The 144,179-nt window shown below is 34.2% G+C and overlaps 10 protein-coding genes and 1 non-coding gene across 12 annotated transcripts in view; 5 read left to right on the top strand and 6 right to left on the bottom strand.

Moving 5' to 3' along the window:
* Positions 1–1,325: 1,325 nt before the first annotated feature.
* On the bottom strand, positions 1,326–4,710 carry LOC140892258 (O-fucosyltransferase 20-like). The gene is made up of 6 exons (XM_073301098.1): positions 3,866–4,710; positions 3,336–3,504; positions 2,478–2,567; positions 2,097–2,380; positions 1,751–2,009; positions 1,326–1,655 (listed from the first exon to the last, which is right to left on the bottom strand). Exons 1-6 carry the CDS (start codon positions 4,459–4,461, stop codon positions 1,419–1,421), a joined length of 1,635 nt encoding a protein of 544 aa, XP_073157199.1. The 5' UTR covers positions 4,462–4,710; the 3' UTR covers positions 1,326–1,418.
* Positions 4,711–17,012: 12,302 nt separating this feature from the next.
* Positions 17,013–22,650, bottom strand: LOC140887992 (beta-glucosidase 13-like). Its single transcript, XM_073295654.1, has 13 exons — positions 22,441–22,650; positions 21,778–21,847; positions 20,575–20,633; positions 19,455–19,530; positions 19,189–19,266; positions 18,992–19,079; positions 18,632–18,890; positions 18,419–18,534; positions 18,055–18,269; positions 17,914–17,945; positions 17,709–17,811; positions 17,489–17,591; positions 17,013–17,389 (listed from the first exon to the last, which is right to left on the bottom strand). Exons 1-13 carry the CDS (start codon positions 22,603–22,605, stop codon positions 17,218–17,220), a joined length of 1,536 nt encoding a protein of 511 aa, XP_073151755.1. The 5' UTR covers positions 22,606–22,650; the 3' UTR covers positions 17,013–17,217.
* A 7,055-nt stretch (positions 22,651–29,705) lies between these two features.
* Positions 29,706–34,702, top strand: LOC140891520 (uncharacterized). Of its 2 annotated transcripts, none has more exons than XM_073300045.1 (7): positions 29,706–30,320; positions 31,315–31,367; positions 31,469–31,508; positions 31,782–31,859; positions 32,407–32,517; positions 33,828–33,907; positions 34,233–34,702. In XM_073300045.1, the coding sequence occupies exons 1-7, from the start codon at positions 29,766–29,768 to the stop codon at positions 34,342–34,344; spliced, it is 1,029 nt and encodes a 342-aa protein (XP_073156146.1). In that variant the 5' UTR covers positions 29,706–29,765; the 3' UTR covers positions 34,345–34,702. The 2 variants fall into 2 exon arrangements, with proteins under 2 accessions (XP_073156146.1, XP_073156147.1); XM_073300046.1 differs by having other exon boundaries at positions 32,410–32,517.
* An 11,964-nt stretch (positions 34,703–46,666) lies between these two features.
* LOC140891393 (uncharacterized) lies at positions 46,667–48,736 on the bottom strand. The gene is made up of 2 exons (XM_073299856.1): positions 48,489–48,736; positions 46,667–48,200 (listed from the first exon to the last, which is right to left on the bottom strand). The coding sequence occupies exon 2, from the start codon at positions 48,179–48,181 to the stop codon at positions 46,886–46,888; it is 1,296 nt and encodes a 431-aa protein (XP_073155957.1). The 5' UTR covers positions 48,182–48,200; positions 48,489–48,736; the 3' UTR covers positions 46,667–46,885.
* A 494-nt stretch (positions 48,737–49,230) lies between these two features.
* Positions 49,231–51,869, bottom strand: LOC140893176 (uncharacterized). Its single transcript, XM_073302242.1, has 3 exons — positions 51,440–51,869; positions 49,732–49,871; positions 49,231–49,512 (listed from the first exon to the last, which is right to left on the bottom strand). Exons 1-3 carry the CDS (start codon positions 51,583–51,585, stop codon positions 49,433–49,435), a joined length of 366 nt encoding a protein of 121 aa, XP_073158343.1. The 5' UTR covers positions 51,586–51,869; the 3' UTR covers positions 49,231–49,432.
* Positions 51,870–53,039: 1,170 nt separating this feature from the next.
* On the bottom strand, positions 53,040–60,066 carry LOC140893398 (citrate synthase, mitochondrial). Its single transcript, XM_073302462.1, has 21 exons — positions 60,036–60,066; positions 59,855–59,965; positions 59,535–59,611; positions 59,259–59,321; positions 58,474–58,515; positions 58,145–58,210; positions 57,975–58,040; positions 57,715–57,828; positions 57,394–57,457; positions 57,010–57,092; positions 55,976–56,025; positions 55,820–55,897; positions 55,593–55,721; positions 55,453–55,495; positions 55,164–55,250; positions 54,593–54,694; positions 54,105–54,212; positions 53,960–54,010; positions 53,597–53,670; positions 53,443–53,494; positions 53,040–53,348 (listed from the first exon to the last, which is right to left on the bottom strand). The coding sequence occupies exons 3-21, from the start codon at positions 59,583–59,585 to the stop codon at positions 53,256–53,258; spliced, it is 1,416 nt and encodes a 471-aa protein (XP_073158563.1). The 5' UTR covers positions 59,586–59,611; positions 59,855–59,965; positions 60,036–60,066; the 3' UTR covers positions 53,040–53,255.
* A 365-nt stretch (positions 60,067–60,431) lies between these two features.
* Positions 60,432–64,925, top strand: LOC140887498 (GTP 3',8-cyclase, mitochondrial). Its single transcript, XM_073294756.1, has 7 exons — positions 60,432–60,600; positions 61,607–62,227; positions 62,381–62,548; positions 62,628–62,819; positions 63,204–63,272; positions 63,464–63,574; positions 64,574–64,925. The coding sequence occupies exons 1-6, from the start codon at positions 60,541–60,543 to the stop codon at positions 63,545–63,547; spliced, it is 1,194 nt and encodes a 397-aa protein (XP_073150857.1). The 5' UTR covers positions 60,432–60,540; the 3' UTR covers positions 63,548–63,574; positions 64,574–64,925.
* A 5,817-nt stretch (positions 64,926–70,742) lies between these two features.
* On the bottom strand, positions 70,743–71,540 carry LOC140892385 (uncharacterized). Its single transcript, XM_073301248.1, has one exon. It carries the CDS (start codon positions 71,341–71,343, stop codon positions 71,092–71,094), a length of 252 nt encoding a protein of 83 aa, XP_073157349.1. The 5' UTR covers positions 71,344–71,540; the 3' UTR covers positions 70,743–71,091.
* Positions 71,541–121,187: 49,647 nt separating this feature from the next.
* Positions 121,188–127,935, top strand: LOC140887717 (rsm22-cox11 tandem protein 2, mitochondrial). The gene is made up of 12 exons (XM_073295157.1): positions 121,188–121,582; positions 121,747–122,012; positions 122,559–122,632; positions 122,713–122,807; positions 123,330–123,427; positions 123,589–123,672; positions 125,091–125,171; positions 125,281–125,364; positions 125,491–125,586; positions 125,878–125,954; positions 127,198–127,286; positions 127,399–127,935. Exons 1-12 carry the CDS (start codon positions 121,453–121,455, stop codon positions 127,788–127,790), a joined length of 1,566 nt encoding a protein of 521 aa, XP_073151258.1. The 5' UTR covers positions 121,188–121,452; the 3' UTR covers positions 127,791–127,935.
* Positions 127,936–128,462: 527 nt separating this feature from the next.
* On the top strand, positions 128,463–128,544 carry TRNAS-GCU (transfer RNA serine (anticodon GCU)). Its single transcript has one exon. It is a non-coding gene; the product is annotated as a tRNA-Ser (tRNA).
* A 15,581-nt stretch (positions 128,545–144,125) lies between these two features.
* Positions 144,126–144,179, top strand: part of LOC140892950 (uncharacterized) — a 3,435-nt gene continuing 3,381 nt past the window's right edge. The window contains exon 1 of the mRNA XM_073302013.1: positions 144,126–144,179. This exon is cut by the window's right edge and continues 271 nt beyond it. The gene's annotated coding sequence lies outside the window, so the exon portion shown is untranslated.

Genomic DNA, 144,179 nt, shown 5'->3' on the forward strand with positions numbered 1-144,179 from the left:
TATGTTTTAATTAATATTTTTAGTTATTTTTTGTGATTTGGAAATTAAAATTAGTGATATTATAATAAAAATAAAAATTAATTATTTAATAATATTTAAATTTAGAATAGGGCAAATTATAACTTATTTAATAATACTTTAATTAATATTCATCATATTTTAATAATTATTAGTATACTATTTATTTAACAATAATATTAATATTGTTATCAATCTTTATTTAACGTTAAAATTAATATTCAGAATATTATTATTATTTCCCAATAAATTCATATTTATATTATCGTTAAATTTAATGATTTTATATATTTTAATTAATATTTTTAGTTATTTTTAGTACGAAAATAATAAAAATGTAATAATGAATATAATAATAATAAATAAAATCTATAATATAACTAATTTAATAATTAATATTCACTATATTTTAATTAATAATAATTTTTAATATATTATTTATTTAACAGTAATTAATATTGTAATTGTTACTAATTAAATTTAACATTAAAATTAATATTAAAATTATTTATCAATATTTTAGTTATCAAAATAAATTAATATTTATATTATTATTAAATTTATTGTTTTTTATTTTTTATTAATATATGAAAATTATTTTTTGTGGTTTGAATTTAAAATTAATGAAAATTTAATAATTAATATAATAATTAATTTTTTTTATAATGATAAGGGTAAAATGGTAATTTTTTAGTTTATCATTATCTCAATCCCGATATTAATCATTTCAATCAAACACATCATTATTTAATGTAATCCTATCAAATCCTTTCAATAATCTCAATGCATGTTATCCATACATTATCATATATATTGAACCAAACGATGCCTTAATTGTTTTAGAAATCGCACGGCATACCATACTCAATGCAAATTCAAAGGTTGAGATTCATCAATACATTGATACTATTTTTCAGTGGATCCCACAAATATTGATGCATCTTTACATCATTGGGATATTGTCTGTAAAGGTAAGATGAAATTATTCCATAACATGCTAGTATATATTATTTGTGGCCGGCTTCTAGATACAAAATCTATTAAAATCTCACGTGATTATAAAAATTGAGCTCATGCCCTAACAATTGTCTGAAGAGCTATATTTTCCAAAAAAATAATAATAATAAAATAAATTTACAATAATTACAGTATTCTGTGGCCTGTACATATACTACAAGAGGCAAGAGGGGAACAAGAAGTTGGTTTTACTGCCTAGCAAAGCTTCATAAGTAAATCTTTCTCTGCCCCTTCTAAAAGCCATAAAAACTGCACAGCAGACATGGCCTTTTAACACATATTTCAAATGCATCACGATCAAATCTTCCTCAAAAATGATCAATCCTTGAATGGTTCTCAATTTGGTTAGTTTAAGATTGGCATGCAACATTGATGTTCATCAGTCAGATGGAAGCGTTTGTCCCCGTACCATTGCACATACACTCGGGGATCGGATACTTTGTCACGTCCCTTCCTGATTTACTCGTCCTGAGTTCAGGCTGTCCGAACGAATCTTGATGCAAGTTTAGTACGATCTTATTGAACTCGGCTTCAGGAAGAGATTGGTTCATAAAATATCGAAGCATGTGTCTTTTGTTTGGGATGATGGTCTTTTTGTGCCCTCCATATGCCCTATGTCCCTGTTTTCAAGAAAACAGAAGTACATCATAATCATTCCGCGGTTCCACCCAACACTAAAAGGGAGCACAAAATATATTTAAGATGGACTCAGTACCTGGATGGCATGCCCCATATTTCCACCATGAGATGCCATGAATACATTACTGTTTTCGGAAACTATATAATCGATAGCAGCCATTAAAGATGCCTTTTTTGCAAATGCTTCAAGCTCCCCTGGCAGTGCAAGGTCTTCCTTGGTGTAGAAATGAGGAAAATCTGTGGTTAATGGGAGTAGAGCTTCTTTTCCTCCCAATGGAATCCCACCAGCCCAGTAGATTCTTGTACTTTTTGGCGCCCGTAAAGCTTTAAGCAGTCTACATACAACAATGACATTATACTCAGATAACAGAATCCATCCGACATAAAATGATTGATTCTTGCAAAGGATCCTAAAGTATCACCTTGCTACTTCTAATGCATTCAAGGGGCAGAGGCCTAAAAGTTTTCTTTCTTGATATGTCATGTTGGATCTTGAAGTCAAGAGATTTGGACTCGTTTTTCTCTCATTACTTATCATTTCATCATATTCTTGGCCCAGTCCAGGGAGGCACCCAGTTCTCACCCATACATCCTTTTCCATTCGCAGATGAAGAGCAAGATACGGTCCTTTGCTTCTCATTCTGTCTGTTAGCTTGTTACCAATTTCTGTTATATGTGAGGCAAATCTCAATGCATGAAATGCCACCTACCAGTTTAAAAAGTTACATGATTAGATGTTAACTATGAAGCAAAAGTTAAAGAAGAGAAGGGATAATTGCAACGCATAAGGGTCAGGTCAATACCTTGCAGCGTAGCTTTTGAAGATCAGAAGGAAGGTCCTTAGAAAGCCTTGAGTCAAGACCACGTAAAAGCAATACCCCATCCCTCCTTAGCTGCAGGACAAGAAACTTGCTTCATTTAAAATCACTTGCCATTTAAAAAGTAACAGCAACGTTAGAACCTCAATCTTTTCCTGTCGATCAGTTTTTAAGTGTATACAAGGACGTCGAAAACAACAACCAGAGTAAAACAAATCTTGGACAAGTATATGTATTCAGCATAATTTGACATAGGTATTGACACATAAAGTTCTAGCAAGAATCCCCACTTGAATGAATGCTTTTTGCCATCCTATTTACGCGATCAAGTTTGGATTAAATTCCTACATTAGCAGTTGTTTTTGTAGGAAAAAAAGATACGGCTGAACAATTCAGTTGAGATTGATACTGACTGACTTATAAATCGAAAAACAAGTTAGAGGAAGAGGGGGTCAATGAGGGGCAACTTGACGACCCACTAGCTAGGTCGATCTTGCGTATCATGCAGTTGTGGCCAACGGATCATTTCGATTGTGCAGACATAGGAGGCTTTAGCCACAGAAGACATTCTTCTTGTCAAGCCAATGGTCGGACAAGCAGAACTTTAGATAATGAGTCCTACTAACAACTATAACTCATTCACCATAAGAAAAAAGTCGATGCATTGAAATTTCTGGCATTATAAAGCCATTTACACGTCCTACAATCCGACTTTGAGATATATTATTACAATTCATTGAAATCACTAGTTTTCTCATCTTTTAAGTAATGCCAAGACAACTTAATAAGCAACAAACAACTAACACAGATGAATAGTTTTAGAGAAGTCATTCAGGATCTTACTCGTCTAAGGTAACGTGAACGAATCCACTGCGGTGACACATGAAGGGGAGTACGCTTCTCCTCCACATGCCTTGCCATCAAATGAGTAGACGGTAAGGATGAAACTATCCGAACATCGTTTGCCAACACACTTTTGAAATGATCCAAGTCAAATATATCAGAAAATTCACTGCAACAGCCAGAGAAGCCACAGAACATATTACTTCCACAAACTAGAACATACACTACCACCATGAAAGACACAATTCAATGTAGCTCAGTTTTATTTGAAAACGAAATAAGTACTGGTGGGCTGCAAATGAAACAATAATATGTAGAATACGGGGCTACAATACCAAGACTTGTCATATCTAACTTACGCTAACATGGCCTCTTCCACAACGTATTCTTAATTCTTAAATGAACAAAAAAAATCAACTCTAGAATCCCCCTCTCATCTCACAAAAAAAAGAAAAATTAAAATTTTGCTCATAATTTTTAAAGAACGGTGAGTTTGGCCGCGCAAATCAAGAAATGGTGGAGAAACAAACCTTTCATCACCCCAAATTACATTAACTTGCAAAATGGGGACAACTAAAGATGCACCAAGAATTCTTGCAATTACCACAGCATCAACAATCTGATTCCTCTGCTGATTCATCCCTCCTGAAACCACCACAATCAAATACTTTGCTCTCTCCTTTACAATGTCACCACTCTCTCTTCTGTATCCTTCACTAAAATCCAAACAAGGCCTATAACCAAACCCATTAGGCTGCTTCCAAAACTCAACATTTCCATCAATTTCAGCCACATTTTCATCCACATTTAGTTGAGAACTGAAAATCACACCAACCATTTGCGCTTTCTCTCGAAAAACAGCACAAGGGTCATGTGAAAGAGGCATTGTGGGATCAAAACCGAACCAGATATTCAACATCCAAAGAAAAACAAGCACAAGAACCAAGAAAATGAAAAGTCTTGGACTTTTGAACAAACCACCGAGCTTGGAGATGAAAGTCTGCTTTTTCTTAGGAGAACGTAGCAATGACTCGAGAGATGACTGTGAAATGGAGTTGATGATCTGAGACGGGACAGAGATGAAACTCTGTTGGTTCTTCTTCTTGTTACTCTTTGAAACAGCCATTTCATACGTCGAAAACACACATAAATGCTCACACTAGTAGCCTTTTTATCGATTTTATAAAAATAACAAAATGTAGCCGCATTTTCTTGGGATTTCGGATTTCTTGAAAAGATTCCGGATAAAAGAAAGAAAGAGGAGGTAAGAAAGAGGGCTGTGGAGCAATGGATTGATGCTCGTTTTGCATTCGTTTCGTATTGAGTAATCAAACGTTAAAGTCAGAGGAGGTCTGTTGTGTCAGGTTTTGGTATATTTTCTTTTTCTCGTTTCTTTTTCATATTGGGTTTAACGTTGGAAGAAATAATCTTTGTGCTCCTACTTATAAACAAAACAATTTAATGTCTTTTACTATACCAATTTATGAATTATAATTTTTTTTTAGTTTTAATTTTCGATGATCCCATTGAAATTATTATTTTGTGACGTTCTTTATATTTAACAATATAAGGAAATTAATATTTCTAACATCACATCAAGAATAATATTGTTGGAAGGGTAATGAAATATTGTTGAAAGTATTCAATTCACTAATGTATTCCACCACCCTTTGTAATGAAAATAAGATAAAATATCATGATTAAAAAATAAAAAGAAAATAAGATAAAATAAAATAACTAATATATAGAGTTCGTGAGCTAACTTAAAACACGAGTTCGTGAACATGTTCAGAAAATTTATCCACCAATATTTCTCAAACAAATTTGTCTCACTAGTATTATCCGATATAATTTATTTAGCTAATGTAATTTACAAAATATTACGTTATTTTGAAAATTGAGTTCACGAGCATGAGACCAAGCTCGAGTTTCTTAGGTGAGGTAGAATTTCATTATTATTGATATGAAACTTTTTATCAAAATATTAAATTTGAACTTTATTCTGATAATTTCATAAGTTTAGGTTGTGCTAGGATTAATAAATTTGATTTGTCGACTGAGATTCTAAAAAAAATTGATATCATTGAAATTGTGTAACTTGATATCCAATATATTTGAAGTTCATTTCAATTTTGTCCTCTCAAACAAGTTAAATAATTTGAAATCTATTGTCTCAAATATATCAATCCGACCGGAATATTGCAAATCAGACATTCCTTATATTGATATATCCTAATGAACTTCTCATATGAATCCTACTAATTGATTTGCTAAAAAAGAACAACTTATTCCACGACAAATTTTATCACACCCCCGTTAATTCTAGGTAGTCAATGGTGATTCCTAAACATGGAAACTAGTGGACACATGCATTGAGATTTGAGAGTATAATTTTCTTCATACATTGGAAATTATAAATTGAAATCCACGAATTGCTAAATAAATAATAATTAATTAAGTGTCACCTTTTTAATAAAAAAATTCAATTTGGTTGCCGCTATTCCAATCCATTTTTATATCAAACCCGACAGCTTCAGTAATGTTCTCTGGTGCTGTTTTGACCCAAGCTCCAATAATGATCATCAAATACCCAATGCCCATTAATTCAACTTCACATAATTTCTTTCCTACCCAAACAAAATTACTCACTCATTATCTATGATTTTGAAATTATATTATAACAAAATATGATCATAAATAATTACATATATAATATTACACACACACACATTTTCTCAATATATATATATATATATATGTGTGTATATATTTCATTTTTTTGTTTAGATAAAATTGATTTTTTGGTCCCTATACGTTTGTTATTTTGCGATTTCGGTCCTCTATGTTATCAAATTCCATGTTTAAAATGTTATTTTTTCTTCCTTTTTTTGTGATTTTAATTCGTTTTTTTGACATAACGCTGATGTGACATCAATGCAGCGTTGATGTGGTGTTGATGTATAATATTGCCAAAAATCTGAATATACAGAGATTAAAACTAAAATCTGAAAAAAAATAAAAAATTAAGAACCAAAATCACAAAACGATAAAATTACCGAATCAAAATTGCAATTTTTCCTTTGTTCTTATGAAAATCTCCTTGAAATCATCATTTTCTTACTAACTCCTCACAATAATTGATTAACCTAAACTCCAACTAAAAACAATTCACCAAACCAACCAAACGACTTTCGTGCAACTAATAGCGCTTTCCACATCTCAATCATTAACCTCGCTTTGCTTCGGTAACACGCTTTTAATATTTGGTGCAAATCCTTTCCAACAAACAAATCAAACAACATTTATTCTATTGTCAATTAATTGTGACTTGCATTAAAAAAATTTCGAGTCAATCTTAGAATTATTACATTCGTTATTATAATAAGTAATTTAGAAATTGAATTATGAAATTGATTATTGTCAATTAGTCAATAAAATAGCATATAATGATAAGGCCATTTGCAGAAATTAAATATGCGCTCAGTTACTCTATCACTATTAGACCTTTAAGAATTATGATATACGAAACGAAATAACATGAAAACGAATTAAAATACGTGAACATGAATTCATGATACTAGCATTCACGTATATAATATTCTCATTGATAGTTACTAATCAACTAATACACGAGATTAAAAAAAAATTGGGACAGAACGTTCCAACCACCATGTAAACCTAAAATTCGATAATTAAGGTTTAAAATTTAGCTAAATATAGATCAAGGATTTTTCCATTTAGATACATAACATTTAAATATATTTTCATCTTTTTACACTAATTAATTTTATTCAATATAAGTAAACCAGGACCAAAAAAAAAAAGGATTACTTTTGCTAAGTTCTTTAATGGATACAATTTACATCCATACATTTACACAAAAATCAGCTCCTGATTTTCCAAAGTTTAAAGAGTTACTAGCTAGTTAGCGTTTGCAAATACTTAAAAATTAATTTGATTATGGATTTTTCATTTACAAATTTTCAAAATTATTATTATTATTTTTTAAAAAAAGGTACATAATCACTCTTGTTAAGAATCTGTAAATATATCTTAGTAAAAAGAATTCCATTAAAAAAAGTAGACAACTATCAGACCTCGTATTGTAAGTTGTAACCAAAAAATATATTTATTTTAACACAGTATACGTATATATGTAAATAAGACATGGTATTATATTATATATAAAGATAAAAACGAGAGAATTATTATTATTTTTTAAATGCACGATTACTCCAACAAGTAATTGCACAAAGTAGAATATTTCAAGCACTATGATCCAGATGTGAATATATATATATATGAGTTACATTACATAAAATACATTAAGTTCTTAATTCTTTTTTAGTAGATTACGCTTTTAATTCTTATAAATTGAAATTAATATAAAATAATAGCTAGCTCGCTCCTCTCTTTGACGGCATCGTCGTAATTACATTTTAACTATCTATTTTGTACGGTGTAACATATTTTTGGAAGATAGTTGTTGAAATAAGAATCCTTAACCGCTTCAATAATCAGTCATTGGAGGATGATTTAACGAGTCAATTAATTAAATAATTGCGACCAAACCCCTACTTAATTAATTAGCTAGTGATTAATTTTTTAACCTATTCCACCACATGGAGCTCCCGGAGAAACATTGGAGATGACGACGGAGTGGAACTACTATTCAAATGAAGACGTTTCAATTTTTTTATTTCATTATTTTTTGAAAAAAAAAATATTGGTTAATTTGTATTTAATTATTTTATTAAATAGTCCGCCGACGAGAGTTTTACGGGGTTGAGTTCGATTACTTTGGACCAATAATAATCATTGGATGTGTAGTGGAGACAAAACCTAATTGTAGGATCTCATTAATCAGTTCATGGATTTTGATGGTAATTCAATTCAAGACAAATATTTTTCTTACATATCGTCACACGTAAGTACATTTATAATGTGCTAGAGATCCCACATTAAAAAAAAAAAAAGGAAAAATCTACGTTAAGTGCTTTCCTATTTTACAAAATGTGAACTATGGACAAAATCACATTTAAGAAGAAGAAGAAGTTATTTTTTGTAGGCAATATTGCATACACACACGGCTATCCATGTGTGTCGGGAAAAATATTGTATTTGTATGTCTTTCGAGTGTTTAGCCAAAAAGGTAATTAATAAATTATTAGATTTACAATGGGGAGAGACACAAGGAATAAATATTTTATATGAAAATGATGCTGAAGTTGTTGGTTTGTTACAATCAAAATCATGGGAAGTTGAGCTACTCGATTTTCTATGAAGATATCATTACAATAAATTAATTGGCTTTGGTAATAAAGCTCTAAGATTAGTGTGTGAATCAAGCATCACATCCTCAATTTCAATTTTTAAAAATTTAGTAATATTTTGGCATTTTGCATCATCAGTCACAAACAAATATATATTAGATAAGAGATGCAATATTTGAATAAAATTCAAAAAAATTTAAGAGAAAATTATGATTTCTGAAAAATATACCAGAAGAAATTATGTCAACTAAAATATACCAAAAAAAATATTTATAATTGTCAATTCTAAGGAGAAAAAATTATTTTGATGGCTATCTTCAGCATTGCCCAACTATTAAAATTTTCTGTGCCATTAGCCGTTGTATCCATTTAGCCCACATAAAAACATATGGGCCACATTTTCTCTGGTAGAATTGAATGATTGATGTCAATTAATTTAATAATTAAATTAATAAAATAAAATTACCCAAATATATATACATTATCCACTTAAAATTTAAAATTAAATATGTTTTTGGTAATTTTATTTTATAGTGATGATTATTTAAAAATTAATTAAAAATATAGAATTATAAAAATATAATTTATTACGAATATAGTTTTAAATAAGACCATATTTACTAAAGAATTTTCGTAAAAGAACAACATAAATAAAAAAAATAAAAAAAGAGAGACTTGATGTGGAAGAAATATAACATAATGAGTAGCTTTGGGGTTTTGGGAATGGTGTTGTGGTGGGGTTTTAAAGTTGATAGAAACTTATTTTTGTCAATCCTTTAGTACGCAGAATGTGACAAATAATTTCCCAATCATGTCCAATAATAATAATAATAAAAGAGAAGAAATAACATTTTATTTTTATTTCATGTGACGTGGGTCATAATGGTTTCAGCATTGCCAACTGGATTTCCATTTGCTATAGTATAAATTCATCGAAACTGAAAATGAAATTATCATACGAGCTTGGTGAATTAACTTGCTTTTGAATCGAAAATCTATTGACTTTAAATACATTTTTTATTAAAGAGAAGTAAGATCATAAATTTTAGATCCTCTTATTTCATATTTATATAATAGTTTATATTAATGGATGAATCTCAAGTCCACCAAATGGATATTTTGAATCCAATATATTCTACATAACTACTATGTAAATAAATAAGATGTGTATTTAAGATGTGATCTATTGATTCGAACATTTTAAATGTAAAAATTATGATCAAAATCTATAGATTTAAAATCTTTTTATCTAAACGAAACCTCGAGTTATTTCTTTAAATATTGAAATATTTTATAACTAGGTTCAAGAGATTTATTTGATAATCTGAGCTAATTAATCATTTTCGCTTCATTTTGTTTGAGGCCAAGCTAGGTAGGAACCTTGATTTTGAATGGATAAGTAATTAAACGATCGAGGATGCATTGTAGAATTTGTAGTGAATTTAGGAAGCAAAGTATATAAATTCCCATGTTATTTTCATGTGGGAACTGTCCCCTTTGCATGTGCATTAAGTCCTATCAGAGTTTTATTTATTAATCTGAGGAAAAAAGTGTTCCATCTAGAACATAATTTATATATATATATATATATATAAAATTTTGTATGGCGCGTGTAAACAGATATTCCCACAAATAGATCAATATATATATATATATATATATATATATATATATATATATATATATATTGATCTATTTGTGGGAATATCTGTTTACACGCGCCATACAAAATTCTTAATTCATGTACTGAATTATAAGAGCATGCTTGGTATATATGAAGGATTATGGTAGGAATGAAATGAACATTTTCATCTCATTTCTTATACATATATTTGGTTTGGTATGATAATGAAACTATTTCCATATTCATGAGAATTATCCTAAAAAATAGAGCAATAAAAGTGTTTCACATCACCAGTTTTTTTATAAGTACTGCAGCTAAAAATATCCGATATGAGTAGTTAAAAAAAATGCTCCTAACGGCTATATCAAAAGGAGCTTTTTCTAGCAGCGGTTTTATACAAACCATTGCTAAAATATTTTCAACAAGAGCGTTTACGAAACCGTGCTTAAAATTACGATATTAAGAGCACATTCTAACAGCGGTTTATACAAACCGGTGCTAAAGTATGTGTGTGAACAAGAGTGTTTAAGAAACTGCGCTTAAAATTAAGATTCTAGGAGCACTTTCTAGGAACGGTTAATACAAATCAGTGCTAATATGTGTTCAGCAAGAGTTTCAACAAAACCGCACTTAAAATTATAACATTAGGAGCGTTTTTCAGTAGGAATTTATACATACTGGTGCTAAAATGTGCTCAACAAAAGCGTTTAAGAAACCGTGATTAAAAGTAAGACAATAGGAGCGCATTCTAGGAGCGGCTTATACAAATCGATGCTAAATATGTACAACAAGAGCGCTTAAGAAACCGCGCTTAAAAGTACGACATTAAGTGCGTTGTCCAGCTGCGGTGTATACAAACTGATGCTAAAACGTATTCAAAAAGAGCGTTTAAGAAACCGTGCTTAAAAGTACGACATTAGGAGCACTTTAGAGCGGCGGTTTATACAAACCGGTGATAAAAAAAAATGTTCAACAAGAGCAATTAATAAACCACACTTAAAAGTACGAAATTAGAAGCGGTTGAGCTAAAACCGATTCTGTTGATTGCTTTTCAAGAGCGGTTTTGCAAACGTCCTTGAAAAACCACTTCTAAAAACCATTTTTTTTGTAGTGTCAATAGTTGATGAGATTTATCAATACATACGGGGTCGATTATTTTTTCAGTGGACCTCATAAATATTGATAAATCTCCACCTTTAAATACATCATTGGCGTAGTGCTTGAAAAAATAGGACGAAATCATCCCATTATTTTGGATAAAAATGGGCATTCTCACATCTCATTTCATATTTACATGTCATTTTCCAATTTTAGATTATTAAAATAATATTAACTTATATGATCATAATAATATATTATACTATATATAAATAATTATATTATTATCATGTTAATAATGATACTTTTTTAATATTAATTAGAAGTATTATGATTTATTTATTATTATCATTATTTAATTATTCTAAAAAGAGAAATGATATTTACACTCCAAAAATTTATAATTACACTCCACTTTTGATATTTAATGTACTTTCTTACAAAATTACCCTCAATTAATCATTTCATAATTTTTAAGACTAATATACCCTTATTTATTATTATTATTATTAGTAAAAAATATTAATATAATTACATATTATTATTATATTAAAATTATTATTATTATTATAAAAACTTAGATTAGTGAAACTATATATAATGATAATTTTATAATAATTAATACATCATCATCAATAATAATAATCATCATCAACGTATGGATAAATTTTATTTTGATATATGTAGTTAAAATATAATTTTTTTATTAAAAATAATTTCATTACATCATTTTCATTTCTACTGATACTGATCGTTGGAATAGAATATAAAAACTATTTGTTTGACCCATAAATTAATTTGTGCCATTAATTTATCATTTAATAAATTAAGAATTTTAATGATAAGTCTCGGTAAATTAAAACCCAATAAAGTTATAGGAACTGCAAAGAATTAATCAACTTCGAAGACCCAAAATCCAAGTAGTGGGATGGTGTAGTTGGAAACTCGGGGAATCAGATTGACTCTCGAGAAACCAAGCAGATAAAGAAGAGACGACCAAGTCAAAACAGTTACAATTAGTGGGATGGTGAAGTTGGGCACTCGAGGAACCTTCGGCACTCGCGGAACCAAGCTGAGAAAGAGAGAGGGAAAGACCAAGTCAAAACAATTAAGAATTAGTGGAGCTGTTAGTGGGGCTGTTAGTGCTGCAAGTAGTGGTCTAATGGAGGTGAGCAGTTGAGAAACTGACTCGGAAACCAACATATAAAAGGGGCATTCATGCATAACACAAGACACAACCAACAATCCAACAATTTCAAGCTCCAGAGGCTCGATACCCGCCGCTTGGTAAATCTCAATCAAGAGAATAATGTTGATCGATACACTTCACCATCCAAGAGAGAAGAGAAAGTGTGCAAAAGAACTCCTCAAAATGTGAAGTATAATAGTAAGATTTCAGTTTTTCAACATTTTTTTGTCATTGACCAAAAGTGTTCTGCAAGGTTACAGGGAACCATCAATCGAGAACACAATTCTATGAATGCTCGGGGGGAACCATATCTCTCTCAATCTTTGGTTATCACACAATTTTTGTACATGTACAAAAGTAAGTACAAAGTGTATCAAAGAACCACTCGAGGGCCGAGGAACCCGTTATTTCTTGGTGGGCCACGGAACTCGTTACGTCCTAGAGGAACCAAAATCATAAGGTCGAGGAACTACTCGCATACTGGAGGAACCATGGCCCTGGGGCCAAGGAACATTTTATATCATTGTGGAAATGTGGCATCAAAGAATTGCTCATATATACGAATAAGAACCATGGCCCGAGGGCCACAAAGCGATACTTACCAGCAAAAGAATAACATTTCAAAAGCAAGGAACATGTTTTCTCCAGCATATTGGTCGGTTGGGCCAAAATCTTGCGGGAAACTCAACTCAATGCGTGGTATTATATCCAGGCATGTTGGCCCGTTTGGCCAAAAGCCTGCGGGGGACATTTGTTTGACTCACAAATTAATTTGTGTCATTAATTTATCATTTAATAAATTAAGAAATTTTAATGATATGTCTCGGTGAATTAAAGCCCAATAAAGATACAGAAACTGCAAAGAATTGGTCAACAACTTCAAAGATCCACAATGCAAGCAGTGGGATGGTGCAGTTGGAAACTCGGGGAACCAGATTGACTCTCGAGGAACCAAGCAAAGAAAGAGAAGAAGACCAAATCAAAATAGTTACAAGTAGTGGGATGGTGAAGTTGGGCACTCGAGGAACCTTCGGCAACTCGAGGAATCAAGCTAAGAAAGAGAGAGGGGAAGACCAAGTCAAAGCAGTTAAGAGTTAGTGGAGCTGTTAGTGAGGCTGTTAGTGCTGCAAGTAGTAGGCCAATGGAGGTGAGTAGTTGAAGAACTGACTCGGGAACCAGCATATAAAATGGGCATTCATGCAGAACACAAGACATAACCAATAATCCAACAATTTCAAGCTCCAAAAGCTCGAATTCTTCAGCATATTTCTGCACATTTTTGAAATTTCATCACTGTTCTTGTATTTTTCTAGATTTTCAGTACATATTTTCAGTCATATTTCGTATTTCCTTGAGATTTCCAGCAACATCTTTTATTTTGTTTTATGGCAAACACTTGTCATTTTCAAATTTTTAGTAGTAATGTTGAAGTTTCAATTGCTATTAATTATTTTTCTTTCATTATTCCTTATGTTTTTTGGCGTTTAACCTGTAGAATTGAAACCGACGATGAAATCGGGGCTCACATTTGCTTGTTTTTAGAAGTTAGATTTTATTTTATTTTCATTTTTATCTTTTTGGCACGAACGTGTCTCGCACGCCTGCAACACACAAAATTTGCCAATTTTTATGTGCAAACACCATTATATTACCAATTTTAATTTATTTCATTTCAAAGTTAACTACAAGTCTACAATCATATATTATTTCATTTAAACATAGCAATCATGTACGTCCTTTGCATTTCATTCAGCATACATAAATCGTACGCTTTAATATTTTTTTAATATATAAAATCTAAATTTTTCATTGTTTTTTAACCAAAAAATTCAGCACTTAATTACTTTAACAGTGCCTTTGTGTGTGTGTGTGTGTGTTTTTTCCTTCAAAAAATTGGTTTGTTCATAATACAGTACTAGAAAATATGGACGATTAATCAGAAACAGTGAGAAAGACACGCACGATGCGAGTGTTACGTGAATTTCGGGTTTTGGTCAGGTCTTGAAACGCATATAACAATGATTTTTTAAATGGGTGATGCTACATGCAGGGGGCGGAGGGACATTGTCCTTTGCCCCCCACCCCCCCACCCTCAACCCCAACCCCAATATATATATATATATATATATATATATATATATATATATATAAAATAATTTTATTATATTTTTTTTCATTCATCACAAAAAGCTCAAAATTTTCTAAATCGATCAAAAAAAATAATGACAATTTTTAGTTATTGTATAAATACTCCTTGTAGTTAATATCTAAAGTCTAATTAATATAATAATAGTTAATGCATCTTTAAATTTTTGAACTAATTTTACAAAACTAATTAGAAACATGATCTGTCACGCCCCGTGATCGAAACGTAGCATCGGCGTTGTAAACAATTTTAAATCGTAAAACAACAAGCCATGTAGTACATAAACAGCCTTCAACCAGTCTTTACAAATCCAGTAATGTCTTTACAATAACCAAAACATGATAATAGCGGAAGCGAAATATAAGCGATAATAAAACTAATAAGACTGCTAGCAATTCCATAAATTTAGACTTGATCACCAACCCCAGAATGCGTTTTTCTCATCATCATCCAACTGCTCTTCAGTATTTGGGAAGGGAAGTAAGGGGGATGAGTGTTTTGGGAAACACTCAGCAAGAGGGGGCCAATTGTACATGCAAATGTCGAATATACATATATATAGGAGTTCAAAGGAAGCACGTTCCAACACATGTCGCAACATAGATCAGAACAAGGCATGACTTGAAACTGAGCATCAATACATATCATGAATATCACATAAACTTAGACATAGCACTGTTATTCATCTCGTTAATCATGGCTACTGATCAGTCCCTAATTTTTACTCCTCTAAGGGGGCGAGGCCTTAAACGGTTATTATAACCCACCGCATCAGGGTCATATCATATCTTATCATGTTTTCGGAATTCCTTATCCACTTCTTAAGTCGAATTCTAACAGTGCATAACAAGGAGTTTCATAGAACAAACATGTACGAATTTCAAAGAAGTATGAACCAGGCCATGTACGATTGAATTTTCACAAACACGATCATGAACGTATTTAAAACATATATAGATATAAGCCCTCTTACAGTATTCGATTTATAACAAATCGTGCAGAACTTGATGTTGATGGTAAGCCTCAAACGTGAGCAGAAAACTTCTTCCACAATAGAACAGAATGCTTGCTTTGAAACTGGAACAAAAACCTTGCTCTGCTTGAACTGCTGCTATCGAACTGGTACTGCTTCTGCTAGTCCTCGAAAGTGGCAGAAGGTTGGAACTCAAAATGTGCAGAGTTTTACTCAGTTTTTGTGTTCGAAATTGGTGTGATCTTCCTGCTAAATCTGCCACTATTTATAGGTGTAAGAAGCAGCTGAAGGGCCTCCCATTCATGGCCAATAACTCATATTAACAGCCATCATTCTTCATTATTGCAGCTGTTACAATCTCTTGATTTTTAGCTGTTACACTCCTTGGCTGATACATGCAACACTAATCTGCATACTCATTGTGGTTGTTACAATTCTAGCCTATGACCAAAAAACGTGGCTTCACATGATCGCCGACTCCAATTTTTTTTTCTCTTTCCTCCCTTCATCTCACTTTTATGTGAGGATTTTACATCTTTCTTTATAATCTTGAATTCTAGTCCACTTCTAAATTTTAGTAATACATGTTTGTTTTAAACAAAAAAACTTCATTGATATTAATTTTTTATTACTAGATAAAATGGTCATTATGATTATGACACAAAGTAAAACTTGAAATTGATAGATTTTCTTTCTATTAAAATGCGTCATATTTAAATAAATAATATTTTTAATGACTATTGTTGATATATATTGAGAAGCTAGTTGCTCAAAAAGATTTAGTAGATTTTTTCTTGAGATGCGAGAGAAACGTTCTAAATTCTAATTTATTCGGAAAGTAACGATGTGTTTCAAAATTTTCATTAATGATGGATATTGATTATTATTTGATTAAACTATAACGTATTTAAATTTTATTGTTATATATAATAACTTTTTTCATCTTTCCCAATATTGTTATTGGTCCCCCTTAATATTTAATCCTGTTTTTGTCCCTGGCTACATGTACACGGATGACTACGTACGTAATGTTACATATTGCATTTGAAATTACACAATCATCATCAATGTATTTTTGGAAGAGTATTTTCAAATAAAATGGAGATAATTTTGTAATTTCAAATGTAATGTATAATCCAGTGTGTAACTCTCCATGTACATGCATAAATCATTTTCCTTTCTAAATAGACATTTATAATCTTGTTAAAATTTGCATGCAGTTTAATTAGTTGAAGTAGGAATACTACATATGTAAACTTAAATTGATGCAACACGAGTGCACGACGGATCAAATCGATTACAATTATGTGTTTTTTGTGGTACATTTTATAAATAAAACAAGAAAGTCTATGCTACCCCAAATTGATCTTATTAATTATAAGGCTGAAATTATTAATGCATATCAAATGTTCACAAACAAACTACAGCCGCAGCTTTACTTATTTCCACATATAAAGTAGAGAATACATTAATACAGCCAGCCAGCATAAATATCTCGATGTCCACCGGATAATGACAAAAAAATGTCATTTAATTATTCATAATAATATAATTAAGATGCAAAACAGGGGTTGAATTATTATTTGTTATGGAGGGAATTCTTGAACCAAATTCCAGAATTTTTGACGGTTCTGGTGAGGTTGTGTCGGAAATCGACGTGGCATAGACCAAATTTCAAGGTGTAACCTGAATTCCACTCGTAACAATCCAAGAACGACCATGCCAAGAAACCCTTCACTTTTGCACCATCTCTTCAAGATATTAATTAATATACACAATGCAACATTCGTTACGTTTGATTTATTTTATGATTAAAAACTTTTTTAAAAAAAGGAGTATAATTTACTTACCCAATGGCTGCTCGAACAGCCTTCAGATGACGGCTGTAGAAATCGATTCTCTGCGGGTCTGTTATGCTCTCTTCCACGCTTTCATGATCAGCGTCACCAATTCCTGATTCAAATTAACACAAGATGATTAATTAAACATATATATTCATGCATGCATATATACCCTTGTCTCATAAAACGAAGACGAATACGAAATCACCGCCACAAAAAGATCGAGTACCGTTTTCTGTAATATAAATTTTTGGGTCATTGTAGGTATCCTTGACGTAGACTAGAAGCTTATGTAGTCCTTCCGGGTACACGAAGAAAGCACCCACTCCAGTCTGAAAATCATAAAATCACATATATAATATAAATATTAATTAAGATGGCTTGATTTAGAAGGAAATATATCGAAATTCGGATTCATATTCTTGATTACATACCGCCTCACCGATGGGTACTCCATTTCTCGAAGCTGGAAGAGAATTGAGAAGATTAAAAAAAAAAAATCATATATAATGGGATTATATATATAATGAAGTATATGAATTAAAATGAACATGATTGAAATTTTATATACTAACTTGTAAGGCGAGCCATGTAATCTGTACTGCTGCTAACATTGATGGCGTTGGATGGAGCATAAGCTGCATAGTTCCCAGTATAGTAGTTCACTCCCAGAAAATCATAGGATCCTTTCAGCAATTCTTTTTGCTCGTCGGTGAAATACGGTAATCGATCACCCAATACGGATCTCATCACTCTTGGATAATCTCCGTGAACCACAGGATCAGCAAACCTGCAGTAAGAATATATATTTCATGCATGCTTCACCATGATCTATCTAGCTATTCTTTTATCGATTCGATCGGATTAATTATTTTTCGAGACTATGACGATGAGCACTCATCGTGGACACCTATATAAATGGTCGCTCCGACGACTCACCATCCGAATAAGAAATCAATGACTCGTTTGGCTGCGCGAGCATCGGGTGTGCTATTTGAGTAAGGGACGAACCAATGGGTCACCACGGCCATCCCTATTTCACCTTTTTGAGTTGCCTGTCATAATATATATTAGTATGTTATATATTCATAAATATTACAAACAACCACAAAAATTATATAATTAACGTGGAATTATATTATAATAATTAACCTGGAACTTCTCCCTATAAATTTTGACAGCTGCTGCATGGCAGAGGAGAAGATGATGTCCTACAACATAAGGTTCTGTGGCTGAATTCCCTTGTGGGCAATTGGCCCATGGGGAGCACCGATACGGGGCGAAGTTTCCGACGAATCCGCCGTCGTAACCACCGTCGGCGAAAGAAAATGCCTCGTTCACTGTGAGCCAATACTTCACTAGATCACCAAACTCCTTGAAGCAAAGTTCCACATAATCTTTATAATCATTTCTGGCACAAAATACATATGTTATATATATTGAGTTGTCAAAAATTCATTCAAATTTCATGTTTATAATCTGCAAGAATAATTGAGACGTTTAATTACTAACACAATTAGAGGACTTAAAAAGCCCCTGTAGGAATCTTCTAGTGCTTGAGGTAGATCCCAATGAAATAGTGTCACAAATGGAGTTATACCTGTGCATTAATATTATACATATATATATATATATAAATAAGTAAAGAGGCCAATAAATTATAAGTTGGTAATATTGTAAGGGATTGTAAATGAATTTTGGGTACGTACCATTTGCAATGAGCTCCTTGAAGACATTCCTGTAAAAGTCAATCCCTTTCTGGTTCACACCTCCACTCAAACTCCCACCTATCATATAATAATTAATTAAACCACTAATTTAATGAAATTCTACCTTTCATATAACGAGCTAGCTCCTCAATTGATGAAACAATATATTTCCCGCATTTCTTGATTTAGTCATTAATAAACAAAATAAATAAATAATTAATTGAACGATTGTTACAGTAAATAATGTAACTCCAGTCATTGCTTACGAGGTAGTATCCGAGGCCAAGAAATGGACATTCTGAATACGTCGAGTCCTAGGTACTTCATTATTTTCACATCATCCTGTTAAGAGACAATACTCCATGCATCAATCGAGTTATAATTTCTGGCATGTCAAAGAGAGAATGTTACTATGAATTGAATTATTAGATATATGATTGGCCATGCTATTTGCATTTTTTTTTTTCATTTTTTGTTTTGTTAACGATGAATTTGTATTTTCAATCATATAACTTGCATATATTTTTTTTTTCATTTTTCATCTAGTTATGGTGAATTTTTATTTTTTAGTCGTGTAGTTTGTACATTATTTTCATTTTTTTGTCTAATAATTTGTATTCGCTTTTATTTTTGGTCTTTTTATGACTGAAAAGAAGACACTGATAAAAAAAATATAAATAATGAAAGTAATACACAAGTTAAAGGATCAAAAATGAAAACAATATGCAAGTTAACATGACTACAAATGAAAATTCACTCTAACATGACCGAAAATGTTTAAAAAAAAACATGAGAGTTAAATGACTAAAATACAAATTTTCTATTAATAGGATCAAAAGTGCAAAAAGTGCAAATAACAAGATAAAAAATGTCATTCTCCTTGTTTTTTAGATGATTAAAAATCCCGTGCGCTTACGTTTTGTTTCAAAATAAAATGTTAAAACATACATGCTTCAAAATAAATGCATTAGCCTTCTTTTTGTCTAATTTGAGCCAAGGGTTCAAAGACATGGACGTAAATTAGTTTAATTCGTAAACTTTCATGTGTTACGTTAATTAAAAATTAGAATAAGATTTTTTTTTACAAAAAAATGAACTTTGACTCGATCGACCTCGATGTTGACTGACTTCGGGCTTGTTGTATTGGCTTTTTTAAATTTTATTATTAATTACTATATTTCAAAGAATAGAAATATGCAATTAATAAAATAAAGACAAATAATGTATGAATTTTGAAAGACTATAAAGTAGAAAAACTTGCATATAAAACAGGTGACCTGTTATATTTTAAAATAAATACAAATAAATAAAAATGATGTATGAATATAATAGTAAGGATAAGATACTTTAAGATCGCGATATATATAGATCTCGATTAACAATCACCTTGTATCGATGATAAAAATCCATGGCAACATCTCCATTGCTCCTATCCAATATTTTTTCTGCAATTTTTTCAAAATGTTAATAAACATGTAAGCATCGATATAATTAGCGAATGAATAAGACAATATATATTGTTTTTTATCCTTTCGATGGTAATATTTTAACAAATGGTGAATATAATGTTAGAAAAATCAAAGATGCTCGTGGTCCAACACAAATTATTTCTCATCAAATAATTATAATAAAGGGATCAGATAAAATAAATATTTGGTAACTTAAATTTCGCACAAATTATGATTTTTTCAGTTGTTTTAGTTTTGAATGATTAGTATTATTAGTTGGACGATATATGAATGTTTCATAATCCATTTTTCAAAGTATCTACTTACAATCATGCGCTGGATGTTATATATAAACAACACTCCCTTAACTAATACAAAATAAAACTCGACATATATAACACTTCCCCTAATTAGCAAAATTTTCACGAGTTCCACTATCTTCTATTTTAAAAAATGTAAAGTTTATTTATTTTTTTATTATTCTTATTTAAATATAAACTCTATATTTAATTTTATATTTGATCCTTCTGTTAACATCGTGAAGGTTACGCCCACGACGCATTTATTGTCAATATTGGACAGCAGGGCATGGATCGATAAAAAATTAAGACGTACGATATATCCAGTTGGAGACTTTATTTAATTCAAATGTCAATGATGCCCTTAAGTGGACTCCACAGTCTAAATGCAAAGGGAGTACCACACAAAAATGAAAGAGATTAATATGTTCTATTTTTTAAAAAATACAATAAAAAATATATATATTATATAGCACAGAAAACTTTTGTACTTTAGGATTGATTTTTTTTTTTCCAAAGCAAGTCTGGTCTCAAATTATATTTTACATTTTATTTTGTGTACACAAATGAGTATGTCTATTCTAAAATAATTCAATATGTGCACGTGACTCGATAATGCACGTATCAAATACTTCCCCTCCCATATATTTACTCTACGTGACCATGCTGCACATTTTATCTGATGAAAACCTGCCCTTAATTCCGAAATATTGTTATATTTACAAAAATATTTAAAAAAAAAAAAGGAAATGAAAGAAATTAATATAAATATATAATTGTAGAGATATCTCTTTAACGAAATAAGAAATAATATGATGAAATAAACATTTTGGAAATTAGACCTGGATATTTGTGGGTGAAATTATCCCATATGCTCGGTCCTTTTCCATCTTGAAATGCAGCACCTTCATACTATTATAAGCAACGAATTCCACAGTTTATCCAAAGTGTGTAGTGTAACATTCCAATATATATATTATTAAAACAAGCATATATACAGCTTATTGTTTCCTCTATTTTTGGCAAAATACGTAATCTGCAGGTCCTTCACTTTACACAGATTCTCGTTCACCAAATAATGTATATATATAGAACTGCAATAATAAATAAATGATGCTATGGTAGAGTTTAAAAAAGTTTTTAGGAGTACTTCTCAATTTTTCAATATATATATATATATATGATTGTGTGTGTAATCAACGTATAAATTATTAAATACTTTTCAAGAATATATAGGGCTCTCTCTCATGCTCATGTGATGCTGACATTGGTGATTTTCAAAGCTTTCAAGAGTTGAAATTTTGTAGATTTGAACCTTTCATTTAATATAAAATGGACAGGCTATAAAATATTAAGATAATGTTCGAGAGAGCCTCTAGAAAGCACTTCTTATGCTGACATTGGTGTTGACATTTGAACCTTTCATCTAATTTTGAAAATTTTGTTAGAAAAAACTGAAAGTGCTTCTTAAAAGCTCTCTCAAACACTATCCAAGACTCAAGTACCTGATAGGCGGCGGAGGCAGCTCCAAATAGAAAACCAGGGGGGAAACTGCTCCGGCTGAAGTTCGAGAGATCGTATTCGTATCCTACTGCCGTGCGAGTGACCGATGCGCAAAATAGCAAGAGCAGAAGGGCTAACATAGTCTCCGGGCACCGCAAGTTTGCCATGGCTAGCTATATTTTCGTTGGGGGCAAAGCTTCTGATCTCTTCGTGCCATCTATATATAGAGCCTTGGACGTTATTTTAGTTTTTTTTAAAAAAATAAATAAATAAATATATATATATATATAATTGAGTTTTATGTAGTCGATGAGATTTGATACGGTATTTTATATTGTGTATAATCATACTATAAAAAAAAAATTGCCTTTAATCTTACTGTCTTACTCTTTCTTCCTATTTTATAATACACAAACTCATTAAAGTACTAATTGTGTGTTTGAATGCTTAAAAAATAAGATTAATTTAGAAATTAGATTTTAAATTCATGGAATTTGAATTCTCTTTTGGGGTATGGCAAAAATTTAAAATGTAATTTAGAATTTGATAATATAGATTTTGGATAGTTTATATTTTGTAGAATTTTTAGAAGAAGACTTCATATTTGTAAGTAAGATATATAAATTTATTAATAAATTTTTTTTATTGTTTTTATAACTCAAATTCCATGAAATCTTACTAATTTTGTAACATACCAATTTTATAAGGATCTCAATTATAGTAAAATGAAATCTAATGAAATATTATCAAATATCAATTTCATTTTGAAATATCATTTTACTTTACTAAAATAGTGTTTTCGTCTTTTCGATTTCAAATCTTATAGAGTTGACATGACAAATCATGAATTGTTAGATCTCCTATTATGATAATACCCTTAAAGTAGGTTGAACTAAACCGTTCCGAACACCTGTGACTAAATTTGATCCAAAATGTGTGGACTAAAATACCATTTCTTTTCTTTTTTCACATTCTCAACAAAGGACGATTTTGATATTTTAACAAAAAAAATTCCTCTACACTAGTGCAATCGAATTACACGGATGACTAAGGGAGTGTTTGTGATCACTAAAAAAAAGTGATTGTTAGCTTATGGCTTAAAAAAATCATTTTTGTGTGTTTCTTAAACCTAGATTATGTGTTAGCTTATGCTTAACTTAATTGAAATCCAAAAGCTAGTGATGTGGTGATTCTGATTCTCCAAAAATGATTCTAATAAGAAGGCCATTGTTAAAATCACTCTAATCACTTATTTATTAAACACTACCCAACTTTGATTTTTAGATTTTCACATTTGTTTTCAAACACTACCAACTTTTGATTTTTCTTAAATTTTTTATAATCTATAAATTAATCACTTATATAGAAGCACAATCTATTCCAAACACTCCCTAAATGGGTAAATTAGATTTTATAATTTTTTTTGGGTAGAGAATAATTAATTTGAAACAGATAAGGCGTTGGGTTCATTAATGATATTTATTTAAGGCAGTTATATATGACATGTAGGTAGAATGGACATTGGACGTGGCGTACGATACCCCCCCTTGTTTATTTTCCCAACCACGATAATTTTTTAGTGATATTAAATTAAATCATGACACGATGTGGGTGATGCAGATAGAGTGAGCTGAAAGCCGATTGAATTTATGCTATATCTGTAATAGCAAAATAGAGTGAGCTGAAAGACGATTTAGTTTATGCTATATTAATTGTACCAATATTTATTCTACGTTGAAATAAATGTATACAACATATTTAATTTATCACCTGATGAATTTTATAAATTTTCAATTTAAATTCATATGATCCGCTGAAAGCATGTTCCCATAGTTGTTTTCATTTCTCGTAAGATTAATTTTTTGAAATATTGATGAACACGTAAAAATTAATTTCATTTTTCTGATTTAAATACTCGTTTTTTTAGTTTATTCAATTAATTAACTAACAAGTTTTTAGTGCATTCATATTATATATATATATATATATATATATATATATATATATATATAGACTCTAAAATAATATTTTTGCAAATTGTAAGGGAAAAATACATAATCATTTTATTAAGGATTTACAAAAATTATTGAAATCTTACCAAAACGGTATCAATTTGAACCAATCAGGAGTTTTTTTCAACTAATCAGCAGTTGATACTTAAACTGAGGCTATTTATATTTATAGTATCGTTTTTTTTTCTTCTGAAAGGGTGCTCCTTAGAATTAAAGTGCAAGTTTTACACATTTTCTTTATTTTTGTTAAAAAAAATATTTACTCCATTAACAAGATTTATGCCGAATTGCCGATGGATCCATGCTTGACTTGTTAACCATCCCATTTATTGCTATTTATTCATTTTTATTATTAATTTTCTTGAGAGGCATCATTGTTATTATTGCACACGAAAGACATGTAATCAATTAGGAATGTCAATGAGTATGGTTTAGGGTTTAGATATGATTTCATAATTCCATTCCTATCGGATTCTCAACCGAGTTGGGAGAAAATTGTCGATTCAATGATCCAAGCTGTACTTTATCGGAGTTAGCTAGACGTTAATCTGAAATATTACTTAGATCTTTTATTTAAAATATGGGGATAATGCATTAAAATCTCCCTCTTGTTTCCGTGATTTCTCATTTATGTTCCTAAAATATTTTTTGTGTCATTTATATCCATTGTCTATACATTTCTTTTTAAAAAAACGTCATTACCGTCAAGTAATCTGTTAAATCTGACGGGCCATTGTTCGTACATTTCTTTCCAAAAACGTCATTACCGTCAAGTAATCTGTTAAGTCTAACGGGCCATGCGTTTGAGGGACATAAATGACACAAAAAAGATTCATTCTTAAAATATCCCTTCTCATAATATATTATTTCCTACATTTAAAATTTCACAATTTAGTTTTAGTTATATATATAATATATATAATATATTTGGTTTTGAATTTTGTTAAAAATAATATTTAAACTTATTTTAATTTATTTTTTTGTTTTGGTTTTACTTCGTTGCCTTTACGCATGCAGTTTCGTTTGTTTGTGTATGAATCGTGTGGTGCCGGAGTGATTCTACACTATGAGAAAAATCATAAGAGGTAACAAGAGGATTTTATTAGTAATTCAGTGAGAATTAATATATCGTTTATCAATGTATTGGAAATGTTTTTTTTCAATATAACATATAATCCCCTTATGTACCCCTTATGATACTTAACTAAAATAAGAAATTATGTGCATCAATATTTTAATAATCAGATAGATAATCAAACTGGTTATTTTTTTAAAAATATTCAACTGATCCAAAAAATACAATCAGATGATCGAAACTAAATACTGTTATATAGTTTAAAATGATAGTATAATATATTATTTTTTTGTAAGTTTATAATATATTAATTGTTATATTTTAAAATTTTAAATTTTAAAAATTTTACTCGTTTTTTATTAGTACAAATGTGACACATACAACTCAGATCGACATCGCATTAATGCCGCACCGATATCAGATTGGGAAAATGATTTAAAATTAATGATTTAAAAAACGAAAAAAAAACGATAAACTAAAGCTAAAATTCGATGATATGTATGACCAAAATGAGAAATATATGTGTTCTTAAGAAGGTATTTAAATTGGGGAAGTATGTGAATATTTGATCAAATATAAGGAGTTCGATTTTTTCTATCAACATCTTGTTGGATTAGATTGTCACACATGGCATGTCTAGTACGATTTACATGGAACCTAATTTGTAGGCTATTGAATTAATCTGGATGTTTATACATTATGCAGCGAAAAGTAACTACTATGGATTGACATGTCATTGAAAAAAAATACAAATATAGGTGTTAATTACGAGCCACAAAATGTAACCGTGCTTTCAAATCTCATCCTAAAAGAAAAAAAACGTACGAAAGATTCTGAACAATTCGATGTCAATGTATGTCTCATCTCAACGCATGTATTGTATGGACATACTTGGACTACATATAGCTATCATATTTGCTAATTTTCAGATGACGTGACGGAAAGCCACCCATGTATTAAATTAATCAATCAAAGTATTTGTTAATTAATCTATTTTTAAAAAAATTAGATTTCGAAAAACAAATTAAACCAAGATTCTAACTTTTCGATGTTGTACAAATTCTTCTACTACAAGAGAGCACAGTTAATCATTCGTAACTGAAAATGTAGACAAAATGACGAAATTCGATTTTGAGTTTCATTTTGATGAAATTCAACTTTGGGCGAGAAGTGTATAATATCGTTGTTTTATGGGGAAATTAATAGAAAGTACATATAATTAATTAAGTGCTAGCCCAATCAAGATCAATTTATCAATGAAAATTAATCAGCATTGATTAATGGGCCCCGAAATTTGTGATCAGAAAGAGATGGGACAAACCATATTGCATGTGGCATAGAGTGACACATTTTACTTTCGGCGATATTCAGACAAAATTGAGTGGACTCACATCAAATGTGTCTTTGCTAAAAAATTGCAAATATGTATGAAAAACACGTGAGAAAAAATGAGTTTGCTTTTTCAAAAGACAACAAAAATTAATTATATTATAAATATATAAATATCTTGCAAAATAATAAACGATGTTAATTTTTAGTTAGTTCGAATATTAAAACCACGTGGGTTTTGCTCTTCTTGACCTTTGCTTATAATGATCATGTTATAAATTGGAGTTTTTTTTTGCTCGCGTAGTCAATTTATATTAAGGGGGGAAAACATTCACATGCGGTTTAATTCCAAACGAAACACTTTGCTCGATCCATTTCATATAAAGTTTTAACATTTATTTTCTAAAATTAGATACATTAATTATGGTCGAATCAAAAAACCAACACTAAACCTGCCAAATATATAAGGTTCGTTTGGACAAACGCTTTAAAAATGTTTCAGAAAAATATTTTTTAAAAATGGTTTTTCAAATAATTTTTTTAAAAACATGAGTTTTTTTAAATGTTTTTGGAATTGAAAACTATGATGAAAAAAAACATAATTTTTTTTATTGTAAAATTATTTTTATAGAATAGTTGTCCAAGCACAAATTTATTATTTTAATAAATTTTAAAATATTTTATAAAAATTTATTAAAAAATGTTTTTATAAAAACTTGTCGAATTATTTGACAGCAACAGGTCTTCAGAGGTTTTGGATTGGAGCCTGCATGCCTGACTGAACTGCATGTTTATGTTTTGGCATCTTCACAGTCTGCTCCATTGGCATATGACAAAGTTTAAACTTTAGCCCCAGGCCCAGCCTTAAAATTTAAAAACCCAATTTATGTTTTGAGGGACTAAATTTCACTTGAAAATATAAGAAACCAATTGATCAATAATCAAGATATCTATCTCAGTTGTTATGTAATTTTTTTTAATATTTTTATTTATGTAAATTTCAGTATCTTTTATGTGCTATTATTATATTGATAATTGATAATATTGTTGATAATCATAAACTAAAATTTAATGGATTTTGTGAAATTCTTGTACCCATTTTCCCCCTTGTACAGTTGTACCCATATTTGTTATTGGAAATCAATTTATATTAGTCACTGAGCACACGCATTACGTGTAATACGTGTATGAATCATAATATATAAATATAATGTATTGTATATTTAATATGTTTTTAAAATTATAAAGTACTTGGTTTATCATTATTTTTTGTGTCGTTTTTTTTTTCCAAATTTATTAAAAATTTAGATGTTATAAAAATTCAGTTTCAAAAGAAATTGATGAGAAACAAAATGATAAAAAAAGTGATAAGAGAAAAAGATGGGAGAAGTGGGTAAGAGATAGAGTTGGAAAGAGAGTGCGGGAGTATAAAAGGAACAAATTGGAGAAAAATCACCTTGACACCAAAAAATAATTTGTATATGTCTATCACACTTAATAAAATAATAAAGATAGTAAAGATATTTTGCTTCCTTTTCCATCTCCATGAAGGAGACGATTGTTTGGAAGTTTATGTGGCAAGTAGGGGTGTTTATCGGCCGACTCGGTTCGATTTTTTATTTTTGATTTTAAAAATATATAATCCGATATTCGAACCTTTTTTCTTCAGTTCGGTTCAGTTTTCTACTAGAATTGTTCAATTATTTTAGTCGGTTATTTCGGTTTCGATACTATTATTTTAATTAATAATATAAATATATTTTAAAATATAATATGTAATTTCTTTTTACCTGTTTTTTTCAACCTTTAAATTCAAAGTTTAAACGACTTAAATTATTAATTTAATTAACAACAATCAACTAAAAAATACTAAAAATAATTATTTATTCACAATATATCATATGGTAAAATATATAATATAAAAATATGTAAATACAATTATTAATTTAATAAAATTTTGATTTTTTCAGCCGGTTCGTTTTGACATATATAATCTGAAATGAACCAAATAAATTTTGATTTTAACATTTTTATCTGAATTTTAAATTACGGTTTTCGGTTCGATTCGATGTTTGGTTTTTTCGGTTTGGATTTACAGTTTTTTCGTTTTTATCCGAAGTTTGAACACTCTAATGACGAGTCGGTGGTGGGAATTTTGGGAGCTCCTTCTTAGTCTTGTATGGCAAGCATATGATTCTAAAATTGATTTAATTCTTTATTGGAAAATTTTGTGCTTTTTGATCTGAGATTTGATTCCAAATGGGAAAACTTGGAGGTGGCTCGAGGCTTCTTCCTATGAACAAAACCACAAAGTGATGGTAAAATCATCGTTTGACTATTATGGTAAGTATGATAAATCAGAAGTGTGAATGGGTGATACAAAAAATTGATCTATCGCATAAAAAGCATATACATTTTTATTTTATAATAATAATAATAATAATAATAATAATTATTATTATTTATACTTACATTCCTTCTTTTAATCACACAAAATTACTTTAGTTTATAATTATCTTATCATTCAAACAAACGAAATCATTAAAAATTGAATCAAACGTAAGATAAGATAAAATGATAAATACATGACTATATATTAATCTATCGTTAGGTAGTGTTTGGGAGTTTCTAGTAATCAATTTAAAATTTTTTCTCAACAAAATTTCACAAATTTTCAAATATTTATAAAAAAAAATTAAAAAATGCTTTCTAAAATCTCTCAAACATTACTTAATTGAGTCAACTAATTTCGTAAAATAAAATAAAAGGCATAATAATTATACCAATACGTTCAGCGCCAATTCACGGTGGGCTAAATTTAAAATAAACCCCGCAGTGCACCCATTTGCTTTTAGTTCAAAAACCCAAACCCACTCTAAAACCAATACACGATCTCGCGCCACCGCAACCGATGGCGCTCTCCGCCGCTCCTCCGCCACCCGACCCGCCTCCCACCGCCACAACCAGTGCGGCAGCCACTGCCACAACCAGTGCGGCAGCCACCACTACCACCACCCCCACCACTACAGCTCGCCCCCTTTTTCAAAATCCACCAAGGCCCTCGAACCCTCTCCCCTTTTACACGCCTTCAACCAGGCTCCCCTCTAATCCCAACCCCAATTACGCACAATTAGCCCCCCGACCCCCCCACCCCCACCCGCAGGACCCTTCACAACTTCTGTATCCTGTCGCTTCCTCTGGACGTGGCTTCCTCCATAGACCTGTAACAATGCCTGCATCTCGACCAGTTTCGAGGCCGCCATTGATTTTCCCTTATGGGGATCCGGGTCAAGGAAATATGGGTTTCGTTAGACCAACATACTTGCCCCACACACACCTAGGATCTGCTCCTGGTTCTGTTTCTGTCGCCGCTGCCGCTGCCGCTGCACCGGCCGGTGGGACAGGTGGAGGGGTAATTCCTGGCGTCGTCAAAGGAATCCCTGTCTCAATTTCTCACCTACCAAAGGTTCTTCATGTTTCATTTCTTAAAATATTACATGTAAAAATTGAATTTTTTCCGTTGTGATGGATGACAGTCTGCTTGTTTCTTTTTGGGTCAGACTTTTTCATTTTAGTTTTGAGGGGCTGGTCTCCTATGGGTGGATGCATTATCTGGGATATCTTTGAAGATGAAAACTGCTAATATTTTATTTGGTTTTGGGTCAGAAAAGTGAGTTGAAACGAAAAAGAAATCAAACGAATATTATACGCAGATTGTAGGGTGTGTTGATAGAACTCGGAAGAACAATGTAGTGATCACTAATTGACTGCTGTTATTTTGGAACTATAAGTAACACCCTCCATTTCTTTCATATCCTCTCTGAATGACTTATTTGCATCTCAATGTGAAACTCGTTTGATAACCTGGTGCCTGGCCATCATTTAGCTTCACGAACCTTTCAACATCACCTTAGTACCACTATTCTCCACTATTTTTAAACCTCGATAGAGAGATTGTTAAGCATCACAATATTTTAAAATTCCAAACTTTCCCGAGGAGTTAAAACTTGAAACATCTGAAAGGAATAGAGTATGAAGTTGAGATTTTATGCAGAATATCTTTTTCATTTGATCTTGTGTGCCTATGGTGTGTGTTGCTGTTTAATTATCATTAGTAAGAGGAAAAGCCAAGTTTCAGTTCATGGTATGAACAAAATTTTGGAGTAGTGCTTATAATAGATGTTGACAAAAAATGCAAAGGTTAGTGATTCGTTTGTGCACAAGGCACGGTGGTTGAAAATCTGCTTTTTCAGAATATAAAGAGGTATGACTATGAGTTAGCTAAAAGTTGCAGCATTTTTGCATTTCCTTCCAAGATTTTCGTTTCACCTTCTGGAGTTCCGAAAGAGAACGTTCAAAAAAGGTTTTAACTTGAAAGCTCAATCGGGTACAAGCATGCAATTTTCAATGGTAAAACTATCTTAATTATTTTTAATTAATTATTTTCTGTGACGAATTAGGTAGGTCTTCCTCCAGTTTCGGCATCGGATAGGTACAGCCACACAGACCCAAGGTGAATGCTTATTTCATCTTGCTTTCAAATGTTTTTAGTTTTGGCCAATATCCCTCTCCTTTTTACTTTCTCAAGTTTTGTTTTGTCTATTTTCTGGACAGAAATAAGGATGATTCTTTAGCAGTTATCCGAGACCGAAAGGTAAAATTGTCATCACATTGAATATGCAATTCTGGAGGTGTGGTTTTCAGTATACAATTGTAAATATGTATAAAAAAATTTCAAATGTCATCTAGTTACTTGTTTCCGAGACACATAAATTTTATTTTTGTTAGTCATAGACAATAACCAAATGTCAAAAGAAGTATTTAAAAAGTTCAGGCGAATTTGTAGTCACAAACAATAACTGACAATTTGTTTCACTACTCGTGGCCTAATATTTTCTTATTTTTGTTGGTGAACCTTGTGTTGCAGGTCCGAATACCTGATAATGCTTCTCTTTATTCCCTCTGTCGATCTTGGTTGAGGAATGGTTTTCCTGAAGAAACTCAGGCATGCTCCATGAAACACTCTCCGATTCATTTCTCATGCTTATAGTTTTTTTATTCTTTCTTCTTTACTCCGTGGTTTACATCAATAACTGGCAGCCAAAAAAAAAAAACAACGAAGTATCACATCCACCAGATTGAATAAGTTGTTGCCGTTATTGTGGGCCAAAATTCATCATGGAGTTTAATTTGAGTCAGTTAAGTACTGCCAGGAAATGAAAAGTTATCCCCTGCGACATCGTCATAATTTTTGTTTCTCAATATACTATAATTTTAAGAAAAATATTGTTAAGTAGATGTTGTCTTTAATTCCTCTTGAGACTGAAAATTTCTCAAACCCACTATGATATGAATTTTTAACCCACATATTTTTCCATGTATATCTGATGAAATTATTATGGTTTCTTCTTTGCTTTCTGATGATTCAATCACATTTATTTGATTTTTTTCTGAGTCACCAGGTGCATGCATTTTGAACATCTTTTATAAGTATGTAAAGATGTCTTTAGTCACTGTATTATATTCTTTAATCTGATTTTCCACTTCGATAGCAGCCTCAGTATGTGGATGCTGTAAAGTCTCTTCCCAGACCTTTGCCTGCAGCTGCACTAGTTTTCGATTCTCCAGAGAAAAAGGAAGGAAACAATGAAGAGGGGGATGAGGTTGGTACTTGAATTTGATGTTTTTGTACCTTGGATATCAATTTCTCATTTTTATGTTTTTTTGATCCCCTTTTTTTGTTATCTTGCTCCGAATAGCTTCATATTCATTCAGTTAAAATTGTTTAAATTTTTTTTTTATGTTGGTAATGTGTGGCAGCATTTGGATAAAAATATTTGAAGACTAAGATTTCAAATCATCTTTTGAATCCACTCAACTTGTTTGGATAATTTTCAAGTTCATGGATTTGAAATCTTTCAAGTTCTAATCTTGTTTTTTGTTCGTGACCATGTATTCAAATAGTTAAGTGATGGTTTGTTGCTTGCACCTTAGTTATCAATTTCTCAATTGTACGTTCTGTAGATTTTTTTTTCCTGTTATTTTGGTGAAATAGTTTCATCTTCATCAATTAAAATTGTTTCGGAAAAATTTTGTGTGTTGGTTATTTGTGGCAGCATTTGGATAGAAGGATTTTAATACTAGGATTTGATATCTTTCAAGGTCTAATTTTACTTGTTTTTCTTTCATGACAATGGATTCAAATTGTTAATTGATGGTGCATTGAAATCCACTTCAAAGCCTTTGCTTACATCGAACTTTGAATTTAAACACAACCTAAGGAAATTGATCTATTTAGTTACATTCATGGAAACTTCTTAAACGAGTGCAACTTAAGAGTCTCAAGCTCATGCTCAGGAGCTCCTTCTGGCACACAAGTTTTTATATTGACATGATTGTAAGTTTATATCACAAGTTTAACTCGTGAATTCAAACTCGTGAATAGTTTCACAAGTTTTATTGATAAAATAAGTCAAAAGATTTTATATAGTGACAATGATTTTATACAACTACATATATGCAAAAAATAAATTATAGTTTAAATTTGATATTAAAATATTCAAAATCTGATTTTAAGCTCCCGAGGTAGCTGAAGTTCTTTAGAAAGTCCTATGGTTGTCCTTGTGATCTTTGTTGCACCTCTAATCCTTATGCACCAAGCCACTAACTCTCTCCTAGTTCAGGCTTGTGACTGCAAATGAACTGCAAGTGACAATCATATGCCTACTCACATTCCATGTTGAATGGGATACCACATTTGTTGTCACTCACAACATTTCAAGCTGTGAGTGTTAAAACTTTACGCCATGTTATATGGTTGAACTAATCGGAGGAAATATGCTCTTGAAATTTGAAACACTCTTGTCCTGGATTCTCATAATTTCTTTGCATCCACTTAATACACCTAAAGATGTATTTGCTTTTGTATCTGACTACAATATGTTGTCCCCTAAATTCTGTCCATCAATTTCAGGATGAGGAATCTGTTGAGCATTTTTCTACGGCTGAGCTGTTGCAGAGACACGTCAAACGTGCTAAGAGAGTTCGTTCACGGTAAACTGGCCTTTTGTTGTCTTTTATAAATTAACGTTCACATGCGCGAATGGGCTTTCGAAATGGAGAAATATCTTTGTTGCTTTGAAACAATATTGCTGAGGCGTTACTAGCTCTGGCATGTTCTTATTAACTTATGCCACCAGCAGTTCTGCTTTAGTTGTTTTAGGAAAAAAGGTTCTTGATATTGTCCATAGGCAGAGTCATTTTCGCCAAATACATTTTTTTATTAATTGATTGTCTTATGAAAACATTCAACTTCACTATGCTTTTGGTTGCTTACACATTCTGATACAAGATGACCCTATTGACATCCGCTATGCAGATTAAAAGAAGAAAGACTTCGACGAATTTCCAGATATAAAACCAGACTTGGTCTTCTTTTACCCCCAATGGGTGAACAACCCTTCAAAAATGATTCCGGTCCAGCAAATTGAGAGACCTCAGTCCTTAGGATCCGTCTTACATATTTGCATAAAATTCTCACGATGTGTTCCCATTCATCTCACATATTACCTTGAAGATCTGGGAAAGGTGAAAGCCTGGTGGTTAGCTGAACGACACTGGTGCTTTGGATGCTGGCAGAGCTAATTTAAGGTTTTTTCCCCCTCTTCTTCTTCTTTTGGTCTGTTTTTTCTTATTTGTATTGTCATGATTAGAATGGAAATGATGTACCAAAAGAATGCACTTTAGATGGTTGGACTGCCGAACATGGGCAACTGTTGTAATATTTTCTCTTCATATCGATCAATGTGGAAACATTTGAAAAGGTTTATACACCATTAGACATTATGAAATAATTACCAACGAAATTCATATGATGTGAATTTATTGATTCTTTCTCCATTCCCAATCAATTTGTCCTTTTAACATCGATTGAAGGTATGTTGGAGTGTTAGAATCATGTTAACCGGTGATTCTATGCTTCTTTTTGGTAGTAACACCCCCACTACTCTCATCAGCCTTGAGCCCATAAGTGGCATACTTTTAACTTTTGCCCCATTTTGATTACTTATGGCCCTCCTCTCTTATAAATATTGTCAAGTCTCATCAAATGTAAATGTCGGTCAAATTATGTTTGTTAAATTATGAATCACTTAAAATTAATTTGCTTACTGATTAACAATTAATTTTATAACTTGTAAATAAGAGATACGAAGGAGAAAGATAAAGATAAAGATAAAGTAAATATATATTGTTGGGATCGGTTCAGAGGGTAGAGGGGGGGTGAATACACTCTGAAACTTTTTCTTCTACTTCTTTAGAAAGATCAAGTGAGGTTTAGTTCACTTAATCAGTTTTCTCAACTTCTAAAATGTTTTGAACAACTTAAATAGTGCGGAAATAGTTCAAAGGTTTTAGTGATGCAAAGTTTATAATGCAATGTATGAGCAGGATGTGAGATAAGTTGCAGTAAATGCTAAAGCACGATTTTATGGAAGTTCGAAGGCTTAATCCTTCTACGTCTCCCCTTCTTCCACTTAGGAAGGAATTCACTAGAAGACTTTGGTTATTACAACGTCTTGTAATACACCCACTTCAGACTTAGGACTTATCCAATGCCTAATCCGAAACTCCTAGATTTACACAGATAAGATTCTCAGTTCTTATCAGACTGGTGGAAGCTTTCAGAGCAGCTTCAAGTCTCTTCAACACTGAGTATAGTTGAGTTGAGCTTCTCAGACTGCAGAGCGGTCGAGAGGCTTGAAAACCCTAGGATGATCCTTGACGATCAGATATGTGAACTGTAGGCGAGGGTTTATTTGAGCAGCAGATGAATGATCTTGTAAGTGTGCTCAAGTATATCAGATGAGGACTTCTGATATTAGTCAAGTGATTGAAATTTTTCTGAGTTGCTTGTCTCTCTTCGTTGTCTTGTCTCACTTCTTATTGTTGTTTGAGCAATCTTCCCTTTATATAGGTCAATCATCAACGTCTTTATTTTGAACGTTCTGATGCTGCATTGAATGCACATTTAATGCTCATAAATGCATTGATGATTCTGCATGAGGATCGTACACTGCAGACAACTTCCAGGATCCAAAACTGGAATAAACGGTCGAATGCTTTATCTGCAGTCATTCTGTGTTTTTGCCATTTTGGTACAACCTGTTGTCTTGATTTGCAGGAGTCAACAAATCTTCTGAAACGCCGGTTCTGCTTTTAATAAAAGATCCTGCAAAGAACATCTTGTCACAGGTACTTGTCTCGAGATATCTAGATAGGCAGTTGGCATTCTACCGGTAGAGATATTTGTCCTCTGCTGGTTTGAATAACCAGTCGATAAGCTTGTGACTTCAACCGGTCGAGAGATAAAGACGGTTGACAAGCTTCCGGTAGATAGATTTATCCTCTGCTGGTTTTGATAGCCAGTTGATAGGCTTGTGACTTCAGCCGGTCGAGAGCAAAGGCGGTTGACAAGCTTTCGGTAGAAGTTGTAGTAGGTTCCGAAATACAATGGTTGGCAGCACATTCCTATACAATGAGTTGTTGTTTGTTATCACCAAAATATCGGATTCAACAATTTCCCCCTTTTTGGTGATGACAAAACTTAAGTGCTCCAAGAACAATATGAAAGCATAAAAATGAACTTCATTGAGAGAATGAATTTCATTAAGTACAATAAGCATTTTTATTACACCTACAGAAAAAAATGCGGCTGCGATAAGTAAAGAAGAGATAAGTTGTTCATCTTTTGAACCAACTGGCTCCTCCTGACCTATCGCCTTCTCTTCTTCTTCTGTCGGCTTCTTCTTTTCTTCTGGACTCTTCTTCACGTCTTCTTGCCTCTGCTGCTCTACGTTGCTCTTCTTCCCCCTTTTTGGCATCACCTTGGTTGAGCCGAAGGATGACCTCAGTGAGTTGAGTGCCAAGGCAGGCTTGCATAGTGTCTATTTTTGCATCGATTTGAGCAAGTAGAGTGGCTTGCATAGTGTCCATCCGATCATTCAACTGCTTATGAAGGCGATTTTCGGATCGGATAACTTGTTCGGAGACGGTAGAGAGCGTGTTGATTTGAGTGCGATGATGATTAGTGATCTCTGTGGACAGACGAGCAAGGTCTCGAGACACGGTCTCGAAATGCCGAATCATCGTCTGGCGTGAATTATCGACCGATATAAGGATGAGTTTGTTATGTCTTGAGAGAAGGACCTAACCGTTTGCATGAGCTCATGAAGCCGATTTATCAAGGTATGATCTAGAGCTGCGGCCATGGCTTCAATTAAAGAATCATCAGTCTGAATCATTTGCCCTTCTGAGTCATTTCTTGGTGAAACCGGGCTAGACTCACGATGATGTGGTGCGGGTGAACTTGCTGGAGAGCTACCCGATGGACCTTCCAATAATGGTACAGTTGGAGATGTAATAGTTTCGACTGCAGCCAATATGGTTGGTGGAGTACCAGGATCAGCACTTGGTTCATCCATAATGAGATCTTCCATAAACTTTTCAGTAGATGGAGACGGTTGAAGTGCTGGATCAGCATCAGTCACTTGCTGTTCTGGAGATGCAGGTGATACAATAGTGCTTGATATCTCCGTTGGGGGCACTGTTGCTTCACTACTGCAAGGAGCCTCTGTCACAGAGGTGACAGGTATCTCTTGTGCAACCACTTCTAAAACATCTTGTGAATGACCGGGAGAAGTGAGAGCGGTCGTCACGGGAGAGGAGCGAGCAATCACAACTGCTTCCGGTTGAGTAACTGCTTGGACTGCGGTTGAGGAGGGGTCGACCGATGAAGATGCTGCTACACTCGATCTTAGAGCATATGATTGAAAGAGGTCAGCAGTGATGAGATCGGTCAGAATCCCATCTGAAGAAGGAAGAGCATAGACATCTTCTTCACCCTGATCTTGAGTGAGAAAGGTTTTCATCATTACTTGTGCTTCCAGCACATAAGCTTGCAAACAGGCTGCTGAAGCTGGTGTTTTGACATTGTTGAGAGCTTGGAAGTGCTGAAGTAGTTGAGTGATTTGACGTAGACTATCCTGTAGTCCAGTCAAAATCACAAAGTCATCGGCAGCGGTAGGACTCTTGGATTTGAAATTCTTGACACGCTCATTAATTAGCAGTGATAGCAGGCTTCCTCGAAGCTTCAAGTCTATGAGATGTCGTCTTCCCAGAGCCTCCACGATGTCTTCAGTATCAGCAAATAGAAGCATCTTCTGCTCAATGACGTTTAGAGATTTCCATTTAGGAAATATTTGAGCGAGTGTCAAGTGAGTGCGGGAGTGATGCCATCTGTCAAAACGTTGTAGATGACGCTTGACAGTACGGAGCACGTGAGAGATGATCATATTGAGTTCTATCGTAGCTGCTGGTTGAGCCTTGGGTGTGTAGATCATCACACCTTTCCCTTTGTCTTTGGGATCAGCTAGAGTGACCTCAGGAGCTGATGAGGCACCTTCCCGGATTATCACACCTTTTGTAGGACGAGGAGCAGTAGAAGCAACAACGGTAGTAGTCTCGACCGTTGGCAGGGTAGGAGCAAGTCCAGAAAGAGACTTTAGCTTCTTGTGCTGCCTCTTCTTCTCGCCTGCAGGCGTGGATGACACAGCTGCTTTGGAGACCGAAGGGGATGACTTGCTGAAAGCTTGAATCAGTGGAACATTCTCACGTGATTCATCTTCAGAGTCAGATTCGATGATTAGTTGACGCTTGGCAGACTTTTTGGTATGGACTGGTTTGGCCACGACCGAAACCGTTGAAAGCGGTTGAGGGATAGCAATAGCCTTTGCGGTTGAGGGCAAGGTGTCGACAGCAGTCTCTTTCTTGTTCAGGAATTTGAGAATCGTAGACTTGTTGAGCCATTTGGTGGGATGCAGAGGCTCAGTCTTGGAAAAGTCCACTCCAAGGACGCCCAAGATGTGGCAGATTTGCAAAGCAAATCCCTCGGATTGCCCTTTCCCCCTGATCATTTCACATAGAATATTGAACAGAATGTCTGACCAGTCTATGTTGATCTTGGAGGCAATACAAGCCATGTATTGAAATTTCTCCAGCGTCACCTTGTCGTAAGATCCAGCCTTGGCCAGAAGATTCTTGGCCACGATATTAGTCAGTAGCCTGAATGGAGCTTTGAGAGATGTCTTCTGGGCCGGCAGTTTGATCGGAGCATCAGTAGTTGAGAACTCCTTCAACCAATAAGAGCAGTTACCATCTGGAAGATCCGTGCATTTTGTCAAACCCCTGGAGGGCAGATCAAATGTGCTAGCGAAGAACTTCTGATTGAAGGAGTAGACCTCTGTCTTGATCAAGCATTTGATAGTCCCATGCTCGATTTGAGCGGTTGCGAAGAACTCCTTCAAAACAGGCAAATCGCAGATGGCGCTGCATTCCAGAAATTTCTTCAGTCCAGAGGCTTCAAGCATGGTGAAGACCTCAGTTATTCCTGCGTTGTTTGCCTTAACAACGGAATCAAAGTTGATGGCGAGGCAAGTCTTCTGGATCGACATGATATCTATAGATAAGAACTCGAGCAAAGAGTAAGCAAAAGCTTGAGAGTAATTCGATGGAGCGTTTAATACAATATGAAAGTTTTTAGCAAAGGTGAAAGATTGATATACGAGTGTAAAGAAGTATATATAGGAACCTATGGGCCATAGGGTGATGTCATGAAAAGTATTTTTGAAATTCAAAAAGTTTTGAAGAGCATAATCACGGCGCCCAATTAATGTCATTTGGTTCAAAGCACCAAGCTGCTAGTACGAAGTCTGTCAAAGACTAGTTAAAGGCGGATGATATGCCAATATTAATGGCAACGTAACAGCTAATCTATTAATGTCATATTGACAATCATTCCCCCTAAACACATGCATACTAACTTAAATCTACTAAGCCAAGAATATTTCGAAAATATGAAAACTTAGCGTCCGGTAGAGGCTTGGTGAATATGTCTGCTGCTTGCTGATCGGTAGAGATGTATTCCAGCCTAATTTCCTTCTTTAAGACATGATCTCGGATAAAGTGATGCCTGACATCAATGTGCTTTGTTCGAGAGTGCATCACTGGATTGTGAGTGATGGCTATGGCACTTGTATTGTCACAGTAGATTGGAGCTTCACTCGACCGAATCCCATAATCATTAAGCTGCTGTTGAATCCAGAGTATTTGAGCACAACAGCTGCCAGCAGCAAGGTATTCTGCTTCGGCGGTCGAGGTAGCAATTGATGTCTGCTTCTTACTTGACCACGAAATTAGTCTATCTCCAAGGAATTGACATGTGCCACTTGTACTTTTGCGATCAATTCTACAACCTGCATAATCTGCATCTGAATAGCCAATAAGATTAAGATTTGAATCTTTGGGATACCAAAGACCCACATTAGTAGTTCCTTTAATATATTTAAGTATTCGTTTGGTAGCAATGAAATGAGATTGCTTAGGTGCGGCTTGAAATCTAGCACATAAACAAACTGAATACATGATATCCGGTCGACTGGCAGTCAAATAGAGCAGTGAACCAATAAGGCCTCGATACATGGTTACCTCAACCGGAATTCCCCCTTCATCTTTATCAAGCTTAATTGATGTACTCATGGGGTAGATACAGTTGAGCATTGTTCCATTCCAAACTTCTTTACCAATTCCTTGGCATACTTGGACTGATTGATGAATATTCCAGTTTCAAGTTGCTTTACTTGAAGTCCAAGAAAGAAGTTTAGCTCGCCCATCATGCTCATTTCAAACTTCTCCTTCATCAGTTTAGAGAACTTTGAGCACAACTTGGGGTTAGTTGACCCAAATATAATGTCATCAACATAAATTTGTACTAGTAACACATGATCACCTTTTACAAATTTAAACAGGGTCTTATCGACCGTTCCAATTTGGAAATCATGTTCCAGTAAAAATTTTAGCAAAGTGTCATACCAAGCACGCGGTGCTTGTTTTAATCCATAGAGAGCTTTGTCAAGTTTATAGATATATTGAGGATGAGTAGGATTGACAAAACCTGGTGGTTGTTCAACGTACACCTCTTCTTGAAGTAGACCATTGAGGAATGCAGACTTCACATCCATTTGATAAACTTTAAAATTCTTGAAGGCTGCATAAGCAAGAAAGATGCGGATTGCTTCTAGTCTTGCAACTGGCGCGAAAGATTCCTCAAAGTCTATGCCTTCTTCTTGTCTGAATCCTTGAGCAACAAGTCGAGCTTTGTTACGCACAACAGTGCCATGTTCATCGAGCTTGTTACGAAACACCCATCTAGTTCCAATCACATTTTGATTTTTCGGTCGAGGAACTAGATGCCAAACATTGTTGCGGGTGAATTGATTCAACTCTTCTTGCATAGCTTCAATCCAGCTGGCATCTGATAGAGCTTCATCTATTTTCTTGGGCTCTACCTGAGATATGAAAGCGGCATGCAAGAATTCATTAATCATTTGACCACGTGTTTTTCGAGGAGCAGAAGGGTCACCTATGACCAACCCAGGTGGATGATCTTTGTTCCACCTAAAATAATTCCCTAAAGGGTTGTCATCAATTGGTTGATGAACGTCCTCGTTTACTGGATCATCATTGGCTGGAGGATTGTTATCAACCGGTGGATCCACTTCTGGCCTTGTTTGATCACACCCGGTGGAGGGAACTGGATCATCCTTCTTTGGAGGATATAGATCACTGTCACTCTCTTCCTGTAGATTTGTGTTTTCCAGTCTGTGACTCAGATCATTTATGCTCCCTTGAGTTTGTTCTGTACATAGTAGATTCATCAAAAACAACATGAATGGTTTCCTCGACCGTTAGTGATCTTTGATTGAACACTCGATAAGCTCTGCTAACGGCTGAGTAACCAATAAAAGTTCCTTCGTCTGCTTTGGCATCGAAGGCTGTCAAATGGTTTTTGCCATTGTTGTGGATAAAGCATTTGCACCCAAAAATTTTGAAATAAGAAATGTCAGGTTTTGTGCCATTCCAGATCTCATATGGAGTTTTGTTAAATCGTTTATTAATCATAGATCTGTTTTGAGTATAGCAAGCTGTGTTAACTGCTTCTGCCCAAAGTCTTTGAGAAACATTTGAATCAGCAATCATAGTTCTGGCTGCTTCTTTTAAAGTACGGTTCCTTCTTTCAGCCACCCATTTTGCTGTGGGGATCTAGCAGCTGACAACTCATGCTTGATTCCCTGATCATCTAGATAAGTCATAAGAGTGATGTTTAAAAATTCAGTCCCTCTATCACTCCTGATTCTATCTATTACAGTAGATTGTTCATTTTGCAAGCGTTTAAAAAGCTTAATCAGGTGAGGTGCAGTTTGATCTTTTGAAGAGAGAAAGATGACCCAAGTAAATCGAGAAAAGTCATCTATAACAACAAGAGCATATCTCATTCCCCCTATGCTTCTTACTGGTATAGGACCAAATAGGTCCATGTGAAGTAAGTCTAAACATTTGGAAGAGGACATACACCCTTTATTTTTAAAAGTTGCTCTCACCTGCTTTCCTAGTTGACAAGCAGGACAAACTTTGTCTTTTACAAAATCTCCTTCGGGCAGACCAGAAACCAAATCATGCTTCCTCAAGTTAAAAATGGACTTAAAATTTAGATGATTTAACCGCTTATGCCACAACCAATGTTTATCATGATGAGCAGTAAGACAAGTGGGTGAAGAAATATGTGAGCAAGACCAGTTTACCTTGTAGGTGTTTAGGTCTCGTACACCGGTCATAAGAGTCTCACCTTTGTCATTTTTTATGAGGCACGTGTGTTTGTGAAACTCGACCGAATGATCATTGTCACATAGTTGACTAATACTTATCAAATTATAGCATAGTTTGTCAACAAGTAACACATCTTTAATAATGAAGTTACCATGGATGATCTTACCCTTACCCACGGTTTTACCTTTGGAGTTGTCTCCAAAGCTGATCTTTGGTCCTTTGCACAACACCACTTCTGTTAGAAGTTCTGGATTCCCTGTCATGTGTCGTGAGCAACCGCTATCTAAATACCAGGTAGTGTCCTTGATAGAAGTGGTTTTCTCGCCCGTTTGGACTTTTAGTACCTGCAAAGAGTGAAGAACTTTTGGTACCCATATCTAGTAGGGTCCAGGTCGGATTAGCCCTTTCGGGACCCACACCTGGAACACCCTTACAGGTTTGCCCGTGTGTGTGTCCAGAAATCTGTGCGGTCGATAGGCAGTAAATGTGTGTGCTTGTGAGGTTGCTGTGTGCTGCTTGCCTTTTTTATTTTCATCAGTTAGCATGTACCTCTTTTGAACTGGCCTGCAATTAAAGTACTGGTAAGGCTTCTCCTTTGACCATATTTTCTTAGAGTAGTTAGACTCATTCCATGGCCTTTTGAAATTAGATTGGTTTCCCTTTCTTCTTTCATTAGGTTTTGGTTTGATCCAAGTTCCTCTTTGATTAGAGGTCTGGGGATCCACATATCCCAGCCCTCTATGCTTAGAGCTTCGTTCGTTCGATACTTTCTGATTTTTGTCAAAGCTGCACTTATCGTGTTCATATATCGTGCTGGACCTGACAAATCTTATTTTGTTAAGATTGCCTTTGTCCAGGCTTGACTGAATACAGGATTCCATAGACTGTTCATTTGTTCCAAACCCTAGACCGGTTTTATCATGCACCGGTCTTTGGATTTCTTGAATCTTGTCAATGGTTACCGAAGATTTATTCCAAGCCTTAATGGTTTCAAGTAGTTTTTTATTTTCAATCAAGGTAGCTTGGAATACTCTTTTCAAGGTGTCGTTCTCAGTAGCCAGCAGACTTAGCTTGACCTTAAGACCATCAAGCTCTTTTTGCTGCATGCAGCTTGATTTGCTTGACTTATCTTTTAGGTTAGCTCTTTCTGCCTTTACTTCCTCGAACTCCTTGGATAATGCTTTGTATTCATTAGCCATTTCGTGTAAAGCAGTAACTAAATCACTGTGAGTAAATTCAGGTGAGCCAAAGTCAAATACCTCCTCAGCTTCTTCTTCGATGTCGGCCATAAGGCATTCCACTTTTTCATCATCGCTGTCATCTGAAGAGCTTCCGGTATTGGAGTTGTCAGAGTCAGACTCAGCCCACTTGCTTTTGCTTTCATCTGCTACTAGAACCCTTTGGTCTTTTCCTTTTCTAAACGTCCTTTTATCCTCCTTACCCCTTCTTCTTTCGGAGAATTGCTTCTGATCATTGTTCTTAGGCTTGGTGCAGTCTGCAATGAAATGGCCTGGCTTTCCACAGTTAAAACAAGTAGGACCATCGTTTGTATGGTCCGATTTATGATAATTTTTAAATTTAGAATTGTTTTTACGCATAAATTTACCAAATTTCTTGACAAAGAGTGTCATGGCTTCATTGCTGATTTGCTCAGCTGATCTCTTTGGAGGTTCCTCGACCGGTGGACGTATCACGGTTGAGGTTAAGGCCTTGGTTGGTTGAGATGTGGATGGTTCATCTTCTGTTCTCATGTTGAGCTCGAACTCGTAGGCTTTGAGATCAGCAAAGAGATCATGCAGTTCAACCTTGCTCAAATCTTTTGACTCTCTCATGGCCACTGTCTTGATCTCCCATTCTTTGGGCAGAGCTCTCATAACCTTCACAGCAATTTCACGGTTAGTATAAGTTTTACCTAAAGCAGTAAGATCACAGATGATACTACTGAACCGTTCATCAAATTCAGCCATGGTTTCCCCTGGCTTCATTTTGGCGTTGTCATATTTTTGAATGGCCAGAGTGAGCTTGTTTTCCTTTGTCTGGTCATTCCCTTCACACAGCTGAGTGAGCTTCTCCCAAATCTCCTTTGCTGTGGAACATGACTTGATTTTGCTGAACATATTCTTGTCCAGTGTTTTGTATAGGATGTCCCGGGCCACATTGTCAAGATTGGCCTTCTTTTTGTCCTCAGTGGTCCACTCAGCTCTTGGTTTCTCAATCATTTGTCCTGCACCATCGGCTAGAGCTGGGTTGACCTTCATAATTTTGATAGGACCGTCTGTTATGACATATAGCATGTCATCATCCTGTGCTGCAAGATGTGCCTGCATGCGAATTTTCCAATCATCATACTCTTCTTTAGAAAACATAGGAATTCTGTTGAAAGAAGTCATGATTTGAAAACTTCAGATCAGCAGTTGAGAAAGGAACCCGCTCTGATACCACTTGTTGGGATCGGTTCAGAGGGTAGAGGGGGGGGTGAATACACTCTGAAACTTTTTCTTCTACTTCTTTAGAAAGATCAAGTGAGGTTTAGTTCACTTAATCAGTTTTCTCAACTTCTAAAATGTTTTGAACAACTTAAATAGTGCGGAAATAGTTCAAAGGTTTTAGTGATGCAAAGTTTATAATGCAATGTATGAGCAGGATGTGAGATAAGTTGCAGTAAATGCTAAAGCACGATTTTATGGAAGTTCGAAGGCTTAATCCTTCTACGTCTCCCCTTCTTCCACTTAGGAAGGAATTCACTAGAAGACTTTGGTTATTACAACGTCTTGTAATACACCCACTTCAGACTTAGGACTTATCCAATGCCTAATCCGAAACTCCTAGATTTACACAGATAAGATTCTCAGTTCTTATCAGACTGGTGGAAGCTTTCAGAGCAGCTTCAAGTCTCTTCAACACTGAGTATAGTTGAGTTGAGCTTCTCAGACTGCAGAGCGGTCGAGAGGCTTGAAAACCCTAGGATGATCCTTGACGATCAGATATGTGAACTGTAGGCGAGGGTTTATTTGAGCAGCAGATGAATGATCTTGTAAGTGTGCTCAAGTATATCAGATGAGGACTTCTGATATTAGTCAAGTGATTGAAATTTTTCTGAGTTGCTTGTCTCTCTTCGTTGTCTTGTCTCACTTCTTATTGTTGTTTGAGCAATCTTCCCTTTATATAGGTCAATCATCAACGTCTTTATTTTGAACGTTCTGATGCTGCATTGAATGCACATTTAATGCTCATAAATGCATTGATGATTCTGCATGAGGATCGTACACTGCAGACAACTTCCAGGATCCAAAACTGGAATAAACGGTCGAATGCTTTATCTGCAGTCATTCTGTGTTTTTGCCATTTTGGTACAACCTGTTGTCTTGATTTGCAGGAGTCAACAAATCTTCTGAAACGCCGGTTCTGCTTTTAATAAAAGATCCTGCAAAGAACATCTTGTCACAGGTACTTGTCTCGAGATATCTAGATAGGCAGTTGGCATTCTACCGGTAGAGATATTTGTCCTCTGCTGGTTTGAATAACCAGTCGATAAGCTTGTGACTTCAACCGGTCGAGAGATAAAGACGGTTGACAAGCTTCCGGTAGATAGATTTATCCTCTGCTGGTTTTGATAGCCAGTTGATAGGCTTGTGACTTCAGCCGGTCGAGAGCAAAGGCGGTTGACAAGCTTTCGGTAGAAGTTGTAGTAGGTTCCTGAAATACAATGGTTGGCAGCACATTCCTATACAATGAGTTGTTGTTTGTTATCACCAAAATATCGGATTCAACATATATGTTTTAAATTATGTAGTATTTTCAATTTATTGAGAAATTATGAGAAACCTTGGGATAATTAAAAAATGTTGGACAAGCAATATATGTAATATGTTAAGTATGCATTTTTCTGGCTTATTTTTTTTTAAAAATATTTCTAGACACTTGACAAGATGACACATCCGATGCGGGTGTCTTTGGGATTTAAATGTGATTTTTATACATAGCTCACAAATTTAATTTACCAACAAAATGTGATTTTTATTAAAAAAAATTTTAAAAAAATTAATTTGTCTTTATTGCAATAATTCATGTATTCGATGAGACATTGCATGGTCTCCAGTGTCTCGACAACAAAAGTACATAACAAAAATGATAGAGATATACGTGACTGAAGAAAACTAGAAGCACTTTGTCAAACGCAGCATGTTATATAAAAGCCACCAAATTGGTGATAGGAAACAAACAAGGGGTTCATAAGAGAATTTATAATGAAACAAAAGTCCACATGGAAATATCGAATCACCAGCTTCATCACATTTGGATCGAAGGGCTTCAGTTCAACCTTCTCCTTCTAGTTTCGCGCAAATCGCGACTATCTATGTCATTAAGCCGTGACATAATGCTTCTCCTTCGGGAAGAATAAGGGGAAGATGATGATGATGGGGCCACCTGCAGACCAACCTCATCACCACTTCTCCTCAACATGGTTTGCACTAGAGAACCGGAGACTTCGGAGGATGGAACGACAGGTAAAGTAGAGTTGGTCTCTCCACTTGAATCCGGAGGATGATGTTCAGAGTGCACCAAAGGAACATTGCGAGTAAATGGATTTCCAACGGCAACTGATGATGCACGTGCCTCACTTCGTAAAAACCTATTGTTAATAACAGTCTCCAAGTCTTCAACTAACCTTTCGGCATTACTCAAAGCAGATGAAAGAGAAGAAAGAGATGCAGCACTTTCTGTTAATACTCTGGAAACTTGCTGGATCCTCTCGCGCCGGCTTCCAGCTGCTTCAGCATTTTGCGCCTCCAGAGAGCCTGAGTCGAAAATGGGAACAGCACCACCAACCTGCTGGTGAGCCTGATCACCCATAGCACCAAGACTAATCCTAATTCGCCTCAATGCTTCAGAAACAGGAAGATTGGACATACCACGAGTTAGGCGTTGTTGCCTAACACTCTCAACTCTACGAGCTCTGGGTCTTGGTGGTATCTTCAAGCCAGATTCCAATTCAGATACATGCTCAGTACTATCATTTCCATAAATTGGAATTACCATGCTGTCCGATACCTCTCCCTTACAAACAGGACATTCCTTCGAAGTCGAATCAATATATGATACCTGATAAAAACAAACCCAACAAAACAAGTGACCACAACAAGTTAAGACAGGCTCCTTTGCTAGATCCAGGCATATATTACAATCGTAAAAGCTCCCACCTTCCTTATCAATCTTCTTGACCTCCAAATTCATCTCCAATGCCTTCGCCACCAAATGAGAACTTTCCCTTTTATAACCTTCCCCTCTCCCAATAGTCCTTTCTAGACCACCCAGGTCACCACTTCCATCAAGAACAAGTCTCTCGCCGTTCAAATCAACCATCAATTCACCTGAAGAGTGACCAGTTTCCACGTTGTTTCGAGCTTGCCGCCACCTCTGGCGTTGCCTTGCTCGAGCAGTGACAGCCTCGAGCTGTCGAATCCTCTGCTCTATCCTACCATGCGCAGTTTCCAACTCATTCAACAAGTAACCAAATCTTTCGACTGAACCCACTGGTGGTTCCACAGGTTCTTGATTTAAATCAAGATCCATCAAATTCTCACCAATCAAATTATCATCGCCCATCTCACGCAGAAGCTCGAAACTTCAAGATTCAAAAAAACCCACTTTAACCAAAGACCAGAATTAGGCAAAAACAAAGTAACTAAAATTTGTCACTCCAGACCTGATTCTCAAAAACCAATAACCTTTTCTATTTAATCTAAATTAAAAAAAAACTGAAAAGAAATCAACCTTTGATTAAAAAAATATACAGAGGTTTAAAAAACCCACTACTTGAAAAAAGACGAAAATTTTAATATTCAAACCCCTTATTTGGTAGATCAAATTAGCAGGAAAAATCTAGAAAAAAGCTAAAGATGACGTTTTGAACCTGGAATTTTTCCCCTCATCCGTACTGAATCTCCATTGTCCCCTTGTTCTTTGATTTTTCTTCCATTCACTATTGATTTGATAAGTGGGATCCCCAATTCACGTATTTAGAGAGAATAAAACGGCAGAATTATGGATTATTCGGGAGACTCACTGAGTAATGAGAGAAGAAAACTAGTACGGCGCCAAAGGGTTAAACAAAGAAAGAAAGTCGGCGGTGTGACCATACGCGTGTTCTTATGAATCTGCTCAAACGCGACTTTAGCGTGCATTTTGAACTGCTGCCTGCTGGTGGGGCTGTGCCCTTTAATTTTTCGTCTTCTTCAAAATTTTAAATTTAAATTCTTAATTAATTGTCACATTAAAATAATATTATTTTTTATATCAAAATAATATTTTCATCGTAAATATTAAAAGATCGATATGTCGAAAGTAATCGTATATGAGACCATATACAAATACAAGACACCTATTCTTCGTATTATTACAATTTTCAAATTCACGTACAACTCATTAAGCTTCTACGTTACATTACGTCAACATTGAAAAATTAAATACGTTACGTCAGGTCCTATCCATTTGAATTTTATACACATATATATTAAAATTTTAATATGATGAGAGAAGACATGATATTTTTTGTCATCTTGTCAAACAAAATAACATCATTTCTCTACACCCACTTCCACGCTCTGCATTTGTAAAATCATTGTTATATTTTTTTTCAAATATATACACCTCAATATGATCATAAAATTCGAAAATTCAATGTTCTGTAATATCATTAATTTAAACCACATGCATGTGAAACATTGAATTGATGGTGTCCTCAATATTTGCCATTAAAATGTATTTGGTGTTCATGTTTCCACCGATGCGCTCTTGGACCTTGATGTTTTCAAAATGGACAGCATTGGGGGTCCCTCTTGCATCTTGCTAGCTCCATTAACCATTAACAATCTGTCTTCCACAATTTAATCTATTTACTTCACATTCTCCATAGTGGTGCGTTTGGTATGCAACACCTAGCATGATGATTTATCAAGAAATTGCGTCACCAGTGTAGGGCTTAGGATGAATATATTCAATAATCTCACACTCGCCCAACAAACCAAATGAAGGATCAAGTACAAACAGAGTGAAAAAAACAGTCTCTTTTCAATGAGGTGGACGGACTATGAAGCTAAAAAGCCACACAACAATGGATCCAAGGATCCAAATTACGCCAAAGAACACTACAAAACCTGCCAAAATAGTGAGGAATGGAGGCCCTCGAGCAGGGTCGCTGGTTTTTGCGATGTTTGATTCCTCTGGGGGATTAGTTTTTGATGCAAATATAGGACACCACCTCTCTTTTACTTTAGTTCTTGCTTCATTCTTGATCCTGAGTGGGAGAAACAATGTCAGCTAACAAGCACAGCATCACAATGAGATCAATAACAATGAGGTGTGGCGATGTTTTTTGATGCGGTGCCTTCCTCCTAAAATACTATTCAATGAATGGTCAGTTGCATCAGTAAGATACTTTTGGTGAGATAGACACCAAACATTAATCCCACACTATGACAAATCATAAATAGCTGTTCTTAATTACCATCCGTAATTATTCTATGTTTTGAGCTAGTCGAGGTGAGGTTGGATCCAAAAATAACAGCATGCCCAGGTTTGAGGGACATAACCAGCATTTGGCCTTAGATGAAAGCCAAGAATGGTTTACGCAAGCGACAGAAATCATAAGGACTGGGGGCACAAGTAACATTTTTAATGCTTAGGACCATAATTTGAAAACACATTTTAAAGAAATCACATCATATGCTGTAAATCCAAAGCCAAAATAGTAATATTTTGTTTTTAGAGTTAAGTCGTGTACTCTATGCATGCACATACGAAGAAAAGAAAATGTTTTCGTAGAGATTGGTTTGAAACTATTCTCATCCGATTCATGTGAAAAAGATCTATCATAGAAAAAATATGCTTTTTTATTTTTTTTCTATAGTTTATAACTCCTCGCAGACCTTTATACCAACTCCAAATTATATAATCACATCCTTTCCACAGTTCTGTAAACTGGGTTCCCCCCCCAACAATGCCCGTGAAACCAATTTTTTCATTGCAGATTTCCCAATGATCTAATTTTTTTTTTCCTTTTTGAACGAGAATTTAGTTGTATTCCCCAAATTCAATCAAGATGATAAGAACCACCAAACCTGAGGTTGTAGGTGCAAGATGCTCGATTTATCTTTTCAGTGACAAAAATGTACAGAAATTTGTAGTGCTAGTTGTATTCCCCAAATTCAATCCAGTGATCTAGTTTATACTGCTAGTTTTTATCTTACTGCTAGTTGTATTCCCCAAATTCAATCCAGTGATCTAGTTTATACTGCTAGTTTTTATCTTTTCAGTGACAAAAATGTACAGAAATTTATCATCCATATGCTACCTTCATGATTTATAGTAACCAAACCATCCAATGATATCAGGTGGTGAAATGCAATGAAACTGGAAACAACGAGAATCAGCCATGCTTGGAGTTCAAACAAATGGATACAAATAATCACAATTGATCACGCTCTGGGAAGACTGGAAGTAGAGTTGGATCAGTAAGAAGTAAGAACATTCACCTAAAATGCAAAAGTTCATTCCTTATGTCTAATTAAAAGATTAAACTTCTGCCACTCCAAGTACAATACGATCTAATCGCATTCAAAGATTCGATTAATTCACACTAATAAATTAGTCCCATCAACCACTTTCAGCTCAACTTGTCCAAACTGAAATTAAACTTCGAACACCACCCATAAATTGGAAACAAAAACAACAAAACAAGCTCGAATCACCAAACACAGAAGCTCAGATATAAATTCAGGTAACTCAACCGGCTGAATATAGCTTTAAAAATCTGGAAAAAAACAATATTTCTCAAATTTGAGGGCAATGTGGTGACAAATGTACCTTATATTCACATGGGCTACAGATGTAGATGTACAGCGAGCAGGAAAGAAGCCGTCAAAGGACAGCGCCGCCTGAGTTCCGGCGTAAATACGACGGACGGCGCCGGCAGAGTGAGACGCCGGTGCAGGAAGGTGCAGAGTGGCCATACTTCCAGAAAACGGCCGACGAAGGGGGCGATAATTATTACGCGGCTATTTCCACCGCTATACAAACCCTCTCCAGGCCAAGCCACGTGGCATTCATGGTCCTTTTAATTTTATTTCTTTTTTATAAAAAGGTTAATTGATTAGTTGGATAAAATAGTAATTGATTACAATATGATAATCAATAATATATATAATCTTATAATAATAATAATCAATAAATAGTATGAGATAATTAATTATCGCAACCTTAGATGATTAGGAGCAACTTTTAAGAAGACCGAAAGCAATTGAAAATGACACTGATATTTTTGGAAGAGAGAAAATTTTGGGACAACTTTTGGACAATTAATGATTCATAATAAGCAAATAATCATTTCAAAGACAACATAATAATAAGCAACTAATAATATATAGTTCTGAACCTTCAAAAAAAAAAAAATAGTTCTGAGTTCTAGCAAAATAACTCAACAGTCAAATTACATTATGTTAACAAGTAATCTGTGTATGCGAAAATTTATCTTCATAAATAATTTATGTTATATCTAAACAAAATTAATATTTTTTTATATTTTAAACTAAAAAATAAAATTAAAAAATGATAATTATAATAATTTATTAATATATATATAAGAATAAAAATTTTCAGCTGCCCAACCAATGACGTTCAACTCGTCTCCGACAACTAAAACCCGATAGTGGGTTTTAGTGATACGAATTTTTTTTAAAAAAAACAATTAAAACCCAATAGTAGGTTTTAGTGGTCGAGAACGAGTTGGGCAGGAATGATTGGGCATCTGAAAATTACTCTATATAAGAATATACAATTTGCTCATCTATTAGATTGAACAAAGTGGTTATTTCAAGAGATTAATATATTATTATATGATAATATACATGTATGTATGTATATATATATATATATATATATATATATTATTGATAAATAATAGTTGTGTTTCAACAAAACTTGAAAAGTAAATGGACTACATAAATAATAAACGAACATTTGTTTATTTAAAAAGAAGCAAGCCGATTGTCACTACATATATTGTATAGATTTTAATAATTTTTTGAGATTGGTTTTAAGAAGTATTTTTGAGTAATCTCAAACACTAGCATAAGTGCTTGCTACTTTTTCTTGGTATCAATGATATCGTTCGTTACTTACCAGGAATCAACCATATACTAAAATTATGGATAAATCCCCGTAAAATCATAAGAAAAATCTAGTAATTTCGTTTCAAAATGTTGTACCAACCAGCATTTTCTCAGTAAATTACTATTCATGGTAAAGAAATGACGAGAAATGAAACATTTGGGAGTTTTCTTTTCCATCGCACATATATAATTAACGACTAAAAGAACACCAACTCTTGTTTTCTGTGCATCAAGTGTGAGTAACTTACAGAACCACTTGAATCTCCCCAGTATGCTTAGAACTACAAAAGCCCTCGTTTCAGTCCCCTTTTAAAATCAATTTATTTTCAAATGACTAAAATTTTTTACACTAGCATCGTAGACTACACACTCACCAGCTACAGAATTCAAAATTTGTGGATAACATGAGACTGGAGACATACCTCATTTTTCCTCACTAAATGCTTTTCTTAAGCAATTATTATTAAGAAAATGGTTACAACTATTGAATCTCTACCTTTGAAATTTGAAGTTCAAACTGCTTTCTTGCAGTAATTTTCAAGCCACTCCATCGTGACACTCTTTGGTCTCTCGAGTGCCAATCCAAGAGCACGGTCCCATATTAACTAAAATGAACAAAAAAAAAAAGGAAAAAAAAGGAGTTCAGGGACCTCCAACAAATTTGGCAAGAAGAAGACCGTGAGAAGGAAGAGGACAAACCTGAGCACAAATGCCAATAGACCTTGACACCCCAAAGAGAACAGTATAGTATCTGTTTATGATATCGATCAAAACGACAACGCTCATAATATTTTTCTTATCATCTTTGGAAAGACCAAATGTTATGCATAAAAGATGTTAATAGCTTTTATACCTTGCTTCCGTTAGACCGTAGTGATTGAGCAGCACTCCACTATGAGCATCTACATTTGGCCAAGGGTTTTTCACCTGCAAAAGTCAGATCCAAGAAAAAAATTGTCAGGTTGAAGGATGATAATAAAGGTAATGAGCCACAATCACTGTTATAGTAGCATGAGACAATAATGGGTAGTTTGAGTGGGGATTTTTCTTTCATCTCTTCCTTTTTTTATGAATATGTTCGGCCTCTTTCTTTTCTATTTCCCTCCAATTTTTTGAATCACTTATGAAATCTTCATTTTTAAAACAAATAAATAATCACTGAATTTTTTCAACTATTTTCAAACAATTATTTCTCATCTAAACAATCCTCCCTTGCCTTGCCCAGTTCCAACAGAATAGGTGGCACAACTTCATAAAGGTTTGAAACCTGAAAGGGAAAAGAAGAAAATAAAGTTAGAAATTAGAAAGACACGACAAAAGAGAGTATAGCTACATCAATGCCCTGAGGATAAAACAGTAACCAGTTTAAACAGTGGATCATCAGGCAGGTGCTTCAGTGCAAATTCTCTCTGGCACGTGTATCTTGGATCTGTCTTACGCAGAACTCCATGTCCAAATCCAGGAACAACCTTCATATCGAATTGAAAGATGAGGAAGTAAAAATTCAAGATATTTCATTCATGAAGTTGTTTGAAGTCTTTAGGAAGGGATCTGAGGATTCTGTCTAAAGTAAGAAAGATAATACACTAGACATTTTGTGCTCCAAATAAATTTTCCCACAAAGTTCAGTTCATTTATGCCACAGAACACAGAAAACGGAAAAAAGGCAATGGAGAACGAAAAGAATCAGAGTTGCAGTCATTACAATTGAAGTCACAACCTATCAACTCAAGTAACAGGCAGTAACACATTTTTTCCATATCACCTTTATTCATCATGATTCATGAAAAATAATAGATGCACAAACATACATGGAGATTCAGAAAATATGATCTACAGTACCATCTACCTTGCCACTGTTTAAAGTTTTCCAAACATAATCTTGTAAATGCTCCTTGCTGACATTTTCCCCACATTCTTCAACCACAGATTTAATCCACAGTAAGACTTCCTGTAACAATACCAAAACATAAGCAAATGTAAACACAGAAACACCTCGAGATGCAACATTAGCTTTGATGTTATAATATCTAAACTAAATTAAAGAAAAAGAAAATCCAAGGAAGTGAGAGCTCGTATCAACATGAATTGACCGCTCTTGAGGAACTGCAAAAAATTGGATAGGTTTATGTAAAGTACTGCTTTACAATGACGCAAAGTTTAAAATCTGTGGTCTCAACCATCAAGTTAGTAATAATTTAAAAATTTACAATCACATATTTCACTAGGAACATAAAAGGTAGAAGATTATTTGATGAAATAAACTGGGTATTCATTTACAACAGATTTTCTCCCAAAATAATAGGACACCTGGTCCCACAACTAAATGGCAAGTTCAGCAAAATTTGACGAAAAGGGATTAATCAACCTTGCTTGCTAGAGAGACGAAAGGGGGGAGGGCAGGGAAGAATTTTTAACACCTGATTTGCCAAGCCATGAAGTGGACCAGCTAAACCATTTAATGCAGCAGCAAATGAAAGATAAGGATCTGAAAGGGCACTGGCAACCTGAGCAAGTAATATCAGGTGTCAGAGCAATACATTAACTTCTATATACACGTCCCATATGGCATGAACACCTAAATATTTAAGATATCAAAGAAATATGCACTATAACGGCACATAGAGGCAACTTGAACCACACATAAGCATTTGCATCGCATTTGTCCAGTAGCATATACAAAAGATCATAGAGGAGCAAGTCACTTACTAAGTGGCCGGTATGGGCACTAACATTCCCCCCCTCATGATCACTACAGGAAATAGTTAAAAAATAGTCGAATAAATATTCTAGATAATACGAACATATTATTTGTCTTCGTATGTATGATGCTAAATACTGAAACAAACCTATGAATTGTAACATATAGTCTCATAAGCTCCAGCATGGCTGGATCATCAAAACCTAGCATGTGGGCAAAATTTCCACCATAATCTAGAGAATCGTCCATTGGTACAACTTCTCCTTTCTTGTACATCCTTCACAAGTTCAAAGAGTAAAAAAGAGCATCTGAATGTGCAAAATGATATTAATATTATTAACACAAACGTTTTATTCCAGCACAATGTGATATAACCTGCGGTAGACATAAGAAGCCACAATTGGAACTTGAGCAATCAAACTAAGACAATCCTCATATGTTGGTTCCCAATACCTAAAAAATGGTAAACGATAAATTTGAATAAAGAACAAGTTCTTTTTTGTTAGAACCAAAGTCTGGTAAAGCACTCACTTGGACTTGTGAATACCCTTCTCATATGCTTTTTGAAATTCGCTTTGAACCTTGAGCAGTCACAGCAATATCAACACTCAGTCAATATTTACTTTGACGAAATCAAGAGCGCAAGTTTTTTACATAGTTGGATACTTTGACATCAATGAACATGATCAACAGTTATACTAGATTGCAATCACTAGATCACAACAAAAAGCAACTTAATGACGTAAAAATACAAATGGACAGAATCATGATCAAAAGAACACAGTTAAGAGAAGGGAAACGATCTACGATGGTTATTCATCTTACGTGTTCAGGCTAAAGGATTTATAAGTTCATTGTCAATCCATGAAAGTGGTAATTTGACAAGGAAATAAGTGCAACAATTGAGATATTCAAAAAATATGTTGAACTTTAGCAACCAAAAATAAGTGAGCAAAAGCTATCACCGTCAGTCAGTCATTGAACCAACTTGTTTTGGATAGAAGAAGCAATTGGTACATACTAAAACAAAAAGATTTACTGACTGAGGAAATTAATTAATGCCAAAAACAAAAGTCCATTCCTAACTACAAATTGAAGTTATGAATATTCACTGCCTAAAAAAATCAGTACAACATAGCTCAAATACCAGAAGTCGTAAGGCATAATCTGACAGATATTAATATTAATATTAATACAAATAAAATAATCCTCTTATTTCCACAAGGCAGTCCAAATCCCCTACCTCAACACATGATATTCCCGAGTTCTATTCATGCTCAAGTGACTGCTTTTCCGTTTTCTAGTTTTACGGCTTCCGAAAGTGGCAGGAGAAAGAGCTACAGTAGCTTGAAAACAACATCACCTTCTACACTCTTATATTTTATAGTGTCTCAAAAGAGTAACTATCAAACATATGGCTATCACACATATTACTAGCTATCCCTAGTGTTTGTTAACAATGATGCTTAAACATTAGCATTCGAAGAAGTATGCATAAAGATACATCATATGCCATAACTCACTGACAGATAGCAACTCAAATAAATTGTAGTTCATCAATCCACCTGAAGTGCCATGACCCCAGTTGCAAACTGAGTCATCGGATGAGCAGTAACAGGTAAAGCATCAATGGTCTTATATACATGATCTGCAATCACAAATAAGTTTTAATGGCGAAAATGTTGCACATCATAGTTAACAAACACTAGGGATATCTAACTTTAGCTTATAATAAAAAATTTGAGTGAAAAGAACAGCAGGACAAAGGAAAAAGATATTACTGAAGAAGTCAAGGAGAATGAAATATTTTCAAAGCCAGTTCAACCAAAACGACAAGGTTGATACACCTAGATTGGAAGTATGAACGAGAAATTCTAGTTGAGAAGGCTGCTTTATCGTTTTGAAACCATATACTAGTCAGCTAAAAACAGATTAGAGAACTAAGTAACCTGGAATGGTAGCTCGACTTCTCAACTCCTTTGACAATGAGTTCACTTGATCATTTGTCGGAACCTGGATAAATTAAGAAGAAAATACAAAGAACAACCTTTACAAAAAAAAACCAAAGAGGAAAAGAAACCTGAAATATAAAATGAGTTATTTAAGAGGAGCTGGACAACTAGCCAACTTTAATCTAGCTGCTACGTGTTCGATCAGGTGCGTAAACAAAATATGAGGTCACCCAAAGCACCGCATTACGATTTCAGCGAAATGAAAAATTACCGCCAAAACAAAGAGATGAGAAATACTGAGACTGCTCGACAACCTACCTTTCCTGTTAAAAGAAGCCACAAGAGACCCTCGGGCAATGGTTCTCCACCAGGCTTTGCTGCAGGTAACACATTCTGACATTCGGGAATGGACATGCCCCGGAAGCGAATACCCTGATAAAAATCAAATGAACAAAAATACAACTTGAATAATAACCATTGTACTATATTTTCTCAAAGAGTCATTAAATTTTGCTACATTTTGTTCAGGAACTGCAGGAAATAATTTTAATATGAGACCAGGGAGACTGGGAGAGTACCTCTTCTGGATCAAGCAATGAGGTTTCCCACAATAATCCTGTCATACCTCTCATACCGCCGAGTACCTTCAGAAAATGTAGCAGAAAATCATAAGTACCTGAATTATCAAGTTACCTAAAATGACCATTTGAAAAAATTGAGAGAGAAAGTACGAAAGGAAATGGCGTACCATATCAACAGTAATGTTACCCAACTGAACCTTTCCATGTTCTTTCTTTAGCGTTTTTAGCCGTTCCTTCGAAAAATAAACAAGGATTATGATGTGAACATCAACCAAAGCCCTTTCTTCCATGTTTCTCAAAAAAAATTCTTTATCATTGCAATAGTATAAATAAGATAAATATCGGATGATGATAGTCATAATCAAACGAGAAAACAAGAAGATGTCTTTCATTTTTTGTAACATATATGCAGGTATGCAGCAGGAATTTCAAACAAAAAACTTGACAACAACTTAGTTGGCAGTCTTAACGACCTTGTTTATTCTAGAAAATGTACCTGTTGTTCTGGGATCAATTCCTTGAGTTGAGAATGAAGGTCCTACAGATGAGCCAGTTTATAAAATGATGAGATTAAAAATTAAGTGAGTCATTCACAAGTGAAAATAATAATAAAACAAGAGCAATGATGACAGCACTTGATCACAAAAATTATATTTGAAATAGAAAAAATCGATGTTCTTCAACTCCACATCAATTGTAAGCCAGTCTGTTTTAAGGCCAACATAAATTTATGCATGCCTTGTATCACTCGTATAGAACATCTCAGCATCTGACAATAAATATTCCAAGCAGGTCCCCCTATCTCCTTAATATATAATATATTCCCCCTAACCACTTCTAATTGGCAGATTTGATTCAGTAAAACAGGGAAAAACGACAGTAAAAGGGGAAAACTGATGATCTCACAGGCACAGCTTCATTCCTTGTCAAAAGTAACATCAAGCAGGAAAAAAAACACCGCAACGAACATTGGAATTCTTTTTCTACTCTAAAATTTCCATCCTCAAATTATAATCAGATCGAAAATTCTTCCCTTCCCTTCCCTTCCCTTCCCTTCTCTTCCCGTCGTATTATATACTACACATAACACTTGCATTATGTTTGATGATAACAAAAACATGAAATTTGTGCATAATAAATAATATTGTTATCTTTTTAATCCTGTCTGTCATCTCTTCGTCTGTTGGGACATGAATATGCCAAATCATGATTGATGCACGACATGCTCTACCTATGGATCAGTTCAGAAAGCAATAATCACATGAGACACAGAAGGCTTACAAGATCAGTGGAGGTCTGGACTTGAGGCCAACGGACGGAATTTCGGAGACCTGGCTGTTGAGCCTATTGCATACACAGACTCAAGTTTTAAAAAATATAAACCACAGAATTCATAAATAAAAACTATCCGGGGCAACCCAGCTCGGATGCTCGAGCATCTCAAATTCAAAAAAAAAAAATCAGTTTTCATAAATAATGATTTAATGCAGGCTGGAAGCATAGACTTGCCCCTTAAATTGATTCGGACTCTCCAACAAACAATTAGAAAATACTCACAGCACGCGAACGCAGCTTGGATAATAGAGAAACGCTCCTATGGAACACCATCGTTCAGTAGAAACAAAAGCACCGCACTACAAATTTATCAAGGAAAAAAAATCAAAATATAACCGCGCAAACTCAGACCCATAAATATATCAAGACACACTAAAAAAAATCAAATCTTTTATGCTAGAAACTTGTTTCACTGGAATTTGCAGCAGCTATGGGACCAAATTCATCGGGTGTCTTACAGCAGAATCGGTAGTAAGTTCTTACGAGATGAATAAATCAAACACATTAATCGGCAATAAAGAAAAAGATTGAGAAATGCTTACGCTGTAGGAAATGGAGAGATCTAATGATTCGTGAATGAATTAATTATTCCGTTAGCATTCGATCAAATGGCTCACACGCGGCGACCATCAAGTACGGATACGAGGGGACACCTGCTATACAATCCCAACAAACATGAAACAACTGATAACATTGTTATCAAATTGCAAGTAAAAGAGATACCTTTCACATTTTTGTAATTTGATGATTTGATGACGATAAAAATATATATATATATATATATATATCGTATAACTCACTAAGATTTAGGTCCGTTTGGTTTCAAAAGACAGACCAAAAAAGTACTTTTTTTAAGTGCTTTTCATTCAAAATTAGAGCTTTTTCAAAAGCCAAAAATTATAATTTAAAACGGGGCCTTAACCTTCTTCCCTAACAAAATTTTCAAAAACATTTTTTTTAAAGCAATCTGAAACACTATTTTATATTTTAAAATTTAAATTAATGGAAGAGGTAATTATTTTTAATTGGCAAAAAAAAGTTATAAAAATATGAGGGAAAAAAAAAGAAAGAAATGATAATTAGGCAATTTGATTTTAATTTTGTACGCGTGTAGGGGGACAGGGCCGGCTGAGGTTGTCATATACTTCGTCCTCATCCGATTTCCTTCATTTTTGGGACAAATTCTGACGGACGACAGCAAGTGGAATGATCATAATTTGCATTCGATATGCGGCCATACATCTCCAAGATTGCTGAATGGAATACGGCTTTGAGAATTTTCAGCTCCGTGGGTTATTCTTCCCTTCCCTTCCCTTTTTTTTTTTTTCAATTTTTTTTAATAAGAAGCCAACGGGTCATCTTTTGTATGGAAAACTAACTGAATATCATCTTATCAATTGGCGAGTGATGGTCAATTGTAGTTCAAATCTTGCTGTTTTAGTTTTTTCTGTATTGTTTGCATTTCATGTATTGGCTTCTTCATGTTTTTATGTGCTTTCAAATTTTCAATTTTGATATTGATGGAATGCTTGTATCCCTCCACTTTGTTGTTTCTCCCCTCTCTTTAAAAACAAATTATTCATGTTTTTTGGAGTGGGGGTGCGGTGGGGTTTAAGGGCTTCGTATATAGTTAGAAATACTGAAGTCACTTGCCTATGGGGATCCCTTTAATCTGCTTCCTGTTGTATGATGCCTTAAAAGTGTCAAGGTGTGCTTTTTAAGCGTCGCTTTTACAAGCATGTGCCTCTCACTTCGCGTCTTTCGCCTAAGCTTTGGTGAATTCACGCGCCTTTAATAACTACAAGGGGTTTAATGCAAAACAATTGTTTGTTCTCAATATATAATCACTGCTTAAGTTATAATCTGATACTGATGCCAATTACTGAATATGAAAAGTAAGTTTTTTTAGTAGCACAAGTTATCAAATACTTTAAGCTGCCACTTTCTAATTGAGCATCAATGTTTCCTCATTTCTGAAAGAAGGTATCGTGCATTGATGAAGCTAGTTGTGAAGAAATTTAGGACTTCGTGTTTGGAATTACTCGTGTTTATGTGAAATTACGGTTCTTAATTTTTTTATTTCTAACTTTTGGTGAGTGAAACTAATATTTCTGTCATATCCGTGATATAAAAAAAATGGAAAATGTCACCTTTACCATTTGGTTTCCTTTCACCATTCTTCGGTAATAGGTATCACTTTTATAGCGCCAGTTCTTATGTTTCTGTCAGCTTTTATACCTTGTTATCATTTATTCTCTGCCAATTGGTCTAATTATATTCAATGCAATCTACAGGATAGCTATTCTATCATGTCTCGCATTCTAAATAAAAGTGGTAATGGTCCGGGTCTGAGAAATGATTGTATGAATGACACGGTACCAAAGTTATATGCTACTCTGTGTGAAAAACAAGCCGCAGATGTACAGAAAGATGATCCTGCATCTGATATGTTGGTTGATTCATTCGGGAGGCTACATACTTATTTAAGGATCTCATTGACAGAACGCTGTAATTTGCGATGCCAATACTGTATGCCTGCTGAAGGTGTGGAACTTACTCCTAGTACCCGACTTCTCTCTCAGAATGAAATCGTACATCTTGCTGATCTGTTTGTCAGTTCTGGGGTTACAAAAATTCGCCTGACTGGTGGGGAGCCAACCATCAGGAAGGATATTGAAGAAATTTGCTCCGAGCTGTCAAGTCTAAAAGGATTAAGAACTCTGGCAATGACCACCAACGGAATTATCCTGGCAAATAAACTTCCAAGATTAAGAGAATGTGGAGTTAGCTTGCTGAATATAAGTTTAGACACGTTGGTTCCTGCAAAGTTTGAATTCATGACTAGGCGTAAAGGCCATGACAGAGTGATGAAATCAATTGATGCTGCTATAGAATTGGGATATAATCCGGTCAAAGTATGTTTTCAGCATTCTCAATATATCATTACTTTCGCTTGATTTCTTCTTCTTTTTTTTATTTAATTTTTGCGAGCTAATAAATCAATTATGGCATTATTAATTAGAATTTTTCTGCTTTCAAGATCTTCTGCCATATGTGTTCTATTTCAGATAAACTGTGTCGTTATGCGTGGATTCAATGACGATGAAATTTGTGATTTTGTTGAACTGACACGTGAGAAGCCAATCAATGTGCGATTCATCGAGTTCATGCCTTTCGATGGGAATGTGTGGAACGTGAAGAAACTCGTGCCTTACTCTGAAATGTTGGATATACTGGTAAGGTAGAAACCTACAGCTCCTTTTAACTTTTAAAATTCCTTAAGCATTCCTTAAATGGCTCGATATCACCAAGCAGGTTAAAAAATTTACAGGACTTCAAAGGATTCAGGATGATCCCACAGAAACAGCCAAGAACTTCAGGATAGATGGGCATCTGGGTACGGTTTCTTTCATCACATCGATGACAGAGCATTTTTGTGCTGGTTGTAACAGACTCAGACTTCTAGCTGATGGGAACTTTAAAGTTTGCCTCTTTGGTCCCTCCGAGGTCTGATATCTTCTCACTTGTTATAGAGACATTCTTGTACATCTTTATGGTGATATCTTGTAAATTAATTATTAGATAATGCTTATAAATAGCTGTTTAGGCATGTTTCCTTTTCTCTTCATAATCATCCAATGAACCTGTTGTGGGTTAAAACTTCTTGACAATCGGTCAAATGTTCTTCCTCTGTCATCATTGAAACCAATTATTTGGAGTATGGTAGTTTGTCTCTAATAAAATGATTCGCAGGAGTAGCTGGCTTGGGTTCATTGCATGTTTCATTAAAATTTGGCATCATGACATGAGACTTTGTTTTTAGATTAAATTCCTGCTCTTGTGAAAGGTAAGTTTACAGATACCATTGACATGAGAATTTTATGCTGTCAGGTCAGCTTGAGGGATCCTTTGCGTCACGGTGTTGATGATAATGAACTGAAGGAAATTATAGGAGCAGCGGTATGTAACTCTATTTGGCTTGATAATGTTTTGAAGACCAAAACCTCAATATCCAGTCCATACCGACTTGTGGAATTTTTAAGCAGGGTGGTGGTGGGATTTGAATATTTGTGGTCATGTCCTCTATTACAATTCTGAGTTTTATTATTGACTCCGCAGTCTTTAATTTCTGAACCTCGTTCCAACACCAGGTCAAGAGGAAGAAAGCAGCTCATGCTGGAATGTTCGACCTTGCGAAGACGCCAAATAGACCAATGATACATATTGGGGGCTAGGGATAGCCATCCCTTTTACATTATTCTGTATGTTTTCATCTGTACTGAATTATTTTTTTTGGAGCTTTTAGAGTTGCATTTCACTCAACAGAAAAGGATGACCACACTTGTAATTATTGATGGAAATGCTCCACCAGATTCGACCAACCTTTTAAATTTAACAGAATGTTGTTAATATTCTCCCCGAACATTTAGGCTGGATCATTCACAGTCTTTTGCGAATTGGCTGATTGTCAAAATGTTGGACACTCATATCCAATTAAGTAAGGTCAGCACAAATGCTCCACCGGACAACTACATAGAGCAGGCACATGCACTAGCTTATGGACAGAATTATGGCATCTTATCATCTCTATTAAACATATGGCATATTTCTGGGGGTGTCTTTCCATGTTCTTTTTGCCTCATGTATTGATAGTAGTTGTTTGACGCTCCATTATGAATGTAATCTGATAATTGCTACTTCTACTAATCTCATCAGTGATGCTTATTTCTCTTTTCGCTCATATCTTGTTTCAACTTCTGGTAAAAATATACTTTTCAACACACCTCAACTAAGCACACTTCTTTATCTTCCACATCTTGTTGTATTTGCAAGAACAAGTACAATTTTTCAACACAGCCTCTCTCAATTCAAGTGGATGATTGTTCTCCAATGTCAGAATTTCTTTTGCGAAATTTCAGGTCTAATAGTAGGCTTATAGATTTAAGGAAATCAATAACGCACCCAACCAAAATATCTTTGAAATGGCAATTTATGAAAATGTTTCTAAATTTTATCTTTACAGTTCCTTTTATCGAGTGGTTAAAGAAAGTCTTTTTCATTCCCCTGATAGAAGAACTTCATTTAAAAGATATTTGAACTTAAGCACATCATGCACTTCCGGGTCATATATGGCCTGCACCTGAAGATTCTGCTATTTTATTGTGTAGTTATTTCTCTCAGCTGTTCTTCTCGTTTCCTGATCACACATTATTTCTTTGCTTATCCTGATGTTTTTACTGGCAATTGCGTCTTCTTTTCAGGGAGCAAATCTAACTTCAGTGAAACTGTGACCGGCAATCATTCTTCCGTATAGTGGATCACAAGTTGAACAAACCGAAGGGATGTAGGAGAATAAAGAATGGAGAGTAAAAACAAAGAGCAAACAAAGGAAAATGCTATATACGAGGACACAATTCTGTAATATCTACTGAGGATCTGCCTGATTAGGCTGAATGTGACACAAAGTTGCCACTGTAAATTAGTCTACATGTTTGTTGTATTTGTGAACATCTGTAGTCTCCAACTTTCTCGGAATTGCTAATTGTAAATGTGTGTGAACCTCTTGTAAAGGAGGTGTCCCTAAAATTTTGTACTGAAAATGAACTTACTACATGCTGAGAATGGGTATATGTGTTGATCAATGCAATAAAATCTAGGTCTTATAAAATTCTTTTTTCCAGGAACAAATCATTAACTGTGTTGGTAGGTGTTATATGCATTATGTTTTGTTCTCCAAATGCTCTGCATATAAAAGACATTTCTTCTTGTGTTTAAGGTTTTAACATCAAAATCATGCAACATGCAGTGATTGTTATTTTGCATCTACTTCATTGCTCTTTGTTTGGCATAAACATGAAACTACGATATCATTTTGAGTCTACGTATGTATTTTCTTTAGTATCACTCTTGTTTTTTTTTCCCATTTTCATTACCTTGTTTAGGCGAGGTCTTCTCTGTTTATTCCTTAGTGTGCATATTTTAAAGACTCCATTGTACACCCTAAAAAGATTCACCCAACTGATTGGTTACTAACAACATTTATTTGATCTTGTAATTTTGTGGGAAGCCTGCCAGGTCGCCTCGATGGGAGCTTCATTTTGGGAGTTACAGACTTTGATGGTAACTTTTCTTTATTTGTTAAGTTGGTTGAACGTTCATGATTCATGTTACTTATAATGGGAGATGAATATATAGGTGATGTTATACATCTACTGGAAATTTATTTTCTTTGTATCAAGTACAAGTGGCATAGAGAAGCCACCTTAGTCTAGTTGACACGAACAATATGCTTAATTACACAAAAAAGGCTTCCATCAGTGTTATTGTACTTTAGGAGCAAATTATTTTTACATGAATGAAATTCTGTACACGGTATGGAGACTGCATAAACAAAACCAAGCATGCACTTGATCTCTTTGTTAATATAAATCACACGACTAGCACTTCTGTCATACAAATTAGCGAAAAACTTCATGAATCTAAAGATGATTGCCAGACCTTTTAGCAATACATGGTAACTTGTCAAACCTATACTGTTCTGAAGCAAAATATAAAACCAATCTCTGGGACTATCTGGAGTAATTCCATAGTGCTGAAAATGCGTGCCGCGGGAAATACCCGATTCCATTTTTTATGGATAAACCGCATGTAAGACTTCCAGATGTAACATCCTCAGTGGATCCAAGTAATATTGACTAAGAGAATGATATGGATTTCTGTGGCCTCTAGGTCCCTCAAATGACAGCCACCTGCCCAGTCCTTCGTAGCAGCTCAGTTAAGTCACAAAACAAGAAAGCCATTCCAAATTTTATCAAATGACACCAAATACCAAATACCTTTGTTCAATCCCAAAATACAGTCACCTCACAGCATGAGAAAACGTAGAGCCAAAGTATGTTTGCTTGACCGCTAAGCATAAACGGAACAATCCGTTACTACCCTAAAGAAGTGAAATGAATGAATGAAATATATAGAACTTCCCTTTTCTGCACACAAACTTAAGAATGGAATCTTATGTATCTTTGAAGAGACGGTATGAGTTTTCAACTAGAAAAGTGGAATCTCACCAAATGTATTGATTTGAGAAGACCTGAATGGAAGCAGAGGAAACCCATTCACATCGTGAATAAAACCATCTACGTCTCCAAGAAAACCCAAAAGTGCACTTGGATTCTCGCCCCAAATTATTTCTTCACTCTCCTTTATCCTATGTTTAATTTGCAATGCAGGCACAATTGCTGGTTTCATGCTCTTTCTTGGCTTTCTTCCACACGACTTTGAAGGAAATGCTACGGATGGAAAGTCACTCGCTGTCTTCTCACTTTCTTTTCTTTCCTCGGGTTTGCCTGTAAGTCTCTGAACTAGCTCTCTGAAATTTTGAACATCTGTCTTTATAATCTCTGGTGCAACGATGTGAATTATACGTATTTTGGGCTTGAGTTTGGAGATCGTATGAGAGTCATTGTGCAAGGACAACTTAGCTGGTACTAAACTTGTGCTACACGGGTGTGACTTCATGTTATCTCCGAGGTTATCTTAGTGAAGTTTGTTTTTGTGTCGGAGATGAAGGAATATATAGACAGATGCTGGTGTGTGGTAGTTATATTACCTAGATTTGAGTGTATTTATACAATAGATCAACTTGAGCTGCCTAGTTGGATATGAAGAAAGTCCACAATAAGGAAACAATATGTTTTGCCTTTTGGCAATGATGATCAGATGCATTCTTCATCAACGGGCTACCAAGTCTAGTTTTATATAACCGTACATATCCACGATAGTGACCACCAAATAATATTTTTATGATTATTATACCTTATCAGCTAATCAATTTCAAATATTGTACCCATTAAAAAACTTCATGTTGATGATCAACGCGGTATAGTTTACTTGGGAATAACCGATTAAATTAGTCAATGCTTATCTTAAAGTAATTATCTCTTCATCTGCACTGGGATATACAATATCTTACAGCAAGCCAACATTCTTTCTCTCCTCACATGTACGATCTTAATTGCCCGTGTTTTATTTTATTTACGACGTGATATTGTGATTCTTGAGAACTTGGGGACCTTGTTGTACATGTTCATGAACCTAAATTGATTTATAATATTGTTGATTCTCCTTAGAGCATCTGTTCCACAAAAGTCAATGATATTCTCCTTTTCTTTTTCTTTATTTATTTTTCTTTATTTATTAAGTCGATTATATTTTCGAGCGTATAAGCAATGTGAAAGCATGGCTGTCATCTTCCTGAGCATAGCAATTTACCTAAACTTGCTCTTATTTTAATCATTGACTTGAATATTAGATCGTTCAGTTATGTTTAGTTTATTCAAAGTAAGCTATTTGAAAGAATATGGGGTGGTTGTCTCCACGTTTCTTGTTGATACTTTGTGGGTTGACATTTATAGCATCCAAAATAGATCTTACTTCACGTTTGTCCTTGTATCTTATTTTTACCTCTAATCTCGATATGGATAAAAGAAAGCTAGAGCTTATGGGAATTCGTTGGACCCGACAACGTGATAAATCTGCTCAGACCTAGCTAGTGAAGCTCGACATGATGAACCGTGGCTTGGTTTACCTAGCTAGGCTAGCCATCCGGGTAGGATCTGAGGGTTTCTGAGTCGGGTCCGGTGACCGTAGTTTTTTTAAAGTCTGGGTCGTGATTTACCTTTTTGCTCGAAAATGTTGTGGTATTTCAACATGTATTGTTTTCTCATGACATAAGATGGAGTTTTGGGTACGATAAAATAAGGTTTTTGTACATATACAAAAGAAATGTAGTACAACGTTTGGGCAAGTTGATCCACTGATTTTATTTGAGAGATGCTTGCGTCATGCCTATATAAAAAACTAGGGATATATGACTTGAAATGCCTCCCACTTCTAAACATTCAATAAATTAAGAAACCAAGAATCTCAATAATACACTAAATTATATTCTACAATTATTATTATTTTTTTAGAAATTAAATTCTACACTTGTTGGATGCCACCAAAAACCAATAATTCTGTTGCTGATGCCCATTGATGACGCCTTGCCAAATGGCAGGTAGCCATTGACTAATTTTTATAAATTTGTTAGGGTTAATACCGATTTTGGTCTTAATTTTTTTGTCGTCTTTTTCAAATTTGTTCCCTTTTTTTGGGCCGTCAAATTAATCTTGGTAATACCTGTGACCAAATATCATGTCGCTGCTATTAATATTAATGCCAACAATATATATAGTATTAAATAACAAGTCTTAAGATTTTCTATCAAGGTATATATCGTAGCATAAGATTTGAAAGATAAATGTATTTCTTCAAGAATTATTTTGCGAGTTGTGTTTATTCTTATCTTTTGTCTTGAGAGATATGTCATTTTAGATCAAACTGTACAACCATAAAATATCACAAACATCGTTAAAATGTAATATCATAAAATATAGAACATTTACATTAATAAGAAATGGAAAAGCAACGCCAAGTAAATCCAAAGATGGCCCAAATTTCTTGGGAGGTTGAAGAGTCATATGTAATGTACTTCATGCTTTTTTTTTATTTTTTTAAAAAAAGGAAGAAAATGTACTTCATGTTAATTTATTTTAGGTGTGTCGTCATCTTTTTTGAATTTCAATGTACAATGGAGATTGGAGGGTTATTTTTACAATAAAAAACATACAATAGGTGTATTGACCATAACTTTCTTATTTCTGAGTAACCTGTTTATTTTGACGATTATATTTAATTATTAATTTTAAACACTTTAATTTGTTACGTATTACTTAATTTAATATTTTTCATACAATTCAATTAATTATTCGCCGTTGATAATTTAAAAAATATATAAGGATTTCAATAATTAATTAAGTAATTTTAAATAATTACGTGAAACCCGGCCCGACCGACCCTATTGTATAGTTAGGAAGAACCGGCCCCACGGAGATGTTTAATAAATTTTTGATCTTTTTCGAGGGGTCGGGTTTGAAACCCTCGCTTCTCGAAAATGTTTAAATTTTTTTATTATTTAACTAACACATAATATCCCAGTAATATTTGTTTTAATCTAAATTCATGTGAATCGTACAGTTTAAATTATAACGTAAAGTTAGTGTTATCAATAGAAAGTGAACGAGAGTGATGATTAAATTATTTATCAAAAATGACCTGGATAAAATTAATTTCACAAAGAATTTATATAAATTTTCAAGTGCCAAGCTATAGTTTTATAAATACTTTATATTTTTAAAGTCCTTTTATATGGCCAATACTTTATAAAACTAGAAGTATATTGTTTTTTAAAAAACAACTCTCAGTCACGAAATACTGCAATTTTTTAGTTCTAAACTTATACTAAAATAAATAATAATTAACTATGATAAGTTTTTAAATAATATTTTACCTAAATTACAAAACTAATCGAGTATCACATTTTCTAAAAACTATATAATAATGCATGAACCCCTTAGAATAACCATCTTGGTCATATTAATGGATGGAAAAAAATATCTCTCACTACTTATAACTATCATCTTTCAAATTTATTTTTCAATTTAAAAATATATAAAAAAATTTCATTATTTTTAGATATAATATAAACTATTTATGCACGCGAACTTTCGCGTGCATTAATTACTAGTATATATATATGTGTGTGTGGGTGTATGTGAATATATAACTGGTCAAATATTATTTTTTGAAATATCATAAAGCGTGCATTTGGATACTAGTATATATTATGTTGCACACGCATTACGATGTTACGTGTGCTACGGTCACTAATATATCATTAAGAAACATGAACGTAGAGTAATTATTATTTAGTAAATTGGTGTGTTTTTACAGATTTTCTAAATTATCTTCTTTTAGTTATTGATATAATATTAAAATTTTATAAGTTCACACTCAATTGTGTAGTTCCCTAAAGACACGTTCAAAAGATTTAATTTAAATGGACTCTACATCGATTTTTTTGTTTTTGGTTTTGTTTTTGTTTTTTTTTTAAATAAACACCATATTTAATAATTTAAATAAGCAAATAGCAGGTGGGCCATTTAATTATACATTATGTATGGTCTATGGATAACTGTTGAGTGTTGCCTATTAAGCAAATGTCAAGTCGTCAAGTGGACAAGTTGCAATAATATTATCACATACGTGATCATTAGAAAAACACCTACAACTCCCAAAAACAAAAAAACAAAAAACACCTAACACCTTATTAAAATGGTGATAGGGACAAATGTGAATGCCCTTGATAATTACAGACGAAATAAAGATGAGATCGTTTTGTAATATTTTTCAAATATCATATACTATAAACATTTAAAATTTCATCGAATTTGAGACAAACAAACTCAAAATTGTAAGGATAAATAATGATCCCAATTCCTAACCAACCAGAATTAAGGTCGAAAAACAAACATTAATGTCAAGTATATGAATAAGAAATCAAAATTTCAATTGATCGTGGCTGTACTGTACATCATTTTTTTATTATGACTACAATTGTACAAATCAATTAATTCAAGATATATGTATGCATGTGAATACATATATATATAATAAAAAATTAAAATTACTAAAACAACACAATATCCAGAAGAACAAATTAATTACTTAGTACATAATTCATAATCTCTCTTTTTTTTTTACTTGGTACTAAAATTAAAAAGAAGCTAGTGAATATATTCACACTAGGCCACTGTACGTAAATATGATCATATATATTATATAATGTCTTTAAGCTTCTAATTTCCGGGAAATGAATCACCTCAGGCGGCGGAGCACATCAATCTTTCCGGCTGAAAGAGCGCAAAAACCCGGCTGCTCTGGTGGACGGAGACGACTCGCTGCCTGCCGGAATATCCGCGAGGGCGGCGGCCCAGCGGCGGATGCTGAGAGAACGAGCGGGCTTGAAGCTGTGTGTTCTCTGGGTCTTGGAGAAAACATTGGAAGACTGAGTTAGAATCAAATACACAAGAGCTTGAACAAGAATGAACAGCGCCACCTTCAACAATATGCTGCTTATCTCCAACTCCATTAATATATATAATTATATTAAAGAATATATATATATATCGTACGTAACAGCAAAATATTGATGATTAATACTTCGAATAATTCGTAGGTTTTTGCTTGAATTTATGGAGATGATAATGTTGGAGGATCCGAATTTATAGGTGGGAGGGATCGATGCATGTATATATGGGAAAGAGAGGGGTGGGCTTCAAGATTCTGGCCGACCTCCTTGACTTGGTTTTTGCAACAAGTAGTAGTAGTCTTTCATGGAATTTTAAGAGTCCATATATATTATAATATAAAATTGCAACACGTGATTGTCAAGGATTAATTAATTATTATTCATTTTCCATAAATATTAGTGTTAATATTTTAAAAAAGTGATAATCACGTCTCTTGGAATTAAGATACGCGACAAATGTTATAATAAATTATTGCGGATGAATGAAATTTATGTTTCGAGAAAGACATGCAAGTACTGGTTATTACGAAGTTTCCCACGACATTGACATGGGAATATTATATATACTTGGCTTTTCAAAAGTAAAAGGTAAGTGAATTAATTCTCTTTTTTTTTTTTGGGGAAGTAGATGAAATATTTTTTTTAATACAAATAATGATTTTTTAAATTATTTTTTGACGGTGGGAAGCATCCTCCATTTCCCATGGGTCAACACTCAACAATTACCAAAACGTTTGACCATGAATATGATTTAATGAACATTATGATGTATATGATATATATTTTAACACGCGTTTAAGATTATATTAAGAAAGAGGAATCCTCCGTTAACTTTTTGATAAAACCGTCTGCCCAATTTTAATTAGTGGAAGAAATTAATATTTTAATTTGATTAATAATTTAAATATTTTTTAACACGCGAGATTAATATGTGTTATATATATATAAAGGAAATATAACGTTAACATATGCTTTATATTTACGACGGCTGGACGAATGTACGTACTACTTTTCTATCGTTAGTTAGTTGTTACTTATGTTTATGGATAATTAAATAAAAATAAGATAACATGTAATTAGATGTCCGCATGCATGACCCACACATTCATTTTCGCCCACATAAATGAGAATATATATATAGTGATATCTAATCTAGAATTGAATTATCGAAATAAATCAAATAACATATATACCGAAAGTTTAATTTACGTATGAAATTAAGCAACACGTACAATTTATATAATTAAAAACTGGACCAGATTTTGTTTTTGAAGATTGGACTAGCTAGATTTTTCATTCTATATTAATATACATCCAATTTCCCAATTAATGCAGAGCTTCAGGACAAGCTCGCTATTCGCTAAGTAGCAAACGTACCTTGCATATTTTAGAAACCACGAAAATTTTATTCATATAGTTTCCAGAAATAAAATTTTATTCATATACGTGCGGGGTGATTCACTAGTTAACAAAATTTTGTTCGCAAGTGACCCTTCAAATTTCAATTTTATGAAAACTAATCGAATTTAGGGAAAATATCGACAAATTTGTCAAAGATTTTCAGATCCTAAAAATCACACCACAAATTTTAATTTTTTTTAGGAATCCATTTTATTTTATTTTATTTTATTTTTCTCAATACCAAAAACCCAAAATATAATAGTTTTGTCTCGTGTGAACTGTAGGTATATATCCTTATTCTGATTGAAGATTTGATTAATTATTTATCATTATTATTAACATGTAAAAGCAATGTAATCATGACTATAAATTATATAAATGATTGAGAAACTATATTTACATATAGTTGATATATAATAAAAAAATTATGTTTGCACAGAATTTTGCGGGCGTGCCATGTTCATAGTACGGATTTTGATGAAAATTAAAAATATAACTTGTAGACCTAAAAAATTCCTGAGTTCGTTGTGGGTTCTAATCTCATCGGATTCAATGTGACTAAAAACGAAATTACTCAAAAATTAACCGGAAAATCTTCAAGTGGTACCAGTACGTGATTATAATTTATGCCAACAGTTTCAAACTAACACAGTTATTCAATTATATATATATATATAGAGGAATGCTCAGCTGCCCAACCATGTTTTTCCACTTGATCCGCGACCGCTAGTGGGTTTTAGTGGGTTTTTTTTTTTTTTTTTTGCATCACTAAAAAACCCACTACCGGGCTTTAGTGGTCGCGGACCAAGTGGGGAAACATGGTTGGGCAGCTGAAAATTCCTATATATATATATATATATATATATATAAAGTAATTTTCAGTTGCCCAACCATTCCTGCCCAACTCGTTCCCGACCACTAAAACCCGCTACCGGGTTTTAGTTGTTTTTTTTAAAAAAAATTTGTATCACTAAAACCCACTAGTTGTCGGGGATGAGTTGGACATCATTGATTAGGCAGCTGAAAATTTCTATATATATATATATATGTTATAAATATATTATTATTTATAGATGATTATCTTATTAAAGATATGTGATCAAGATAAATATGTAAAGATAATATTTGTAAAGATTTGTATCTTTTAATATTTTCCTATAAATAGAATGATTGAATTCAAAAATAATTGCATCTGAGTATTGACTCATATGAATTCTCTCTTCTCTCATGAATTCTCTCTACTAATCTCTCTATTTCTATTATGATTTATAACACGTTATCAGCACGATATTATAACCAACTGAGAATGAAAATAATTCTCGTTTTATTGAAGCTATTGGAATAGCACAGCGTGTTGTCAATCCTCAAATTTATGAGAGATATTCATTGGTGCTCTAGAAGTAGCACAATGAAAATAATTGATATATTGGTGCCCATGAAATATCATGAATATGTTGATGGCTATAAAGTAGCACAACATGATTTTATATTGAGAATTTGAAGAAATTCATGATCATGATATAATATATTGAGAATTTTGAGAGATTCATTCTTACAATTTTGATATATCGAAAGATATTCATGAATTCATGATATCATATATTGAATATTGAGATATTCAAGAATAAGATTTGATATAAGATCAAATATATTGAGAGTCTAAAGAGATTCATAGTTATAATATAATATATTGAGAATATGAATAGATTCATGATAAAGATGTGATATATGATTTCGTATATTGAGAAAGTGAAAAAATCATGATTGATATCTAATATGATATTAAATATCTAAAAATATCATTGAATAAATTGATCTCATGTCAAAGTATATCAATATTGAAATATTGATAAAATGATGAAAGATTGTATCAATATTGAAATATTGATAAAAAGATGCAAGATTTGATAATATTCATGAAGAATATTAATATAAGATCCAAGATTTGGAAATATTCTCGAAGAATATAATTTAATTCTCTCTTAGTTGTTGAGGATGTTATGAATTGAAAATTTTAGTACAATTTCTCAAAGAATATCGATATATGATTTAAAATTGTCAATATCCATAAGAAAATATTATTAAAGATATATGTGAGATATATATCAAAACATATTGACTTGATATCGATTCAAATAGTATATTTGTTTTTAATACTCTAGAAGAAGCATGATATATTATTTGTCACTATTTTTATGAATAGCGATTTGATGTTCAATGACGAACTGCATATGCTATTGATTGACGATTATGAATGTGCGGTAGTAAGATCGCAACACTATCAATCGAAAAAGAAAAATATACGTTAAACCCAATGAATTGGATCATCATCTATATTGGGCAACGACGACGATAGATTGATGATAGCCTATGCATGATGATATTAAGGAGTTAATATATGACTAACTTCAAGCCATTTTATTGATTTATTGAACTAATTTATTTTTGACAAATTGAGTTTTTATTTATGTTTAAACTAAATTTTGAAAAACTCTAGCATGTGTTTTGATTCACATAAATTATTTTGATGATATAAAATAAGAACTACAAATTTTGTGAATCTACTAGTCAATATATTGCATGAGATATTGATTATGCAATTTGGTGATAAATTTTCTTATTTGAGAAATTTTATATTTTAAGGATATATTGGGTTGTTACATCTTTATTCCATAAAATTTTGATTATGGATTTTAAATTCCTCAATTTTGATTGTGGATATAAATTTTGAATTTTTTCAATCATTTGATTAAGCTATCATTTTTTAAATGAATGATAAAGTATTTTTATCACATGTTATTATCTTACATGTAGGAACATGAATTTAATGTAAAACGATATTCGTGATAGATCGAATGTTACTTTTGAAGGTAAACGATCTACTTGATGCATACATGTATTTGAAAAGGTACGTCCGATTTTTTATTCTTTAATTATAATATCTTATTTATAGTATTTTGTTCAAGAAAAACAATTATGAAAATTGTCTGATTAATGTTTTTCGTTCTTTTAAGAGAACGTGGCAGTGCCAATTAACACAGTTGATACACTGTAGTTTAATTCTTTAAAGAAGAATATGTCATCTCGTATGAAGCGAGATTTGAATCATAAATTCGGCACAAAATATTGAGATATACGTCATAATCAAGTATTGTACTAAACGTACATCGGTATCTCGTATCACTATCGTACCTGAAGTACGTAAAAAGATTTATTGATATCTATCAAGCAAGATATAAAAGTTTGTGGAGACCATTGATGTCTATCCAAATCATATGTTTCATCGTATGTTGATTGAATGTTTGAAAGATCTATAAGATCGCTTGATTAACGATGAAAAAAATATGATGTGCTTGATATTATAAAATAGTGATACACAATAATGACGTATATGTATTTTTGAATCTAATAGATATTGATTTGGTTTAAATAGTATATTACAAATCAATATTTCTAGAAGAGCTAAAGAGCTCCAAAAGTATCATTGATACAAATACTTTCAGAGTTTGGCATAATGGATTGAATTGAACATTCAAATTATATAAATAGTTGAAAAACTATTGATAGTGCACAAAGTTGTTAATGAACAAGCCAAAAGTTTCTGGATCGATAAATATGGATGTTTTTGAATCAAAGATCCAGAAGATTTTATGAATTCTTATTGGCTTATCAATTTTGATATCACTATCATTAGCTCAAATTGGTAGAGAATCCCCATATTATCTGGAATGAATAAATAACATGGGCCCACGAAGCGCAACATGATGTTTGCGAAAATACGTATTGAAAAAATTTCCAGAATATGTAATCAAGACAAGCTTGATCAAAAGAGGATATGCATATCAATTTCATGATTATAAATACATTGGTTTAGTTGATTTATTTTGCCTTCAATCAACTATTAAACCATGAGAATAAACGCGTCATATTTGGGGATATCTGAAAGATATATTATAAATATTATGCCAAATGCTCATGTACTGAAAGTAAAGTTTGTGCGAGAAATGCACTACAATAAATCTCTTGAAGGGATTGTAAATATATTGGAAATATATTGAATCTTATGATAAATTATTTTGAGCAATGAGATTTTGTGACGCGAAATTCTCGTTCGTTATTTTTGTGAAACAATGTTTCCAACATTGAGAGGGAGGAATTAGAAGCTACAAGAATATTTGAGATCGATCCCAATGAAATATAAAGTGAACATGATGTTCAAAGTTTAAATCTCAAATACATTATTTGATCTTGTGTATAAGATTGTTTAGCTTCATTTATGTTCAAGTTGAACAATATATATATAAATCGTCTTTAGTGACAAAACCCTTTAAAGAAAATGAGTGAATATCTCAATGTGAAAAGAACAATGGAGGCTGGTCGTTATGAAATAAATCGACGTCATGCAGGACCATATTTTATATTACTTGCAAGTAAATGAAAAAGGACGCTAGAAGCGTGAACGACCAATTATTTCAATGAATCCAATTTGGATTATGCTATTCCTCAAGATAACAAGTATATCAAAATATGAGATTTCACAAATTATTTGGGATCATAATGATATAATCATTTGTGTGTTTTGCTATTACGCAAAATGATGATTATTTTGAACTAAAATTTGTTGAACTTTCAATAACAATGATATGTGGCAATATTAGCAAATTTTAGTAAAGTTTCTCAAAATATTTCAATTAGATTATGAGAAAATATTTGCACTTATCGTGGATGCACTGATTTGATGGTGATTCATATAAAAACATCATCGAAAGATTCGATGCTCAAAATATTGTTTTTGCCAACTTGAAGAAGAAAAAAAAATATTTGGTCTTGAAGTACCATATATATGGCAAAATCAGCATCTGAATCAAATTTTGGCAAAGTAGTGCATAAGATTGAAATATTAAGAGTTAATAATTGAAAGTGATGTTTGCAAGAGGGGGAGTAATTAAAGTTGTACTCTTTTCCCCTTGTTTATGATTTTTTCCACGTGGTTTTTCATAACAAGATTTTTAATGAGGCAATTAACAAGTATCAAGAGATGTCGTACTCTTTTTTCTTCATTAGAATTTTGTCCCACTGAGTTTTTCTTGATAAGGTTTTAACGAGACGCATCCATCGTCGGGAATACATCCAAAGAAAGTATATGGTGATGTACTCTTTTTCCTTTGTTCAGATCTTTCCCACGGAGTTTTACTGTCAAGATTTTAACGAGGCAGCACTTGAGTTCCGATGAAGTTCCCGAGCATCCATCTTGCCAAATGAAGATTTTGAAGAATTGGTTACTTGTGCAAATAATCATCTAAGGGGGAGTGTTATAAATATATTATTATTTATATATGATTATCTTATTAAAGATATGTGATCAAGATAAATATGTAAAGATAATATTTGTAAAGATTTGTATCTTGTAATATTTTCCTATAAATAGGATGATTGAATTCAATAATAATTGCACCTGAGTATTGACTCATATGAATTCTCTCTTCTCTCATGAATTCTCTCTACTAATCTCTCTATTTCTATTATGATTTATAACAATATATATATATTCATATAGAGAAAAATATATATATAACTAGACTAGTAATTAAGAGAACCACGAATGCATATTATTATTTATTATTATTTTTCTTTAAATAGATTAAAAAAAAAATTTGAAGGAAGAACTGTAATATTTATAATTACCATAGAAAGGAACATATTACAAATATAAAATATAATAAAGCATGCGAAAATGGTGAAATATTGATAAATGTGTCGGGCGAATGCATGCAACCAACAAATATTGGACAATGTTATATGTACATACACTCTTATATAGAGGCGTAACGCCCTATTAAATTAGGAAATAATTTCAAATTTTTTTAAATTTTTTTTTTTAACCTACAATTTTTTGTCTTACTCAAAAAACTTTTTAAGAAAATATTATTATTTTTTATTACTTACTTGTAGAATTAATTTTACTTAGTTCCACAAAAATAATTATTTTATAAAATTTTAAAATATAATTATGAAAATATAATTATTAATTGAGTTAAAAAATAATAATTGTCTATTTTCTTATAGAAAATATATTTTAAAATTTTTAAAATTAAAATTTTAAATTTAAATCATATATAAGCGAGATATATTATTATATATTTAAATTTATTATGGATAAAATATATATTTAAACTAAAATATATTTAATATTATTATGTGTAATAATTAATTATTTTGTTAAAAACAAAATAAAAAATCAAATCATATAGGTTTATGTTGATCGTGTTAATCGAGGTCGAGTCGATCGCTATTGATTTATTCGGATTTGGTTTGAGAAATTTATAAAAAGTTTTTGTACTTATTTCTAGAATTAAGAAATAATTACTATATTTTTATATATTGTATGTTTGACAAAAAATATTGTATATTGCATCATAGATTTTAAACATGTAATAATTATTTTGTAAAACATTGATTTTTATAAATAATTTTTATTGTGTGTAGTAAGTTTATTTTAAATTTTGTATACTTGGACTTTCAAATTTAAGTTATATAAAACTATATAAGTGAAATTTTGTTATTATGTATTTAAATCAAAAAATATTAATTATTATTATGTGTATTTAAATATTTTGTTAAAATTTTTAAAAAAATCAAATATTTCGGATCTAACCTGAACCCCAAAAATCAACCTTAATCCGATAGTAACTGATCAACTTGGGTCGGGTTCAATTTTTACACCCCTAAAATTTCACAATAAATAATTAAATTAATAATAATAATATTTTCGTTAAGAGTTTTTTTTGAAAAAATATAAACAATTGTAGGTTGAAAATAAATTTTTTTTAAAAGAATTTGAGATATTTTTTTGAGCAAGACAAAAAATTGTAGGTTGAAAAAAAAATTAAAAGAATTTGAAATTATTTTCTAATTTAATAGGACGTGTACACCTCTATGTAAGAGTCTATGTACATATAACATTGTCCACAAATATTTGTTTGTTTATAAATTTACGTTGTACCCTCAATAAATGGACATGAGACATTAATAGGTCACGGCGGCTAATGCATGCGACCAAAAGAATTTAATTAATTTATTTTTTGGATCGATCTTCTGAATTCATGACAAGTGTACATTTATACAAACTACAGTTTAGGTAATATCTGTCTAAATATAATAGTATTGATTTCATTTAAAACTCAAGCTTAATATTATTTATTTACATTTAAATCTTTTGATAAAATATGTGCATGCATCTTTAAAATCTTAATGAGCTAATTAAGGAACTCCATGTAATATATATTCTCCCGACTCCCGTTGAACTACTCATGGAACAAGTCAGTCTTCATTCATACAAAACACAAACAATATTGCGTGAGACATACGTTTATCTTCTACGTAACATGAAAGTCTTCCGTTCCATTTAAATATATGTTGACTCACAGGTCACAACAAGCTCGACCTTTTTTTAAAAAATAATAGAAATAAGTAACGCATGTTTATTTCTTAATTGATTAACTTGAGTAATAAACCAAACTAAAGTAAATTTACATTAAGATAGTGTGCGACAATATTAATATAATTATTATGTGATGACAAGATGAAGTGGAGCGAATCTGATGTGAATGGATACGTTACGAAAAGTTGTTTTGTGGGTTTGATGTGTTTTTTAGATAACTCTGTAAGAATTATTTTCGCAGGTTATTGATAAAAACATATAAAAATAAATATTTTAATGTTGTCCTACGATATCAAGAACATCAAGATACAACATCATTCAAAACAAATTAAATAATTATATTCAAATAGATCCGAATTTACGAAAAATTATTATCAATTAAGCATAATTACGCAGCGGAAATAATAACACAAAAATTATTGTGCACAAGTACAAATACTTGTGCGATGCCTCATGGCAAAAATTATTACTAGGACAAAGTAATATTCAATTACAAAAACCAATCCTAGTAAACCTATCAAAGTTAGATTCTCAACACTTTGAGAAATCTTAACAACACTCTAAATTCAATCAAAGATTGAAAACGAAAACTATGGAGTGTAAACTAAACAAACAAATATCTCAACCAATCGAGATATTAAAACTACACCCTAAATACTATGAAAGTAGTATAGGAAAATAAGAGGTGTAGTAAAAGGAAGAAACAAAGCCACAGGGAAGAGTTTGAAGTCTCTTCGTCAAATAGTATTCACGATAACAGTGGCTGGAATTCTTCAACCGGAGATTTAGATCTTCAAACGCTTGATCTCCGAATTTTGGAATCAGTTTCTCCTTTTTCTTCTATACTCTTCACGTGTATGATCTTTTTCTCTAATCTTGCTTTGTACGCTCTCTCCACTCTACACACTTCTGCTCCTTCTTCACGCTTAAAATAAGTAGAATGATTTATTTCCTTTAGATAGAATCCTGTAAAGATGGAAACAAATCTTCAATTAAAAAGTAAGCATGATCAAATCATATATCAATATTACTTAAATAAAAGATTATTATCTTTTAATTAAAGATAATATCGAATACAAGAAAGGCAAAACATGTAGATAAATATTAATTAAAAGGAAAACAATTAAATAGAATTTATGTCTTATCTCCAACACATATTTTTCTTTCAATCTTCCCCTTTTTGATTTTCTGGACAAAACAAAGAATATTAATGATTATCAGTTGCTCCCCCTGAGGTAGACAACTTAGGCTCCCCCTAAATTTGATCATATCAGTTCACGGTGTTGTCACCAGATGTGGAAAACATGGGAGGAACAACATCAACAATGAAACAATAATGAGCAGAGAACAAACATTAAGAAGTTTTCAATTAATCAGAGCAAGCCTAAGATTATTCTTCATCATTCTGAGCTGTGCCAGATTGTTGGTCCAGCTTCTTGTTTAGCAACCTCAACATAGAAAACTCAACATCATCTACATCATCTCCCCCTTTTTGTCCATGAATGGCAATTTCAAGGAGAAGCTTGTAATCAGCGACCTAATAAATGTAGTGAGTAATGAGAGATTGAGCATTAAAGATCTGGTACTCAGCAAACATGATTTGGAACTCCAGGTAGACAAGTGAAAGTTGCACAAATTCTGATGTTGGTGCCTTGATGTTGGCAACATTAAGAATAACATCAGTATGCAGAGGTCTACCCTTCCAAGATTGATCAATCTTCAAATTACCCTTGAGAAAAGTAGGATAGATCTTGACAGTCTCCCCCTCAACAGAAAGTGGTTCATCTTCTGCACGAACAAAATTCATCATCTGCTTCAATGTTTTCACTATCCGTGTTGGAAACATCATCTGCAGCAACATCTAATGCAGCATATTGTTTAGATGAAGACGACCTCGAACTTAGGCTCCCAAAATTTGCAGAGTCTTTCTCACAAACAGCGGAGGTCAAGGTTCAGTAGAATTCAATTACTATAGGCACAATGTAAAGTCACGGAGGAAACAGTGGAGTAAAAACCATGATCCACTAGAAAGGAGTACAAGTTGTGATTCTCAAAAGAATTTTTGTCCACATTATTTACAGGACAAAGCTCATGAGTTTCATAAAGTTCCTAGAGAGAAGCTGCTTCAACATAGTCGAAATTTTCAGAGAAAAATTCCAAAAGATCATACCCATCTGTTACGTCGATGTTGTCACCATCGGTGTTGAAAACATCGTCTGTAGTTATAACATCAGATATCTCAGTGTCCTCAGAAGAAGATTCTGACCCATTAGCATCAAAAGAGGAATCAGAGGAGGAGCTGGATGAGTTTGTGGACTTGAGGGCCTGTTATCAGCACCAGAGCCAACTCGACATGGGCTTAGCATCAGATTCAGGCACAGTAGTCTTCGAGGGTTCTCCACTTTCTTTCTTCAATTTTACCAAACAAAATGAACCAATGATGTGGGGACCTCGGGTTGCTAATCTCAACTTAGGGCAATTAATGAACAATTAACATTCATTAAACATCAAATAAATAAACCAAGAGCAAAGTAAATTTTTTTTTTTTTAAAATAAACAGTGCCTCGCTCGATCGGTGAAAAACACCCGATCGAGCGGGCTTCATAACACTGCTCTCGGGTTCCAAATATTTATGGCCTCGCTCGATCGGGAAACTTCAACCGATCGAGCGAGCCATAAACTCGATTCCCCTGTTTTGCAAATAAAGGGCTGCGCTCGATCGGTGATAATCACCCAATCGAGCGAGCATGGTTTTCCAGAAAAACACAGCAAAACTCTTTGTTGTCAAAACCAACTCTATAGAAGTATTTGCATGCCAAATCTATACCACATCATGATATAACAATTCCAAAACAGGTATAGACATATATACTAAGTCTTCAACATAGTAGACTAGTTTTACAATTATTACAAAATCACATACTAGTCCAAAGCATGAAGTTGTACAATATGTTTCCAAGTAAATCAAGCTAAAACATGTTCTACAATCTATAATACATGTTCTCTTGCTTAAAAACCCGAGTCACCACGTGCTAAGACTCTATCTCGAGCTATCCATGTCAAGTCTGACCAGCTCCTGCCCCACATATTGCAATGCACACATACAAAACATAGCAATAGCCGAAAAACTCCGGTGAGAATAAATCCCAGTATAAATAACAAAACATGCAATAAAAATAGCATCTCATCTAATGCTATAAAATAAATGCAATGCATGTTTGAAGGATAGGCTATCAAAGCTGATATCAATAAAGCTTGGTTTTTTTGGGATCCCGAGGAATAAAATAACTATCAAACCACCGACACTCCCAATCGAGGTGGCATCCAATATTTTAATCCTCTGACTTTGGTGCAATTATAGAGAGTCTTCTGGCTCTGAAAGCGAAGGCTGCAATCCATGCCACTCAACTATAATTCGCCAAACTTCATATGCACTCTAGGCTTTTAACCCTCTGTGCTTTTCAGGCTGGAGTTCAAGATGAATGCAACATAAGCTGTATGCATTAAAGGCTGTAAAACATCTTGAACATATAATCACATAATCAAACAAAGCATCAAAACTCATATAAATCACATAAAAGCACATAACAAGACAATATCAAGAACGTATGTGATTTACTCGAGAATAATAGCTATCTCGAGGGTTCTATCCCATCTGGATAGCTGTCATTTATACCTGTCAATGTCGAGTCTGACACTACTTTAAGTCGCTGAAAATACAATTCACAACAACATATCAAAAGCTATTCAAAGTCTTGGTAATTCAATTCATCAAACTAACTTCAAACCTTCTTCAAACTTTTCTTGTTTCGAATCGGAAATCTCGAGTTGGCAAGCCTTTGATCAAAGCAATTCAAAAGGTAGCTCTCGGAGCGGTGATCGCAAATATATGTTCAAATCGGAATTCTGACGGACGGATATCGAAAAATCGAAGCTTTTTTTAAGGGCTGAAAATGGCGTGGAAGCTAAGCTGATGTTCTTCCCCATTTCCTACTGCCTTACACGTTTTTTGCTGCTGACTATCAAGTAGGATTTCAGATATATATAATCAAATTGCACTTTAGTCCCTGAACTCTTCAGAAATTGCAATTTAGTCCTTGACCAATCTTTTAATTCAATTTCAATCCTAAATAATTTAAGAATATTAGAATTTAATTCTAAACTCTAAAACTTCTCAAATTAAATATTCTCGAATTAAAATTAAATCATCTCGGCCTTAAAATTGCGATATTTGCAAATCAACTCCGGCGCGAGTTTCACCTCTGAATTAAATTCTCTTTAATTCCCAAAACTTGGAATTTAAATCTTAAATTCCATAAATATTCAATTTAAATATTTAAATATTTTAATTTAAGAATCCCGGAATTTAAATCTCAAAATTCGTACATTTTCAAATTAAATAATTGTAACTCGGAAATTAAATATTTAATTTCCATAAATTCTTCAATTAATATTTTCCCACATTCGGAATTTAAATCTCTAATCCCGAAATTAATAATTGCAAATTTTCAAGATCTTACAAATGACATCTCAAATTCAGCAGGATCCAATTCAGCAAAAGTGGCAGCGACAGGAGATTGTGAAGATTTATCATTCTCCGATTAATCTTCCTTAGCAACAGAGGAAGAAAAACCACCAACTGAGGGTTCTGGGTGAGCAACGATCTCAAATCCTCATCTTAAAAATCATCTCCAGAAAAAATCTTGATCAAACTTGTTTCCTGCAATTGTGAGTGAGATTATGAAAGAATTAAATAATTCACATAGAAATAGAACAAGGAGAGATACTATGAGAACAACGATGCAAATGATCAGAATAAGTGTCAATATTAAGCTCTAATGTTTCAATTTGAAGAGCCAAAGACACAGTAAAAGATCCATTAGCCAGTAAAATTGCAGTTCTCTCAATCATCACACTGTAACGGTCAAAGAGATTAGTGAGTTTTGAAATTTTTGAAAACTTGAAAACTCAATATACAAGGCAATAATCTAGTTAAATCAATATCTGATATATCCCAAAAATAAAAACTCCACACCGCATGTAACACCACTGAAATTCAAATCCCAAAGGATAAATTATGGTTAATTTGATTTTCACCATATTTCATCCAAAAAATACGAAACAATTTCACCAGTTTATTTATTCACGAGCTATATGAAATGGAGGCCTAAGAGTACTTAACAACTCATCAGTTGGCATTATGAGATCATGATCTAAGGAAGTTCATCATAGACCGGTTTAAATTGCCTTGATGCGACTGGTCTTCCTGATGAACGCTGCTCTGTCCAAGAAAATAGGTTTTTAAAGAGGCATAGCCCTACCTACTACTGGGAGCACTCTTAGAAAGTGGCGATGATGTCGCTATGAGAGACTGAACTCTTGGAAATCTGTTTTGTATTTTTCTTTTTTAACATTGTGGACCCAAAAGAACTAAAGGGTACCAAAATCTCTTCTTGTAGGGAAATAGGAAAATTGTTCTCCCTAGCATATGGTATCTAGACAGTGGATGTTCTAGACATATGACGGGAAACAAGGAGCTACTTCAATCAATCAAACCAAAGGAGAAGGGAACTGTAACCTTTGGAGACAACAGCAAAGGAATCATTGAAGGAATCGGCTCAATAAGTATATCTGAATCTTGCCTGATTGATGATGTACTCCTAGTGAAAGGGCTTAAGAATAATCTACTAAGCATAAGTCAATTGTGCGATTGCGTCAACACTTCTCTTTTCAGCTCACATATAAAATTTTTCTAAGTCACGTTTCACATGGAACAAGATCATGAAATACACAAGCATTCCTCAACTACTTGGTGACATAAGTGAGCAATCAACTTGGCTTCGTGTGTTACAAAATATTTTAAATAGAAAAACTACTGATAAACCAGTTAATGACCAGAACATAGAAAACAAGACACTGAACAAAGTGCATGAATGAAATGCAAGATGCCTAAAATTCTAAAGATGCACATGCATGTTTGATGTTGTCTCATGATGTTAGCAACATCACGGAGCAACATCAGTGAGTGATCAAAGTGAATGCATGCCAAGAGACTTCCTAATGTTGAAAAATCTCTCAAAATTCAATGCTTTCGTGAATATGTCAGCTAGTTTATTGTCAGTACCGATGAATTCCATATGAATCAAATCTTTTTCAACCAAATAAAGGATAAAGTGATGTTTTGTATCAATGTGTTTAGTGCGGGGGTGTTGTACTGGGTTTTTAAAGATATTAATTGCACTAAAATTATCACAATATATAGTTGAAGTTTCACTCTTAAACTCATAGTCATTCACCATTTGATTCATCCACAAAAATTGAGAACAACGACTTCCAACTGCTACATATTTCAAAATTATTTTTACAGCTTTGAGATGTAAGACTCTAGGATCAGACTGATACTTAGCGCATAAATAAAAGCTAAAAATGATATCAGTGCAGAAAGTAGTCAAATATAAAAGTCTGTCTATGATGTTGTGGTACATGGTGTTGTCAACACTGTCCCCAACAACATCTTTGGACAGTTTTTCACTTGATCCAATTGGTATTTTCGTATGCTTCAGATTATCACCACAGAATTTTTTCACAAGATACTTAGCATACTTACTTTTAGACAATAAAATACCATCAGACATTTGATTGACTTGAAGTTCAAGAAAATAATTCATCTCTCCTACCATGCTCATTTCAAAATTAGATTCCATGCATGCAACAAAGTGATCAACATAATTTTGAGATGAAGCACAAAATAGTAAATCATCCACATAGATTTGAAAAATCATGATATCACCTTTGAGCTTTTGAATAAAGAGAGTTTTATCCTTTTCACCTCTTTTGAAGTCAATTCTCAACAAATATTCTGTCAATCTACCATACCATGCACAAAGAACTTGCTTGAGTCCATATAGAGCCTTCTTCAATTTGTGGACATGATCCAAATGCTTAGGGTCTTCAAAACCCTTAGGTTGTTTGACATAAACATGTTCATGCAAAATACCATTAAGAAAAACATTTTTCACATCCATTTGATACAGTTTAAGACCCATATAACAAGCAATAAAAAGCAATAATCGAACAGATTCAATACGAGCAACAAGAGCAAAAGTGTCATCAAACTCTACCCCTTCAACTTGAGTGTACCCTTGAGAAACTAAACAAGTATTATTTCCAACACTATTCCTCAACTCATCAGTTTTGATTTTGAAATTCCATTTAGTACCAATCACATTTCCATGAGCAGAAGGTGATACAAGATACCATACACCATTTCTAAAAAATTGCTCAAGTTTTTCATGCATATCATTCACCAAAAACTCATCTTTTAAGACTTCACTCATATTTTTGGCTTCAATGAAAGACACAAAATTGGAATACATTACCTGGAAAAACACATAAGCATTGCACACTAACCCGATTATCTTTTGATATTCCACTTTTTCTTTGTTTTGGGTTCTCAAATTTTCCAATAAGTTACCAATTACCTGAGATGTGAGATGAACTTTCTGAATCTGAGAATTTTCTTCCACATCAGTATGTATCTTTTCATCAGACTGACTTTCTTCAGATTGAGTCAACTGGAAATCTGATGTTGTGTCGTTGATGTTGGCAACATCGAGGATAACACAGAGAGTGTCCAGTTGTTCATTCATCAAGTTTTGGAAGTCATCTTCTGCTCTCTTTTCTTTGATATCACCATGGCTTTCCATTTCTCGTACAACTTCAAACTTACCCAGATTCTTCTTGGATTTGAAGTTTGCATATCCTAGCTTATGTTGCCATAAATCCAATTCGCTTACCTTAGAGCTTCTACAGCCGTGTTCCTCACCAATTTTGTAAAAATTATCGGTTGACCTAGTACCTGTCATAACGCAAACATTAGCTTCATCAAACACCTCACATGAATTTTTATCAAATTTGACAAATAGGTTATCATCACAAAGTTGGCTAATGCTAATTAAATTTGAATTCAATCCTTCAACATGAAGCACATTGTGAAGCTCTGGAAATCCTTTCACATTCAAAGTTCTTTTTCCAACAATATTTCCTTTTGCACCTTCACCATAGGTCACACATCCACTCCTTTGATCCACATAATCAGTGAGAAACTCCTTTGATCTAGTCATGTGACAAGAACTGCCACTATCAAAATACCAAGCACCTGCAGAGTCAGTTTTCAATGAGGTATAAATGATAAAACATTTGAGTTTCACCTTAGGTAACCAGAACCTTTTACCAGAGGACTGTTTCTTTGCAGTGTTGTGGCTGATGTTGCCAACATCAGAGGGCAACATCGACTTAGCATACCATTTCATGAAATCTTTCTTCAGTTTGAAGCAATGAGGCCTTATGTGTCCTGGTTTATGACAATAATGGCATATAAAAATAGGTCTACTACCTTTTTGATTTTGAGTACATACCTGCTTTGGAGTGATTTTAACAGGAGATCCTTCTTTGAAAGATGATGAGCAATTAGTTTCTTTTACAAACACTGTAGGTCTCGAATTAGTGTGCGAATATTCACCAACTTCAAATGTGCTTTCTTCGAAACCCAATCCAGCTTTATCAATTTTTCCAGTCATCAATAATTTCGAGAGTTTGTTTGAACTGGAATTATATTTTGTCAAAGTTTGATTTGCTTTTGCCAATTCATCCTTCACGGTGCAGAGTTCTATGTCCTTTTTTGTTAGAGCAACTTCAAGTTTGGCCAAAGCACTTTTCATCTCAGCATTTTCTTTGGTCAAGATACAGTTTGCTTGATTTCTTTTCACCCAATCTGCATAGAGTTCTTCATACATGGTTTGAACACTTTCCTCAGTAGGTGTTTCTTCATTTTTCCTGTGTGTATATTCAACAGCATTTAGAAACAAAAACTTTAGATTAACATTTTTATAGCAGAGTTCTGAGATTGCTTTCCCAGTAGACACTTCGTGAGGATTGATTTGAAGATGAGTTCTCACGGGAATGGCCGTGGTTATTGTTGTGCATTCTTTGATATCATAATCTTCTTGTTCTTCCTCATCTTTGTCATCCTCCTGAACACTGGAATTGTTAAGAAAAACAGCATTCAAACACAAGGAATTAGATACATACCGTTTGATGTTGTGGCCTGATGTTGCCATGCTAGAGGCAACAACATTAGGATTGACTTGTAGCAATGATTTTCCCTTTACAAGAGTAGTAACTGATGTCTGATTTTCTTCCTCAGTAGATTCACGACCTTCATCAATATCATCATCACTTAAAAATTCAGTCACTCCTTTTCTCAATCTCAAATTGTTCTTTCCTTGAGGGAGAAAAGTTTTTTGAGTCTTCAAAGGTGTAGGCACAACCAAAGATTTGAATTTTTGCTCACTTTCTATATAATCTTTGATTTTTTTCAAGTAGCTGTCAAATTTCTTCGCAATCAGAAATGTAGATTCTTCACATAGGTCAATTTCATTAACTTTTTGCGACATTTGCACAAGATCCTTGTGAGAGTCTTGTACTTCCATAATGTACCTGTAAGATAAAAACAACCAGAATCAGCTCTTAGTGTATCAAGAGTTGTCTCTGACGCCACTTGTAAGAATTATCTTCGCAGGTCATTGACAAAAACATATAAAGACAGATACTTTAATGTTGTCCTACGATGTCAGAAACATCAAGGTACAACATCATTCAAAACAAATTAAATAATTATATTCAAATAGATCATAATTTACGAAAAATTATTATCAATTAAGCATAATTACGCAGCGGAAATTATAACACAAAAATTATTGTGCACAAGTACAAAGACTTGTGCGATGCCTCATGGAAAAAATTATTACTAGGACAAAGTAATATTTAATTACAAAGACCAATCCTAGTAAACCTATCAAAGTTAGATTCTCAACACTTTGAGAAATCTTAACAACACTCTAAATTCAATCAAAGATTGAAAACGAAAACTATGGAGTGTAAACTAAACAAACAAATATTTCAACCAATCGAGATATTAAAACTACACCCAAAATACTATGAAAGTAGTATAGAAAAATCAGAGGTGTAGTAAAAGGAAGAAACAAAGCCACAGGGAAGAGTTTGAAGTCTCCTCGTCAGATAGTATTCACGATGACAGTGGCTGAAATTCTTCAACCGGAGATTTAGATCTTCAAACGCTTGGTCTCCAAATTCTGGAATCAGTTTCTCCTTTTTTTTTCTATACTCTTCACGTGTATGATCTTTTTCTCTAATCTTGCTTTGTACGCTCTCTCCACTCTACACACTTCTGCTCCTTCTCCCTTAACCCAATATCTCATCACGCTCCTTGTTGTTGGTAAGTTTAGATTTTAGACTTTGACAAATACATTATTATTATTATTATTATTATTATTATTATTATTATTATTATTATTATTATTATTATTATTATTATTATTATTATTATTATTATGTGGTTTTTAAAATATATGAATTAGTATATTAGATTATTATTTTATACAACATAACAATAATTCGATCCGACCATCGAAACGAGTTTTAAAAATTTACGGATTCGATTACCAATTCAATTGGCGAAAACACTGGTTTTAAGTACTAAATAATATTAACCTAACAAACTTGGCTAGGTATGTCAATGGGGCGGGTCAGGGACGGGGATGTATTCTCCATCCCTGTCCCCGAATTTAAACTCGATCTCCATACCCCCCGATCCCCATTAATTCTTAACGGGGATTCCCCATACCCATCCTCGCGAAGACCAAGTCCCTATCCCCATCCTCATACCCGAATATATATATATATAAATAAATTAGTAAATTTTATTATATAAAAATATAAAAATTATTATTCAATTTTATAATAAAATACCTAAATATTTTGGGTCAAATTTTTTATTATAATATTAACTTTTAAAATTAATAAAAATATTTTAAATACAAAATATTTTTATAAATCAAAATTATTATTTTAAATAAAATACTATGTATCAAAAATTTATTAAGATTATATATTGTTTTTAAATTTATCAAAATAAATAATATATATATTTAGACTAATATAAATACTTTATATGTGTACGTATCATGAATGAGATTCAAATAATATTTTTATGTTATAAAAAACTACGCTATCATAAACGGATGTATTATATATAATGTATAAAAATATATATAAACGAAATAATAATAATATTTTTAATTTAAATTTTTTAATAATATTTTAGATTTGATAAAATTTGATAATTAAAATATTTGTATATTATTATTATTATTATTATTATCGGGGCGGGTTCGGGGATGGGGATAACATCCCCATACCCGCCCCAATATGCTTCAAATCCCCTGAACCCAAACCCATACCCGAAAATACTCCCCCAAACCGCCCCGTTTCGGGTTTTCCCCGCGGGTTCGGGTCATCCCTAAACTTGGCATAACTAATCCCAAAACTTAACTTTGGTCTACATTTTCAAATAAAAATAATAAAATAAATATATACCAGAAAGAAAGGGTTGGAGTGAGTCTGTTTTTGTACTACTCTGACTCTCTCGTTTCTTCTTCCCAAAGAAATGGAGAAATTGGGAGTTTTATTTAGCAAATCTTGGAATGCAACGAAATCTGATTGGCCGGCAATAAAATCTGATTGGCCGGGGATCCCTCAAGGCTGTTCCATTTACACGGCCTTTAGAGTGACTCTCAGTCACACTTCTGCAAAGAAAAATTTGAAGGCAGAGTTGAAGCATTTGGATGAGGCCCAGGAAATCTGTCTACAGGTGGCTGAGGAGTGAGGAGTCCATCAAACAGAGTGAGATGTTGGGAAAATCCACGGCGCATTTGGCAAACATAGAGGAGCAGGTGGTTGCGGCAGCAAAAAAACCCAGCAGTGAGCGGGGGAAGAGAAGGGTGAATCGGGCTATGTTCTTATGCCTTTTGTTTGTTTGTTTTTTTTTTACATCTACCTAAATCTAGATGCACATTGTAACCTGAGGTGCTAGTTTCCCAGAGGTTTGGAATGGCTATATATTAATCAAAAAACTCTTGAGCTGAATGTCTATGGTAGTTGAAATTGAATGTTGATGTTATTTCGGTTTCGGCTTGAGCTTGCCATCTTTTTGCGTTTGGTTAGTTGGGCACGGTAACGTCGATGCTACCCCCAGGATAGTGCCCTGGGGGTGGCGTGGGGAGCATGATTGGCCAAAATCAGTGGCCAAAATCAGTGGGCCCCCAGTACTTTAATATATCTTATTATTTTTATTTTTTTTCTTTGAAATAATAATTATTTGACATAAATAATAAATTTATTTGAAATATTTTTTTAATTTATTGATGAAATAGATTTCATTTATTTTAAATGTATATATATATATATATATATATATTAATGTAATAAAATTATAAACTAAAAAATTTGCGATTGTGTAAAGTTATTTTTTTAAAAAAAACATATGATAACTTATAAATTATTTTATCAATTATATCATAAAAATTTATTTGTCAATTTTTATTTTTTATCATGTATGTTATCCGCTATTCAAATATTTAAATTAAATCATATTATAATTTTTTGAATCATATATTATTATCATTAAATATTAAAATTATTGGTATAAATCATAAATTAAAAAGAACAAAATATTTCGAAAATTTCAAAATTTTAAATAATATTTTTTTATTTTGATTTTAGGAAAAGGACGAAAATATATATATATTAATTCATTTTGAATATGAGAGAAAGTGAGATAGAGAGGAGTGAGATAGTTAGGAGTGAGGAAATATGAGAAAAAAATGGAAAGTTTAGAAATTCATCCAAGTCTTTGGGTTAGACCAAAGACTTTTTTTACAAAATATAGTTGTATCTTAAGCATTAATGTTTGTATGTCCATGATTTTCATGGAGTTATTAAAAGTTCATTGACATTTTGAATAACACTAGACTTTTGTAGAGTTTTTAAAAGTCAAGGTTGAATACCACTTGACTTTTAAATTCTAAAAAAGTCTATTTTGAATATCACTAGACTTTTATAGAGTACATAAAAGTCATGATTGAATATCAATATACTTCTAAAATCCATAAAAGTCATTAATTTTCCAGATTGAATACACCTCAACTTTTTTAGATTTCTAATTGCTTTTCCAAAGAATCATTCCATCTACTTTTTTTTGACAATATACCTCATATTTTATTCAAGAATGAATAACATCATTCGATATAAGATTTATCAACCAAAAAGGAAAATTTCCAGGTTCCCAAACGAAATGAGAAGTGGAAGAAATAACGAAACAAGCAATTTCATGTGCAACCATATTATATGATCTTCTAACATGGCTAAGATTAATATTTGGATAACTATCAAGAATTAGCCAAATTTCCAAGGCGATTGCACCAGAATGACTGTAATCCTCAGCTGGGTTGGCGACTGCTTGCACCTCCAGCAGAGAATCGGTTGTGATTTGTTGAATTTCAAATCCATGTTCCTGCACAATACTGAGACCTTCCCTTATTGCTACTAGCTCTCCAAAAACCACAGACGGTGGCTTGTTGATTTTTTTTCCAAAAGCAATTAAAATCTGGCCCTCATTGTTTCTCACCAACCCACCAATCGAGTAATTGCAAGAATCATAGTTGACTGAAGCATCAACTTCCAATTTAAGATTAACATTCATTGTTCTTTGGCTACCTCCAATAAAAACTTTGAGTGGCTTCGCTACTTCGGATTTCATCGACGCTCGAGCTTTTTTATAATCTGTCAAAAAAATTGAGCTCCAGTCCATTTCAATCGGTGCTTGACTGTTAAATTTTTCATGAAGTAATCTGAGTCTAAAATTCCAAGAAGCCCACATATGCATCGCAAAGATCTCCATTTCTTGTATTTTTAAGGGTACGTACAAGGGGCGAGGAAGCCTCGCCCCACTTCCTCTCCTCCCCCCTTCAAGAGGAGAGGATATCGCACGAGGAAAAGTCCTTGTGCAATGATGCAGGCTGGGTCCGCGCGGAGGGTCTCCGCGCGATGACCCAGCTGCAATATTTTTTTTTTGTTTTTTAAATTATTAAAATTTATAAAAATATTAATTTTATCTTGTAAAAATTAAAAAGTAATTTATTTTGTAATTTGTTTAAATTATTAGTACTTTTAAATTTTTTAATTTTTTGTAATATTAAAATTTTAATTATGTGTAATTTTAATTTCATCCGCATAACTATATCAATACAACTCATACCCCTTAACTGTTTGATAATTGGATAAAACATCATCTCCTTCCAACAACTTTTAATCACTGGGCACCAGAAAAGACTATGGCAGGTAGAATCAATTTTAAAGTGGCAAAGTTTACAAGAGGCAGAAACAGGAACATGATGTGCCAGCAGATTTGCTTGTGTGGGAATAATATTAGACATTGCTCGCCACAAAAAGATTCGAACTTTAGGTGGAACCTATAAGGACCAAATGAATTTCCACCAACTAATTAACCTCTGGTTCGAGCTATGGGCTGGAGGATCATAGAACCCAATTTCCATTTTGTAACCATCTCTCACCGAGTACTTGCCTTTAGGGGTTCATTTCAACCTACATTTATAGGCATTACCCCCATGATAGATCTAAGGGTCTTCATTTATCAATACATGCGGGGTTCACTAAAAAATAATTAACCCCACATTTATTGGTAAATGTACACCGTTAGATCTATGTCAAGGCAGTGTCTGTATATGTAGGATCTAACTTACCGCCTTTAGGATCGTTGTACCAGTATCTAGAATCCTCATTCAACCTAAGTGATATAGGGATTTCCATAACCTCCTGAACTTTATAAGAAGGAACAACAGATCGCACCAAAGGTTCACTCCACACTCCATTCACAAGAAGACTACTAACCTTTTCAAATCCTTGCTGAAGTTCTGATGGCCGGCCCAATGATTGAATTCCCGGGATCTAGTGATCATGGAATATTTCAATTTTCTCACCATTACAAACACGCCAGCGAAGCCCTTTGTTCAGTAGATGTCTACTCCAAATGAGATATCTCCAAATGTACGATGGGTTGTTACCGATCGTAGCTTGCATAATGTCTTGATGCTTAAAGTATCTTGCTTTGAGAACCCTAGCCACTAGAGAGCCAGGGTTGATGATTATTCTCCACACTTGCTTCGCAAGGAGAGCTTTATTGAAGGCTTCCAATTGCCTAAATCCCATTCCACCTGAACATTTTGGCACACACAACGACTTCCATGTTTTCCAGTGCATTTTCTTACACCCATCATTCACACCCCACCAAAAATTAGCGCATTCCATCTCTATATCCGCACAAATTGCCTTTGGTATCCGAAAGCATGACATAGAATATGTCGGGATAGACTGGATTACTGATTTGATTAATGTTTCTTTTCCCCGGCAAAGAAAGTCTTGTTGCCCCAACCCTGCAAACGTTTCACCACTCGTTCAATAAGGTACCTGAAAGAAATCGTATTGTAATTGTAGGTTAAAATAAAGAGTCAGTGTTGTCCGTGGTGTCACAACATCAATGACAACACAGTACAGCAGAAAATAAAGAAAAATAAATAATACAAGAAATTAATTTTGCACGAGTATAAAAACTCGTGCGGATGCCTTAGGGCTAAATATCACTAGTAAACGTAAGATCAGTCTTACAAAATAATCCTAGTGATTTTACGAAAAATCATTAAATCCTAAATTTCTCAACACGTTGAGAAATCAAACTTGCATCCTAAATAATCAGAATATAAAACAAATCAGATGCAACTCCCGTAGCCTAAATTTGAAGAGACACGAAAAGATCTTCAACAACACAGTTCCCACAGTGTTGTCTCTGATATCTTCAACACGAACGTCAGCACGGGGACAAGCAACAACGATGGTTGCAAAACTTCTTCAGAATCTTCGAATTCTTCTATGTGATTTTCTTTTAAAGCTCTTCTGAATTCTCCTCTGAAGTGTACGATTGTTTGTGCGCAGAATTCTTTACTTATAGATGAGAGTCCAAGCATGAAAGGATTTCCTTGTAGAGTCCTACACAAATAAGGAAATTAGTCTTTGTTAGAAATAAGACTCTTTTAAATATAATTGATAATATTTTGATAATATATGATAATCAATAATACACAATATTTCCTTATCAAGATAATACTCAATCTAGGCAAATATCTATCTCAATATTTTTGATAATAGCACATAAATATTTACCCTATCATATCAATTCATATATTGATAATATTTCATAAATCCTTTCAATTCGATATCAAGATATAATTAAGTTAAATATCTATCCTAAATATATTATCGAGATCATATAATATTTAACCATATCATATCAAATCTTTTGTCTAGAAGGAAAAATTCAATATTCTAATTAGCACGCTTAAGGAAAAGATTTTCAAGAAATTAATATTCCTTTCAATCTCCCCCCTTTTTGCCTTTTCTGGACAAAACCTGCACAAACAATTTTAAACATAAACTCCCCCTAAGTTTAAAACACTTCTCCCCCTGAATTTTAAGTCTCCCCCTGAAGGTGTTGTCCCTCATGTTGGCAACACCAAGGATAACATGAACCTTAACACTTAGGGATTCTATAATTCATATATCAGAGCATAAGTGGGGTAGAAGAAGCAGTCTAGTTAGAGCATATAAGAGCAATTAGGGCACATAACTAGAGCAAAACAAAAACAGATATAATAATCAGAAAATTAAAGCAAGGATGAGATAAGGAAAAAAATATGGGGTGACACCAATCAATCCAAAATTGATTAGTATCAGATCCCTCCTGAACTTCAGTGTCCTCATCCTCATCGTCCTTGTTGTGCATTCTTTCCCCCTTTTTGGCCAAAAATGCCAAATTTTGTACGACAATCATCTAACAAGGTTCCATAAAGATCCAAGTCCTCCTGGGCTTGGGCAAACAGCTTTCAGCATGAACCATGAGAGCTTAAATGGTAGAAACAAAAAAGTCCAGAGAAGAGGGTGTATGGACAATTTCTTCAGTTTCTTCAGTGTTGTCTCCCGTGTTGGCAACACCGAGAACAACATCAGCACCAGTAACAGCAGCAGTAGATTCAGACCAAGGAAGGTCAAGGTCAAGCTTTCTCTTCCCTCTCATTAAAGCAGCTGCAACCTGCAGATCTTCAGTCAGTTCAGAGATACCTTCACCAAAATCATAAAGCAAACCTTGAAACTCCAAAATTCCATAGATCAAAGATGGAAAAGACAGCTTGATGGATTTTAATCTTCCATCTGCAAACTGGAGTATAGTCTTGAATACGAGCTTGCTAAAATTGGAAGTGCTCTCCGTCACTATAGCAAATGACACAAATGCTTGTGGTCTAGTCACCACAGTGGAGCTTGTAGAAAGCATCCAATGGCGTAAAATAGAGTAAAAGGATATGAGCTGTGCAACAGAGAGTTGTCCAGGAAACTTTTGAGCAAACCACCGGTGAGTACAAAAGTAACTTCATGAATATGAGGGAGGTTCCCTTTTTCAACATCCGGCGTGTCACAAAGAGTATTGATTGTGGCAGGGTTAACTCAAAAAGCTTTTCTCTCACAAAAATTCCAGCACTGGTTTCCTACTGTAGGGCACCACTGCAATAAAAATAGCTTTTGATCCTTCAAAAATTCAACCAAATTGATCATTCCATAGGCATCCACATCGATATTCTTCTCATCAATCAGCATCGATTCACATACAAGAGCCACACAACAGTATCTTCTCCATAGTAGAACTTGTGGGAAAAGACAGTAGTCAAATAAAACTTAGCAGCAGCCGTGTTGTCTGTGATGTTGGCAACACCATCAACAACACCAGCATCAACGTCATCTTCCTCGGAAAACTTGATTCCTCACTAGCTTAAGCATCAGACTTATCTTATATATGGGGAAATTATAAGATACATTTGGCCTGATTGCAGAAAATTATTCCAGCATCTATCTATCAAGCTCATCATCGGAAGGGTGAGCAAAAACAACCACATAAATATCAACCTTCCCTTGCTTTAGAATGTCCAGAACTTAAGTCAAGGAAGCTTCATCATCATCATAAAAGACAATTTCCTCAGTAGCAATAGGAGGAACACAAACATCAAATTCAATCACCAATCGATACTCGGCCAATAAGACTTCATAGTTTACATTGTCTTCCTTCTCTTGACTTATTTTCTTCACTGCCTGATCCATCGAAGATTGTACAGTAGCATGAGTGATCTGCAAAAAATCAGCTGTGGGAGCAGTGTTGCGCGCAGTGTTGGCAACACGAGGCACAACATCAAATTCAGACCAAGTAGGTCTATTTTCCCTTTCAGCAAAATATGAGCAACCTTCAATTCTTCACCAACTAGAGACACAGACTCATCAATGTCTCGGATAAAGCCATATAATTCCAGAATCCCGAAGATGAGGGATGGAAAAGGCAAATTTGTGGACTTTATCAACCTCCATCAGCAAATTGGAATATGAACTTGAATATCAACTTCACCAAACTTGAAAGGACATCAAGTTCTAACTGCAAAAAGTACCACACCTTGTACTTGGTTACCACAATAGATTTGGTTGAAGGAGTCTCGTTCTTCCACTAATTGATTTTTAGCAGAACCCCTTCCTCTTCAACATCAAAAGTGCGATATAGAGCAGTGATAACAACTGAATCAAACATCTATTCGCTCATGCACAGACACTCTGTCAAAATTGGTAGATTGCTCAGCATCTACACCAGCAGCAAGGTTTGTAAAGATTTCCAAAACAGGCTTTCGACTGTGATGAACAAAAGCAAAGACAGTAGCAAAAAGACCTCGAGTCTTGAACAAATTCAACCAAATTTTGTCTCTTGCAAGCATCCAGATCAATCTTCTTCTCTTCAATGAACTCATGGTTGATATACAGATGTCAATCAACAGTAGAAGCTTCTGAATATAACTTTTGAGATAAGGAAAGTGACATGTCACAATCTGCATAAACAGTGTTGCCTCCAGTGTTGGCAACACCATTCACAACATCATCACCAGCAGAATCTTTAGTATTCGCTTCCTCAAATGCATCATTCTCAGAGATGAAAGATGAACTACCATAAATATTTGGCCTGTTATCTGCAAGTTTCTGTTGCATATCTGCATCAGGTTCTTCCTCAATGACAGCAGAAGTAGGCACATGTTTGGAAAAACCAAAAAATAAAAAGATAATATGATTAGCACAGAATGCAGATAAGCTTAAAGTCAATCAAAGCAAAAGAATGTAGGAAGGCAATTTGATGACTGCAAAGACCAATTAAGCATAAGAATGATCAAATCCATGAGTAATATATGCTTAAAAAAATCCATTGGTCAGTAAAAAGAAATTCAAACAATCAAACATTCACCTTCTAACAAACTCATCCAGAAACACTTATCAATGAAAATTTTTATGGGTAAAACTTTTCAAATCGAGGAAATAAAATCCAACTCAATTATGAAAATAATCCGAGATTGAAAGCAATCCAAAATTCCCATAAATAACTTCACATCGGCTCAACTCCACTAAATCATTGTCAATCACAAAAATTCAATTTTCAGTAGATAGAGTATTTCACCAAATTTGTTCGTTTAGAACGTCAAACCCTGAACATAAAATATTCACAATTCTGAATGCATATGCATGTATTATTTTATGCCTAAAACAGAATGTAACATAAAAATAAAATGCAACCACATGCACATGATATGTTCACAAGTGTAGTATTGCCTCTCGTGTTGACAACATCATCAACAACACCATAGTTTTCAAAAAGTATTTGAAACTTACACACTTGATTACCCTTGATTTCAGAAAAATTCCAGAAGTGGTAGCCTACACACTAAAAGAACAGTCTTCATTGGACTCAATTAGGTAGCTTTTTCCATTTTCTTCCGATTATTGATAAAGTTTGTATGTATGACATTGGTCATCAAACTTAATAAAAAGCTGAACACTGAATTTGCGAAACCACCTTTCACATGGAACAAGAACATGGAATACACGTACATCCCTTAACTACTTAGTGGTTTAGTCAGAGTTCCATAAACAAGGGTCAGTGTGTTTAATAAAAATTTTGCTGAAAAACTTGGCATCAGTCGAATCACTGTAACAGAGATTAAAACACTACACATCACAAAGTGAATGCAAAATGCCTAAAATCATAAACGTGCATGAAAAAGAAAAACAACAGTGTTGTCTATGGTGTTGTAACACCGGCGACAACACAATCAAAGTATTATAATTCACACATGCTGAGAGACCTCCAAAGAGTAGAGAATCTCTCGAAAACTAAAACTTTTGTGAATATAACTATCAGTTGGTTATTAGTTCCAACAAAATCCATTTGGATCACACTTTTTTCTACCAAATCTCGAATAAAGTGACGCCGAATGTCAATGGGTTTTGTGCGAGAGTGTTGAACTGGGTTTTTTGAAATGTCAATCGCACTCAAATTGTCACAATAAAAAATGGGGGGTTGACTTTTAAATCCACAATCCTCTAACATTTGGTTCATCAAAAAAGGTTGTGAACAAAAACTTCTATCTTTAAGACAACAACACCCTTCCATAGTGCATTTTCTATCATTCAAAACCCCAGCACAATCAACACTACTAAAACCAACAAGAATGATATTTGTCTCCCTAGTATACCACAATCTCAAATCCAAGGTGTCGGAGGTGTATCTTAAGATACGTTTTACTTCTTTTAAATGCGTGACCTTAGGATCAGATTGGTACCTAGCACATAAACACACACTAAATATGATATCAGCATGAATTGCAGTTAAGTACAAAAAACTTCCAATCATGATGTGGTACATGGTGTTGGCAACACCGACAGAAACACCATTCTTACCCAACTTTTCATTAGATCCCATTGGTGTTTTCATGCTTTTAGTATTATCATTACAGAACTTTTTCACCAAAATTTTTACATACTTGCTTTGGGACAGAAAAATACCATCATGCATTTTCTTAACATCAAAACCAAAAAAATAACTCAACTCAACTATCATGCTCAATTCAAAGATGGAAGACATGCATTCAACAAAATCATCAACATGCTTTTGAGAAGAAGCACAAAAAATGATGTCATCCACAAAAACTTGGCAAACAGGTATTTTACCTTTGGACTTTTGAATAAAAAAAGTTTTTATCAAACTTACCTTATTTGAAGCCAATTTCAAGAAGATATTCAATCAACCTTACCTCGTTTGTGGACATGAAACTCACGCATACTAACCCAATCACCTTGAGGTAGTCCACTTTGTCCTTCATCCGAGTTTGCATTGTTCCAAACGCATCTTCAAAAGTCTGTGATGATGGATGGTTCTTCTGTATTTTGCTTGAAATGTTCTTACCATCATTTATCAAAACAACATAATCTTTGCTTGGTTGATTATCCTCAGGTTCAATCACTGTTAGTGTAGTGACCCAACCCGGATCCACTACCTAATCAGAGTTATAGTAAAAGCGCACGCAATAAAAGCTTAAAACGTAAAGTGCGGATAATTAAAATACAATAAATCCAATCGGCAGAATACAACCGATTCTATCATAAGTGTATAAGTACTGTTATACAACCAAATCTAAGGTTCAGGGTAAATAAATCTCTACCCTCTACAACCTCGCACTCTCCAAAGCTTAATCCTGCTGAGAGCCGCCTGGACCGTCCAGCCTCAAACCTGCCCCGCCACAAGGTACACAATACCCAAACACAGGGGCGTGAGCTAGAACGCTCAATATGAATTAATGATATAAATACAAATATGTGCACACAGATGATTTAAAACTCAAGTGAAAACACTTGCTCATGGCGCCGAGAATATACAGTACCGGCTAGAGAGCTACTCCGCGGGGTACTTGTATACTCCATATCAGGGCTGAGCCAATCCCATCCTGACCCGAATCCAAAACAGGATACAAGCCTCATATGGAAACTGTCATACCTGACTCGAGTCCAAAATGAGATCATTGTTCCCTATGGAGACTGTCAATGACTCACATCTCTTCGGATTCAGTCACACGTAAAATCATGTATGTGTTAAGACGGTAAAACATGCTAAAACACGATAAAGCATATAGCACATACTCATGCAACATACAAGCAAATATATCATGCCGGCTATCTCGGTCAGTACTTACGTACCTCTAACACTGCTGGTCAAACCTAGCTCTGCTGGTCTAGACTCCAAGCCTACTAGTCCAGTCTACTGCTACTACAATGCAATTATCCATGCATCAACAATTAAGCTCTAAAATCCTTAATTAAGCTATTGCATACTCCTAAATATTTTTAGGATGCCAAAGCTATACCTGCGTCCGTCGTTAGCCCTTTGCTGTAGATAGCCTCAAAACTAGGCCGTAGCTCCGCGACGACGTCTAGATCACTAAGCCACTTCCGGATTTCCCGTAGGATGCCTAGATCTCCCTAGATCTGAGTTAGAAGGCTTAGGAATCAGAGAGAAGAGAGGGAAAGGTGCACTTGAAAATGAAATCTCGGCCCCCTATTTATAGACGGAGTTCGGAGCCTCCGAACCCGAATGTCCGAACACGATCGAATCCTTCGATCCCATCTTCGGAGCATCCGATCGTCCAATATTACGTCAGCCATGACGTCACCTTGCTGACGTAAGCGATGACGTGTGTCCTGGTCCAGATCGGAGCTTCAGATCTCGCCGACGGAGCTTCCGATCTCGATCGGAGCCTCCGATCCTGGCACGGAGCTTCCGATCCACTTTGGATCCTCCGAACTCCTCTTCGGATCGTCCGATCCTGCTAAACCAATTCAACAAATTCGAGTGCTCTGAATCCATTTCTGAAGTCCGTTATCCCAACAGGAACTTACTTAATCATATTTTACTTAATCTAAACATGATCACGTGATTAATTACTCATTAATCACTAATTAGAAATGCGGGTTACTACAGTTAGACCCGGTGTTGTGCTTGATGTTGCAACATCAGAGGCAACACCTGGATATTTCAATGGACTGAAAATTTCCAGCAGATCATACACATCATCCTCAGCAGTTTTTTCTTTGAGATCTGCAAAGTCATCAAAAACTACATTAATAGATTCCACAATTCTTATAGTTCTCAGATTTAACATTCTATATGCACGACTAATCGAAGCATATTCAAGAACCAAACATTTGTCAGTTTTGGAATCAAATTTGGCTAGGTGATCTCTTTCATTCAAAACAAAACAAATACAACCAAAAACGTGAGAGTATTTAAGGTTTGGCCTCTTTCCCATAAGAGTCTCATAGGAAGTCATAGTAGAACCACTCCTTAAGTATACTCGATTCAATACATGACAAGTTGTATCAACGACTTCTGCCCAAAATCTTTTTGAGATATTCTTTGAGCTCAGCATCACCCTAGCCATCTCCTGCAACGTCATATTCTTTCTTTTGGCCATGCCATTGTGTTGAGGAGTTTTTGGGGCAGAAAACTCATGTGATATGTCTTTCTTATCACTCAAAGATGAAAATGAATATTTCTCAAATTCCTTACCATAGTCTGTCCTGATCCTTCCAACCTTCAAGTTATGTAGGTTAGTAATCTTTGTGAGTAAATTCTTAAAAATATCAAATGTATCCGACTTCTCTCTGAATAATCTTATGCATGTAAAACGTGAGAAGTCATCAACACACACAAAAGAAAACTTCTTACCTCCATAGCTTTCCAGTTCCATAGGATCCATTAAATCCAAATGCAAAAGTTCAAGGCACCGTGTTGTCCCAAAGTGTTGTAACACGAGGTGCAACACGAGAGTTTTCTTACCTTTTTGGCATGCACCACAAACATATGGAACTCCAGAATTCAAAATATGCATACCTTGGACAGCTTCGTACTAACACAGATTTTCCAATGCTTCAAATTTGCATGACACAACTTTTGGTTCCATAAATCAAGATCATCTACCTTTATGTGTTTGTAGGCAAGTTTCTCTCCAAGTTGGTAGTAATATGCTGATCTTGTACCTATCAAAACATATATGTTAGCATTATCAAAAACTTCACAAGTATTTTTATCAAACTTGACATGAAAATCATCACACAATTGACTAATAGATATCAAGTTTGAGTTTAGTCCCTTGACATGTAGCACATTGTGAAACTTTGAAAATCCTTCCACGTTCGGTGTTCCTTTGCCACCAATCCTTCCTTTTGCACCACCTCCGTAAGTTACTTTACCACATCTTTGTTCAATATGGTCCATGAGATGCTCTTTTGAACCCAAATTTTCTTTGTTATGGGTCTGTTTTTGGTGGTGTTGCTCTTGGTGTTGTGCAACACGGGGGGCAACATCAGCTTTGACTTCCAATACATGCAGTCATTCCTGGTCTTGAAACAAAAGGACCTGATGTGATCTGGTTTGAAACAGTACACATAAAATGGCGCTTCCATTGCTTTGGAATTTGAGGAGGAACACACTCTTTTGATGGAAAATTCTTGAATGACGGAGCGACAACGGATGTGCTAGAAGTATTGCTACCTTCTTTCACAAACACAGTTGGTTTTGATGATTCTCCAACTTCAAACACTCTGTTTACTAACCCTAGACCAGCCTTACCATCTTTACCCATTATAAAATCAAGCTTAAATGTACTTGAATTATACTTAGCAAGATTTAGAGTTACCTTTTCAAGCTCCCCCTTATCCTTGCAGAATTTAAGATTTTTCTTACCTAGAATCACTTCAAGCTTGGCCATGGCAGACTTCAAATAAGAATTTTCTTTAGAGAGAGTTGCGTTCAAATTGTTTCATTTGATCCGATCAGCATACAACTCCTCATAAAGTTTCTGTACACACTCTAGAGTTATATCATCATTGACAGCTTCCTGATCACCAAAATTACCAAGAGTAGATGTATTCAAGCAAACTGATTTTTCACTGGTGTACATGTTGCGACTTGGTGTTGCAACACCGGAGGCAACACCCAGTGGGTTGACTTGAAAACATCTCTTTGCTTTCAACAATGCAGCCAGAGAGGTATGATCTTCTTCATCATTCTGTTCTTGATCTCTGTCAGAGTCATCATCACTCAAGAACATAGTCATACCTTTGTGGAATCGATTTGCACATTCAATTGCATAGTGTCCATATCCTTTGCATTTCCTGCATTGCACATAATCAAAATACTTGGTATTAGATTCATGATTAACAACATACCTTGGTCGAGATGGTTCTTGAGTACGTGACACCCTCAACAGATTTTCAGGAGCAGGAAAATTAAGGTGCTTAAATTGTTGTCCAAATTTCTGTTTGTTTCTTCTTTTCAAATAATTTTCAAACTTTTGGGTGATCAAAGAAATTGAATCTTCACATAAATCTGAATTATTGACTTCCGGTGGTCGGAATCTGACGTCAACAACCGGCACGTCCATAAACCTACAAAACAAAAATAACCAGAATCTCTCTTAGTAAGGTCAAGAGTTGGCTCTGATGCCACTTGAAAGAAATCGTATTGTAATTGTAGGTTAAAATAAAGAGTCAGTGTTGTCCGTGGTGTCACAACATCAATGACAACACAGTGCAGCGGAAAATAAACAAAAATAAATAATACAAGAAATTAATTTTGCACGAGTATAAAAACTCATGCGGGTGCCTTAGGGCTAAATATCACTAGTAAACGTAAGATCAGTCTTACAAAATAATCCTAGTGATTTTACGAAAAATCATTAAATCCTATATTTCTCAACACGTTGAGAAATCAAACTTGCATCCTAAATAATTAGAATATAAAACAAATCAGATGCAACTCCCGTAGCCTAAATTTGAAGAGACACGAAAAGATATTCAACAACACAGTTCCCACAGTGTTGTCTCTGATGTCTTCATCACGAACGGCAGCACGGGGACAAACAACAATGATGGTTGCAAAACTTCTTCAGAATCTTCGAATTCTTCTATGTGATTTTCTTTTAAAGCTCTTCTGAATTCTCCTCTGAAGTGTACGATTGTTTGTGCGCAGAATCCTTTACTTATAGATGAGAGTCCAAGCATGAAAGGATTTTCTTGTAGAGTCCTACACAAATAAGGAAATTAGTCTTTGTTAGGAATAAGACTCTTTTAAATATAATTGATAATATCTTGATAATATATGATAATCAATAATACACAATATTTTCTTATCAAGATAATACTCAATCTAGGCAAATATCTATCTCAATATTTTCGATAATAGCACATAAATATTTACCCTATCATATCAATTCATATATTGATAATATTTTATAAATCCTTTCAATTCGATATCAAGATATAATTAAGTTAAATATCTATCCTAAATATATTATCGAGATCATATAATATTTAACCATATCATATCAAATTTTTTGTCTAGAAGGCAAAATTCAATATTCTAATTAGCACGCTTAAGGAAAAGATTTTCAAGGAATTAATATTCCTTTCAGTACCGAAATTGTAGTTTTTTTCTCCGAAGAGAAAAAGTTGGCAGACCTAAATATACTTCATGTCCATGCGCAAGAGAGATTGTGAGCACTGATTTGATCAGATCCACTGTTTCCGCATCTGTTTTGGGGCTAAAGGATAAAGAGGAAGGCCTCAATCGCACCGGCATCCATTATGAAGGCAGTTTTTGTGAGACCTCGATTCTAATCATCTAATCTCGGAATAAACAATAATTAAGCATACAAGATCTAAGAATAAAATCAAAGGAATTTTTTTTTTAAAGGTGACGCGCGTGCGCGCCACATGAGGCCCAGGCGCGCATGACGCCCTGTCTGGGCCTCCGAAATACAGAGCAGGACGCGCGGGCGCGCCACACCAGGCGTGGGCACGCATGGCCTGCTGATTCAGCTCAAAATAAGGCTCCAAAAGTGCAATCCAACACCCGGAAAGGCTTCGACATGATTCAACTAACACTTTAAATATCAAACATCGTATATGGCACAACCAGTTAAGAATTCCAATGGCATATCAATAATTCCAATCAAATTGCATGAAATGCAATGCATGTCTTTAAAACAAGGATTATCAAGTCTGGATAATCACAAGGTAAAGGTTCTCTTCTCTCAATTGGGATCCCGATGATAGAATATCACCAACACACCGACTCTCTCGATCGAGGTGGATGGTGTATATTTTACTCCTCTAGACTCTGGGCACCTATAGAGAGTGTTTCTCGACAATTGGTAAAAATCTGCTAACCAATGTCACTTAACTATAGTCCATAGAACATCTAACTCTTCTGGGCCTCTCTTGCCCGCAAAACAATGGTAGTTGGCTCAATATGAATGCAAGTGCAAATCAAACAACAAACACATAGACTTCAAGTAGCATGCAAGTATGTGATTTCTTCGGAACTCTCGAATATAAATCCGATTCGAGAACTCATCCCATTTCAAACGATGTCGTCTCTTACCTATTCTTTGATTGACGTAGCTGAAATCCGGACAAGCTACAAGCACAAAAGGCTCAATCAAACATCATTCGATTCAAGTCAAATAATAAAGTAACCTCGATATCAAACCTCGATCAATTCGTCAACGATTCGAATTCTATAATTTCTGGACTCCAAAATCTGCAACTGAATCTGAAAGGAGATATAAAAGAATTCCAATGTCAATCCATCCAAATCAAACCATTCAAACTCAATTCCAACTCCTAAATCCAAAATCTCATCAATATAAACGATTGATATTCTAAAACTCAAACTGGCGGCATAACGGCTATAACTGATCAAACCGGAAATACAGACAGTATAATATCAATCCAATAAACTCAAATCAACCATCAAACCCAAAAATGGCTCAAACCCAACAAATCTCCAAAACCCAATTTTCGAATAATCTACCAAAAATCAAAACAATTCCGAACGACGTCCAAATTCAAAACTGACTGAGAATAAACGATCAGAACTCTGCCAAGAACAACATACTCGAAACTCAGTCGATTCTAACAACATCCAAAAAACAAAACGTATCTGATCGGAGAAATACTTACGGTATAACGGAGCTCTTGCTGCCGTGATCGCTAATCTGCCTTCAGAATTAAATTCCAACGGACGGATCGACCGGAAATCAAAATCACAAAGCTTGGAATGGGTTTGGGGCGTCGTTTATGGAGGAGAGAGGCGAGGGAGAGGGAAGAAGAAGGAGAAGGAATGTAGAAGAAAAGTCAAAAGCCCATTAAATATCTAACAATCTCCATTTTTGCATTTTAGTCCCTGAAAAATCCGAAATTTGCAAAAAAGATCCTGATCAAAATCAAGTCGGCTCTTGAACTCTGAAATCTCCGATTAACTCAATTAAGCTCAATTAAGATAAATTCGGGGCATTACAATTCTCCCACTCTAAAAATAGATTTCGTCCTCGAAATCAAAACGGTTCAATCTCATAAAACTAGATAGAGTCAAGACTGCACTAAAGATTCTTCTCTCAGTACTAACCCTGAATTTTCTGCTCCAAACAAACTCTGTTCTTCTAACTGCTTCTTCAAATCTGTAGCAACTTCACTGCACTAATACAAACTGAAACGGTTTGTCTCCTAACTGTTCTGATTCAGGTCGAAACTCTGAATTAGTCATCTCAAGCAATTTGTCATCTCAACAAATCCGGTCTCATCAGTTAAAGAGCAAAAGAAATTCTGATCTGGTAACCCAACAACAAGGATTCGGTGATAATCCGCATCAAAAGACGGAAAACACTACGTGAAAACCAGAAAGAGACAGAATAAAACAAGTCTGTAGGAAAGATCGCCCATCATCTCCGGGCTCTAATGATATTCAAACAATCTCAGAGACGATTTATCTCTCTTCTCATCTCTGACAATTCTTTCTGAAACTCGGAGTCTTCCGAAATATTCGATCTTTCCGACCAAAATACAAAATTCTGCATCTAAAATCTGAATACTTCGACCGTTTAGTCCAAGTCATCTTCATTCTTGACACAAAATCAACAACTGATCAAAACCTCAAAACAATTTTGGTCCCAAAACAGGTGATTCAAAAGAAGAACCATCCCAAAACAATGGAGGTTTTCAATTCTGCTCGCACAACTCGTCAAAAGATTCCATCCAGATAATCATCTGATAGTTTTTGTTGTACAAGAACTTCATAACAGCTAGCGACACTCGTCAGCTAGCGCAAGGGTCAAGCACCATGCTTCAGATTTTCCCCTCCCGGGATCAGGGAGTTTCATATCTTTCTCTCATTCGAACCATGGACCGTCAGGATCGGTACCATGATTTATCAAGTATGGTTAAGGTTGAGCTTAAGAGAAAGAATAGACTGCTCATACAAAAACTTTTTCTAAACAAAAAGGAAAGCTTCTAATCCATATCATATGTTCTGGCTGTCCGTCGTTCTGAGGATAATCGTTGAACTCAGATGTACTAGAATAACAAAAGTCTCTTCGAAGACTATACCAAAGGAAAGGCCATAACCAAGATCTCTATCTAAAATGACCAAATTCGATACTCAAACAATCTGACAAAAGTTCTGACAGAAACACTAACATCTGATCATGTCTGAGAACCATTCTGTAGGGAATACAATAGCAGATTCATCAATCGGTCAATTAAACTCGGATGGCGATTCAAACTCAGACTGACCGGTAGCTCTGCAACAACACCTGTCGAAAGTTCCCAATTCTATTCTGAAATAATAAACTGTACCACCGAAATTAGATCTCTCTCTCAGCTACCAGCTGTGGACAGTCCAGTTTATCAGTAATTATTCTTTAAACTTCCTTCTGCATCTGTTCTGAAAATATCAATCCCTCAATTCTCTGAATATCCGTCTGTTATCTGAAAGAATACTGAATAACTGCAAAGTGCCGATCTCTAGATACTCTGCTTTCTCGAAACATCTGGCGTAACAAAACAATTACTCCCGACATACGATCTCGGCACTGAACTGAAACTCAAAATGTTAACCCAATCTGAATTTCTTCAACGAATTCTCATACCTGCTTCAAACTCAAAATCGAAACTGTATCAATCGTCACTCAAAGAGAATTACCGATAGTGGATAAAATAAAAACATATCTTTCGGCTTAGAGCAACAGCTGCCTCATTCGATATCCCCGGAATGAAAAGATTTCAATCAGAAATTCCTCAGTACTTCTAATCATCTTCTCTTTCTTATACTCAGTCTGTACGGAAAATTATTACTACAACTACCAACATCAGGGAATATTACGGAAATTTCCTCATAAGAAAAGCGATACAGATCTTCTAATCAATAAGATCGCGACGAGATCAAAGTCCAGATTCAGACATTGAGTCTCGAGCGTCTTCAGCTGTCTCGATGCTCAGGCTAATAATTGATTCTTCCAAACAAGAATAAACCTCAAATCTCAATAAGAATAAATGCAAAGGACCGTAAGGTATGCAATACAGAAGAATAAAGAATTCTGAAGCGCTGGTCAATCTCTTATTCAAATCTATAAGAACTGGTCTCATGAGATTAAGTCTAGACATAAGAATATATCCTGCTGAGTAATCGGCTTTACGAACGATAAGAATTTCTCACAGAATCAGCGATAGGACTCAAACATCTTCAAAGTCTAGGTAAAGACGTCGATACAGATCAATTCGTATTGTCCCGGTCTTGAGGTGATCAACATAAATTCCACCTCCAGATAACATGGTTGAGAAGAACAACTCAAACCAATCAAAATTTCGACGTCGGTAAAATAACATAACACTGCTCGGCATGCAATCAGCGATCATCAACCAAGAATCTAAAAGATCAGTACAACTCTTCAAACGGATGTGAAATCCATCGATCGAATACTTACGAATTCATCTAACATTTCTGATAGGTTCAGTTCAAAGGGTCTATAAAACTGAAGACGAGTTTACAATTCAAACGGTACTACAACAGAATCAAAGCGGCCATACCTCATTCCGAATCCACTCTTCCATACCTCTTTCTTACTACTCTCAAATGATGATGTCTGATCTCAAGTCGTTGCTGAAATTAACTTCATAAATCAGAGGCAATCCCGGAATCTCATCTGGCAATACTAGCAACTCTCTAACCACTGATTAATCAACCAATTCGGGCTAGATTCTAAGACATCAACTGTATACAAAGAGAATTCCTCTGTACAATTCCGAAATTAAGCGGTCACACGACATACGATAGGAACTACGGAATGCAAAAGCTCAAAAAGGCGGAGGATGCATCATAGTAATATCCTCAGTTAAGAAATACGAAGCGTAACAGAACTATCAGAATAAGAGCATAAAATCATAATCAACAATTACCTGTTGTGTCATCATCAGGTGCAACACAAGTCTGCGGATCCTCATGGAGAGAAATATTTAACGTCTGTTGAATCGGAGGTTGATTCATGATCGAAAAGCCTCTAGGCCGATTCTCGTGCGGCGGTTGAAATGAGTGAACTACACGAGCTTGTCCCTCCTGTTGAACCATAGGTCTAAAAGAACTCCCCGACTGAGACCCACTGGTATAACGCTGAGGACATCTCCTAGCAAAGTGTCCTGGCAGATGGCAGATATTGCAGCATCCAGAAATCCCAAGGCAATGCTCACTGAGGTGTCGACCTCCACAATTATTGCAAGACACACCGGAAGATCCTGAACTATGTCCGGAACCAGACTGTTTCGATCCGCTGGAGCTGGAAGAACTACTCCCATACTTCTTGAATGACCGTCCTCTCGGTTGCAAAAGATCTCTAGTGGTACTCCCTCTGTACACGGTCGGTTTTTGGAACGGAATCTGCCTAAGAAATTCAGCTTTGAACAAACTCCACAAAACAACCAAACCTTGATTCTCTAATGCCTTCTTCCTAGAAATCCACCAAATTTTGGCAGTCCCTTGCAGTTGGTACATAACTAACCGAATTCTACGGTCGTCGTTGTATTCCAGAGAATCAAATAACTGGTCGATTTCTTCTAACCAATTCACACATTCCACTGCACTCTCTGAACTTCTCAGGGTTGGGGGTTGAAAGGTCTGGAACCTCATCAACAAGGCTTCCATCGGCGTTGGAGTAACGTCCATTCTTCGATCGTAGAACAACCTCGTTCAATCAAATTTTGATACGAAATGTTCCTGTTCAAAATTTATCAAGGAACACATATTTCAAATTCGAGAGCATTAGGACACAACATCTCAATCTTAACTCAATCATCTCGTGTCCATAATCTCTATTAAATATTTTCTTCTATCTCAGAAATATTCAGTTGCAATTGAGAAACAACTACAGTTTATATTCCAGATAATTCTTGCTTCACAAAATAAACCACAAAATCATGCAGTTCAAACAATCTTTACATAATAAAGCATGCTCGCATGGTATTTAAATAATTCAATTAAATAACTCAATCACATGCGAGAATTCAATTCATGCGGACTCGATCTACCCCGCTCACTCTAATTCAGTCCAAGAAACTTATCGCTCTGATACCACTTAATGTGAGACCTCGATTCTAATCATCTAATGTCGAAATAAATAATAATTAAGCATACAAGATCTAAGAATAAAATCAAAGGAATTTTTTTTTTTTAAAAGGTGATGCGCAGGCGCGCCACCTGAGGCGCGGGCGCGCATGACGCCCTGTCCGGGCCTCCGAAATACAGAGCAGGACACGCGGGCGCGCCACACCAGGCGCGGGCACGCATGGCCTGCTGATTCAGCTCAAAATAAGGCTCCAAAAGTGCAATCCAACACCCGGAAAGGCTCCGACATGATTCAACTAACACTTTAAATATCAAACATCGTATATGACACAACCAGTTAAGAATTCCAATGGCATATCAATAATTCCAATCAAATTGCATGAAATGCAATGCATGTCTTTAAAACAAGGATTATCAAGTCTGGATAATCACAAGGTAAAAGTTCTCTTCTCTCAATTGGGATCCCGAGGATAGAATATCACCAGCACACCGACTCTCCCGATCGAGGTGGACGGTGTATATTTTACTCCTCTAGACTATGGGCACCTATAGAGAGTGTTTCTCGACAATTGGTAAAAATCTGCTAACCAATGTCACTCAACTATAGTCCACAGAAGATCTAACTCTTCTGGGCCTCTCTTGCCCGCAAAACAATGGTAGTTGGCTCAATATGAATGCAAGTGCAAATCAAACAACAAACACATAGACTTCAAGTAGCATGCAAGTATGTGATTTCTTCGGGACTCTCGAATATAAATCCGATTCGAGAACTCATCCCATTTCAAACGATGTCATCTCTTACCTATTCTTTGATTGACGTAGCTGAAATCCGGACAAGCTACAAGCACAAAAGGCTCAATCAAACATCATTCGATTCAAGTCAAATAATAAAGTAACCTCGATATCAAACCTCGATCAATTCGTCAACGATTCGAATTCTGTAATTTCTGGACTCCAAAATCTGCAACTGAATCTGAAAGGAGATATAAAAGAATTCCAATGTCAATCCATCCAAATCAAACCATTCAAACTCAATTCCAACTCCTAAATCCAAAATCTCATCAATATAAACGATTGATATTCTAAAACTCAAACTAGCGGCATAACGGCTATAACTGATCAAACCGGAAATACAGACAGTATAATATCAATCCAATAAACTCAAATCAACCATCAAACCCAAAAATGGCTCAAACCCAACAAATCTCCAAAACCCAATTTTCGAATAATCTACCAAAAATCAAAACAATTCCGAACGATGTCCAAATTCAAAACTGACTAAGAATAAACGATCAGAACTCTGCCAAGAACAACATACTCGAAACTCAGTCGATTCTAACAACATCCGAAAAACAAAACGTATCTGATCGGAGAAATACTTACGGTATAACGGAGCTCTTGCTGCCGTGATCGCTAATCTGCCTTCAGAATTAAATTCCAACGGACGGATCGACCGGAAATCGAAATCACAAAGCTTGGAATGGGTTTGGGGCGTCGTCTATGGAGGAGAGAGGCGAGGGAGAGGGAAGAAGAAGGAGAAGGAATGTAGAAGAAAAGTCAAAAGCCCATTAAATATCTAACAATCTCTATTTTTGCATTTTAGTCCCTGAAAAATCCGAAATTTGCAAAAAAGGATCCTGATCAAAATCAAGTCGGCTCTTGAACTCTGAAATCTCCGATTAACTAAATTAAGCTCAATTAAGATAAATTCGGGGCGTTACAGTTTTCTATTCCAATATGAAGGCAGTTTTCTTTTCTTTTTTGTTTCTTAATAAGTTTGCTCCTTGTTTTTCCCTCTTAGCTTGCCCTTGTTCGTTTTGTTGCTGAATATGTTGGTTAATATTTGTTCTAAGTTTTGTTGCTGAATACGGCTCCTCCACGGTAATTTTCATCATATGTTTCATTTTTTTTTTTTTGAGATGCATTTGGGCACTGATATATTGTTATGTGATTGCTTTGTTTGTGTTAGATCTCCCCCTTTTTTTTTGCTGGAATTCTGTTGTTAAATCTGATGTTTTTAGATTTTCTGGATTCTTGGCATCCGGGTTTTTTGTTGCTGAATATGTTGGTTAATATTTGTTCTAAAGTTTTTGTGAATATGTTCTCACCTAATCTTGTAGTTATCTTAAAGGCAATCTGTACTAACTCTTTTTTTTTTTTTTTTTGAGAATATCTGTACTAAGTTTCTTTGTTATAGTATCTGTACTAAGTTTTTGTGTGTATATAAGTTAGTTAATTATTTAATCCTGTTCTATATCTTCAGGAGCACTGTTAACTCATGGTATGCCTTATTTTGTAACTTTAGAATGTTTCGAAAGTTACAAAGTAAGGCATACCATTGACTGATTGTGTTGGTTGCTTACTTCAATTCGTTATGTAAAACTTGAATCACCATTCAAGTAACGCAGTGTTTGGTACAAAGGATTAGGTGGGTTTGTGTGTGATTTTTTATTTAATCCATTGTTTGGTAGGATTTTTATTAAAATAAGCTAATCTAACCTAGAAAAGATAAAGTTGTTTTATAGTAGGTTAACTAAACCCTCCTCTCACCCTAGTATTATTTATCCTTGTTTTTATCTTACTCATAAATTCCATAATTACCCTTTCCCTCCAATCTAAAAATCACTCATCCAATAAGATATAAATGGTATTGTTGGCAAAAAATTTTAAACCATTATTTAATCTTATTCCTAAAAATCAAACCAAACACAATACTATTTTTAACACAAATTATCAATCCTTATTTATCAATTCTTTTATCATTCATTTAATAAGCATTCAATAATCCTATCAATTGAACCAAACACTGCGTAACTGTGTTATTCTCTATTTTAACGGTTTAACTCATGACCTAATTTTTTGTTTTGTAACGTGACCAGTTGAATACCAACTTTAACTGTGGATGTGAATCTGAATATTTGTGTTTCTTACTAATCAATCTCTTGCTTTTCAATCATTCAAGAACTGGAAAAATTGCATGAGCCGCGTCCGGTGTTGGTTATTATCTCCTTGATTTTTTGTTTATGCAAGCATGAAGATAAAGGGCTTTTTTACTGTTTCAATTGTTGCAATAAACAGGTATGGAAAATGATAGAGATAAACTTTTTCTCTAGCATTAAACATAGATTGATCATATTTAAGAATTGAACTGAAGAAGCTAAAGGGAAGGAGTAAACCAAGATATTTCTTCAAACTATGCTGAAGGCTAGAAATATGAGATTCAAAAACTTGGAGACGGAAAACTATAATCATTGAACGATTAGTGCAGACAGTGTTCATGCTGTTGACTGAGGAATCCTGAGCTCAAATGTTTTAATACACTGGCCGAAATGTATATCGTGACAAAAAGAAAGCAATATCAGTATCTGTAGCAATATATAGTCAAAGAAGTTTGATTTGAAGCTTGTCACAAGCTTAATGAAATATCATTTTCTCTTGTTTTAGGAATGCCAAATGGGCCGCACAAGCTTGATGCAGCTCAAGAGGCCCGGAATCATTAATTTTGGGGTAAGAGTGTAGTGGCTCGTTTAACGAAACACAACCAAGTCTAGGCCCTTCATTAGACTAGCATCGGACTTGGCTCAAATTAGATTATATATAAACAATGTTCTCAATCTTGGGCTAGTTCATGGAATTACTGGGCCCAAAGTGGGTTGGAGCAACCCGTTCACGGGTCAGCCAGCCCAAATTTATATCCCTAGTTTATATAATCTCGGATATTAATAAGCAATTCCTCTTCCAATAAAATATGCAACGTGTAATATTGCAATGGTTTTTAAATCATTGTAGATGCTTTTACAAGATATACTCCGTATATTTTTTAAATACATTCGATTTAAAATCTAAAATGGAACCTTGATAGAAAAAAAATTGTTAATTTAGTTGCAAAAGAGAATGAATACATGATGCGCGAACATAAGTACATACATAGATATTTGATATTTCATTAAAACAAAAGTATATATAAACATAGTTAATCATGACACAAACGTTGTACACAAATAAAAAATTCCCAACTAAAACGAAACATGCACTAAACGGGGTCGAATCAACCATCTAAAACGAAATCAATGCAGAAGCAATAAAAAAAACGACGACGGAATCTTGGTTCAGTCTTTTTCAAATTTGTCCCCTTTTTTTGGGCCGTCAAATAAATCTTGGTAATATCTGTGACCAAATATCATGTCGCTGCTATTAATATTAATGCCAACAATATAGTATTAAATAACAAGTTTTAAGATTTTCTATCAAGGTATATATCGTTAGGGGTGGGTCGGTACGGTATACCGTACCGATAATCGGATACCGTATACCGTACTGAAAAAATCGGTATGTAATTTTTTCATACCACTACCGTACCGTATACCGAATATACCGAATTTTCGGTATGACGAAAATTTATGCAGTGTACCGATACCGAATTCAAAAAAAAATTCGGTATACCGAAACAAAAAAGTCGGTATACCAAAAATTTTCATATATATATTTTAAAAAAAATAATTTTTCGGTATTTCGGTATATATCGGTATATCGAAAAAAAAATTATCATACCGATGCCGATACCGAAAATTTCGGTACGATATGATACCGTACCGAAATTTTCGTTATACCGATTTTTTCGGTAATTTTTTCGGTACGGTTTTCCGATATTTCGATATTTCGATATTTCGATATCATAAGATTTGAAAGGTAAATGTATTTCTTCAAGATTTTTGTTTTTTTGCGAGTTGTGTTTATTCTTATCTTTTTCTTGAGATAAATGTCATTTTAGATCATATTGTACAACCATAAAATATCACAAACATCATTAAAAAATTGTAATATCATAAAATATAGAACATTTACATTAATAAGAAATGGAAAAGCAACGCGAAGTAAATCCAAAGATGGCTCAAATTTCTTGGGAGGTTGAAGAGTCACATATAATGTACTCCATGCTTTTTTTTTTTTTAAAAAAAGAAGAAAATGTAATTCATGTTAATTTATTTTAGGTGTATCGTCATCTTTTTTGAATTTCAATGTACAATGGAGATTGGAGGGTTATTTTTACAATAAAAAAACATACAATAGGTGTTTTGACCATAATTTTCTTATTTCTGAGTAACCTGTTTATTTTGGTGATTATATTTAATTATTAATTTTAAACACTTTAAATTGTTACGTAATACTAATTTAATATTTTTCATACAATTCAATTAATTATTCGCCGTTGTTAATTTAAAAAATATATAAGGATTTCAATAATTAAGTAAGTAATTTTAAAAAATTACGTGAAACCCGGCCCGACCCTATTGTATAGAACTTAAGAAGAACCGGCCCCACGGAGATGTTTAATAAAATTTTTGATCTTTTTCGAGGGGCCGGGTTTGAAACCCTCGCTTCTCGGAAATGTTTAATTTTTTTTATTATTTAACTAATACATAATATCCCAGTAATATTTGTTTTAATCTAAATTCAAGTGAACATTTTAAATTATAACGTAAAGTTAAGTGTTATCAATAGAAAGTGAACGAGAGTGATGATTAAATTATTTATCAAAAATGACCTGGATAAAATTAATTCACAAAGAATTTATATAAATTTTCAAGTGCCAAGCTATAGTTTTATATGGCCAATACTTTACAAAACTAGAAGTGTATTGTTTTTTTAAAAAACAACTCAGTCACAAAATACTACAAATTTTTAGTTCTAAACTTGGACTAAAATAAATAATATATTAACTCTATGATTTTGATAAGTTTTTAAGTAATATTTTCCCTAAACTACAAAACTAATCGAGTACGTATTACATTTTCTAAATCTAAAAACTATAAATATATCTATATATTTTTATTTTATGTGTATATGTGTATATATATGTATGTATGTATATATATATATGTGTGTGTGAATATATAATTGGTCATAAAAAATATTATTTTTTAAATTATCATAAATTCTAAATGGAAAGTCATTATATAAAGTTTGGACCACCAAACAATTAAAATGAAGTAATTGAAAGGGATAAATTGGAGAATTTTTATCACATAATTTATATCACAATAAAAAAAAATTTATATCATAACACACAAATATATAATGGTTATTTTTATCGTTTGGTATATTCCTACGTACACGGAAGCAGCAATATGTGTATTATTACTTTATATTAATATTAATATGACTAACATTATATATATCATTAAGGAACATGAACGTAGAGTAATTATTATTTAGTAAATTGGTGTGTTTCTACATATTTTCTAAACTATCTTCTTTTAATTATTGATATAATATTAAAATTTTATAAGTTCACACTCAATTAATTGTGTAGTTCCCTAAATACACGTTCAAAAGATTTAATTTAAATGGACTCTACATCGATTTTTTTTGTTTTTTTGTTTTGGAAATAAACACCATATTTAAATAAGCAAATAGCAGGTGTACGTGGGCCATTTAATTTATACATTATGGATAACTGTTGCCTATTAAGCAAGTGTCACGTACGTGGTCAAGTAGACAAGTTGTTATTAGGATGTACTTCGAATTCAGAATACGTCAGCAACAACAGAAAACAAATAAGTCGAGGCGAAAGAAACTCTCTATCCGCAAGACGAAATTGCCCGTTAACAATGCTTAAACGTTTGCGGCAATCGTCTCTAAAATACAACGACTATACAACCGAGATATAGCAGCACAACAAATATCTCGATCTTCGTCGAACGAAAATAAGTGTCAACTTTGAATTTTTGAGAGAGAGGGAAGAATATGCAGTGAAAATCAGAAAAGCAATCGTTTGATGTTATCAGATCTCTTTTCTATATGTCTCTGCGTTATATATATCATGTATATCAACTGAGTTCCCAAGAAACACATCTGAAGGCTTAGGGATGCAACTCATGACAGAAAAAGCTCAGAAAGAGTTGTGACTTTTCGGAATGCAGAAGGCGCGCTCGATCGGTCAAATTTAACCGCCCGGGCGCCCAACTTTGGCCAAAATTTCCACCGCTCGGCCGACCAACTTTTTTCAAGCATATTGTCTCGCAAGGTGAGGGCTGCGCTTTGTCTGGCGCATTAACAAAAATAATAAATATTATTTTTTAACCAAATTTTATCAAAAAAAAAATAATTAATCATAAGACCTCGCCTCACCGAGCCGGCCATGCGCGTGTTTGTTGCATCGATTAGCGTTCGAGCCGGCCGCACTGATGTGAATGGATACGTTAGTTGTTTTGTTATATATATATATATGTGTGTGCATATATATGGGTGGAACTTGGAATTGGTAGTGATCGAGATAGCTAGCAACTCATCTTGAAACCCATTTTGATTCAAGATGAACGAAAAAGGCAGAGTTAAATCAAAATTAAAATCTTGCTGTGGGTTTGATGTTTTGTGTCACGTTTAATGATGAGTGTTTTTTTTCCTTTTTTTCTTCTTCTTCTTCTTTTTTTTTTTCTTTTTTTTTTTTTCAGTTCTTGTATTTTTGATGTGGTGTTACGAAAAGTTGTGAATACTCGTTCCTCTTTTGGTATTGAAATTGCTTATAAATTTATCGTTTTAGAGCCAGTTTTATCACTTATGGCTGCTCTGAATTGACCCAGCCAGCCATACGGCTTATGAACTTAATGCTTTTATGATCATTCTGGTTAAAAGCATTTGGCTGAAAATTTTGTTGATAATGAATTTAAGAATACATTGGGTTGAGCAAAATCTCGAAAATTCAGTTCGGATAAATCAGCAGTTTCGTTATATTTTCAAAAAATATCGGTCCATTGTCGCTTCGGTTTTGAATTTAAAATAAACCTATATATATATATACTTAGTATTCGGACGCACGCGTTGAGTGCAGTTCACTTGTTTTAACTGAAAATAAAAAAATAATAATAATAAACCGTGAAATAAAAAAAATTATATTTTTGTACATAAATATCCATAAAAGACAAAAAATATAGTGAAAGCGACATTTTCATAAATAATTAGTTAATAATGGGCAAAATAAAATGATATTTTAGTAATTAAATATATACTAAAGCTGCGTTTACTTGCCTTGATAAATGAAGGATTACATAATTAATATCGACTAATTCTATGTTTATTTGCAAAATTAAAAATTAGTATAAATATTTCGGCCCGTTAATGATAGGATTCACAGATGATTTTTAGTCCTAAATTTTTTATGGGATTATAAATCTTTACAAGGTGAGAAAGTGAATTTTTTTTAATCCATCCAACTAAACATATTATTATTTATCCATAACTACTCTATATCCTATCAAATTATCTTAATAATCATACTTTAATCTATCATTGCTCAATCCCATCGTTTAAAGTAAACGCAGCCTAAAGGGCAAAAAAATAAAGGATTTGGTCATTACCAACGTACCAACCTCTCAATTTTAATATACAAGTATAGATAGTATATATATATACCCAATTAGAATCTTGTTATGCTGCCCACCAATCATGCCCAACTCCATGCCCACCATATACAAGTTAACTCACCTATTGTACTGGTCAACTCATTATTGTACATGGTGGACACGGAGTTGGGCATGGTTGGTGGACACCATAACAAAACTCTACCCAATTAAATAAAATTCAGGCTTTGACTTTCAATTCTGATATATATTTTTTGTAATGGGCTTTAAACCTAAACCGGTCCAAATCGGAAATTGGGTTCGGTTGTATTGGGCTTACACTTTCACTACGTACAACGAAAACCCTTTCCCTTTCGTAGTTTCGTGTTTCATCTTCGTCCAGAGACCATTCGCCATCGTTCTCATTTCTCAGTTGCAAGCCGCTGATCAGTGACTGTCTGATCCAAAATTTGGAATCTTAAATGGAAAATCTGCAACAGAATGTTTTTGTTGGGAAATACATGGTAAAAGAAGTGTGCTGGTAAATGTTAATAAAAGAAGTGTGCTGGTTATAAGAAGCAAGACCCATAGGCATTGGCGTAAAACCCTTGCGAGCTGGCACTCTCAATTGTTCCAAAATGGCCTCCATGATCTCCGAAACACTTCCCAAATTCACAGCCGAAACTCTTAAAGCTGCGGCCAAACTGTCTCAGCGCTGTCACATCGTCCCCGTTCATCTACGCCGCGCCATTGACAAGTACCTCCAAGGTGAGAAAGAGAGAGCAGAAAAAGTAGCAAGTTTTCCTGATGTGATTGTTCCAATCGATTTATTTTCCAGTTTAATTCTCATGTTTCTTATTATTGTTAATTTTATATACTTTTGCGTTCAGTTTTGTTTGGTTGTCTAATATTTTTGGTTTTTTTGGTTATAGAGCAAGAGGTTGTGCATATGAAGAGGAAAGTGTTGAGCTTGTCGCAATCATTCAATGGGATTAAGGAAGCAAACTTGCTTCTTCCAGCGTCGACCTCGAAGGAGCTGGTGGAAGACCCGCTCAAAGCCAATGAATGTTCACAGAGGTGGAAAGTTAAGTCTGCTTATGGGGACACTGGCCTTAAATATCAAGAAGATCAGGCTGTCGCTTATGTTGCTGCACGAATGCCTGCTGTATACTCTGCTCTTTACCGCGTCCTCAGTGAGGTATAAAAGTGAGTGTACGTGTGAGCTCGGGCATTACTCTGTTTTTGTACACATTCGTTTGTTAGCGGTTGTACAAGTCTGTCCTCTTCAACCCCCAAAGATATTTTGCTGGCTTAGGAATGTAAATGTTAAGGGTTTAGTTTCTATTTAGTGAGTGTACTTTGCCGTTCCTCCGTAGTATTCTTTCCATCACATATCAGTCTTGAAATGTTTTTCATACAATGCAACGTGCTAATGTACTTTTGTATATCCCGTGTGAAAAATAATTGATTATGTTAAATGTTTATTTGGAAAAATCATGCCTCTCAGGGAAAAAAAATCAAAAGTCACTTGATGTTTATAAATTTTTCAAGGGGTGCTTGATATCGAATGTTATTCACCCTCCAGTATCGGTGAATCAGAATCCCAAAGCTTGGACCTTTTTAGTTGTATATGTGTAACTGAATACTTTTTGAGGGATTTGCCATTTCTAAAGATTGTCAAAATTTTCTTATATTGAATGTAGAGAAGGTGAAAATGATTTTTTGGGTTCAAATGAATTCCCAGGTGAGAAGAAGGGTTCCTGATTTTGTTCCAGCGAAAGTACTAGATTTTGGGGCAGGGACCAGTTCAGCATTGTGGTGAGCATTTTGTTTTGTTTCTAGGAATTCAATGATTTTATGGATGAGCTAAAGTTGCAGTTTTATTCAAATTGAGTTAGGGCAATGACGGAGGTGTGGCCAGGGTCATTGGAGCAGATTAACTTGGTGGAGCCATCACAATCAATGCAAAGAGCAGGACAGAGCCTGATGAAAGGTGCTAGTATGATAATAGAATTGTGATCTTCTGAATGACAGTTGCCATTCTTGTATATATGATACAAATTTTTAAATTTTATTTCTGTGTTGCTATCATAGACTTGAGGTTTTGGGTAATGCCCGCTTGAATGCGTATTTTTTTTAAAAAATTAAGCTCCATGTAGGTGAGATATAATACGCATGATAATAGATAAATGCAATGCCGTTAGTTTTTGTTTTTTTAAAAACTTTTGGTCACTCAAAAATTAGAGGATACCATCTTAATCTTGGGATGGACCAGAAAAGGTAAGGGAATATTTCATCGATCAGGTACTTTTTTGAAGCATTATTTGAGTAGTTTTCATATTCGTAAGGTTGTTGACTTATATAATTTACGTTCTGGTTGATATCTTGTACACCAGTTTGTACTAGAATCTACAATATTTTCAAAGACGCTCCTTTTTCCATTGTACTGAATCTTTATAATATAAAATCTGAGTAGCATTGGGTGATTCTTATTTTCATATTGGTAAAATCTCAGGACTCCAAAATTTGCCCCTGATCCATAGCTATGATAACATCCAGTTATTGACTAAGCATATTAACAAGTCTGGCAGGCGACATGACCTTGTTATTGCTGTAAGTATCACGACAGACCTTATTATGTGTTAAGTGACATTGGGTATGAGTGGAATGATTTCATTACTTGTGGAAGACGTTTTTTTTTCTGCTTCTCCTTTTCTACAAATTATGTGAGCATATGTTGTTAACATCTCACTGTTTCGGGAAATTGGGTGAAGTCGTATGTGCTTGGAGAGATACCATCCGTGAAGGACAGAATTACTCTTGTGCGCCAACTCTGGGATCTCACTGGAGATATCCTGGTAATGTTCTAAGCCCAATTTTTAGCACGTATATTCCTCTTAGTGATCGCGAAGTTGATTTTTGGATTATATCCCATTTATTCTTAGTATATTTATCTCTACCCTCATCCATATTTGCTGAAACCATCCTTTTTATGGGTTTGTCGACACATCCAAGTTTTGGAGCTGTCTTGCCAGCAAAATATTTAACTTATGCAATCAACGTGAAACAAATTGAGTTACAAATGGGAAAATGTTTGCAGACCTCAGTTCTCTGGCATATGGACGAGGATAGAGGTAAATTTTAGGGCATTTAATAATAAAACTAAAGATGCAAAGTCAGGTGCCTTGTATGCATTTAAATTAATCTAAGAAGCTCTGGTGGAGGCACATGTAAATGGAATCCGCTCTTCCTCTTATGTTGTTCTCCTTCCTTCCCTCCCAATTCTCTCTTTAAAATGTTGTTCTGTTTTGTGAGAAAAATTTGGTGCGAATTTTAAAATTACTGAACAATCGATTGGTTTTGACAGATTAAGACTCCATTATGAGCTGTGAGTAATTAACAATTTTTCCCAAATTGAAAGTGAGGGAAATATCACGTGCTGCCTGTCCAGCCAAGAAACAACCTGATATGAGCATTGTGGATATATTATACTATCACGGAATCAAGCATATATGTTCTTTATGTAACTAACTTGGTTGAAGAATACACCACATTTATTCTGACCAGGATCTATACGAAAAAGTGATCCACCAAAGTTTCTAACTTTTTTCACTTTTACTTTTTCTTCTAATTTGTCATTTTTATATTTGGTTTGGTGGTGGCACGAGTGGTTGCTCATGACCGAGCTCCATTTCCCTTTCCTGGATAAAAATAGCCTATTCTCACTTGTTGCAAAATTGGCATTCCTGAGAATATTAACCGCGTAGTTTTTGTTTTGGGCCAGAGAGGTGCTAGTGTGATCCACTAAAGTTTCTAACTTTTTTCACTTTTACTTTTTCTTCTAATTTGTCATTTTTATATATGGTTTGGTGGTGGCACAAGTGGTTGCTCATGACCGAGCTCCATTTCCCTTTCCTGGATAAAAATAGCCTATTCTCACTTGTTGCAAAAGTGGCATTCCTGAGAATATTAACCGCGCAGTTTTTGTTTTGGGCCAGAGAGGTGCTCGTGTTTTGCTGACTAGGAGTTTCCCATAGTTTCAGAAATTAGGGTGGGGGGTGGGGCGGGTGCCTCTGATTTCAGAAAACACGGAAGAGTTTTGCAGTTTCCAGGAGATATCTGTGTCACGTGTTATGGAAAGTTCTCTTGATAACTTTCACAGTCAGAGCTCCTATTCTTCAAAGTCTGCACTTATTATTGAAGCGCGAAAATTCGAATTTCAGAGGAAAATAATTGCCTTTTATTTTGCTAACCAATTTTTTTTTCTCATTTACAGATTTTGGTGGAGCCCGGGACACCACAAGGATCAAGTATCATATCTCAAATGCGATCCCATATCTTATGGATGGAGAAGAGGGTAAAATATCTTAAAATGATCAGTTTCAACTAATTGTGTTTGTATTTCATGGATTCTTCTTTGTGCTACTCTTCTCAAAATTTAATCTGGTTTTCTATTTTTTTTATAGAGAACTCGCAAATTGCAAAATGCTGCCAATAAAGCCTCCAAGGATCTGTTGACACTTAAAACTGGTGCATTTATAGTTGCTCCTGTACGTTGATGGCTTTTCTCTTTCATAACTTGCACTCAATTTACTTGAAGCGGCAAGTTCCTTGTGAGTCCAATGGATCTCAAAACAATTTTTACACTGTTGTTTAAATTGATGATGGTGTTGCAGTGTCCTCATGATGGACCGTGCCCGTTGCAGAATACAGACAAATACTGCCATTTTGTTCAACGTCTGGAGAGGACATCATCACAGCGATTATACAAGGTTTTTTGTCAAAACCGTACTCTACTGCTACACTACACATGGACACTCAGTCCACAGCACAAAGAGATGAAAACTTTTTGTAATTCTTATTTTGCGTGCATAGTGAGACGATTTGAAGACTTAATTGATGAATCATTTAACACTGTACGGTAAATGCCCACTTTGACATCATCATTTTTAAATATATCATTTTCTAAGAGCTGCTAAGAAAGGAATCTGTAATCAATTGATTTTGTTTGGAAGCTTGAGGATGAACTGTTGATCTTAGAATTTTTGTCTTTGATTGTGTAGCAATCCAAGGGTCCTCTACGTGGCTTTGAAGATGAGAAGTTCTGTTATGTTGCTTTCAGGCGAGGATTACGACCAAGGTTATTATAATTATTGCTTGAGCATAAATGATAAATTGATATTCAATATCATCATAAAAATTACCGAGTCTACTTTCTAATTTTGTCATATTTAATATGATGGACACTTAAGCACAATCAGCAAGGACCTTTACAATATCTTCTTCAAATTATATTTATGAGTGGTGTACCAAAAACATATTCCACGCTTATATTTTATGCATGGAATCAGTCTGGTGAGTGTCAGCTGTCGTGCCTTGTTTGATTTAAATTTGATTCTGGCATGGGAAATTTTGCTTAAGGAAAAGGGTGATAGATATTTCAATTTCTTTGTACATCATACAGTAAAATTTATTGTATTGTACAAAATCAATGCACACACTATAAAATGCTCTAAGTCTAAACTACTTGGTTAAATTAGTCTTGTAAGAAGAATTCCCGTTTTATGTTTTGGCTTTGACCGGAGAGTGTATTTTCTTAGACTGAAGTATTTGGCTTCTGGCCATTAAATTATTCTCGTGGGAGATTCGTATTCTCGTATCAGTTTGAAGAGGCTGTTTTCTTGCTTATATTTTTGCCTCATTCCAAAATAAGATGAATTCTCTGCAACTGTGTTATTGAATCCAACCTCTATCCAGTTTGAGCATATTCCCCTTGAGTTGGATGGACTGTTATTTCCGTTGGTTTTAATAAGCACATATGACATTACACATACATTTGTGATGGTGTGATTCCTATATGATGATTTTTTATATGGCAGATTGTGGGTTTATGGATATGTGTGATTGCTGCTCTATGATTTTGTCAAAATTGAGAAGTTTTATCACATCTACTTAAGTTCACCCAAATAGAAAACCTTTTTGCCATCTCTATTCACATCAGTTTATTGTAAATCACCTCAATGCATCTTAGATAGTTGAAGGTTCGTCTGTTGAACTTTATTTGCTTGATATTTGGGCTGTGAAAACATGGTTTGGCATTGAAGAATGACTGCATTGGCTCTGTCGAATATTTTCTAGAATAAATCAAATATCAGTCTCTGTTTTAAACCAATGGTCGAATAATGTGCCACTAACAGCTTGATCTATGCTATATTAGTTGAGAATCAATATTTTCATTTCACTTCCTAGTTGTTGCTATCCAAGTGAAATGTGCTCAACCAACAGTATATTCTCAATTTTATCTTCCATCTCCCGATGAATATGTCATGTTTCTCATTTTAATGTTACGTCGATCTGATAAATTAACTGGTTATCTTGTGCAGAGAACCTTGGCCACTTGATGGTATGAAGTTTGATACGTTAAAAGAGATGCATGCTAAAAGAATACCTGAAGATCTAGAGAAGGATTTTGGTGAGTGTTCCAATTATATTCGACTTTGAGTACTTGTGATCATCTCGTGCTTGTTCTATGTCGATTTCTATCCTCTGAGGAATACTGAGTAAATTTTGAATTATCTTTCCAGAGAGCCAATTTATCACCGTAGACGGACAGAATGATCTCTATGAAGCAGATGAGAAAACCGCTGCATCTGATTCAAATGCGCCAGAAACGGATTCTTTAGTGGAGAATGATGATGATGTAGAGGAAGAATACGATGAGGACGAAATTGGAGAAGTGCCTCGTGCTGATCTTGGAAGTGGGTGGGGAAGAATCATTTATATGCCATTTCGAAGGGGTAAACGAGTCGAGTTGGATGTGTGCCGTTCGACCAATGGCGAAGGAACGGAAGGCTCCTTCGACCGTGTGGTGATCACGCAGAGCAAGAATCCCACTTTGCATCATCAAGCCCGGCGATCAATTTGGGGTGACTTGTGGCCTCTTAGGAGCGGAAAATCTCAAAGGTTTTACATGTAAATAATATGCAAAAGCTGATGAGCTATAATCTTCTCATTGCTAGCACAAAAAAGCCTATTTGTACTAGGATTTTTTAATAGAAAATTTGTACTAAATTTTTATATTACTCTTGTATTATTATTATTATTATTTTGGAGCTTTGTTATTTTGGAGCTTGAGTTATCAAAATTCAAACATTACGTTGCCAATTGCTAAGCAAATGGGCCAAGTCAACATTATCCAAATTCATCGAATCAAATTTGAACACAAAAGTAAAAAAGAAGAAAACTGCAGGAGTCGTTGAGGTCTTTGTGATATCGCTTTTTTTGTTTTAATTAAAAAAAAGAATAGGAAAAAAAAAAAAGAAAATCTATCTTTGTAATTGTGATCGTTTACAATATTGACTAAAATTATTTTGCTAAACATTAATGTCTTTTAAATCATCCTCGACAAGAGTAAAAATCTGTAAACAATATATATCAATTTGTTTATTATTATTTTTTTAAAGCATCTAAATAATTTCGAATTTGTCTCTTCTTCTCTAGCTTGAATATTGACCTCAATCATTTTTTTTTTCCCAAAAAATTTCATGCATGTATTTGATTAGTTTAATGTATAGTCTGGTCTCTTATGATATTACTGTAAATTTTTATTAAAATATAAATCTAGAAAAGTTTACCAACATTCAAAAGTGTCGCTTTGGCCGAGTGGTTAAGGCGTGTGCCTGCTAAGTACATGGGCTCTGCCCGCGAGAGTTCGAATCTCTCAGGCGACGCAATATTTTATTTTTTGCCCTGATGTGTTTAGGAATGCCAAATGGGCCGCACAAGCTTGATGCAGCTCAAGAGGCCCGGAAACATGAGTTTTGGTCCAAGACTGTAGTGGCTCGTTTAACGAAACACAAGTACACAACCAAGTCCAGAAGCAGGCCCCTAATTAGACTAGTATGATGTATCGGACTAGGCTCAAATTAGATTACATATAAGCAATGTTTACAACTATTAGACCAACCTTTATAATCTGTCTATTGCCTCTCGTTCTTGGGCTTCATGAAATTACGGGCCCAATGTCGGTTGGAGCCACCCATTCATCGGGTCAGCCCGTCCAAATTATATCCCTCGTTTTAAAATCTAGGATTTTAATAAGCAGTTCCTCTTCCAATAAAACTAGTACACCGAGCACTTATGAATGAGCACAAAATATAGTTTTATAGGTAGTTCATTGCCGGTTCACATGTAAAAAAAAATAGTTTTATAAATTTGAATTTATTTATAATTTTTTCTTCCATTAAGGTAATGAGATAGTAGTAATTAAAAAATTAGGATAATGGAACAATAAAAAGAGGATGTGAAAAGTTTTTGAACAATAATTTACTTTTTTGCCTCTTAATTATTAAATATGTTGAAATGATGATAAATGTAAATTTGAAAATCTATTAAAATGGTCAAATCTAGTTTCTCTAATAAGTTTATCTATTAATAATAATAATAATAATAATAATAATACAGTAAAGACAATGCAACGTGTAATATTGCAATGATTTGTAAATCATTGTAGATGCTTTTACAAGATATAATATTTTCTCCGTATATTTGTTAAATACATTCGATTTAAAATCTAAAATGGAACCTTCTTGATAGAAAATTGTTGATTTAGTTGCAAAAGATAATGAATACATTATACATGCGCGAACATAATTACATATGGATATTTGATATTTCATGATTTAAGACAAAAGTATATATAAACATAGTTCATCATGACACAAACGTTGTACACAAATAAAAAATTCCCAACTAAAACAAACATGCACTAAACGAGGTCGAATCAACCATATATATATATATATATCTAGAACGAAATCAAGAAGAAAAGAAGCACCATGATGAGCAGCCCCACTCCCCACGGCGTGCAGCTGCCTCCGTGAACGGAATCTTGGTTCAGTCGGGTCACGTAGACTAGGGATGTTCGGAAGGTCGAGTTCAAGTGCAGAAGAAATAAAAACAGCAACGGCGACACGATCAAGATCAGCTTTATTTGATCGAACAAGCCTTCGAAGAAGGAGTTGATGTATGAAGTAATCCCCAAGAGCATGATGACAATGAGGAGGAAAAGCAATAGATGAAAAGGTATTTGTGATTGAGGATATTGAGGAGATGAAGTGCTGTAAGTGTCCCACTTATAGTTGATTTGATAATTGTTGAGGTTTTTGGATTGCATTTTGAGAAGGTTGAAGGGTGGGGGGGCAAGGCTTTGCTTGATCTTGTAGAGTGTACTGCATGTGTGGTGAATTTGCTTTATATAGAAAGTGTGTGCGAAGTTTTAGGTACATGTTTGCTTTATTATATTCTACGTCTTGCAATAATTTTGCTAATTTAATATTCAGAAGATTAAGAATAATTAGATTTTTATTATATATTTTATGCCCTAAGAACGCGTGTATACATATAAATATATATATATTTTTTGTGTTTGATGAGATTTGTGTAAAGGAGTTGAAGAAAAAATCAGAAAAATTTGAGTGTGATACAAACTTTGTGTAAAACACCAAATAAACTTTGATGTTACGTTAACATATCAAAGTTAGTATGAAACAATCATGTTTAATATAATATGGTATATATTTATAAATAAGTAATATGATTGTTTTGAATAAGAACACAATCTAAGTCAGGCCCTGAATCACTAAAATATATTATAGTATTGGCTTAGACCGATGTTTTAAATTTTTTGGGGCTAATAAAATAGCTAGAGACGGCCCCCGGCCCCTACGACGGAATGTAGGGCGGTTGTTACTTGGAAAAATTTAAACTTTTTAGTATATTTTATAAGATAACTTTAGCCACAAATGATTATTTGCCACATAAGTAAACACAAAACTCAAAAGTATATTTTTTATTCGAAAAAGTGGGGAAAATCAAAGTATCTATTTTCTCACATTAGGACCCGATATTATTAGGTAATTGACGACCCCTTCTATGTATATTATTTAATTTATGATCTATTTATCTAGATTATAATTATATAGTGCATCTATTCCAGAGTGTAGCAATTATTATTGAAAAGCTTAGAGATGGGCGGCCCTCACATTTGATTTAAATTTAATATGATAATAATTAATAGTATCAAAGTTAAATTATTAAATTAATTAAGTGGAGTTGGGTTACATGTGTGCGTAGATTCACTCGTATATATATTTACAAGTATACAACAAGCTAGGAATCAAATTATATATCATGGTAAATTGGTAAAAACTTTCTTAATGTTACACTATTTTCGTGATATGCCAGATAGAAGTTTTAATTTTAATTAATAGATTCAAGTAATAATGTATTTGAAATCTTTGATGATAGATATTTGATACACATATAATCTATTTTAATTTTATTCTAATATATAATAAATATTTAATCTTTCTCACATCCGTTATTTCTTTATTGATGCTCCCGAGTCCCGAATATATATTAACTCTTTCGATTATAATAATTTTTAAAATTACAAATACGAAATTATTTAGGTGGAGTAAGAAATAAAAGTTGGCCTGGATTCATAAAAAAAAAAGGGGGCATTCGGTTGGGTTGAGTAACACGCTGTTGTTTGACTTCCAAAAAGCCCGGATAACATTACCTTCATGGTACCAAAGGTGAACTGGGCAATTCGTCGGACAAATGGTCTGCTCCGCCGGTGCATTGTCTAAGATTGGATGTATGCGGCTTATAATGAGAGAACTAATTGCTATGCCAATATTGGAGGTGTGATAAGGGACGACGAAGGCCATCCATTTGGCCGTAAACTGGAGAGGCCTCACTCCGTTACAGCCGCTGAACTTCGTGCTATTGAAGGTGGTTTAAGGATTGCTCAAGAAACGTGGTATTCTGGTTAGAAGTGGTTTTTTGGTATATCGTATCAAAAATATTGATATGAAAAAAATTCATATCGATACCGATGCTGAAATTTTGAAATTTTGGTACGGAAAAAATCCATATTTGATGTAGCCAAAAATCACTTGTACTCGATACGTTGCTTCCGCAAAGTCCGGAGTATCAATAAGTCTTTGTACGTTCCCTTGGGAGATCTTCAGTGGGTTATTCCTACGTCACAAAACAAAGTCAGAGGAGCCGGGAGGGTTCCCGGCGAAGGCACTCCGACGCTCAAGTCAGCGATTACTCAAGGAATAATAATCAAGAGTAGAGCGATATAGTGTTTAAAAAAGTGTGTATTTTAATAATGAGGTGACTTGAGTTATTTATAGATATTCGGAGAGTTTTCACGGGCTTGAGCCTTTTATGGGCTTTTGTAGAATTCAGAGCCTGCTTGATTTAAATATATATAATATTTAAATAAGATTGGGCCTCAAAAATATTTGAAGTGGACATTCATGATTGGACTCAGGCCCAGTTGAATTTTTAGGTGTAACATATCATAGGCCCCCCACTCTCGGGCGTCGCGTGTGTGGAGAGGTCCGAGAGTAGAATTTTTACCAGAGTATTGTCAGAAATTTAATTGGCGAGAACGAACTATTATAAATTCAACACTGCTGTATATTTTTATCACAACTTACTAACTTAGTTTGAATTTTTTGAGTTGTGATTGCAGTATTTGCGTGCCTATACTTAATAGCAAAGGTCAAATAATCTCATGACAGGTAAAGACCAATTCTCTCCCCATGTGCCTTTAATTTTATTAATACATACACATTGTTCTCTCTCCTCTATCCCTCTCTCAACGTAAAAAGGATGAATATACTGTGTATGTATATGTTGTGTGGATCCTTTCTATCCAATCCTCCACCATCTCCTTGGACCATCGGTCAGCCGATGGCGGCGACGGAGGCTAGGAGAGCAGCAGGCGGCGGCGTGCGACTCCAGAGAAGCAACAGGTGTTGGCGATGTAGATCCAGAGGGAGGGAGGCGGCGGCTTGGCTAAATCTGGAACGAGGAGGAGAGGCGGCGGCCTGGCTAGACCTGGAGGAGAGGCGGCGGCCTGGCTAGACTTGGAACGAGGAGGAGAGGCGGCGATGCAGTGCGAAGAAGGCGGAGGTGCGGCGCTCTCATACCTGTGATGGAGGCGCGGCGGCGCTCTCAGACCTGTGATGGATGCGCAGCGGCGGTGACGCGGCAGGGTGGTGATGCTGCGGTGGCGGTGGCGACTGGGCGGCGATCCAGCGGCCGCGGCAGCAAGGGCGCGACGATGAACTCTTTGGGCCATGAGAGGGATGGATAGATACACATATACACACATATGCATATACAATATATCGTGTCTTTATTACTAATTTGCAATTATTATGTGTTTATACTTTTGATAATAATTATTCTATTGTTGTTTAAAATTATGAGAATTTGATTTTCCTACACTGAACTCTCTTATCAAATATTAAAAATATTATCACTTGATTAATTATATCGCAATGTGTAAGAGAATGAAGTATATATATATTTTTAAAATATATATATTTTTGCAGGACGTCCGTTTCGGGGCAAGGTATTATCCTTGTTGAGGACGAATCGGAGTAAAAATTTATCTGCTCGCACGGAGTTTAGTGACAATAGTGACTTTGAAGAGCACGTTCCTCCTTTAAGTGACTTATATGCCCCTTTGTCGCGCAATCCGGAGAGTCCGACTCCTTTAAAAATTGTTAGTGAACCTGGTTATTGGGAAAGTAGTAGATTCGGAGGTTCGTCGAATGGGGTGGATGAATGTGTATTAATTGGGTAATTCGGATATACTAAACTCGTGCGAGAAACTTGATTTATTGTCAAGAAATATTATGAAGATTCCTACCAAAGAGGATTCTTGTCAGAACCCGCCCGCGGGTTATTTCACCGTTTACTTGGAATATTTTAATTATGGGTTTTCGCTCCATCCCAATGTCATTCTGATAGAAATCGTGTGTAGGCTTGGTGTGAGTTTTAGTCAGTTGACCCCAGGAGCTATCCTTGTATTTTCATGTTTTCTTCGTAGAATGAGCGAAATTCAATTGATTCCGACTGCGGAGCTATTTTTCTCGCTCTTCGTGGTGCGTCATTCCATGCCCGACTCTTATATTTATTTTCAACCTCGTGTGGACTGTAAATTTTTATCCCGTTTTTCGTCTCCAAAGAGTGCGTGGAGATCAGAATTTTTTTACGTTTGGGATTATAGTGGGGGGTTCCCATGAGTTGGAGTCCGGGGCCTAAAAAAATCATACTTGGTAAAATTGCAAAAGTTTTCACGTTGAAAAAAAAAGAAGAAACAAAAGTTGGAACCATATTAATTTCGATATTATACAGCGCAAATGACGTTGGAAGAAAATTAATGGGGTTCCACATGCCTATGTCACTTTATACATCTATTGTGGAAAATTGAGTAAGCTTCGACCGTTATCTTGTACTTAATTATAAGCGGTATCTCACAACTTTTCGTCAAGAATATTTTTTTGCTTATGTTTGAGTGGACCAACGTCAATATAATTGAACTCGAACTCGGTCGAATAATTTTTGAAAAATCGTGAAAAGTTCCATCAATTTGATTAAATTTTGAGTTTAAAATATAATACATGGTATATATCTTAAAATTTTTGTCCAAGTCCGGATGTTTTGAGCAACGATGAAATCTAGTTAATATGAAGTCAAATGGAGTCGGCCCCCGCCTCATTTTGAAGATTTTCTTTGAAATATTGTTGATTCATATGCTCTGACGTCGAAGAAAACTATATATAACACAAGCATGATAATGCATAACATAATGAATTAATACGACTTTAATTATTTGTAGAATTTGAGTCAAATGTTTGATGAATATATGATCATTTAATATTTTATTTTTAATTGTTATCCATATCTAAACCAAACAAGGGGAAGAGATTATCATAAATTATTTCTTCATTTATTATGATTTGTTATATTATTATAGTACCCCAAACATATTGAATATATATATTTTGGTCAAAGTTAATTGATTCCCTAGCTTCTGTAGTTCCATGGAGGTTATAAAATTAATTTGGTGATTCACTAAACTAATAATAAGTGATAGAGTAGCTTAGAGCCGAAAGTGTGAAGATTGGTAGGAAAGCCCGCACAGATTATGGGCTAAAGTCATTAATTAAAATTTAAGGGACGAAAATGGTTGGATAATTAAATAATTTCATCACATAGACACAATTGCCTTTATACGCACATAAAGTTTACTTTTCCTATTTTTAGTTGAGTTCATGAACTTCCTTATTCATTACCATCATTAATTCATGATTAAGTCATTAATGAGATACTGATAGAAATGAAAAAAGATATACTCCCTTTATCTACGAAAAATACTAGATGTGCAATGCGAGTTATATATTATACTAGCTACGGGATACACATATTGCGTGTATAATCTAATATTTGAATATAATCAAGTGATATCTTATATAATCAATTAAAAAGATATAAGATTAATTAGCATAAATTTGCATAAATTCTAAGCTAGAAAAAAAAATTGAAATCGTGTGGAAAGATTGAGGATGTAGAACAAAGAAACGTGGGTAGGAAATGGGTAGTGAGGGAGGTTGGGTTTGGTCCAATCTTTGTTTTGCACTTCTGATTTTAGATCACAAAAAAAGAAAAATAGTGACAAATTTGTCTGTTCACATTTTTAGCCAAATTCAGTTTTTCTAATCGTTTTGTGCATTATAATATAGTAAAGATTTGAAATTACAAAATTATCTCAAATGTATTATTGCAAGAATTTTTTCGAATAATGTGTAAAATAGTTTTATAATTCAAAGCTAATTAATGTGTGAGTTCATGTGTAATCTTCATAGTACACTTAACATAATTCTAAATATACGCCCTACTTTTTGTTTTTAAGTTATTTCAAATATATAGTTTGTTTTTCTATATTTAGTAATATTATTTCTTGCTTTAACTAATATATTTCTATTAACTAACCTTTGAAAAATGTGAAATTATTTTTAAAATGAATTAAATAAAGGTAAAATATAAAGTTTACTGGTAAACTTTGTTTTCTCGATGATTGTTTTGACCTATATATATATGTGGAAAAACCCTCGATGATTGTTTTGACCTATATATGTGGAAAAACCAACCAATATATATATTGAAATGTAGAGAATAGCACATAAAAATATATAAAGACTTAAGGGACGTTTATGCTATCTTTAATATTTTGAATACATTGCAATTTGTTACAATAGAAGTTACTTGAGATTATCACGACGCGATAAAATGGGAAAAGGGAAAAAAAAATTAAAATTGTGAATGATTGAGAAATATAACTTGTGGAATTTTGAAATGTCGTGCATAACACATTAATACCATTGAAAGTTTGTAAATAATTAAAATGCATTGAAGATGAGATCTGTTTCGAGGGGAAACATATGAAAACATCACAAAAATGGAGTGAAACTTTTCACATCAAGAAAGTATTTGACTAATCTTATTAAAAATAACTTATAAGCTCTAGGAATTTATTAAAACTTAATTCCATTCTTATTTCCATTTTCTGAAAATATTTGTTTCCTCTCAGAACAAACACCGAATACTAAGAGCATGCTTGATATGAGAGAATGAGGTGAGAATGAAATGAGCCAGTAGCGAAGTGAGCTGAGGAAAAGCAATTCAATAGGTAGAGTCGCAATTGCTTCGCTAGCTCTTAGAGAAGACAGATCAGGAGCAGCTCTAATCTAACTAAGGTCCACCCGGATTTCATCTAAACTCCGTGCACATTAGCAAAATGCATTCTGCTTCGAAAAAGTCTTGGACAGACAGGATCGCCTTTCCTTTGAAAGGGCAGACATGCTTGATTCTCGTCCTTGGGCCACTCCTTTCCATTTTGGATGAGAATGATCATTATCACATCTCATTTCCATGTTTTATACAAATCTTTTCCATTTTTGGATTATCTAAACTAATATTAACTTAATTATCATAATTATTATAATATATATAAAAATAATTAAATTATTATTTTATTATTAATAATAATTATTAGTATTATGATTTATTTATTTATTATTATATATAAAATCATTAGTAAAAAATATTATTATTTATTTTTTTATTTTAAAATTATTATTATTATTTAATATTATTTCAAAAATAATAAATAATAATTATATTTAATTATTAGTAAAAAAATTATTATAATTATATCTTATTATTATATTAAAATAATAATAATTATTGTAAAAATATAAATTTAGATTAGTTAAATTATATAATGATAATTTTATAACAATTAATACATTATCAATAATAATGATAATGATAACTATTATTTTGATATATGTAGTTAAATATGAATTTATTATTAACAATGATTTCATTTCATTCTTTTTTCATTTTTAAGTACCAATCGTTGAAATGAAATATAAAAACCATTCCATTCTCAATCTTATTCGATTCAAAAGTTGATTTTATTCCTACCTTATTTATTTCCAATCTACCAATCACGCCTTTAGATCCATTTTAATCCCTTTTTCTCCAAATATATTTCAGCCTTTTAATTTTCCTTTTTCTTTGTTTGTTTATGGAATTTCATCAATTTAATTCAGACAATTCTTGGAAACTTTTGATGGTACTCCCGTGCTTCATATTCCCATATTTCTTGTCTCGTCTCAATTGATTGGTGGCTTTTTCAAAAAGTCTACTCGTCAGAATTTATTAACGAAAATAATACATATCGAGTTACGTTTACGATATATCCGTTAAATCTACAACAAATGTTACATTTTTACCATGCACGGAGTTGAAACTTTCCAAGTGAGATAAAAAGCAACGCTTGGCTCTATCATTAACACATTTCAAAGAAGATCGTAAGATATATGGTTGCAAGAAAACATGGATATAAACAAAGGTTGGAACTATACCAATAGAAAGAGTCAAAGAACTCAAATTACATATATTTAAGCTGAACACATCACAATATTAAAAGAGAATGTGTATCAAGAAAGTTCAAAAACTCCGACAAAAATGCATCATCGCTCGATCGGAAGAGAAGTAAACACCATTAAAGAGCTCACTAAATTAACGAACAATGAGAGATTGTATTCTAAAAGTATTTTATTCTAGATTTTGCACAAGAATTTAGAGTGTCACCGTTGTGATGTAAAGATGAAATTAGGGAAGAACTAAGCTCGTTAATTTTTTAAATTGAACTACCCAAAGTGACATGAAATTAGCCCAAAATCATCACATACATTTTTTTTTAAAAAAAAAAAATTCAACGACCGGGGCTGATCACCCAATATTTGGCTCCGCCTGTCTACTTAGCACTCGATCGTCTGAAGGTATTTAGATAATATGTTCAGTTGTTGCAGCTTTGTATTAAACAATTAAGATAAAGAAAATTATATATTATTATTATTATATAGAAAATGTGCATAAAACATGTTTCGTATAGTTTTCCTTCGTTTTTAAAAGAAGTACCTAATATATGTTTGTAGAAGTTAGTATTTTAATTAGAAGCAGAAGTTAAAGTATAATGGGGAGGAATTATCAACAAATAATTTTGATCATTAAAAATAACTTAAAATAACATAATTAAACAATATTTTACAAAATTATATTAATCCTAACCGACGTTCTCCAGTGTTGGTCCCAGGTACGGCATCACGAGATATAAACTATGAAAATTGAAGAATAATAAACACCAAAATTTACGTGAAAACCCCCAAAAATTATTAGGGTAAAAACCACGGGCAAGACCAAAAGATTCTACTATAATATTTGGAGAATTACAACCTCTCTCTGTGTTTCCAAAGAGACACTCACTCTTTTAATACAGGAGAAAACCTATCTCACAAATATATAGTAATAACTAGGGAGAGAATAAATGCACTCAAGAACAGAAGAATGCTTGAGGCTGGGATGATTTACAATGTCGAGAGAATGCACCTATTTATAGGTGCGAGGCCTTCGCCTGATAATGAGAAAAGGAGTTCTCATTCAATTTGCCTTCAATTCTGCGGCCCATGAGCATGCCAAGTGTTCCGTAATTAAATTTCAAATTACACCTAAATGTCACCTACCCCATTTGACAATTCAACTCGACAATCTCCCACTTGGAGATTTGATTGAGAAACAAACACATCTCCACATATCCTTTCAATCTTGCCATTCCCGCTGCTTACGTTCCTGCTAGGCCGCTTGAGGATCTACACCACTCAAACTTCTCTGTACTCACTGGCTTGGTCAGAATATCAGCAATGTTATCCTTCATATGGATCTTCTGCATATCCACACTTTCTTCCTCTACTACTTCTCGTACAAAGTGAAATTGAACTCCAATGTGTTTAGCCCTGAAATAAAAGGCTGGATTCCTTGCAATGTGCAAGGCACTTTGACTGTCACAAAACAGAGGAATCTTTTCTTGTTTGTGCCCAAGCTCCTCCAATAACCTTTTAATCCATATTGCCTCTTTGCAAGCTTGAGTAGCTGCCATGTATTCTGCTTCCGTTGTAGATAATGCCACAACTGTTTGCAGTTTTGAAACCCAGCTGACTGCACCTCCTGCAACTGTAAGCACATAACCAGTAGTAGATTTTCTCTTATCTGGATCACCTGCATAACTGAATCCACATAGCCTTTGAGTGTAAAATCTGATCCTCCAAAACATAATGCTGCATCCGAGGTACCAATAATGTATCTAAGGATCCTTTTAACCGTGCTCCAATGCTCTTGTCCAGGATTCACCATATACCAGGTGACTGCTCCCACTGATTGTGCAATGTCTGGTCTTGTACAAATCATGGCGAACATTAAACTCCCCACTGCTGATGCATACGGTACTCAATACATCTCCATCCTCTCTGCTTCACTGCTAGGACACATCTCAGAAGATAACTTGAAGTTAATAGGAAAAGGGGTTGAAACTGGCTTACTATGTTGCATGTTGAAGCGCTGCAATACTTTCTTCAAATAATTTTTCTGAGAAAGCCAAATCTTCCTATTGCTTCTATCTCGATGAACTTGCATCCCTAGAATCTTGTTTGCTGGTTCCAAGTCCTTCATATCAAATTCCCTAGCCAACTGTGCCTTCAATTCTTGGACCCGGTCTTTGTTGGGGCCTGCTACCAACATGTCGTTCACGTACAACAGCAAAATGATATAATCATCATCACCACCAGACCTCTTGAAATACGTACAATGGTCTGCACTGAGTCTGTTGTACCCAAGACTCACGATATAGGAATTAAATCTCTTGTACCAACACCTCGGCGCCTGTTTGAGATCGTACAGAGATTTGTTCAACCTGCAAACCAAGTTCTCTTTGCCTTTTTCTGCAAAACCTTCTGGCTGGAGCATATAGATTTCTTCTTCAAGATCGCCATGAAGAAATGCCGTTTTCACATCTAGCTGTTCTAGATGTAGGTCAAACACCGCACACATTGCCAATACTACTCTGACTGTTGAAAGTCGAACCACGGGAAAAAATATCTCATTGAAGTCGATTCCTTCTTTCTGAGCGTACCCTTTGACAACCAATCTTACACGATACCGCTCCACTTGGTTATTGCCATCACACTTGATCTTATAGACCCATCTATTACCGATAGCTCTCCTTCCTCGTGGTAGTGTAACAAGATCCCAAGTTTTATTCTTGTCCAATGTTTCCAATTCTTCCTGCATCACTATCATCCACAGGGATACATCCGAGATTTGAGTAGCCTCATTGAAACTCGATGAATCACCATCCTCTGTTAATAGACAATATGCAATGTTTATTTCAGTGACATAATCTGAAAGCCAACCTGGTGGTCTTCTCTCTCGAGTTGACTGCCTTACTTTAGAAACCTCTGACTCAACTGGTTCTTGTATCTCGTGCTCTGGTACTGCTTCACAAGAAACTTGATCTTCGTCTGTATTATTTTCCACCTGAATGATAGTAGTTTCTGAATTCAGTGCGCCTTTGTCTCCACTTTATCTTCCTCGAAGATAACATCTCTGCTGATGATAAGCTTGTGGACAGTAGGATCCCACAAGCGAAACCCCTTTACTCCATCAACATAGCACAAGAAGATACACTTTCTGGATTTAGAATCCAACTTCGATCTTTCTTGTTCATTGTACAACACGTACACAGAACTTCCAAATGTATGTAACCGAGAATAATCAGCTGGCTTGCCAGTCCACATTTCCATCGGAGTCTTCAAATCAATCGCCACTGAAGGAGAACGATTGATGATGTAAGAAGCGGTTTTGACTGCTTCTGCCCAAAATGACTTTGGTAGACCCGCAGTACTCAACATGGCCCTTGTTCTGTCCAACAAAGTTCTGTTCATCCGCTCTGCCACTCCATTCTGCTGAGGCGTGTAAGTCGTCGTGAACTGTCTTTTGATGCCCTCATGTTGACAAAAATGCATCAAACTCATCATTGGTATATTTTCCTCCATTTTCAGTCCTTAAACACTTGATTTTCTTGTCAGAATCAAGTTCAACCCGCGCTTTGAAAACTTTGAAGACTTCAAAAACATCTGATTTTTTCTTGATTGGATACAACCAACATCTCCTAGAGAAATCATCAATAAACGAGACAAAGTATCTCGCTCCTCCTAGGGATACCACCGGTGCTTGCCAAACATCAGAATGAATCAGCTCCAATATACCTTTGCTTTTGGCAGTAGATGTGCCAAACTTTAATCTGTGTTGTTTACTGGTAACACAATGCTCACAAAAGGGTAGAGTCACTTTTGTAATCCCCGACAACAGCTTCCGTTCAGAGAGAATCTTCATTCCTCGTTCTGACATATGCCCGAGCTTTTTATGCCACAACACCGTTGATTCTTCTCCCGAACCAATTGATGCAACAGCTAGTTCCGCCTCTTTGTGCGTTTCCCCCAACAATACATACAGATTTGCAGCAACCTTTTTCGCATTCATAACCACAAGCGCGCCTTTAACAATCTTCATGATCTCTGTCTCGATATGGGTTTTGCACTCAATATCATCCAATTGCCCCAAAGACAAAAGATTTTTTTTCAGGCCCTTCATATGTCGTACCTCTTGTATGGTGCGAATAGTACCATCAAACATTTTGATTTTGATGGTACCGACCCCAGCGATTTCCAAGACATGATCATTTCCCATGAATACAGATCCTCCCGAGACTGGTTCATACTGGTCGAACCATTCTCTCCTTGACGTCATATGCCATGTCGCTCCTGAATCCATAATCCATGCATCACAAAATTTGTGTCTGTCTTCCGCAACTGTTGCTGCTTCGCTGAATAGTATTTCACCACTTCCTGAAGTACTGACCACATTTCCTTGAGATCCCTTCTCGATGCTCTTCGTACACTCTCTCTTGAAGTGCCCTTTACCGCCACATTTAAAGCAGTAAATATTCTTCTTCTTACTTCTTGAATTGGATCTACCATATCTGTGGCTCCCATTGGAGTCACGCTCCGTCAATCTTCCTCTCGTCATCGCTAAAGCCTCTGCTTGCTTCGACGTTGCCAACCTATCTTTTTTGTTCCTTCGACGACTCTCTTCTCCAAAAACCGCAGTTAAGACGTCGTCAAAATTTAAATTATCCGACAGAACATTGTTGGTAACATTGACGATGAGATGATCGTATGAATCTGGTAGACTCTGAAGTAGAAGCTCCGCACGTTTTTTTCCCTCTATTTTATGCCCCATAGATGTGAGCCGAGAAAATAGAGTATTCAATGTGTTGATATGGTCGGTCATCGATGAGGATTCCGCCATCCGAAGAGTATAAAGCTTTCTCTTTAGAAAAATCTTGTTGTGTAGTGACTTGACCTCATACAATTTTGTCAGAGTATCCCAAATAACGTTTGCGCTTTTTATTTCAAAGATACTTGACAAAACTTCATCCGCTATAGCCAAGTGCAAATTGGCAACAACATTGTGATTCATCTCGTTTCACTTTTGATCGTCCGTGACGTCCGCCGGTCTATCTCCAATAGCTGCCAAACAACTCTCCTTTGTTAGAATTGCTTGCACCTTCAATTTTCATAGCAAAAAATTGCTCTCATTGAACTTTTCTATCTCGTATTTTGCCGACATCTTGATTACAAGAATCCTGCCTTATAAAATCTTCAAAAAATATTTTTTGATGTGGAAGATCAGTCACAGCTGCAACCACAGAGTATACTCAGAATTTTAAGAAATTTTATGTCAAGGCTCTGATACCACTTGTTGGTCCAAGATGCGGCATCACAAGATAGAAACTATGGAAATTGAAGAATAATAGACACCAAAATTTACGTGGAAAACCCCCAAAAATTATTAGGGTAAAAACCACGGGCAAGACCAAAAGATTCCACTATAATATTTGGAGAATTACAACCTCTCTCTGTGTTTCTAAAGATACACTCACTCTCTTAATACAGGAGAAAACCTATCTCACAAATATATAGAAATAACTAGGGAGAGAAAAAATGCACTCAAGAACAGAAGAATGCTTGAGACTGGGATGATTTACAATGTCGAGGGAATGCACCTATTTATAGGTGCGAGGCCTTCGTCTAAAAATGAGAAAATGAGTTCTCAATCAATTTGCCTTCAATTCTGCGGCCCATGAGCATGCCAAGTGTTCCTAATTAAATTTCAAATGACACCTAAATGCCACCTACCCCATTTGACAATTCAACCCGACATCCAGCATAACTCACAACTTATTTAAATGAACATACATAAAAAAATGTAGTGACTACGAGTTCCCACATCACAAAAAAAGATAGAAGAAAATAATGCATACAAGGTTTTATATCTGAAATATATAATTGAGATATTCAAATTTTGGTTTAAATTGTAAATTTAAAAATTCAAATTGAAAAGTATCGGTGGAATTGATTTAGACATAAAAAATAATAATTTTCTATTAGTCAGGTTGAACTCAATTTGAAATTTATCTCACAAAATTAATTTGTGAAACCGGAAGTTTTTTTGTGTGAATGTTAAAAATGTAATTTACATAATAGTTTCAGATAATCAATAGAATCTATGAGTATTCAAATTTTAATTTTAAAAAAAATAAGAAACTGAAAATCATTATTTTTTTAAAAAAATATTTTGAATACAAAATGCTAAAATTGAAATGTACAGGATTCATTGCTCGAATATATGGCAAATTTAATCAAAATTTTGTTCATATTTTTCCCTCAGGTTATGCAAAATTCAGATATCAATTGAAATATTTTTAAACCAAGAATCTGTAAAATGGAACTTGAACGATAGCAATATTATTGGTCATTTTAGAAGAAACAAACGTTGTTTTGACTTGTTGGATGCCATATATTTTGTTTGTTGTGCTTCTGCCAACATATCAGAGATACAGAGATGGGCATGTCCTGTTACTAGTGGACTAACCTCGTAACCCGTAGCGTTCAAATCACATCCCAGCGTGACACGTGTCCATGGCCCTCTTTCCGTGTCTTTTTTGAGATTCCCCCCTCGCAGAAAC

This window comes from Henckelia pumila, chromosome 3 (assembly GCF_033568475.1).
Source record: "Henckelia pumila isolate YLH828 chromosome 3, ASM3356847v2, whole genome shotgun sequence".
Classification (NCBI taxonomy): domain Eukaryota; kingdom Viridiplantae; phylum Streptophyta; class Magnoliopsida; order Lamiales; family Gesneriaceae; genus Henckelia; species Henckelia pumila.

What these genes read in the sequence shown, in the direction of transcription:
- LOC140887717 (XM_073295157.1), top strand. Translation starts at nt 121,453, where the DNA reads ATGGCCTCCATGATCTCCGAAACACTTCCCAAATTCACAGCCGAAACT. An exon ending in AGGACAGAGCCTGATGAAAG is followed by an intron (nt 122,808 to 123,329) that starts GTGCTAGTATGA and finishes GTAAAATCTCAG; the next exon opens with GACTCCAAAATTTGCCCCTG. An exon ending in CATCACAGCGATTATACAAG is followed by an intron (nt 125,587 to 125,877) that starts GTTTTTTGTCAA and finishes TTGATTGTGTAG; the next exon opens with CAATCCAAGGGTCCTCTACG.
- LOC140892385 (XM_073301248.1), bottom strand. Translation starts at nt 71,343, where the DNA reads ATGGAGTTGGAGATAAGCAGCATATTGTTGAAGGTGGCGCTGTTCATT.
- LOC140892258 (XM_073301098.1), bottom strand. Translation starts at nt 4,461, where the DNA reads ATGGCTGTTTCAAAGAGTAACAAGAAGAAGAACCAACAGAGTTTCATC. An exon ending in GTTCACGTTACCTTAGACGA is followed by an intron (nt 2,568 to 3,335) that starts GTAAGATCCTGA and finishes CTTGTCCTGCAG; the next exon opens with CTAAGGAGGGATGGGGTATT. An exon ending in TTCAAAAGCTACGCTGCAAG is followed by an intron (nt 2,381 to 2,477) that starts GTATTGACCTGA and finishes TTAAACTGGTAG; the next exon opens with GTGGCATTTCATGCATTGAG.
- LOC140891520 (XM_073300045.1), top strand. Translation starts at nt 29,766, where the DNA reads ATGGCGCTCTCCGCCGCTCCTCCGCCACCCGACCCGCCTCCCACCGCC. An exon ending in CAATTTCTCACCTACCAAAG is followed by an intron (nt 30,321 to 31,314) that starts GTTCTTCATGTT and finishes GTGACGAATTAG; the next exon opens with GTAGGTCTTCCTCCAGTTTC. An exon ending in GTTTTCCTGAAGAAACTCAG is followed by an intron (nt 31,860 to 32,406) that starts GCATGCTCCATG and finishes CCACTTCGATAG; the next exon opens with CAGCCTCAGTATGTGGATGC.
- LOC140893398 (XM_073302462.1), bottom strand. Translation starts at nt 59,585, where the DNA reads ATGGTGTTCCATAGGAGCGTTTCTCTATTATCCAAGCTGCGTTCGCGT. An exon ending in CTATATGTTACAATTCATAG is followed by an intron (nt 55,496 to 55,592) that starts GTTTGTTTCAGT and finishes TATTTCCTGTAG; the next exon opens with TGATCATGAGGGGGGGAATG. An exon ending in AAACTTTAAACAGTGGCAAG is followed by an intron (nt 54,213 to 54,592) that starts GTAGATGGTACT and finishes TTCGATATGAAG; the next exon opens with GTTGTTCCTGGATTTGGACA.
- LOC140891393 (XM_073299856.1), bottom strand. Translation starts at nt 48,181, where the DNA reads ATGGGCGATGATAATTTGATTGGTGAGAATTTGATGGATCTTGATTTA.
- LOC140887498 (XM_073294756.1), top strand. Translation starts at nt 60,541, where the DNA reads ATGCGGCCATACATCTCCAAGATTGCTGAATGGAATACGGCTTTGAGA. An exon ending in CTGAAATGTTGGATATACTG is followed by an intron (nt 62,549 to 62,627) that starts GTAAGGTAGAAA and finishes ATCACCAAGCAG; the next exon opens with GTTAAAAAATTTACAGGACT. An exon ending in GCCTCTTTGGTCCCTCCGAG is followed by an intron (nt 62,820 to 63,203) that starts GTCTGATATCTT and finishes TTATGCTGTCAG; the next exon opens with GTCAGCTTGAGGGATCCTTT.
- LOC140887992 (XM_073295654.1), bottom strand. Translation starts at nt 22,605, where the DNA reads ATGGCAAACTTGCGGTGCCCGGAGACTATGTTAGCCCTTCTGCTCTTG. An exon ending in CAAGGAGCTCATTGCAAATG is followed by an intron (nt 19,080 to 19,188) that starts GTACGTACCCAA and finishes ATTAATGCACAG; the next exon opens with GTATAACTCCATTTGTGACA. An exon ending in ATTGATTTCTTATTCGGATG is followed by an intron (nt 18,270 to 18,418) that starts GTGAGTCGTCGG and finishes TTCTTACTGCAG; the next exon opens with GTTTGCTGATCCTGTGGTTC.
- LOC140893176 (XM_073302242.1), bottom strand. Translation starts at nt 51,585, where the DNA reads ATGGCCACTCTGCACCTTCCTGCACCGGCGTCTCACTCTGCCGGCGCC. An exon ending in GTAGCCCATGTGAATATAAG is followed by an intron (nt 49,872 to 51,439) that starts GTACATTTGTCA and finishes TCTCCCACTCAG; the next exon opens with GATCAAGAATGAAGCAAGAA. An exon ending in ATTCCTCACTATTTTGGCAG is followed by an intron (nt 49,513 to 49,731) that starts GTTTTGTAGTGT and finishes TCATCATGCTAG; the next exon opens with GTGTTGCATACCAAACGCAC.